We start from the raw sequence: 118,356 nt of genomic DNA, 5'->3' as shown, positions 1-118,356 counted from the left end.
GAACCATGTTTTGATTCGAAAACATGCGAGTCGGCTCGTTAACTTAAGGAGGCCCGAGCACAGAGGGAGAGGTCTTTATCCTTCATTCTTCATAACCAGGGTGTGTGTGTGTGTGCCGGGGGGGTCTCTAGATTGGGAGGGATTTGGCAGGCAAAGTTTGAGCAAAAATGGGGACTTGGGGGGAAGATCAGAAGGAAATCAACTGCAATGCACTCTTTAGATAAGTTTTGGTTTTTTATTTATTCGATTTCGTCTTCTTATTCTTCGTTCTTCCTCTTTGATTTCTTCGTTTTTTTCGTCGTGAGAGTTTGGTTTGCCAAAGTTGTTGGCGAAGACAGGGGAGTTGTTGCGGAGAGAGCGAGAGAATAAACTGAGGTGCTGAGAGAAGGGGGAGAGGTAAGGAAAAATTGATCACCGAGCTTTTCAGCATTTTGAAGTTGATGGAGATGGACTTGCAGATGGAGAAGGCAACTGTCAAGGAAGACACATTGCAGGAGCAGTTGGAGACCGCCAGCACTCGTTGCAGGCAAGCAATTCTTGTCATGAACTCTTTTTTATGGAGAGTGAGAATTTTGTGGAAGTTGCAGAAAAGATTTGATAAATGTAAGACAATGCTCATGGAGTCTCACTGGTTTTCGTATGTTTTCGTTAGTTTAAGAAACCCTACGTGGTGTGTTGGCAACATGGATTGTAGTACCAAAATCAATCCACCAAGTGTTGTAAGAAACATTAACTATATTATATTCAAAACACACTAAATAGATGAAATTACCTTTCTTTTAAAGTCAATGTATGAATTTGAGACATGTCTTCTTTATATGTCATGTCTTCTTACAAAAGAAGTATTTGACATCTCCCTTATTAACTTGATTAAGAGGCGTTTTCCCTTCCGTTTCTAAAGTGGTTACTTGCTGCAAGTCGTCAAATGTACACTTTTAATCTCTCTTGATTCAACCTCCCTTCCTCTTGCACACACATGGTTTGAAGTTCATTAATCGATCATTTTTTCTTTTGTATCTTATAAGAGATCGTGAAGGGTCAGTATTCAGACGAAAGCCAGCAAAGGATGAAGTGAACTAGAAATGACTCGGACATCTCAATCTCCTTCGATTTCAGTCTTGCGGCTATATCCTACATTAGCATTATGTGCTCACGCACACCTTTGGTGCCAGTAAATTTCATGGAACACATTTTGGTCATCAGGGTGCTCGATAATGCCTTGTCGAAAGTCTCAAATTGATCATGAATAGCTTGAAGATATTCTTTTGCTTTGGCACAATCAGGAATGGATCCACGATTACTCTTCCCATATGAGACTTAATAAATATCAAACTTAACCGATTGGATTCTCCCAAAGATCATATGATATTTTTTCAATTTGGGTACTTTCTAATTAATATAAGTATCTCCATTCAAATGAATAATAGAGGATGAATCAAAATTTGGAACACATAAAGTTTGAATTACTGTAAAATAAACAACAGATTTACTAAGATATGCAATGAAGCTAAATATTGAATATTTACCCATGTAAAGAAATTCAAACAAATAAATCAACATGTCATTATAATATTTTCCTATGGGCTTAGATTATAACACATAAGCGATTTATGTTACTTTATGATGGGATAAAAAAATTGCCTATAAAGGAATATTCTAGGCCTATAGGCAACTAGAATTTTTTATTTATTTCTATTTCATCCTAATTAATCACTTAAATATAATATTTACCTTGTGGGGTTAAATTATTATATCTTCATGATTAATAAAAAAAATATGTCATTAACTTTATGTAACTAACCTTAATTTCACTAGTAATTTTCATAATAAAGAATATTGTGGTAATTAATCAATTATTCAAATATAAACAAAAAAAATATGACATCAAAATAATTGACTAAAATTTATGCCAATTATTAATTCCTTATATATAAGTCAACCAAAAATATGCATAGAAAATTAAGGATGCATGAGAACCTAAATAATTTTTTATAAGAGAAAAATTATCATAAATATGCATTTATACATTCATATATGCATGTAAATTATTTAATTCATATGAATTAAATGAGAAATGGCATGAAAAAATATACTAATTTCTAGTTATTAAAATATTCATTAAATGTATCCAATGATAATAGTCAAGGTGAGATAGTCGGATGGTCATTGGCCAAAAACCTAAAGTTGAGGATAGTGGGTTCAAATCTTGCCCTCAACAATTTTTTTTTTTTTTTTTAAGATTGCGGAGTTGGCCAGGCCTTCGCTCGGACGACTCGATTGCATAGGTTGGAACCGGCGAGTCGCAGCCAACTCAGTTCGAACCAACTCAGCATTTCAATGCTGCATATTCAATCATATGAATTTGTTATTTTTTTTTTTTTTTTGGGGGGGGGGGGGGGGGGGGGGGGGTTAGTCCACAATGAAGTGGAATGAATTCCCCCCGCATTACTTAGTTCATTAAAAAATAGCGTTAGTGTAGAAAGACTTGAATTGAAGTGAGATTACACTATTTGATTCGCTCAGGCAAAAACGGGGGAAAGTTGTTTCCCATCTATTTTGCGAATCATCAGCTTTCCACAGACGATTTCTGCTCCCTCTGCGATTGTTCAGCAAAGTATTTTTTCCTTCCTCTGCCCCCACCTTTGTCACAGAGCACGGGAGGCTGAGCCTCTATCGCAGAGCCCAGGAGGCCGAGCCTCTGTCGCAGACCCCGGGAGGCCGAGCCTCTGTCGCAGAGCCCCTCGGCCTCCTGGCTTCTCTTCTCTCTCGGCTTCCCTGTTTTCTCCCTCTCGGCGTACCGTCAGAGTGTCGCCTCCGTCGCCGTTGCCCATCGCCATCGCCGTTGCCCGCTGCCGTTGCCGTTGCCAAGCCCGCCGCAGAGGAAGACGTAGATGATGTTTAATTTTTCCTAAGTTAGGAAAAATTAAACCATCGTCATAATTGGTTTAATTATCCAATTAATTAAACCATTAGTTTTTCATTTTTTTAATATATTATTAATTAATAATATTTAAAATATATATTATGTTATTGATAAATTAATATATTTATTTATTTATTATGTATTTTTTTATTAAAATAGTGAGTTTTAATGTTAAACTATATCTTATGTTATTATAGAATAATTTATTTATTTATTATATTCACTTATGTTATTTTTAAATTTTTTATTTATTTTAAATAATTTATTCTAGTCACACGTAATTAGTATATTAATTTATAATAAACTATAATATTAATTGGTTTAATTATCCAATTGTTATAATTAATTAAACCATTAGGTTTATTTATTATATTCTCTTGTGTTATTTTTTATTTTTTTTATTAATTTTGTATAATTTATTCTTGTCACATGTAATTATTGTTTTAATTTATAATAAATTATAATCATTAAGTAATATAATATAGTTTTTCATTAATTAGGATATTAATATATTCTAATACTACACGTTAAATCACTTATAAGTGTAGTAATCACTTTTATTTTTGTTAATTATATGTTTAGGTATATGTTCTATTTAAGTATATTATAAAAGGTTATTTATTCTCTTTTTTATATCATATTTTTCATTTGGGGGCACTAACACTGGAATCTATTTTTCAGCCAATTGAACTCGTCTATACTAACACCCAAACATGAGTTGAAGTTGAATCAATTCTAGTAGAGAGCACAGTTAGTGCTTTGGCGCGCAACGTTGTGGGATAGCCGGAGAGTACAGAATCTGGCGCTCCCGGCCTAGGCAACGCTCCATTGAGAGCATACTGAATGCCGATGCAGTTGCCGATGCAGTTAGTGCCGGTCTCAACTGTCCCGCTGCTGCGCCGTCCTTTGTCACATCCTCGACGCCGGACACCGTTGTAATCGATGTCGGCGCGACAACTTCCTCTGAGGCACGATGCAAATGTGGATCGATGGCGACACAAGCAAATGCCGATCGACGCCGATGCAAGCAGTGCGCAACCATTGGCGCACTCGGCGCCTCCCTCAACATCTCACTGCCGAGGGTCGGCTGGCTATGCAGACCAACCTCACGCAGTGGCCAGGTATGATCACAGGCAACTCTGTTTTTCAAGACATGGTTGAGCCTCAAACGAATTTTTATCATACATCATGAAATTCATAATTAGAATGTAAACGGAAACATGAATGCTTTCCTCCTGCCATGGCGATTGAATTCCAGGAATTGCAGAAGAGTGTCTCAAACTACATCTAGACCAATTCCGAATTTCTAAAATACTTTGTTTTCCATCAAAAGAGGGAAGTTACAAATGCTATCTTAAAAGCAGGAAAGTACTTGATTCTTAAACTGTTTGTGATGATACTTTACTACGGCTTTGTTGGTTGTGATTATAAAAATCAGCTGGGGTAAGGATCAAATTAAAGAGGTCACCAGATAGGCCTCTTACAACCCTGAATTTAGCGAATCAAAGGTTATCTTAGAGTGATCATTGTGTGGTTTATGTCTGATGGAGTCCCTTTTTTCTGGGTCTCGGACACGTTCACAGAAATCATGGAGGATGGGCAGGGAGCTATCGCACCGAGTGTTCTTGTAGCGAAGATTATCAAATCAAATGGATAATTGATACAGGGAATGGGGTTGTTGCTTCCTGTCCTCTTATTGTTGTGACGGAAGGAACATTATCACAGCTCCAATGGAGTCGTCTTGGCTTCTTCATCTGTATTCTTTTTGTTATGTATTTCTTTTCCACCCTGTTTCCTTGTCTTATTCCTTTCCTTCTCACTCCTTCCAACTGTATCTTCTTCTTCTTTTGCACTCATTGAGAAAGGCATGCGGATCTTCTTTTTACTGAACATGGTCAATTTTTCTGCCTGCTCCATCTATGAATGCTCCATCTCTGATGTATTCGGATTTCAGCGGTTGCAGCTACTGCATCAAATATCATCTGATAGATCAATGCTTTTTGTGGGAACCAAAGCTGAATAAAAAGATATTTTGCAAACAGTTCGGAAAAGAGACTCAACTTGTAAGTTTGCCTGCCCAAGTACCATCCGAAATTCGCTCGAGGCCTAAAATCACCCGTAATGCTTACAATTTGATGTCTACACGTTAAGAAGAAGACGTGTCGAATATTAGGAAGAGAAACAGTAGATGGGGATGGGGATGGTCAGGTACCTGAATAAACAGAAAAAAAGTTAGAAAGATAGGCGATGTAGTCCGAGAAGAGCAGTTGAACCCAGAGAGTTAGGCAGCAGAGACGCAGTTGTACCAGAAAGCATTAAATTGATATCGTTGCCAGTAATAGTTTCAGAAGAGGGTTTCAGAGCCTGGGTTTAGTAATCAGCTATCAACCGGATAGAGATGGTAACGGCATGAGAGGACCACTGGGTTGTTGTCTTTGACAAGGGAGTGAGGACAGCCGAGAGAGTAGAGAACTTGAGATAGAATGTGACCCCGGGGACCATCACCTGGACCAACACCGCCGTGGCTGGGAATGGCAGCCGCTGACGAGAGAGAAGAAACTGCAAAGCCTGGTTCTTCAGTATACCTCCTTCTGAACATAAGCTTGCATTCTTTTCGTAAGTGCTCTTGTGGGTTTTTAACTTTTTATATTACATCGTCGTAATAGTTATCATTTCCTGTTCAGATAAGCCCTGATCATGTAGTGCCATTGTATGTTTTGGGTGATTTTCAGCTTTTACTTCCTCTGGCGCTTCTTCTTCATTCACGACTGCTGCTGTCCATTCTTCAAGTTAATATTCGATGTTTGTTAATTTCGTCCTATGACATTTAGGATTTTACCAACGTTTTAAACATAAATTGATAAATTACGAACTTGCACATGTGCAGTCAAAAGTGATACTTAAGCTTTAACCGTTTACGTATTACCACATCAGCACTCAGGTGAGTCACATATCAACTAACACGCATCATGTCACGTCATTAAATGACACAAAAACCTTTAATTTAAAATATAATATGACAAACCACGTCATCATCCATAGTACCTTTTATCATCGATTTAAAATATTTATAAATTAAAAAAATTATTTTAGAGTTTAAAAATCAAATTTATTGATAATTTTTTATTATTTTATATTTAAAATAATAAATTATTTAAAAATTATATTAATTAATTTAAAATTTTACTCTTACCTACTTAACACCTTTTATTATCGATTTAAAATATTTATTAACTGTAAAAAAAATTAAAAACTATTTAAAAATTTAAAAATCAAATTTATCTGTACACTTTTTATTACCTTATATTTAAAATAAGGTATATTAATTAATTAAAAATCTTACTCTTACCTATTTAACACTTTTTATTATTGATTTAAAATATTTAATAATTAAAAAATTGAAATTTTTATTTTAGAGTTTAAAAATCAAATTTATCGGTACATTTTTTATTACCTTTTTATTTAAAATAATAAAAAATAAAATAATATACTAATTAATTAAAAAATCTTTCTTTCTTTGTGATGCATTAGGAAGATTTTCAAATTCTTTTTTTTTGGTTTTTTTTGGGTATTTGTTAGCTTTCTTTGTGACTATTTCCTCGTTCTTCTCTCTTAATTATAATCTCGTAGAACTTCCTGATCCAAACTGAGATTCATCAAATAGAACAAAACTTTGTGAAAACTAGCAATAAAGAAAAAAAAAGTAGAACTCACCGGGCTAGAATCCGCCGATACAATACTCTCACAACTAGCAAAGTGTAACCATCAGAAGGACTCATTCTTGTCCTTGTTAATTACTTGTTTAAGCGTTAAAGATTATGGCTAGATTCATAAGTTAACGACACTTTTATAGTGTCGTAGAAGATTTTTCATAAATTAAAGCATTTCAATCACCATCCCATTCTGAGTTTTCTTGTCCATAGTTTAACAATATCATGAAATCTGAAAAGAGGGGAACAAAGAAGAAGAGTGAGAGATGTGGCTGAGATGAAATCTAGTTTAAGAGGAAGAGAGGGGGTTAAGAGGGGGGCATCCACCGCGAGGGCAAGCAACGGCTGCCGGATCAATGGGGGAGAGGGCAAGAAGAGAAGAGAGGAAAAAGATCAAGCAGCGAGAGAGAGAGAACAAAAAAAACAAGAAGGACAACGAGGGCTTATGTGGCACAAGATGACATGGGATGATGATGTGTTAATGTATTTAATGGTGTGACATTCTATATGGGTGATGATGTATCTATAAGATGAGATGTTGTTTGACTCATCGAATGCTGATATGGCATGATGACATGTTTACACATCATCAGTCAAAGCCTACGTGTTATTTTGACTATACAAATGTGCAGTTGACTAGTTAAATTTTGTTTGTCATTTATCTAATTAAGTTTAAAAAGTTTGGGTAAAACCCTAAATGTCTCTAAATAAAATATATGATTCCCTCTCCTAGAAACTTGATTCATCTTAAAAATTGTTGGCGACGCTGTGTCGTGTCTCGTTCAATCACTCTTCGTGCACAGAACGATGAAATGGTTGGAGTATGAATCGCGGCGGACGATGCCCAGTACCGTAACCATTTGAATTCTCGTCGAGAAGAAGGAATCATCTGTATCACTTTTTGTTTTTCGAAAAGAAACAAGAGAAGTAGACAGTCGTCAATCAGGCACGTAGAACCAGAACCAGAACCAGAAGAAATTGCTTCAAGCAAAAGCAAATGAAGTAATAAGAACGGAAAGGAAAAAAAACGTCTTCCGATTTGGAAGCGCCGTTATCGACAACAAACACGAATCAATCCAAGGAGATCGTCCCGTTTCAACTACTCAATCTACCGTTGACTTGGATGGTCACTCAAGGATTGCGTGGTAAACGAGGACCCGCGCAAGCCAACAATTGCTCACGTTGCCGTTTCGGCAACTGAAACGTTCCCCGGCCCACCTCCACCTGCCATACTCTTAATTTATTCGATTTAGGAGACTTTCCTGATTGAATGTTGTCGCATTAATCCGGCGCAATTCTATTCAAATTCAGTAGCTTTTGTTCAAATCCTTTCCTCTTCTTCTTGTTAGAAATCTCTCTCGGTTTGGGTTTTTGTTCCGGTACTCTTTTTGGATTTTCGGTTTTTCGGTGCTTAAATCTGCGCTAGATCTGTCTTTGTGCTGATTTCAAGCTCGCATGGACGTCTTGGCAGTCGGATGTTCGCAGACGAATGTCGCGATATCGGAATTTCGTCTTCTTCCGAAGCTTGGGTTTTGCAAGTCGAAGCAGGTCTGTTATGACCTGCGGAAGGGATCGAGGAGGAGGCCCCTCCGTATCGCTTTGAAGACGATTAGATCGGAGCTCCAAACTTTTGAATCCTCAGAACGCAAGGAAACGCGGGAAAAATCTGTAAGTTCCATTAATTCTTCTTTGTTACCTGTCCAGAAGTTATTTATTAATTTCTTCCTTGCTTTTTTCTTTCTTCTGGGAAACCGCATGGTTCCTTTGATTTTCCTCGTCTGCAGTCTCTTTTTGTAATTATCAGAACCTTTGCCCCAAAATCTGACGGTTTAGACTTCAGCTTTGTAGGTTTACCTTATTCTATTTTCACCCGTAGCTGAAGAATCTCCATGTTGCTCAAGAATCTCAAAAATTTTATACACATAAGTTTCTCAGAAATCTTTACTTCTCGTAGAGAATTTTATTTTCATTTTCTTTCGATGCTTACATCCGCGAAAGGCAAAATCTTTTTGCTTCTATTACATTGAATTTACATAAAATCAGGAAATATTAACTCCAGTTCATATTAAAATCTGGGTAAACCAAGATATGTCTTCTTGGTTAGTCGATATCACTCACTACTATCGAATTTACTAGTTTTTTTTCTGTGATTGTAAAGATTTTGCTATATTCCGTATTACACTAGCCAGATGCTGATGACAGAGGCAAGTTTCAGTGATTGAATAGGGTCTGGTTGCAGGTTGATCGCGTAAGGTTATTTGTTGGTCTTCCAATTGATTCTGTCTCCAACTGCAATAACCTTAATCATACAAAGGCAATAGCAGCTGGGTTAAAGGCGCTGAAGCTCTTAGGCGTGCAAGGAGTAGAGCTTCCAGTCTGGTGGGGGATTGCTGAGAAAGAAACCCAGGGAAGATATGATTGGTCCGCTTACCTCGCACTCGTCGAGATGATCCGGAGTTCAGGCCTCAAACTAAGAGCCTCCATCTGTTTCCATGCCTCTGCCGATACCACTATTCCACTCCCGCAATGGGTTTCTCAGATTGGCGAAGCCCAACCTGATATCTTCTTCACGGATCGATCGGGTAGGCGTTATAAAGGGTGTCTGTCTCTGTCAGTGGATGATCTTCCAGTGTTCGACGGGAGGACCCCAATGCAAGTTTACGAAGGATTCTTCCGGAGCTTCCAATCTTCGTTCTCTGCTTTCTTTGGCTCCACCATCACGGTTACCGAACTTTATCTCCCGCCTTTGAATCGATAGCTACTAGCTCTTGGACTTGTAGATGAAGTTGAATCTTACAGTAAATTAATCTTTCAGGACATCTCGGTGAGCCTGGGTCCGGATGGCGAACTCCGTTACCCTTCATTTCTATCATCATCGGAAAGTCACCAGTTTTCTGGTGTGGGAGAGTTCCAGTGCTACGACAAACACATGCTCAGCCAGCTCAAGCAACAAGCAGACTCCTCGGGAAATCAATTCTGGGTCCTGTCTGGTCCACACGATGCGCCTACCTACAACCAGTCACCGGAGTCGAACGGATTTTGCAGGGAGAATGGGGGCTCTTGGGAAAGTCCTTATGGAGATTTCTTCCTCTCTTGGTACTCCAACCAGCTCTTATCCCATGGCGACCGGCTGCTTTCTCTTGCTTCTTCCACATTCAGTAGTTCCCCCGTCACAGTGTCTGGTACAGTCCCACTCCTACACTCCTGGTATAACACTTGTGCTCACCCGGCGGAGCTTACTGGCGGCTACTACAACACGGCCAACAGAAACGGGTATGAAGCCATTGCAGAGATCTTTGCAAAGAATTCGTGTAAAATGGTCCTGCCAGGTATGGAACTCTCGGACCATAATGTGGCTCAGGCATCACACTCAAGCCCCGATTCCTTGGCTTCTCAGATCATGAGAGCATGTGAAATGCACGGGGTTGAGATTTTCGGCGAGAATTCTTCTTCCGTTTCTCGAGTTTCCGGCAGCTTCGAGAATATCAAGAACAAATTAATTTCTTCATGCTCGGTGGATTCATTCACATATCAGAGGATGGGAGCGTATTTCTTCTCCCCTGAGCATTTTCCCTTGTTCTCCGAGTTCGTCAGGAGCTTCAACCAGTGGGAGTTTCATTTAGACGATCTACCAGGACTGGACACCATCTCTTCACGTGCGAGTTCAGAAAAGGACAAAGGATTTACAGACTGCATGAGCAAAATTTCTCCCAACGTTATGTAAATAACACTCTAAGAAACAAGTCCCAATTGTTTCGTCAATCATATATAAAGTAAATAAATTAAATAATACTTAAATAGATCAAAGGCATATTCACTTTTTTCGAAAAAAGATTTATCGGGTAATAGGGTATCATATGTTGAAGATCACTCCCCAAGATACAATGGATCTTATACCGTCTTAGACATGATGATGATCACTCCCCAAGATACAATGGACCTTATACCGTCTTAGACATGAACGATATTAGGATAAACCTACAAACTCATAAAGATGTCTTCTAATTGCTTGAATTGGATCAAATAATAGATTTTTCTCTTTTTAATTCAAGAACCGAAGAAAATTAAAGAACACCAAGAAAAACTTTCTTCTTTTAGAGCACAGTGATTGTTCTTCTCTATTTTTTCCCCTATTTATAAAACTTTCTACCATTGAAGGAAAATCTCTCGCTTGATCTGACTATCCAAATCTATAATGGTTCGATTTTTTGATTGTTCAAATTTGTAATTATATGATATTACAGTTAGATATGTAACGGCACGATCCGATAATCCGTCAGTTTAGATATATAATCGTTCATCAATGGTTCGGATTTGTGACCGTTTTGAAGTCATTTTTGTCGTAGTGTCAATTTCTTTGTTGTAAACCAAGGCCGTGAACCTGCGAGATAATGTTAGTAGATACAGGTGGAAATCTTCTCCTTTGTCTGCTGAGTTTTTTCTCCTCCTGAAATGCTTGGGCTCAACTTTATCCGTCGGGAAGAACAAGGACAAGGACATGGGAATCTACGAATGACCCTACAAATTTAGTCCGACGGAAGGACCTAAGAACAGAGGTTTGACATTTTCTGGTCACCATTGCCCATGGAAAGTATCGTCAATAATGGTGATAGCAGACCACCAGTCCCCGTCCGTCCATAACATATAGGCCCCCCTGTTCTCTCCGCCCACCTGAGCCCCATCCAAAACCACTTTTGACGACAGCAGCATCTTCAATGACAAAGCTTCTACAAACCAAGTGGTTAGCATCGGTCCCTCTGCTTATATATTTCGCCTGCCGCAACTGAGTCTGCCATTGGTGACTGTCAATGGCACTGAGGACGGTGTTGCTCTGGTAGACTCGGGTCCCCAACTTTTACTAACAAACAATTGCTCCCAGAAGGAAAATATATTCTCCAGTCAGGGAAAGCTCCTCTGATCACAACTCGTTATGCTAGAGCAGATAAGCTTCAGACAAATTATCATGTGGGCACTAACATGTAGGCCATTTCTCTGTGAATTGGCAGCAGAGAAAATTTCAAATGTTCAACTGAACAAAAAGTGAAACAAACTAGAGAGCCACTTAGTCTTTTCAAGTAACGTAGAAGCAAAGAAAAATGACAGAGGCCCTGCAAGTCGTACTCTGTAAACTAAGGCTTTCTGTTCATTTCCTGAGTAACTTCCAATGTTGAAATTTGTTGGTCAAAATACATAGAGAATGCTCACTCCACTGACAACACCATCTTCCTTAGCAGAACTATGTACACGATTCAGAAATATACAGCAGAAAATTTGATACCGAGTGATAGCTTGTACAAACCAGGTCGTGGTCGAAACCAAATGCAACTGATGCTTTGCTCTTCTTCCTGAATCCTTATGCTTTAACCAAGGGAATATTATTGCAATTCTTGGCTGCAATGTGTATTGAGCGGGCATGCTTTCAGTTGCAGGTTTCTTCTCAAGGTTTACTCAAGAGACTGAAATGGAGAAAAGGCTATGCAAAGTCATGGTACTTGGTAAATCAAACATGTAAAGAATAAAATTTTGTGTGCACACTGCAGTAACTTATGGCACCTCATACCTGAATACAAAATGCAAATATCCAGGCAAACTGGGCCTTAATGACAAGATAAAATGATGAAAATCTTAAAGCTAAAGAAACAATCAGAAACCTTTTTCCGCATTTGAATGAAACAAAGTTCAAAATTCAAATTTGAAAGCTTTAATACCTCCCAGCTTGAAGGGGAGAAGTAGAAGAAGTACAAGAAAGAGGTATTTTATTCCATATATTGTGGTTAAATTTTGTGTGACCAAAATATTCAAGAAAGGGAGAGCACAAAAGATGAAGCTTTTGCATCGAATTATTTCATGGGTCCTTTTGCAAGATTTATTATTTTGGTACGTATTATATGGGCCCAAGCCCATTTCAGTTGTAGCTAATGTGTCTCGTTGGATGAGACATTATTATTGAAAAAGTGGCCTCAGTATCCTTTCTCATACCATCCTTTATTTGACTCTCACAAATATCTTTGGGTCAACCCTTATTGTAACCTTATGAGTGTTGCTACGGTCAGGACACCGTGATGAACGAGTTTCTTACTACATCTATGTTACATCACCGTGATGGAAGAGCTTATTACTTCATCTATGTTATCCCCCTTAATTGACATTTATTACTCTTACCATTTGAGAGTTGTTGTCCTGTGGAGGGACAATGGAGGAGTTTTATTACACTTCTGAGCATTACGTATAAACCCACTACCTACAGAAGATAGGAGTGTGCTCCAACCTACTGGAGTATGGAGTAATGTCATATGGTTTGGAGTGATTTTACTCTCACTTATTTTATACCAGCTGGACCTCATGGAAGAGCCACCAGTGTGAGGGCGAGTGTTGGAAGATATAAAGGACTGCCATTTTATACAAAAATATCATATACATTATTTGCAGCAAGCTGGGAGAATAAAGTTCCCTCACCCCCAGCTTGAGGGGGAGTATTGGAAGATGGGCCCAAACCCACACGACCAAGGAAGGCTAACATATCTAAGAGTATTATAAGATGGGCTGCACAACTAAGGAAGACTCACATATCTAAAAGTATTGTAAGATGGGTCATACGACCAAGAAAGACCCACATATCTAAGAGTATTATAAGATAGGCCACACGACCAAGGAAAAACCACATATCTAAGAGTATTGTAAGATAGACCCAAGCCCATAAGAAATAGGATCCACCATGATTACCACGAGCTGACATCCTTATCACATAAGTTGGAAGATCAAATGGGACTCACAAAGATAACTGCAAGCTAGTTGCAAGATCAAAAATGACTCACAAAGATAACCACAAGTTGGTTAGAAGATCAAGTGGGACCCAAAAAAATAGCCACGAGCTGACATTTATCTTATAGTCACAGCCTCATAGAAGAGTTCTAGTTTGAGTTATGTTGTCTTCTATTTATATTGAGTTATTTAATTATGTTAGGACTTATCTTTAAGTATTAGAGTTTGGGTGTAATTGAGACAAAGGTAGTTTTATTGTAATTGGACTCTACTACCTTTCTCTATTATAAATAGAGGTTCAAGTACTCTGATTATAATGAGTCAATGAAGTATTTCTCTTTTTCATAAATTCAACAGATCTAACAAAAGGAAAGGCTTTTACCCGTTACTTCATTCACATGCAATCTTGGTATCGAAGCTGCTTAGGCAGATAGCAAACGCTTGGAAAGCAGAGATTGGATAGCGGTAATCCATGGTGAACAAGTCCTTCCCAACCTTTCCAAATTGGAGTAGGACCTTTTCGTGCTCCTGCCCAGCTTGTCCATTTTCTGGTGAAGCCACCAGCTGAAAGTTCTTCACAGATGCAACAGTGACTCTTCCTCGAAAATTCAGGCACCAGCATTGGAGCTGCTCATGCCACCTTGGAGCTTTATTTTTCAACACCAGAGCTCCCCCTCTCTGAGCACCAGTCAAAGGTCCAGATATCTGACTTTCTGAGCGAGTGGACTTCGATCTAAAGAATGGAAGCGAAAAAGAATAGAGGCTGCTGAGAGGAAATTCCGTCTGGGTTGGAGCAACTCCCCCTGGCTGGATTGCAGAGGCAGGTATAGAATCCATGATACACTGCATTCTCCTTGGGCCCCTGCTTGTTTTTAATAGCAAATATATCAGCATTGAGTTTTAATCAATCCACATATACGGAAATGTCTCACATAAGAAAACAACAGAAAGGACAAAACTAGAAACAATATAAGAGCACTACATCATTTTTTCACTACAGAAAATGGGCACATAAAAAAATAGTGCAAAACAGTTGGTATGGTGCAGAATGAGACCATAATAATCTCCAAGGTCTAATATTTGTAAATAAATTTCTAATTAAAAAAAATTGTTCCCTTCATATATTCTCCTGCAACAAATTAGTAGTAGGAAAGACTTATATGTAGCTTACTAACCACTATACCCTGATGGTAAAGCATAATGAACAGAGCAACATACTGTATGCATTCAGAAAACGTTTTAACAAACAGAACACCTTTTAGAAAAGAGACTCACCTGGATCCTAAAACATTCAACTCATAAGCAATGTGAGCAACTGGGTAGTTGCCAACTGGGACTCTAGGGGAAACCTGTCTCAAAGCTACCAATCGAGTGGAACGACTTTTTGAAATTGCAGCTCCAGCATGTGGTGGCTGTGCATCATACACTGTGAACTTGGTCGCCAAGAAGTTTGACCTGACCAAAAAAGAGAAGATCATCATGAGGGACAGGAGGAGGACAAGATATGTTTTTTTCTGTAGTTTCTTTCTTTTACGTCTAATACCACCAATTATGTCAATTTAAGTATTATGACAAAAAGTGACTTCATTATAAATGGGATACAGACATTTTATGTAAAAATGCAACTTGCCTCTCCAAGATCAACCATATTCACTTACTCTAACAAAACCATTCAATATCAACAGTTTTGAATATCTTCAGAAAGTACTCCGCCTTAAAAAGAAAATAAAACCACCAATAGCCTTCCAAGAGACACCAAAACACCAATATAGTCAGATACTAGAAAGCAGTGACATGAGGGACTCACTTCATCCTCCAGGCATTCTAAAAAACACTTGGAAGTATAAATTATATATATGATGAAATAATACACCGTTGCAAATCCCCAGGTAAAGTAATCTGTGGAGTTTAAACCTCTTCCTTCATAATCGTTTTAATTCTAACAAAAAACCTCAATCTTGGTATGAAATCCTGTCACAAAAACACTCAAAAATCCAATGGCTAGAGCTCATCAGCAACACTCCATGCACTGCAGCTAATATTTCCATCAAGTGAATTAATTTGATTCTTTTATGGCAGCAATACCTCTTAAGATATTAAAACACAAGATAATGGGGATGAAAATTGACTGATACTCATCACAGCTTCATTCTTGTAATATCCACATTAATCAAGAAAGCTATGTGAAAGCTAAGAACTCACCGAAGCTTTCCTATGTATGTGCTGCTCCCTTTTGACATGTCATCAGCATCAAGAGAAATGGTGTAGTCAGTGCATGTGGGTCGTCGACATTTGCGGGCAGCAAGGAGGAATTTGCCATTATCAGTTAGAGCTGTTCCATTAAACAGGCACTGATAATCAGCTTTAAGAAATTATGAACACACATGGGAAGTGTGATAGACATGAACCAGCTGCGAAACTCGATAGATAAATAGAACCTGCCTTGAGTCAATCCCAGAAAAAGATGGTAAGTATGACTTGCTCTATTCCGCTTTATAAAACATTGGACAAGGGTGTCCCTTGGGCCAGGCTGCAATATAGAATCATGATTTAGAAAAGCATACAATGATTAAAAAAGAAAAGAAAAAAAGGAACAACTCCATACGAATATCCCAACCCCCCCACCTGAATATTTGCATCTCTTTTTTCTTTTAAAACTTATCATTAAATTAATACATAGAGGGAAATTGGTTTTCAGTCCCAGACTTCAGATAGAATAATATTAACTTTGCTCTTTATTACTTATGCATCTTCCCATGAATCTCACCAACAACAATAAAGATGATTTAGCATGTACAAACAAAGAAGGAACACCAATACAATAGGCTCTGTGACCCATTTAATGGGACATCAGTTCTTATCCTACTTAAACTCACCACTATAGCATAATGGCAACTTCTTAGTGAAATTCAAGAAACGAATTTCTTCAGGACAAGAGAATAGTAGAATCTTCAACTTATCATTTCAAAGTTGACCAGAGTATGCTTGCAGTGTCTGGGATCCTAGTTACGAGGACCCTTTTGTTTTAGACTGAATCAATTCCCAGGAAATGATGAACAAAAGTTAATCAGAAATCTGCCTATAAAAATTTTCAGCTTTTCTCTACAAGAATAATGGAGTTAGAAATTCAAAGGCCATCAAGTTATACAAAGGTTGGAGAGGAGAAATTCCGGAGCTGAACTTATTCCAAAGAGTAGCAAAATGCATCTAAATATTAGGTATGCATCGATTATGTGAAAGAACTTCACTTCCTTGCTTAACAGGATTCATAAGGAAAAACAGAACCACCACATATGAGAACCAAACAGAAGAAGGAAGAGGGGGAAAGAACCAATGCAGATGAATTGAGCACAACAGTGAAGAAATTAATCAACACAATATGATAATGCAGATGCAGCAAAAAATACATAAAGCAGAGCAAAAGAATGAAACCAAGTGATCATAGGGAAAACCTAAAATGCTCCAACCTGCTTTAGAGAGATCGGGAAAGTCAGCTTCCCTGAAATTTCAGGGGTCTTGACGATCTCTTTTGTGATATCCCTCCAACTCCTGCAAACCCCCGCACAGGCAACGACATGTTTCCGTAGGGGCCACGAGCCCTCCGACGCCTCTAACCTCATAAGCACATCCCTCAAGAGCTCTGGAGGCATATTAGCCCAGCAACTCTGCTTTAAACCATCAATGACAGGCATCGCATTATCATGGACTACCCGATGTGATCTCGATTTCAGGCCGTAGCCAATCTTGACATCAATCCCCTTCCTTGAAATGCTCCCAGTTTCTCCTTTCATTTCGTGTAGCATAAAAATCCCTCCTTTATCCGTCTATAAATCCTTAGAGCTCTACGATCAATGACATAATGCTGTCATACGTTTTTCACAGTCATTTGAGCGACTGATAACCATTTTGCACACTGAATAGCTTTCTGGTTTGAGCTTCAAACTCAAACAAACAACCAAAACTCGCTAACAAATAATCACAAGAGCCAGCACAAAAATCACGTATTACCGGCGATAACAACAGGTTTGAGTTAGAAGAAAATTAGCTCAAAAGTGGAGAACCCCCAGATTATAGCACATCCAAATGAGCCGAATGCGATGGGATTCATATCACTAAAGAGCAGGTGAAATGTTAACGATCCGCTGCTTCAAGGCCTCCATGCGAACTGACTTAGGATAAGCTCCAAGGAATCCGCTGCTTTAAATAAAAGGAACGCCAAAACATTTATCTAATTTATCATATACCCAAATCCTCAAAGCTTGAAGAGAGTGAAAAATAAAATCACAGACTAAAAACCCTGAAGCCCCCAAAATCACATCAATTGAAAGCTCCGAGGAAGCCAAAAACGACAAGCATTGCGACAAATCCACCCCGCACAGACGACACGTTTATTTCTCTGAAAGCAACGATTGGGCAGAGAATAAAAATCCTTTATGTGCACAGCAGACGTCCATAAAAATGACAGACGTTTGCGCGTTTTGGCCGATAAATTCTCTCTCGCTTACCCAGCGTTGTGGGATTTTTTCCTTGGAGAAACCAACCATCTGGAGTTCCGTTTATTCATCTTGTTTATCTGTATCGATTATTAAAAACTATTCGGATGGGCCGTCGCCACCACGACACTTCTACGCCTACTGTCGTAACCAACATGAATACGAATGTGACGCTGCGTTTTTTGCCAACACTCCTCATTTCTCTGCAGATATTACTCTCAGTAACGGGACAATTAACATCAAATCAAGATGATGTTAATATGGGTGTGAAAAGAAAACATTAACATCAAATCATGGAGACATCGAAGCATCTGTAAGATACCATTATAAGATTCTATACATTAACTTGCAATTAAAATGGGTAGGATGAAATTTAGTCAGCACATTAGCTTAAATCTTCCGTAAAGATAAAAGGGAATTAATTCACTGGAGATACCGTGGTGGGACATTTAGCGAGAGGGAGGAGGAATTCATTATTTAAAAGAGTTTTAATTAGGAATGGAGTTCAGACGGTAGGCATGCGGTATGATTGTACGAGTCCCATACGAATCATTCATTACTAGTTCATCTTTTCTGGGACGAGGCTGGAAGGCAGGAAGCCGCGCACGCAGTTGTCTTGAAGGAATACAAATCCAGTTGGAGCCTACCCCTTCTGGGGCTGTTCTCGACGGTGTAGTAGGACAGGAAACAAAAAGGGCACTATAATTGGGGTGGATTCTTTGAGAGAACTTCCTATAAAAATGATTTCCTTAAAGATTACGAGGGATTCCCTGGATTAATCGAAGTAAACCATTTTTTTACTGTTTTTTCTTTTGTTAGCTAATGTTAGAGTTTGCATAGAGAGCAATGAAGAACTTCTTTAAAAATTATTGTGTCTCTGTTATGGGTTCATTATTTTTATCGGAAATTGGTTCCACTGGTTTTGTTTGAAATTTTTGTTTCTGTGAATGCTTCTGTTGTTTTGGCAGGTAATGGCCAACTGAAGAACAAGTAGGGCCATACACAGGACTTGCATGAAAGAGAAAGGCACCGCCATTGCAGTGTTCAGGAAGGTAAATACCACTTTCCTATTCGCTTTTCAATATGAAAGTGAGTGGAAAAAGAAAGGAGTTCCCTTCTCACTCACTTCTTCCTTTTTTTGTTTTTTAGTCTGTGTGTGTGTGTGAGTGGAAAGCTAGAGGCCCTTTTCCTTCTCTATGACCCTGAGCCCCACAGGTTGTTGGATTTTGTAATTTGAGAGGAGGCAGAAGAGGGGTGGGGGCCCCTGTCGCTCCATCTCTTTTGGCCAGGTTCCACTTAGAGAACCTACAAAACTTAAAATGAGCCAAGTTGACTGTATTGATGAATAGGGTAATTCGACAACTATTTCTTATTATCATATCTTTCATCAATAACAAAAAAAAAAAAAAAATGATTGGGTAATGAGAGAAACTGCTGAAGGCGGGTTTTTTTCACTAACTCACAGAGTTCATTAAAACGAATTGAAGTCACATAAAGGCAAGAAAAGGTGAAAATTCACAGGTACCTGCAACTACGGAGAAAAATGGTTTCCTTTACTGTCTGAAGTCTGGATTAAACACGACCCAGACAGCAGTTTGGAGTGGTGGTTGGTGCATAATTTTCAACTAATTCTGTTCAAGCAGTTTATAATTAATGCGGAGAAAAGGCAAGGCCATGGTCCATTCAATCCGGCTGGAGCTGGAAAAGGAAAGCCATACTCAATAATTCACTAGAAGATGGAACCCACGAAAGCAGTATTGCTGGCAGTGCCACCCACCCTTTGCCCTCTGTCCAGTGACGCCATTCTTTTCCTGAACCAGTGCCATTTGTTAAAGGATAACAGCGTCTGTCCCAAGTTATTTAAAGCTTACAGAATCATCGCATGATATGGCTCCGGATTCGATTTTATCTTAATTACGCTTAGAATCTCACTTTTCTGTTGCTTCACCCATCTTCTATTTCCCCAACAAAAAATTCCTGAAATTATGTAGGTCCTGATAATGCCCAAGAGAATGTTAATTTAACTAATTTAAGTGATACATTGGAGCCGAATTCATTTCACCAACGCAACGTAGATCACCCCGTTCTTCTTCGCAGTTCCAACATTCAAATGGGACGACGCAAAACACCAACAGAAGGAAGAGGTGATCCATCCTCATGTGCCCTCTTTTCGTTTCCCAGTGTCCTCTGCAACTTGCAGATGGCCTCCCCCGTCCCACAGTCGCTAATCTTGTCGACTGGAAGTTGTCTACGGGAGGGGAGGCCCTCCTTAGCCCTCCTTTCTATTCACCAAATAATTTTCCCTTTATATTATCAAAATAAAAGATAACCTGTGCTTCCACAAGCCTGGGTTACCTACGAAAAATATTCCCATGTCTGCTCTGTGTGCAGTGGAAGACGATAAAGATGATGATGATGGAGGCCGGCCTGGGTTTTGCCCATTCTCTGGAGCTTTCAAACAAACATATAATTCGCAAGAGTATAAAATAAACGATAAAGGAAAAGAAAAAGGAAGCCAAAAAGATAACCCGTGCTCGTGCTTCCCAATTCCTTTTCGCGACTTCATTAAAAAAAAAACAAAAAAACAAAAAAAAAAAAGGAAGCTTCTTCACCTCCGTCCATCCCCTTCATCGTTACATCTCGGTGGACTCATCGTGGTGGGTCTCAACGGTTTTCCGTGTTGCAATCAAACAACAAAAAGAGGATCATAGTATTTGTTTCTTCTCTTGGTGATCCATCACAGGCAAGAACGTCGTCCGTACGCTTGATTCCACGCTCTGTGCTAAACTGAAATGACGGAAGATAAAATTTCATAAGAAAGCACCAGGCAGACTGGGTAGCAATTCTCCAGAATCTTGTCTGCGGGTTCCAGTAAAGGTAGGTGGCATCTCTCTTTCCGATAAGGCTGTCAACGCTTCTGGGAGTAAAGTTACTAGAATAAAGCCCCAGTAGCTGCTGTCTCTCACAGTCACAGGGATGGACGGATTTGCAGTGGAATCATGTCATAAAGTGCCATAAAAAGATGGGAGACTGTAGTAGTCTTTGAAGGGAAGCTTCCACGTTCGATTCATATTCGGGTCAATCTCATCCAGCTCCACTACCCTAATTCAATTGAAAGATCATCAAATTCTCTACCCCCATCAACTTCGCAGTTACCTGTTTCTGCACATGTTGCTTGAACGCTAAAGCCAAGTAACCACCAAACTCGATCTGTATGTATCTCAATTCTCTACTGTTTCACACCAACCAGTTCCACCACTTCCCAGTAACTGAAGAATGGCCGCAATCAAACGTCAATGACCTGCACGCACTCCTTTGAAAAGCAACCATGGTTCCAATCCTTTTTCATTAGAGTCGTTTTCAGCAGAGGCTGGTTCTTGTCTTTTCAGCGCAGGTGGACACTTCTTCCAAGTTTCTTAATGATTTCCAAGAAGATTATAGATACGCCCATCCAACTGATAAAATGTGGAGATGGGTCTTCAAATGAGACTCCGATTACATGCTTCTCTTCGACTTTGAGTTGTAGCCCACTGATTTTTTTCCAAAAGCTTCAGGTGGCGATGGATACAGAAACTATAATAATTGACAAGCATGAAAGAAAACGATAAGAGATAGGTGGATTATTGCTGGTAAAAAGGATCAAGAAGCACTAGCAAAAAGTGGGTTCTGCTGTATGCTCGTACGAGGTAATAGAGCCAAGAAGAAACCAAAAGGGGGATCTGTAGATTAACACCGCAAGCATCCCCCAGCTGCTCGCGAGTTTACTGCAGAGCTTTGATTCCTATAAATAAAATTATATAAATACAGCTCGAAGCAACCATCTGAGTGTTTTTCCATATTATTTTTTAAGAAAATGGAGTTCAGCAGATCCAACAAAATGGATCAAGAAGAAAAACTAGGCTGAACAAGAAAATTGGCCTACATGAAAATGTTGCATGTCCTCATATAACAGAAACACTTCCATTTGGCTGCTGTACTGATCCCAATGTCGTACCTACGAAACCAGAATACCACTTATGCACAGAGTAAACATTTCATTGAAGGGAATATAACAATGGCTTATAGTATTATAACAACCCGAAACAAAAAGGTAAAGAAAGAGTATCAAAAGTACCAAGAGCACTAAGCACAAGATTATTATGAGCCAGATTTTGGTTGACATAAGTACTCAATAAACAAAATCCAATCATGAACAGGCAAAAACTTTAAGACAATGTGTAAGATCAATAGAACATAAAAATCAGCACTAAGTATGGATATTTAGGCTTTTTTTTTTTTTTTACTTTTGGAAAGTTGAGAATATTGGGGGGGGGGGGGGGGCGCTAGAGGGGAGAATAAGCAACAAGAATTACGCAAAAGAACAACATGAAAGACCTACATATAACAGCATAGAAACAGAAAAATTAACAATCTCCAAAAGCAGCAGCAAACCCTAATTCCTAACGATGGTGTATAGTCATCTCGTTGAGGAAAACACCCTCTTTACCAGCTTTTCTGCATTAACCATTTGCAGATCTGTGAGTGTGTGCGACCATGATACAATTATGTGTGTAGCTAGATCAAAGATTTCCTTGACCAAATAAAAAAAACACCATGGGGAATTGGTCCTTTCTTGCACCAATCGGTCAAAATAAGGGAATCACCTTCGATTATAAACGAGCTGAAGTGATTGGTGGTGTATGGAAGCCATGGAGGGCAGCAGTTTCTGCCAGGAGGGAATCCACAATACCAGCAGGAACAGAGAAACAAAGAATGGTGTCTGCCTAGCATGATTACTGAAAACTCCCTCTACTCCAGCTGGCCCAAGATTGCCTTGGGCACTGCCATAAAAAAAAAAACTTAAAGTGGCCTTCCTGAGGGGGGTTCTAATGAGTAACAGTGGGCTGAAGATTGAGGGAGGGTGAGGCTGGCTATGGAGGACCAGTTATCAATTACGTGAGAGCTCTGCAATTGAGAGAATTCTTTGCAGGTATGAATCCGTGGGGGAGTGTCAAGTAATTTTTCTCAATGAGAACGTTAGGTCAATGCTGAATGCTATAGAAGCTTACCAAAGTGGCGGAGAAGCCACAGAATGCATTGGGTAGTGAACTCAGCAAATGTTTGAGGAAGACAGGTGCTGAGGTCGAATAATTGAAAGATATGGATCCAAATCTGATTTGTGAAGGGGCACATCAGGGGAAGATAATCCACACTTTCATCAACTTGTCCACATAACCAGCACAACGAATTAAATTAAGGTGGTTCCCCTCTCTTGAGGATTGTCGTAAGTCTTAAGATTCTGTTTTTGGCAAGCACATCCAACTGAAGAACACCATCCTAGGAGGGCCAAGTTGCTTCCAGACAACAGTTACTCGGCACCTGGAATGAGTGGGACCTTGGCTTCTGGATTTATAGAAAGAGGTCACAGAGAGGATTCCATCAGTGGACCACTTCCAAAGAATAATATCCTCACTATTGGGCCTAAGGTATTGGGAATCAAACATGTTCATCAATCTGACTGCTGAGAGAGCTTCTTCGTCCCTAAGTCTGCGCCTCAAGTGAAGATTCCAGCCACTGGGTGTTCTTGCATGAGCCACTGTCATTTCCTTTCCCTGGCACAGAAAGGTCAGGAAATTCAGATGCTAGAGACTTGCACTTAGCCAAATATGAGTCCAGAATTTTATGTTATGCTCTCTAGCTCTGAATCTGATACCATTCTGAACCTCAAGAAGCATATGAAGGATCCACTTCCATAGGGGTGAGATAGAGCTGTTGCAAACATGAGTAGGGAGCCAAGAGTGATGGCAGTAGCTATAATTGGCGTCAATGATCTTCCTCCAAAGGCAGTCCTTTTTAACTGCATACCGCAAATACATTGAGCTAAACGAGAGCTATTTATGTTGCCAATGCGTCTATTCCCCAATCTGCCAGCTTCTTTGGGTAGGCAAACATCATCCCACCTCACCAAGCAGTATTTAAAGGAGTTAGAGGAGCCACACCAAAGTAACAGACACTCGAGGGCCTCTATCTAATTTGTCATGCTAGCTGGACACTTGAGAAAAGATAAGTAGAGGAAGCTCAACAAGTGTTGATTTAATCAAAGTTAGCCACCTTGGATAAGAATTTTACTTTCCACGTGGATAGTCTTCTATCAAATTTCAAGATAATCTTGGCCCACAATAGCTTAGAAGGTTGCTCCAAAGAGGGGTAAGCCTAGGTAAAAGATGTAGGCAGATCTGAAACTTGACACTCCAAACATTTCCAAGATATTGAAGAGTGTCTTTGGGAACATTAATACTGAACATAGCTGATTTACTCCAATTGATTGATTGACCAGAAATGGATTCACAATGGAGGGTTTATATATTAGCAACTTGACCCATAGTATCATCTGCAAATTGCAACAATGGGACATCAAGATCCTGAGCTTCAGTAGCTGGCTTTAACCAATTAATTTCTTTTGCTTGAATATATTGCTTAATGTCTCACCCGCAACATTGAACAACATCAAAGAAAGGGGATCACCTTGCCTAGGGCCCTGAGAACTTTTGAAGCAGCGATGGAAGATGGGTAATGAAAGAGGATCCCATGGCCAAGTTAGTAATCCCTTCAATGTAAAATTCAGAAAATAAGTTGAGAAAGTCGTTTTCATGAAAGACCGGCCAGCTTTGTAGAAATCTGAGGTGAACCCATCCGGGCCCAGCGCTCTGTCATGAGAGACAGTCAAGATTGCTTTTTCAATTTCATCCAAGGAAAAAGGGCAAACCAACATACTCATTTGTAAGGTTAACCACTTGATGATTCACAAATTCATTAGAGATATCCACTGGATCAAATGATACTTCCCCATTGACGAGGGAGGAGATCCTACTTGGCCTACAGCGGGATCAGGCGATAGCATAGAAAAATCTTGTATCACCTTTCCATTTTGAGCCATTTGAGTCAGGCCCACTGTTTCCAAATGTACACTCTTTAAGGATAAGTGAATCAAGCTGAGTTCGAGAAGAGAAAGAGAATTGACCTCGGAGGAGCTAAGGGACCAAGAGTGTAGAAACTAATGATTCAGAAGTTAGAAGAGAGAAGAAGGAGAAGAAGAAGAGAGAGAAGAAGAGAGAAACAGCTGTACAAACTGGCAGACTTGGTTAGATGTTAAGCACAACCACTAACCTCCCTTTTATTATCACTTACGTAAACAGAGATTAAAATGACAAGGATGCCCCTCTTACATGCGTGAGTTAAATAACTCATTCCTATGGCTTTTTAGCTCTCTAAAACCTACTGGCAACTCAGTAATATACTGACTTCTAGGACTAGTAAGACAAAGATTTACATGAGTTTAAATGTCATAAATACCCCTGACACTTTGTTTTCTAAATAGGGGGTCTTCAGGCTAGCCAAGATCTTGAACTTGCGAGAGGAGCAAGGACCAATGATTGGAGAAGGAGCTGAGATTGACCAATCTTTCAACTTGGCTCTTAGCAGCTTGAGCTTTTGCATAAATTGGTGTCCACTCAGATCCATGAACATTTAAGGGCAATCACCAATTCTCCATCATTTTGATGATACCCTCCTCTTGGAGCCAATTGATTTGGGCTGCAGTTCAGCATAATCATCTACATCCTATGAAGTGCAAGGGAGAGATAAACCAGAAACATCAAGGAATTTGAGCAGCCAGTCAGAGGTGGCTAAGAACCAATCAAGTTGTTAAAAATAGGAGGGATCTGGCAGTAGGTCTATGTGAATGCACATCCTGAAGATCATTGAACTCCTGTCAATAAGATCATTGAACTCACTCATTGAAGAAGTAATAGTGAGGAAATTGGATTATGCAAAAGAAGCAGCCTCATGGAGTCTAAACAGAATCTCATGATAGAGGAAGCCTGACAAGTGGAAGTTGTTCAAAGAAGGAAGTTTGTTATAGATCTCTTAATGTCTTAACTTAGTCAGTTTAACTTAGGTGTAAAAGATTCTAAGTGTAAAAGAATTTATAGAATATGTGAGAGTGCACATCTAACAACTCTTTCTTTCCTTTTTGTCAATTCTTGTTTTTTCTTCCTTTTGCACTTCTTCATAGGAGAGCAGCAACGGTCCTGACATGAAGAAGGGGAAAATGATGAAGAAGAAGAAAGGGAAGTCTTAAATGTTGAACGGTCAGTCAATCAGGGGCATATTTCAACGCCAAGTTTGAATCTCCAGAGAGAGTTCGGGAAATATTTCTGTTTGGCTTCATACCAAGAAGGCTTTCTCTCCCTTTTCTGGTTTCTCCATTAGAGAAACTGGCGCTGCCTTGCTCAATTACAAGTGCACTCGAAGACCCTGACAGTCATGAAGTAATCCTTGCCACAACACGATGCCCTCAAGTTAAATTTTGACGGCCCCTCCCTCGGTAATCCCAGGAAAGCGGGTTTTGGTGGAGTCATTCGTGACTCCATAGGCAGTCATATCATCTCCTTTGCCTACCCATTGGGTATTGTTGATTCCACGACGACTGAGCTCCATAACTCTCCTCAATGGGCTCCGCATCTTTCGAGATCGTTGCAACGGCCCTATCCACATTGAGGGGGACTCCAAAGTAGTGATTGGATGGTGTGCTCACTCTTCCGCACCCATGGCGCCATTGGGATACCTTTTTTGAGATTATGGATATTGTAGCCCTTTATGATTGTATTTGGTCTCACATCCTGAGAGCTACTAATTTTGTTGCCAATGTTCTTACTAAGCAGAGAGCTTCCCTCCAATCCCTTGTTGTTAGGGGTTTGCTCCATTGAGCTTCTATTTCTTTGTTCTCTCTTTTAAATAAAATCATCTATCAAAAAAAAAAAAAAAAGGTTTGGAGCCATTTCTTTCTCCATAGTTGGTCATAGATTATAGTTAGATTCAGATTTACCCCCTTGCTAGGTTTGTGTTAAGAGTATATCTGCGCAGGGGTGACAAAATGGACTCAACCCAGTAAACCCAACGAAGCAGAGTCAAATACCCAAACCCTGCCCAGCTTGGGTAAGGTTAGGTGTGGTGACCCAATCAATAATTGGATTGCTTGGGCATACACAATCTAGACCCTTTCTAGTAAAAAGCCAAAAAATAATAGTAACAAATAAACACAAGATAGTAAAGATATGATCTAAATCTGGGTTTCCCTTAATAATGCAGCACTAGTTATGCTTTAAATAGTATTTACATTAGTGATAGAATCCATTAAGAATAGAAATTTCATTAGAAGTCCAAAAATATTTTGACAATAGAAATAAATTAAACATAATTTCTACATATATAAAACGATCAAATAGTACAGTTAAGTCAATAACTACTAAACTCATGTAATTAAGTTTAGTAACTATTTATTTTTCTATACACATATAAGAAAAACCTTTTCTCTCTTACTATTCTTCTGTCATGACAATTGGCAAAATCCAAAGAAGATTTATACAGTAACATATTTGTCATCTAGTTTTAGAACTAGTTTTGGAACTAATCTCTTTTTTAATAGATTTCCCTCTTTTCTTGCAATTTTGATTTTCCTATAACCTTCACCTTAAGCTGGGCAAAATGATCACCACACCATCTGGATTTAGGTCTGTACTTAGACCTATTCAATAAAAGAAGCAAGCTGGGGTCAACCCAATGTGTGGCTTCCAGTTGACCCAACCTGAAACCGACCCATTGCCACCCCTAACTTGAATGTTCTTTATTAGAGTTAAATTGTAAAAGAAAAAAAAAGAGCAAAAGTTGAGCAAAGGTACACTCTCTCCTTTCTTACCCACTCAATCTCAACAATTCTGTATTCTATCATTGTTTTCTACTTAGGCATCTCTTTTTCTTCTCATGACTTCTAACCAAACCTAACTTACATCCTCTTTCTGTGTTTCCTACTATCTGTTTTGACCAGACTAACCAGATTGGCTTTAAGGCTTAAGTATTTACACATATAGGGATCAATAATATCTTTTATGCACATAAATTTAACAAGAAATCAGCAATAACTTATTTTGCAAAAACTGGAAGATAGGATGATAAGGAAAGTTGTCAAAGCTGTAACTACCAGAGTTTCCAGGGAAAGAATATGTAGTTGGAAGATATCTTGTATTCGTGACTCCCTTAGGAGCAGCATCAGCAGCTTGGAACTGGTTGGAAAAGCTTACAGCTGCTGCTGGATATTCCCCTGAGGCCCCCAAACATAGTTCTGAACTTTGTGCCAAAATCTGATCTGGTTTTCTCAGAACAGGGATTGTATCTGCATCACTCTGTTTTGCAAAAAGAAAATGTAAAAGGAACTGAGGCATTATCACAAAGTTAACAAGTTGACAAAATTTAAAGCCCAAACATCATCAACTTTGGGAGAACATGCCATCGTGGAAAAAACAAGTTTGGTGCCATCTCTTCATTTAGAAAAAGATAGTCTGAGAAGAAAGCATTGTCACTGTGTTTTGAACCATAATTCTCCCTAATCCAAGAGTTCAGTCACTAGCGATCCCTTAGGATGCAGTGGGCAATGAAAGTTGATGTTGTAAGTGGGAAGTCAACTTGGTTTGTATTGAATTTACAAACATTTTCAGTGGCAAGGCTGTGACCTCACCACACCAAAACTGATGTCCAAGTTGGACGATGAATCAGGTAGAGTCAGGTCTGGTTTAATACCATGGGGACAAGAGTTCAACAAAACCTTTTTCTTTTTTGTTTGAAAGGTAATTCTTCCCATGAAGATTTCCTTTGTCTACATGGAACATCATAGTACAATGCAAATTAGTAGTCTGAGCCAGCTTTTCCCATTAAATAAAGTCAATGCAGCTTTGTTTTTATCATAAAATGTCATGTATGCATTTACAACTGACAGTCACATAGATTCCTAATAGCCTGACTGGCTGGGTCAGATACAAGTCCAGCCCAAGCTGCACACTGAAAAATGCCAAATAGCATACAAGAAGTAATTGCAACCTATGCAAAAAGGTATTTATTCTTGATTTTAATCCTAGAATGCAAATTTATTCTTTATTCTAATCCTATAATGCTATTCAATCATAGTTTTTAAGTTTCCAAATAGCCGTTCTCAAAGGAAGAACCTCAATCATCACAACAAAAAGATCCATGAATGACTTGTAAGTATCATAAGATAAATAGTATGAAAATTGTGGTTAGTTAACCGCATTTCAAAGGTACACTTTTTATGACAATTGTGCGGCCAATGTTGTGTAAGATTCATAAGCATAATCCAGGTATTGTGGAGTCCAACTCAGGAAGGAGAATCAGTTATGTGAACAACAAAGTACAATTAGTTCTTCATACCAAGCCTACAAACACAAGAAAAAGTAACCAAATGCATATTAATAAATATTTGCTAAAAAAAATTCCTAAAATTTGATAAGCTTGAATTACGTGGTACACTATGGGCGGCGCATATTTAAGCAACTTGCCCAACCTAAGTGATTTGACATAACAGATTCAAAAAGAGAGAACAAATTCTACACAGAAAAGAAAGATCGAAATGCCAATCAAAATTAACAAGATGTCCAAGAACCAAAGTTCAAGTTCTAACATAGAAGCATTTATTTTGTTGACATGAAAGGGAGGGACTTAGTAAAAAAAAGTAGAAGGGTATAAATGGGGGAATAAATAAGATGGATAAACCTTATTTGGATCCACTTCATCCTTCCTTGCCCCATACAGCAAATTATCAGCAGATGCAGACAGTGAAGAGAGTGTGGAAACATCCTGTATGGTCCCTAGGGAATCAAATCCAAGCTCTTTTTTCAATGCGTCATTATAAAGATGTCCAATAGCTGTACGGAGGCGATTTCTTTTTGAGTGGTATATTTTGGTTGCAAGAGGTAATGGAGAACCTGATTTTGTTCAAAAGTACATTTAGAGATATCAAATATGTTGGTGGGCACAACTGTTTAAGAAGTGCATAACAACAGATAAACAGAAGTTGTTAAAAAAAATGAACTTCAAAAGTTAGCAGACAACAGGTCCAAAAGATCATGGATTTGAATCACATTCTTAACATGAAAGTTATTGCTTCCAGAAAAAAATGTTATGCAGCAACAAGCACAGTATAAGAGGTGACATATATGCTTAAGAATCAAGGAAGACATGTACAAATCTTTTCTTTTTAGAGGCAAATATTAACAAACTTTTTTCTAAAAAAAAAGCTGAATATAGAAAAAATGTTAGGGGGTAAAAAGACTCATCACTCAGCGGTTGTAATTGAGCTCCATGTCTCAAACTAGTTGCTTGAGACTGAGTGTCTTTTTTTATTTTTTTAAGAGGCACAATATCATTATGCCCGAAAGAAAAGAAAAAAAACATCATATGGGGGGATTCCTTACAATAAGAAATTGGAGGTACACAATTGGCTGCTCTATGCACATCACTCCAAATATACCAAAAAAACAAGGCCAGTGACGCCATAACGGGGCCTTCTCAGAACACCAATTGAAATTGTTGAATTTCTGGAAAAGAGAAAAACTTCATTGACTTGTTGTAATCTGAGTACATGAGCCCCTATTTATAATAGAGGAAAGTAGTAAAGTCCAATTACAATTAAACTACCCTTGTCGCAATTACACCCAAAGTCTAACGCTTAAATATAGGTCCTAGCATAATTAAACAACTGAACATAAATAGAAGACTAATATAACTAAACCACCTTTAAACTGAGACTCTTCTGTGAGACTCCTGTAAGACTCCACTATATTAATTCTGGCTCTGTGAGACTTCTTCCTGTGAGAGTCATGTAAGAACCTTCTGTTAAGGAATAGTCCCACATAGATTAGTGAGTACAAAGATCTTAAGTTTATTAGTTGGTAAATAAGTTTCCTTAGTTGACTAGTCATTTTGGGATAGGGCCTTGGACCCAACTTAACATGGTATCAAAGCGGGTACTCATATGTGAGCCTGCACCTAAACTATCTACTTGTAGAGCCACAAAAGATGGCCTACACCTAAAACTATCCACTTGTAGAGCCACAAAAAAAGAGAGTTGACACCTAAACTACCTACTCCTAAATTATCTACTTGTAGAGCCACAAAAGAGGGTCTACACGTGAGGGGGAGTGTTAAGGAATAGTCCCACATAGATTAGTGAGTACAAAGATCTTGAGTTTATTAGTTGGTAAAGAGGTTTCCTAAGTTGGCTAGTCATTTTTGGATAGGGCCTTCGACCCAATTTAACATTTGGTATCAGAGCAGGTGCTACGTCGGGAGTTCGAATCCCGGCGAGAGTCTTGAGCAGCGAAAGTCCTGCGTGAAGGGGGCGACCTAGCAAAAATTAGAGTGGGCTGTCGTGGACGTCGGCTCGTGAAGGTGGGTGTGATGTTATGGTCCTAGGTTAAGTACTTGGTTTTCCGCTACCTCTCAGACCGGTCTTTTGGCGCAATGGTTAGTAACATGGTATCAGATCAGGTTGGTCTCGAGTTCGAGTTCCGCTCCCCTCATTTGTTCCGTCATGGGACTTTGTCTTTGGTTGTCTTTGTATAGGTGGGATTGTGCATTTGCATTTGTACACGGGTGTCCCCCGTGCAGGGGAGTGTTGGAATGGGCCTGTCTTTAATATGCAAGTTGCACCTTCGCTAATAGGTCGATCTTTTAGTGCAAATGGTTTCAATATGGTATCAGAGCGGGTCGGTCGTGTGTTCGAATCCCGCTGCCCCCAATATTTGTGTTGACAAATTTGATCCCCCGTGTTGTGGGCGTCGCACGTGCGGGGGAGTGTTAGAATTGGTCCGTTGCCTGTCTTTAATATGCACGTTGCGCCTTCTCTAAGAGGTCGATCTTTTGGCGCAATGGTTAGTAACACCTTCCATATCTTCTCTTCAACACTCACCCTCAAGCTGGAGTTTATAACTTCAGCTTGCAATGAAAAAGGATTCTTAGTCTTCAATTTTCTTTGCCACAAAAAATTCTTCATAGATGCAAAAACTTCATCTTTTGTGCTCCCCCTTTCTTGAATATTTTGGTCACATAAACATTACCACAACATGTAAAACAAAATACTTCTTTCTTGTACTTCTTCTTCTACTTCCTCCCTACAAGTTGGAGATTAAAAGGACATAGAGACACAACTTGGACAAAACACAATATGAGAGAAGAAAATCATTTCTAGTTGTACGACAAAACTCCATATACTAGTCAAAACGGTCATAGTCTGAAACACACTCTCCGCTCAATTTTAAAGGGGGAAAACTAGCCAAACTTTAGGGCTGAAAAAAAAGAGTACTCACTTTTTAAGGGTAGCTCAAACACAAATCACCTCTTGGGTGAAGAATAAGAGACTTGACTCAAGTTGGATGTTGGTCACACTCCTATAATTTTTAGGTAGTGTGATTAGGCATTTCTCTGAAGTGATAACAACACAAGATGATAAATTGAAGAAATACTAGAGGAAAACAACTTTAGCCAAAAAGAGATGACTATGCAATTCTCATACCTCCAAAGTGACCCGTTTTTTTTTGGAAAACTAGGGGAGACTATAGTGGTAGAACTTAATAAATTGACTAAGTATAACTTTTTTTCATAAAATATACTTCTTTTGAGATAAAGAATCTAATGGATTTTGGAATCTGTAATATGGCCGAACTAAGTACTATTTCTTCTTTGGCCAGCATGACCATTGACTCTTCCAAGATCGATCTCTCTCTCTAGAAAACTCAGATTAAGAATTTGTTGAATTGGTAAGAAAATAGACTTACAGATCTTTCTTTTGATATACAATTCTCCCTGTAAAGTCTCATTCTTGATGGCATAATAAGGCTCGAAATTAGAAATTTTCTGCTGCTGCTAGAACTTCTCTAGTAGTCTGATCTTTGTTGCTTCAAATATCGATTTTCTTTGTAGAAAACTCTGATTGCAAAAATTCGTTTTGCATTGGAAATTAGACTCGAGTATCTTTCCGCCACTATATAATTTTCAATATGAAAAGCTCAGTATGGAGGTGAGAATGCTAGGAAAACTAGGGGTATTGGAACTAAAAAGAGAAAAAAATAAATAAATACGAACCTAAAGTACTAGAGATGATAGATTGGAAAAAGAACCACATTATCTCTACGGGTTGACCAAGTCAACTCACAAAACCTGCTCTGATACCATGTTGAAGTTAGGTCAAAGGCCCATCCCATGATGATTAGCCAACTTAGGAAACCTCTTTCCCAACTAATAAACTCAAGATCTTTGTACTCATTAATCCATGTGGGACTATTCCTTAACACTCCCCCTAAATACACCCAAAAGACCGATCTATTAGGTGTGGAAAGCTACCGCCTACAAGAGTGGGCGGAACCACTCTGACACCCACCCCGCCCATTCTTGATTGCCTCTCACAAGATTCGAACGCGGGACGTGCGTGCCCAACTCTGATACCATGACAGCGGCTAGCCAATACAACCCAAGAGACCAATCTGTTAGGTGCGGAAAGCTACCGCCTACAAGAGTGGACGGAACCACTCTGACACCCACCCCGCCCATTCTTGACCGCCTCTCACGGGATTTGAACGCGGGACGTGGCATGCCCAACTCTGATACCATGACAACGGCTAGCCAATACAACCCAAAAGACCGATCTGTTAGGTGCGGAAAGCTACCGCCTACAAGAGAAGACGGAACCACTCTGACAACGTGTAGGCCCTCTTTTGTGGCTCTACAAGTGAATAATTTGGGTGGAGGCCCACATATGAGTACCTGTTCAAGGCCCATCCCAAAATGACTAGCCAACTTAGAAAATTGTACCAAAAGATCAACAGACCGTGTCTTAAGGCTTGCAAATTTGTCAAGGTAGAGTCGGAGACATTGAGAGAGCCAACAAAGAAGGCTAAGATGGCACCAAAGGATTTCCTAAAAAATCCACCAAATCCCAAGGGCCAAGATTGCCCAAGGAGAAGTAGTCAAAGTTGAACTTGATGATGTTGGGATCAGGAGGCTTCCAAATTTTAACCATACTGGGCCTGACATGATAGAGGCAAGAGACCTGAAACCAAGTACTCTTCAACAAATCCCGTGAACTTCCTTGAAGAGAGGCAAGGTTCTGCACCACGTAACAATCTGAAAGATGGTTTTTGTTGCAATATTCGACCATGAGGTAGACGTATTCTAGAAGTTTTCTAATTGCATTCATTTCAGATGCTCCAAGGGACAAAAGCAAGGAAAGCTTTGACCATAGTCTACCCCCGCAGAGGAAGTCTAAAGCCAAAGCTGATTGGGACAAGTATCTGAAGGGAGCAAAGCAAACACAAGGGGATCTCAAACATGCTGAAGAAGAAACTTCAAATGCACCAAGAGTAGCTGCAATGAAGAAGTGATCAGTTGATTCATCAACAGGGTTACACAATAGGCAAGAGATGCTTGAATTGAGAGATCCACATCAAATGAGATTGTCTTTGGTGAGGATTTTCTTGTGTAGCACACTCCACATAGAACTTGGTCTATGAAAATACCCTTTACTTTGATTGTTGTCGTCAATTCTCTCTTTAGTTGGTTGATAGTTACTCTTACTTACCTCAAACCTCAAAGACGATCGATCGTTCAACCCTTTTGGGTCCCTCAACATCTAATGTTGTTGTTTGCCAATGGAATAAACACTATTGATGGAGGTGTTTGCTCTTTCTTTGAGGTCTATTAAGCTGGTTACTATACATTAGTATGCTCCATTGCAAAGTTTTGGACTCCTCTCTGATAGCATGCAGTTCAATGGGACTAAGTTCATCACAATATTCTCTTTATTTATTTTTGTATTTTTAAATGTAGGCTGGAGCTTGAACCCCGGCTCGAGCTCAAACTCAAACTCGGTTAAAAATTTTGGGCTCGAGGCTGAGCTCAAGTTTGAAGTATTCAGATCAAGCAAGCTCGAACAAATGCAGGTTCAAGCTTGGCTCGGCTCGATGCCACCACTAGAGGCACCCATGCTATGTAAGGTAATGCCCTGTTCGAAAAACCCTCGAACCATATCGTACACATCCTCCTTTATGATGGCCAGGCACGACAATAGAATTCGCCATTAAAACTTTCAGGGCCCCTGGCCCTATCACAAGACAAGCCTATCACCGCTTTTTCAATTTCCATATGCAAAAAAGGAACCTCCAGCAAATATGCAGCCACATGAGAGAGGGGGGCAAAATGACGTTGCTGAATTTTGGGCCGATTGAGACATTCCTCCGTATATAGATCTTTGCTCCTCTATCGAATCCATGTCGGCAATTCAAGAGAGAAGAGAAGCCTTCTCGGCACCTAATAAACGATGATGGCCAAAGGACCAATCTTTGAGTTTGCCCTTAAAAGGAGTTTTCACTTCAAAGGAAGGGACCATTCAGCTCTACCCAAAGCCAGAAAACTTGACCACTAGTCCCTCAACAAAGTATCGAAATCAGATTCCAGCAACCAAGCATTCTCAAATCAAAAGAGGGGTGACCCCATCTACCGCAGGAGGTGGATAAAAGAATGAGCTAATGGTTTTATCCCACCCGGTTGAGAACCCTCCCTGACACATTTTTATAGAGATGGAGCCAGTTCGTGTCGGCAAGGAACTTATCCAGCTTGGAAAGAATTGGATGTTGTTGTCTGCTAGACCAAGTATAGGTTTTCCCGGAGAGGGGGATTTCGTCCAACTCACAACTACCAATGAAATCCACAAATCCCCTCATAGAAGAAGTGATACAAGTTCTTGGCGGTTGTTTTTCATAACAAAACCAAATAGCATTGAAATCCCCCGCAAATATCCAAGGCGAAGACCAATGAAGTTGTAGCTCAGAGAGCTCCTCCCCAAAACGAATCCTCTTTCGGTATCAATTGAGCCCGTAGACCCCAGCAAGGCACCATTGGGTACCCGAGGTACGGTCCCAAAAGTGGATGCCCACCGAGAACCTCCCATAGTGAAATTTAGCACATCAAACATTGAATCATCCCAGAGCACCATAATCCCTCTGGAGTGGCCGATAGCATTGATGGTTGCCCAATTTAAAGAGGAGTAATTACAGAGGTCTCTAGTGAGCCTATCAACCGAGGCTTGACACTTCATCTCCTGGAGCACAACAATAGAAGGCTTGAATTGAATTGGATCAGGAAGCGACAAATGATTGCTCGCTTCCACGCTGAACCTACTCCCCGGACATTCCAAGATATCAGAATCATTTATGGCTCTCCTTTTGGACTCCTTTATAATTGTTATCCCATGGTAGCTTCCCAAAATCCGAGCCAAATTCATCATATTTTGCCATGTTTCGTCATCGTACCAATGACGCTCAGATTGAAGTTCAGCAATCAGTCATTGTGATCTATCATTTGGGAAAGGAAGGGTGAGGCTTCTAGGTGCTGCGTTCTGTTGCTGGGGGGCGGCAGCACTAGCAATAGACTCGCCCGATTGGTTTGACAGTAGACGATTTATTCTTCGTCTTTGGTATTAGCCAATATGGGTGGTGAAGGATTTTCAGAGCAGGGGACTACCCCAGTTATGGATTCAGAATCCGATAAATCTGCATGATCTCGAGGAGAGTGGGGGGGGGGGCTGTGGAGTCGACCGGCGCATCCATCTCCTCAGTGTTGAGGTCGGTTTTGGTGTTCGTCGGGATGGTGTTTAAAAAAAGGGGTTGGGTTGATTTTGGTGGGGCCGTGGACTGACCAGCTAGAGGTTGGGTCTGCCATGTATTCAAAGAAGTTGACTCAAAACCTTGGTTGAAAAATCCAAGGGAGTTGTCGTACTTTGGCGGGATGTACTTTGGAGTTGTTTAGGTGTCATGGGGCGGTGGGGTCAGCAGTTGTCGCAGTCGAGGTCTGGGGAGGGAACAGGATGGTGGAGGGGGGAAGGGGGTCATTTGGTGGGTGTTTCTGAGGTAGAAAATTCGGCGTGGGATGGCAAATAGGTTGAGAGGTGGCAGGGGTTGTAGGTGGGGAAGTAGTTATGTGGATAGCATGGCTGACAAAGGTGCCAGGTTTGTACACAAGGAAAGTTGTATTCTCAGAGCGCATCAGAGAATGGGATTTTGAATTTGAAGTGGAATTTGGGAGTGACGTGGATGAGTCTTGAGGATGCCATGGCAGTACTGGTTTGGGTGAATCGACTCGGCCGAGCAATGACTCGATCAAGCTATGGGGGAGGAGACGTGGGGTATGGGCAGCCTACTTGTAGGGAAGGGATCGTCAGCAAGTCTGTAGTGGCTAATTCTCCGAAGACCACCTTGATCCAAAAGTAATCCAGTCCCACAACAATCTTGAAGAAAGAGGTCTCCGACCAAAGAGACGATGGAGCAATGAAGACCATGGCTACATCAAGCCTGGCCCTGTTGGATGTGTTGTCTGCCCTTTTTATCGGCTTTCTGAAGACCCGAGCAATCTGATCCAGGTCCTCACTGACCAGAGCTCCACCGGGAGTCCCCAAATCAAGATCCATTGTCCATAGGGACTGTAGGGAGGAGAAATGGCCCCGTCGGTCACCATGACAAGCCCATTGTTGTCCGTCAAAGGGAGGAGTGCGGTTTCCTTATCCGTCGGAAATTGAACCAGCCACCTCAGATGGCTCAAAAAGGAAGCGTCAGACCGGTAATCAAGCTGGAGCCAGTCCCTGAACCAGGAGGTAAGAGTGCCTCTATCCCAGCAGGGGGAGAGAACTTCCACGATCACCGACGAAGCTAGAGAACATCGGCCCTCAGTGAGTGACTCCGGGTTAGGGGAATGGTATTATTTGGAGTGGTTGCTGGGACGGGGAGCTTGGGGTTGGCGAATGACGGTGAGATCAGACCCGCCACTGGTCCAGTCATCGGGAGGGGGGAAAGTGCTGGTTGGAGAATTTTGGAGGTGTCGAAAGTATGGTTGCAGGGATGGTTTGGGGGTTCGTAATGTTTTTCTGGAAAAGTGTGGAATGGGCATTTCAAAAGATGGTCCAGTTGAAAGAAAAGCCAGCTTGCTCCAGAATGTAAATTTGGGCCATGACCAAATCCTCCTACAGGGGACAATCTTACACTCCCTGGCATCCCTGTACCTGGGAGAACAAGATAGGTCCAGTTTGCAGCTCCCGCAGCCATGGTGATGGAGTGTCGTTTCCAATTACACCGTTGTATAGATGAAGAAAATCCATCCCCGCCAACATCAGGATCGAGATGAAAGACCTTTTCAGACCATTTCTGATTGTAATGCAAACAAAATCACCGCTTCTGTCTGTGACCCATCCTAGGGAAAGTTCCAAGTCACCAAAAGTGAGGATGACCAGGGAGTTTCGGAAATGATCCTTCCTTCCGATTCTCTGGCGCTGAATCTTCGTCCTCCCATCCTGATCGTCATCCAATACATTCTTTCCTTTGCCACCGTCGTCGTGAAGAGTTGCCGGTAGGTCATCCTTCACGCACCTGAGAGAGCTGTTGTTCTCGCCGCCAGAGCAAAGGGGAGTCCCCTCTGCGATTTACGGCAGCAAAAGACTGGGTCCTCCGTCGACCTTTTCCGTCATCATTGCCAGGTCCATCGTTACGCTGGCCCCACTCGCCCCACCCCCGCTCGTCCTGCTCATCCATCATTGAGCATGAAGATTCAACTACTAACTAAAATTAATGTAAACTGCAAGTTCAAGTTATATGCAATCAAGGGGAAATTTTTAATATTGAAAAGTGCTGCACTAGGATCTGGAAGCATCAGAACCCTCCAGATGGCAGCCCATGAAAAGTTGTCTGCTTGAGAAGAATCCAAGCAACATAGCATGATGTCGAAGAGCTTGACAAGACTTTTGACATTTGCTAGCCATGCCACAAGCTTTTCTCCTCCCTGTCACCAGTCTCAAGAATAATGATTATCCCAAGTTAGTGGATCACAGTTCGTCTGAGATCTGCTCTACTTGACCAGGATCTGGTACATGAGCAATCTCAATCAAAATATGTTTGGGATGGTTGGAAGAGAGACATATTTTCTAAAATCCTCTGAATTAACTATGAACAACTACAATTTTTTATTTGAGATAAACTTGAAAAGAAACTCTTGAAATGGCCCAAAAAAAACTTTAATTGATAATAGTCTAATGTATTGTCAGAAGGTTCTTCGTATAACTTGAACTTAATAAATTTCAAAAGGTTAGGTGTACTCAACAATTAATTATCACTTGACAGCTTGGTGCAGCCTCTGTCACTAAACCGCATACTCTGTCTATATCATTTGACTGTGGCAAGGACTCAACATGCACCCTACAAGTTCAAAAACAGACCCTCAGTGATACATAGATAGCATAAAACTGATTGTAGAAATTAAATAATGAAGGTTTAAAATGTGATGAATATATAATACAAATTGTATAGCAGTGCAGCAAGCACATAATGAAACTCAATGTATTTAAATACGTGAGAAATCAAAAAACCATACAATCTGGAAATTTCATTCATGCATTTTCATATTCCAAAGTATTCAGATGACCAGAGAATTTCAGATGATGATGTTTGAACAATTAAGATATACTATAAGAGGAAAAGTGAACATACAACTTATACTATAAGAGGGAAAGTGAACATACAACTTATTACGTTTTTTGGAAGAAGACATTGCACCTGCTGAATGATTTGTGCTTCCACTAATGATGGAGCCATCTGCTCCCAGAGACACATCTATAAGTATTGAGGTTCCTTAAGAATAAGACAGTGAAATGGTTAAAGGCCAAGAGTTAAGTGATAATTTACATTTATAATGCCCATAATAAAGTGAAAAATAATAAAAATGCTTCATAACTAAGTCAGGCATTAAGTAGAATCAGCTAGGGATGGGAATGGACAAGTAAACTGAGAACCAGCCCCACCCAACCCCCATTAGTTCAGGGAAAGAGTCAAGACTTGCAGAACAAAACAATGTCATGTTCCGCAACACTTACCCCAAATAAAATATATCTAACTTGTTCTATTTCAAGTATTATAGTTTTAAGTTAAAAGGTAAAGTTGTCCAGTCACTATAAGTAATTATTCTGCTTTTGAAGGATATTTCTGAAATTATGTATTAATCACTTAGAGAAATAAAATTGGTTAGGGATCAACGAGTTCCAACCCCCAGATACCTATTGCTGCCCCCCCCCCCCCCCCCCCCCACCATTAAAAGCCCCGCAGGCCTCCCTATAAGTCCATCCCACGGTCCTCACACCCCTCAAACCACCACCCAAATTATAAACTCTCCCCCTCCACCACCTCCGAGATATTCCCACTCCAAAATTCCACCCCTAGCCACCTACCAGCGCCAGAATAGAGGTCATCTGAGATAGCTTCTCCAGGAAGGTCCCAATGCTACTACTAGATACCCCCTGCAATCCAAAGATAGGGGACTTCATCTTTACAGAGACGGGTGAAAGAGCTCAAAAGTATCAGATTTCCACTCTTGACTTTGAAGAGGAATCTAGAAACCTCTCTTCATCAGAAGTTACTCAAGAGATACGCCCTCCAAGTGCAAATGCAGTCCTTCGCTCATAGTGAACTCGTGCACTGGAAGCAGCGTGCAAGTTTTAAATTGCTCGTTGAGGGGTATGCCAATACTAAATTCTTCCATACAGTCGCCTCTGCTGGGAGAAGAGCCAACCGCATCACCACGCTCAGCGTCAATGGTGAAAGTAACTCAGATCGTTCTCTTATTTCAGACTCACTAGTGAACTTTTTTACAGAATTATACTTTGATGGCCAGCTAGTTTGCCCTTTTTTTGAAAGGGTTCATCTCCAGGCTATTCCTTCGGCCGCAGCTAGACTCATTGAGCTCCCTTTCTCCAGTAAGGAAATTGAAAAAGCAGCATTGGGTCTTCCTTTGGATTATGCTCCGGGCCCGGATGGTTTCAATGGGGAATTCTATCACCGATGTTGGCCCTTCATCAGAGACGATATTGCCTGCATGGTCCACTCGTTCTATCAGTATGGCATCAGATATAGGAGCATCGGAGCTTCGTTTATTGCCCTCATCCCTAAAAAAGAAGGGGCAAAAATTCCCTCTGACTTTCGGCCAATCAACCTCACCACTAGTGCCTACAAGGTGCTTGCGCGCCTCCTTGCCAATCGCCTCAGGGCAGTTCTCCCTATTGCCATTCATCATGGCCAAAGTGCTTTTATCAAGGGAAGAAATATATTAGACTCGGCCATGGCATGTCACGAGCTCATCCACCATTTTAAGGCTTTAAAGCTTCCCAGATTCATCCTAAAGCTTGATTTTAAGAAAGTCTTTGACTGAGTTAACTGGAAGCTTTTGGACACTATCTTGGGAAAATGGCGCTTCTGGATTCAAAGTTGCATCTCCTCTGCAAGCTACTCCGTTCTTCTCAATGGAACGGCCTGTGGTTATTTTAAGGGATCCAGGAGGATCAGACAGAGAGACCCCCTTTCCCCTTTGCTCTTCAATGTGGTAGCGGAATACCTATCATCTTTGATCTACTCGGCCAAAAATTTGGGTTGGCTCCTCCCCACGACGGATTGTACAGCCTTTGATGTGTCGATCCTTCAGTTTGCAAACAATACAATTTGCTTTGGGGTTAGTGCTATGAATCAAATTCGAAAATTGTGTGCTGTATTGGGACTATTTGAATTGGCTTCTGGTTAGAATATTAACTGAAAAAAAACCACCCTCCTAGGCTATCATATCGACTCACCGGTGCTTCAGGGTATGGCTGACTATTTGGGGTGCTCAGTGGGAAATTTGCCAGCTACATATCTTGGACTACTACTCTTTGACTCTCGGCCTTCGGCGACGCTTTGGTCCCCCCTCATTGAGAAATTTGAGAAGAGGCTAGTTACTTGGAGGGGCAAGCTTTTATCTACTACTGAGCAACTCACTCTCAGTCTTGTTTGGTAGGACTACCAAACTATTTATTATCATTCATGCATTGTCCGGCCTCCGTTTGCAATAGGATTGATCCCATCGGTCGACGTTTCCTCTAGAGAGGATAAGAGGACACCTTCAGATATCATTTGGTGAGTTGAAAGGATATTTGCATGCCCAGCAATCCGGGTGGTTTAGGCATTCAGCCTACAAAAGAGATGAGCAATGCCCTTTTGCTCAAATGGATCTGAAACTTTAACATCAACCATAACAGCCTATGGGGCGATATGGTCAGGTTCTATCTTCAACCTTCGGGTGCCTGGTGGAGGGAGGATGGCGCTACTCGCCTCCTATCCCCGATATGGAAATCAATTCAAAAGCTCCTCCCAATATTCAGAGATGCAACTTCCTTTCACACAGGCAACGGAAGGACCCTCCTCTTTTGGTCGGATGAATGGTGTAGCCCCCGCCCCCTCTCCGAGGATTTCCCGAGCTCTCTAGGGTGGCGAGGGATCTCTCTTTCTTAATGGCTGATTCTTGGAGAGATCGCTCATGGAGTCTCACATTTCGCTTGGGATTAAATGATGAGGAAACTACAGCTTTTTGTTCTCTCCTCTCTAGACTCAACAGCACTACTATTCGTGAGCATGCAGTTGATAAACTGACATGGAAGCCTAGCATTAATGGCCAATTCACAGTTGCATCCGCCTACTCGCACATTAGAAAACAAGATTACAGCATGCATGAGCACAAGGCAAACCTGGCATGGAAGCTCTCATCACCTAGTAAAATCAAATTCTTCGTGTGGACGACCATCAGGGAGTAGATCCTCACCTCTGACAACCTCCATAAAAGAGGTTACACAACACCCGATCGCACTTGTCCCCTTTGTGGTGTGTGCAACGAGACAGTCCAGCATGTTCTCTTACATTGTGACTTTTCTTAGCAAGTTTGGATGAAGATATTTCAGAAGATTGGTCTCCAAATGGGGCTACATCAGGACCTTTTCAAAACCGTTGAGATAATTATGGGGATATGCCTTCCTAAGTTGAGCAAGATAATTCTCTTGGCATGCCTTGCGCATGTCGCATGGTGTATATGGCTAGAGCAAAACAACCGAAGATTCAACTCCAAGGCTAGCAACCCCGATAATATAGCTTCTCAGGCAGTGGGCCTTATCTCAAGTTGGCTACATTTTAGGAAGGAGTTTGCTTCTCTATTGGGCGTCTCCCTTCGAGAAAATTGGGGCTTGATTGCGCACATGGCGTGCCACTGTAGGAATCTGGTTATGGACACATGGGATCCTCCCCCTTACGACTGCACCAAACTCAATTTTGACGGCAGTGTTTTAGGCTGTCCTGGGCCGGCTGGAGCTGGTGGTGTTTTCAGAGACAGCAGTGGAGACCCTATTCTATCCTAAACAGGGCCGGTGGGTATTGCTGATTCAAATACTGCTAAAGTGAGTGCTCTTCTATTTTCCCTCCAAATCTTTAAAGAGCGGCTTCATGGCAAGCTGATTATCAAAGGTGACTCAAAGACTGTCATCAGCTGGTGTTCAAAAGATAACTCCCCTCCTTGGCGCCACTAGCCAATCACTGATTGTATTGCTGACATTGTGTCATCCATTCATTGTAATTGGAACCTCGTTCCTAGATTAGCCAATTCTTTGGCTGATAAATTGGCTAAATTCGGAACCTCCCAACAATCTCTCATTGTTTGGGAAAGGCTTCCCCTCTTGTAATCTGCTCATTTGAGCTCTCAAAATAAAATTCAGCATCATTTCAAAAAAAAAAAAAAAACTGCAACCACTCTCCTATTCCTAGTTGTTTGGCAAGCAGCACTTCTCTCTTCTTTTATCTTTTTCTCGTTGATTCAACTTCTATATTCTAAAAACATATTTCTTTAATTAGTATATTTTTTTAAATTCAAAATCTGTTTTCTAAAAACATAGTTCTTTAACTTATACAACTTCTAAGGTGTTTAATCCTTTAATATATCTATTGAAATTCTGGTAGATGGGCAATTTGGTCATTTGACCATCATATATGGAAGTCACATCAGTTCCAGTCTGTTAGATTACTTCTCATCTATCTATGCCTTCAATTTCATTCAATTCTGATATATATCGTAAGAGATATAGGCATACTTGTACTTAAGGGCATTTTGCCATTTCTGTAATTGTTCACTTAATTGGTATAAAAGGGGGATTGGGCTCGAGTTTAGAGACCTAATTCAAGAGCAGCCATCACTTGCTGCTTCTCCAGCTTCTCTCCTCTCTTCCCCCTTCTCATTTCTATTTCTCCTTAATCTCATCCTTTTTCAAAGTCCTTATTTTTAAATAAGCATTAAGAAATGCACTGTTTCAGAATTTTCAAATAACATATAAAATTTATTATTTGTTATATTAAAATATAACTTCATATTGTAGTTGAAGTGTTTGTGTGTGGTTTTTGGGCAGAAGCACAAGCTGAGGTTTCACTCTACACGTGTAAGACAAGATTGGGATCAAATATTCTTTCAAAGGGCAGGTAGGAACAGACCAGAGTGAAGCTTTGCAAAACCTGCCTAAATCTGCCCCACTTCAAACCCAATATGTTAAAATAAAAGATCATAAGATTTGAAACATAAAATATTCTACAAAAACCACAGAAAAAGGATCACAAAACATTTTAAAAAAACCCTGGGAATAATATTAAATCATTTTCTACCTTGAAAGCGGAAAAAATCCCTAGGAAATGATATTTTTGTGAATAAAGTGAGAAAATTCAATTAAGGAGAGTACAAAAGAAAGGGCATGAAGCAGCCCAAAATGAAAAAGACTCATCCAGTATCTAAAGGAAATGAATTACTCACAATAATATCATGTAAATCAATCCCCAACCATACTAGAGAATCTAAAATACAGTTAGCACTTTATCACACCCATACAAAGAAAACGAATCATATCATAGACATGAAGTAACCACCATGGTGGATATGCCATGTCTATTAGCCAACTCATAACCAACATAGCATCTCCTTCAACCATGGAAGGGAGCTCGGAATTCTACATTGAAAGAGGACTTTTCAGCCCCAGCTGCCATTTTTCCCCAAAAAGCATTTTTGCAAGGAAAAGGTCAAAATTAACCCATTTTCCCCATAAACTTTAACAGCCAAAAGAGATTAGGTGTACATTTTTAGGGTAATTGGCAAGAACAACCATTTATTTCTCTTTCAACAAAGAGCTCAATGGAACATGATATTCTAGATACAACTTCCACTTTATAACTAAGTAATGTCAGATAAATAAATACAAAAGTACAAAAGTCTTTAGAGGCTGGCAGTAATACAAATATGGTATAATATTTTTTCAGATATAAATGCATATATACAAATCTAAGGATTTATTGCAAATATAAAATAGTTTGGTAGGGGCGGTTTCATATCTTTTCTTAGCAAATCACCAGGTCTTATACTTAGTTATCCAGAGAGGGAATTTCCTCACGAGAGCAGTACCAGGTCCTCAGCAAATAATCAGGTAGAACTAGAAATCTCTGAAGAAAATATTTCCAATAAATTAAAAGAAACATACGAGATGCTGATAAATTATGCTTTGAATCCCTGGACAGCGAACAGGCAATTCCATGATCATCCATGTTTGACTCTGACGCAGCTGTTTCATTATCCCCATCTATGGATTCAGATCTTTCTTGCTCTCCAAGAGTTGTACCTTGGTCTAGGAGATGTGTTTAAGGACTCAAACCTTGAGGAAGACTTCATATACAAAATGCAGTCCCATTCCAGAATCAAGCTCAGGAATGAAAAATATCATGATAATATGTTTTAGTCTAGTGGATTGTTGCTGAAAAACTAAGGTCATATTTCAAAATGGGTGCTTCTATGCCTCTAAGAAAAATTAAGAAATAAAGTAAAATGATAGAACGTTAACTAAATAGGCTTGTTCTCACTATTTGATACTTGACATCTCCAGCAAATAATAATCAGTTCAGCCAAGAAAATATCATCAAGGAAAGGACTATCAAGTGATACAGTTTATGAAAACTCTAGAACACAGTTAAGAGCATTATATTCTAAACATTGCTGCAAGAAATAATGAGTATTTCATCTCTTTAAAAAAAAAAAAAATGAAGCTTTGATTATAGCAACCTCCTCAAGACTATTAGTTTATTTTAAAACTCCTATTACATTAGAGGGCATGGTGTTCCCTTAATTTATAAGTATATACATACAAATTGAGTCAATATCAACGAAGTCCCTCATTCCATAATATCTCGGGGTCAGGCTTTGGGAAACCTGACCCAACCCTGCTACCCCACTCTGCCTCATTTCCAACATTTTCTATTTCCTCTATCAATGCCCACAAAAGGTTAAAGATTTCACTGTTTTTCCATATTCTGTTACTTTTTAGTAGTGAAGAGCATAACAAAGCTAGTTGGATAACATACCCTCTCTCATATTTGGGTAATTTATGCTTCTTATATTCTTATTTTACCGTTTACGTAATTAGAAAGAAGTTAATTCAAATGTATTACAGAGAGGGGCAATCCAGTACTTCACTCATATTTCACTTAAGTGAGTCATAAATAAGAGAAGGGGGGTCGAGCTCAAACCCAAACTTGATTCTCCCTCAACATGCATTAACTCACCTTTCCTCTTTCTCTTAATCTTTTCATTTCTTCTCTGTTACAAGCCCTAAAATCACTACTTTACAGGGAGCTGAGGAGTATCATCCTTTCTAGACTTTCTTTTTGCTTCCTCAACCTCAAGTTGTCCACATTGTTCTATTGGATTTCTTCTTCTAATGTGTGAATCATTCTAACTTTCGACACTTACTAGATGACTTGTAAGGGTGAGATTGATGACACTCAAATAACCTTGAAAAGTTGCCCTGTATTGCATAAGCAAACTAGCCAAGATTCTCCTCAGACTTGGTCAACCTTGGACCCATAAGGTCCGTTCTCACCTCCATATTGTCCATCATTGACTTCAGGGCTTCTGTTTCCTCATCTTTGGATATCTGTCTCTCTTCTCTAGTCAAGTTCTACAAAACCGTCTATATGAAGGACCCACATGTACCCACAACAAGCTAGTTGCTTAAACATATGAATGGTGAATAGTCCTATATTGGTTTGAGTTTGGAAAGATCATTTGCTTGTTAGTTGGGAAGATACCTCATAACTTTGGTTAATTATTTTGGAATGAACGTGGATCTTACGTCCCTGTTAGAATTAAATTACCTTTCTTTCACTATTGCTGTCCTCTATATGTTGCCATTTTTTCTCAGTAGCTATGGAAACCCTAGTTACAGTTCTTCAAAGTTGACCAATGATACATTGAGTTGATAATCTAATTTTCTTGTTGTTTGGTAACCTTGGGCTACCCATACCCTACAGAAAGCTTTCCAACTTAAATTAAACCACTATGCTGAGCCGATGCTCTACATCACCTTGTTAAATGTTGTAGACAAAACTCAGAAAATCCTCAATGTTCTCTCATGGTTGCTCCAAATTTCTAGCTCAAGTGATTATTTCCTAGATGCAGGCTGTAACCAAAATGCTAAAAAGGCAAGCTTAACCTATCCTTGCAGGTACGTCCTTTGTCTCAATGTCCATATGACAGGTTTATTAGAGTAAGGTCGACAGTTCAACTCCCAGTAGTGAAGGGAATCTCATGTGTTTTTGTGATCAAGATCCAAGAAAGAAAGGGAAAAAAAGGGATAATTCTATTAACTTGTAACTATGAAATCTGAAACATGATACCAGGATGTTAACAGATGCAAAGAGAAAACTACTCTGGCACAGAAGAAACAAAACAAATTAATGAAAACTGAGCCTATTGGCATGTGAGCATACAGGATACAATCATGGGCCGTTTGCATTTTCTTCCTCCCTTTTCTAGGAGGCTTTTTGTGCCCAGTTCCTCCGTCAAGCCCCAATCCAATCTCTCCTGTAAAATTTAGTGACCTGCAGCGTTCTGTAGAAAATAAAAATGTTTCTCTTTTCAGTCCAAAGCCATATTAAGTTCAGACCCTTCTTTTAGAAAAATCAAATGATAAAATCGTCTAAAACGATGAACAAAGACTCGGTGAAGAGATTATGTAGCATGAGATAAGCAAAATAAGTATGAAACATCTTTCTTGAAGTACATTTGCAGTATGGTTAATTTAAGCCCACCAAACACAACTCACCCAGTTAGTAGCAAAAGAAAAAAACGAAACACTATTTATTGTATCTAAAAGGGCTTCTAACCATCTTCTTTGTGATTGTTATAGTTTTTTTTTTTATTTTTTATTTTTTATTTTTTTTTTTTTATATAAAAGTGATAGTGTATTAAACGAGAAAAAGATTACAAAATAAGAGGGTCTCCCGAGACAACCATTGCAGGGAAGGAGGTCCCTTGTTTAGCAAGCCCATCTGCTAAATAGTTGGTGGAATGGGAAACATGCGACCATGTACAAGTAAGGCTGGTAGCGAGGTGAGACACATGATGGTAAATAGGCCAATGTCTCCAAGGGGAATTGTTAGCAGCAGAACACCAATGAATGATCACGTTGGAGTCTCCTTTAGCAATGAGGGGGCCATGGAATAAGATGATCTCTGAAGATTGCTAAACCATGGAATAAGGCTTGGAGCTCCATTGCAGTAGAATCTGAATAGCCCATCAGACCAGCATAGAAGAATAGAAAATTACTAGAAGCATCTTTGATAACCCCCCCAAACACCGTAGGCCCCGGGTTACCACGAGCGCTACCATCAAAATTAAGTTTGTAAACTTCTTGGGGAGGGGGGCGCAGGGGAAGCAGGCTAGAGGGCGCCGGCTTCCAACCATTTGCGCTATGCACCGCCAATTGGTTCTCAGAGAGGAGCCACTGAACACACTGAAGTCACCTTTGGTGTGAAGCCATGCCGAGATGTGTCTCACAATCAAGTCCATGATCGCCTCGGCTTTAAAGCGCCTATTATTTCTCTCCTGCCAGATCAGCCAGGGGACAAACCCGAGGCAAGCTGACGCAATCAAACGGCCCAGCTTGGGCATAGGTTCTACCCAATTCCAAACCATTGCACCAGCGGTCAGACCAAAACCAAATAGTTTCACCATTGCCAACATAAAAGTTGATCCTAGCATGAAAGGAGGTGATCAAAGGATAGAGAGAGTGCCAAATAGATGAGAGGCGCCGCTGGTCCCCTCCACTAATCCACCATCTTCCATTAAAAGGAAGATTCCTAGCCACCAGAGGTCTCTAAATCGCATTGGGATAGACATTGAAGCACCAAAACCATTTTAAGAGGCAGGCCGAATTTATATCTCTAGTAAGATCTACCCAAAACCCCCCGAAGCTTTGGGTTGACAGACATCCGCCCAATTTACAAGACGGTACTTGAAAACGTCACTTGAGCCATGCCAAAGGAATCTTCTACGGATCTGATCAATTCGGTTGCAGATTTCCACTAGGCAACAGAAAAATGACAGGAAGAAGATAGGAATTCCGTCAATAGCAGCCCAGAGGAGGGTAAAGTCTCCCAGCATAAGATAGGAAACGGCCCCTCCAAGTAGCCAGTCGTTGTTCCAGCTTCTCAACGACCGGGTTCTAGAGTTGCTTGAGTGGTCTTCCAACGAATAGAGGGAGCCCCAAATGAGAGGTGGGAAGAGTGCCAATCTGACATCCAAGAAGATCGGCCATGCTATGGAGGGTGCTTTCCTGAATATTGAAGCCAAATAAAGATGTTTTGCTCCAATTGGCTTTCTGATCCGATGTCTGATCAAAAAGACCGAGAAGGGATTTAATGCGCTGCGGCTCTTGTGATTGTTATAGCTTCTAGGGTCAAGAACCAGAAATTCAGAAATTGTGGCATTTGGTAGGAAACCGAGCTCAGCTGATTTAAGGCACATAAAGTTGGACGATGGCGAGAGAGGATGAGAGAAGATGGCAGGGAGAGAGGACGAAAACAAATGCATGGAGATCGTGTGAATGATGTTGCTCTGCATCAGCAACCATTGGGTGGAAGGATTAATGGTTTTGAATTAGGAGCTGAAAAGAAGGGGAGAAAGGATGGCATTTGGTGGCAAAAAGAAGACAAAAGTATACTAGAAGAAATTTGTTCAAGAAGAATTAGAAAAGGTTTCACTATGAGCAAACAATGTTGAACAAGGAAGAATTGGGTAGGGAGCAACGATATCACTTAAAGATCTTTGTCACAAATGGTGAGAAACAATCTCATTCAAATTCCATTTACAATTGGTCATTCCTTCAATGCAAGTTGTTCTTTCCTCTCCTCAATGAAAGCAAGTCATGGATGTTGAAATGGAAGTACAGTTAGATAGGGGGCATGGCAATTATGTCATTTACCCCCAGGTGCGACTATTGTTGGTTGTAGATGGGTGTACTCAATGAAGTATAAGGCCAATGGTTCCATTGAACGATACAAAGCTCAATCAGTTGCTAAAGGTTACACTCAAACTTTTGGAATTGATATATTTGAAATTTTTTCCCCTATTGTCAGGTTGTCCTCTATCCGGATTTTGGATTCTATTGTTGTGAGTCAAGGGTTGTCTTTGTGTCAACTTGACATTAAAAATGTTCTTTTATATGGTGATCTAAAAGAGGAAGTATATGTGGAGCAACCTCCTGGGTATGTTGCTTAGGGGGAGATGGATAAAGTTTGCTAGCTCAGAAAAGCTATATGTGGTCTGAATTAGAGCCCAAGGACGTGGTTTGAAAATTTTACCCAAATGGTGATGTCCATGGGTTTCTCTAGAAGGCATTGTGACCATTCGCTCTCTATCCTAAAGTGGCCATCCGGTATTGTTGTGCTATTAGTTTACATGGATGATATCATACTATCTGGTAGTAATGTAACTGGAATTAAAGAGGTGAAAACACGTCTGACAAAACATTTTCACACTAAAGATCTTGGTTCATAGAAATACTCTCTAGGCATTGAAATGGCAAGAAAAAAAACAAGCCTTGTACCGACTCAGAGGAAATATGTAACAGATATGTTACAAGAGTACGGATTATTAGGTGCCAAATCGGTTGAAAGTCCAATGCAAGTTGGACATAATCTTCATGATATTCAGAGTGTTGAGTTCAATGATAAAACAATATATTGACAGTTTGTTGGCAAGCTCATATATGCTACAGTTACTAGTGCAAATATTTCTTTTGTTGTTCATATGGAAGTTGCACAAAGAATCTTAAGGTATTTGAAAGGGTTGCCCGGAAAAGGTCTTTCTTTTAAGCCTCAGGAATCAAATAACAAGACAGAAGCACTGGTTTTATTTGGGTCCTCACTGGAATTTATGGGCCCACTCACAACAAGGAGCACCGCTCCTTTTGGGAAGAACTCACTGATCTCCAACCTCATTGGCCCATCCCTTGGCTCCTTTTTGGGGATTTTAACGCAATCCGTTTCTGCAGTGATAAATCTCCCCCTACAACCAGAATTTCTTCTATTATGCGTTTCCTTGCTGATTTTATTGGTAGCTTTGAACTGGAGGAGATTTGTCTCTCTGGTAAGACCTTCACCTGGTCAAATGGGGAACAACCTCCCATCCTTTCCAAGCTAGATTGCTTCTTCGCATCTGGTGATTGGCTTAGACTCTATGACAACTCATGTGGTTCTGTTTTAAGTCGTGCAGTGCAGGCTCTGATCATTTGCCCATTCAGATTGATACCAAACTCGACAAATGTGGCCCTGTACCCTTTCGGTTTGACAACATTTGGCTGATGGATAAGCACTTTGCTGATTATATTACCCTGTGGTGGGGGGCTATTGGGGACCCCAATTATGATGGCTGATCCTTCCCTCGAAAACTGAAGCATCTTAAGGACAAACTCTAATCTTGGTCCTCAGAACATCGCCTCTCTGCCACTTCTCATAAGTCCTCACTCCAATCTCAGATTGCTGGCCTTGACCTGATTGAGGAGCAAAGGTACCTTACTAATGCTGAATTCTCTAATCACATCTCTCTTCAAAATAGTCTTCAATCTATTCTTCACATTGAACGGGTGCAATGGAAGCAACAGGCCCATTTTAAGTGGCTGGCCGAGGGCGACGCCAACATAAAGTTCTTTCATGCTATCGACACGGCTAGTCCTTCAAGTGTTGACGGAGTATTTAGAGATTCTTCCGCTGAATCTTGACATCCTTTTTAGGGCCTATTGATATCTCTGATTCTTCTAAAACAAAGCTACTTGCTCTTAGACAAGATTTTCGTATTTTCATGATAAATATCAAGGGCAGCGTCATGTTGAACGAGATTCTAAAAGTGTGATAAGTTAGTGTAATGGAAAAAAATTTCCTCCCTGACGACATTGGTTTTGTTTCTCTGAGATTCAAGACTTAACTATTCTTTTAGTTTAAATGGAGTTTGATTCCTAGATCAGCTAATAGTTTAGCTAATTGTTTAGTTAAGGAGGGGGTTTCCATTCAATTTCTCATTGTAAGAGATTCCCCTTCTTGATGTTTGTTCTCTTTGGTTGCCTTTTGGTCTTTTAATATATTTGCGCCTTTTTCTCAAGAACAAGAAACCAATCTCAGCCATCAAATAATGATGAAAATATTATTTCTTTAGTTTTGAATGACATAATGATATTAAGTAAAGACAATAATATGAAATTCTTACTCTTTCATGAATGTCTAAGAAGTCCTACGTTATTGCAGATCTTCAAATCTACAACATCACCACTCTCATAATTGCTTCAAACTTCATGAATCACTGGTTTATAGTTGATTGAAGAAATAAAATCACTTTACCGATGTCATTGCATCGGTTTCTCATAAAATGTTTTATGAATTTTTACATTAATTTTCAATGCTTTTAGTTTTTTAAGAAAGAGTAAACTCCCCACATGAAACTGATTTTATGTACCTCATCATTTATTTAGTACATGCATCTACATGAGTGGCACATGAGGGCCCTAGTTCAAAGAGCTGTTATTTTTTCTTGCAATTTCTACAGACACGATGATAGAGTTTAATAAGAACATCCTTCTAAGAAGGATATGCACTTCTAGCACAGCCATGAGTTAGTACATGAGGTCAGCTACTAGTGCAAGGAGCTCATCAGTTCTCTTGCAGTTTCCACAACTAACGTCTGAGCAGAACCAATGTGATTATAAAGCAAGAGATAACCTGGGATTTAGTCCTTCTAAACTATTTAAGATAAAGCAGCAGTAATAGTCTTAAAAAATGTAACCAACATTATTAAAAAGTATTAGAACTAGCATTATCACAATAACCAAACTTATGAAAGATAAGACCAGAAATAAGCTCAGACCTGCATGAGAAGCATATTGACTGTCTTTAATAGGCTTCTTACAAGCATTGCAACAGACCTTTAAAATAAATATCAAAACAAAATGAATGAAGTGCAAGGATAGTAGCAAATTTCATAAAAAATCAAATAACAGTTATGTGACATGCATTGATGAGGTATCTTGCCTCATTTACAGACATAAGCATTAAATGTATCCAAGCATTTATAGATTCACAAGGTAAAGAAAGATGCTTGAATACCGAAAACTTACTACAAATAAATGAAAGAGGCACACAAAAGACCTCAACAAGTGATATAAGGGCTTAAAAACTTTCACCAGAAAGTAGGGTAGAATGTTCAAGTAAAACAAAGTTATCTAAAAATTTGAAAGTTTTCTATATTACCAGATGCAAAGGATCAGTCAGTGGCTTGCTATCAAAAACATGCATATCTGCAAACAGAGAATGTGAAAAGCAGCTAAAGATTTCATTAGGAAGCAAATTACAAAATTATATTAGTCAACAGCTCAATAATACTAAAAAGCTAACAGTTTCCACTAACACGAAGTAAGGTAACCATACAAACCTACAGTATTAGAAAACGGAACTCCTAATGCAGAATGAGATGTGTCAACTTGAACTACAAAGCTAACAGTTTTCATCAACACGAGATAAGTTAATAAAATCTACATTAAAGAATGTCTAAACATTAAAAAGGGAACAGCTATGCCTCACAACTTCTGTTGTTAATTACATGCAAGAAGAGTATACTCACCTAGATCAAGAAAGTATTCTCTCAATTCTAAAAAAGTCTACCAAGAATTAAACTACAGTTTAGAAAGAAATGAAGTGAATTACCCAACATTTATATTATGCGACTCTGGCAAGCATTTGTATGCAAATCATGTTCAACTCTTTAAGTGGGTTTTTTTGCAGGTCTCTATACTGAATGCCAGGCAGTTCGACCATTCTTCCAGAGTGTTAATATTTTGGCTATCCCCGCGGCAGCCGCCATCTTATTGAGATTCCCTTCTCCAGCCAAGAAATTGAGAAAGCTATTATGGGCCTCCCTTTGGACCAAGCCCCAGGTCTAGATGGGTAAAATGGCGAATTTATCGTCACTGTTGGTCCTTCATTGGCGAAGACACCACTGACATGGTCCATTCATTCTACTGTTGTGGCATCATTTTCAAGAGTATTGGGGCTTCATTCATTGCCCTTATTCCCAAGAAAGACGGTGCAAAGCAACCTTCAGATTTTTGGCCTATTAGCCTCACCACCAACAAACATAAGGTGATTGCTCGTCTTCTCGCCAACCATCTCCGGGCAGTACCTCCAATTGTCATACATCAGAGGCGGAGTGCCTTTAGCAAGGGGAGGAATATTCTGGATTCAGCAATGGCGTGTCATGAGCTCCTTCACCATTTCAAGACCTTGAAGTTCCCTAGGCTTATTCTCAAACTTGACTTTGATAAGACCTTTGACAGAGTTAAATGGAAGCTATTGGACACCCTTATTGAAAAAATGGGGTTCGAAGACAAGTGGTGATTCTGGATCCAAAGTTGCATCTCCTTAGCCAACTATTTTTTGCTTCTTAATGGGACAGTGTGTGGCTACTTTAAGGGAACTCGTGGCATCCGTCAAGGAGACCCCTTGTCCCCATTGTTCTTCAACGTGGTGGCTGAATATCTTTCCTCCCTGATCTACTCGGCCAAAGAATTGGGGTGGCTCCTCCCTACTGCAAACTGTGAGGCGTTTGACATTTCGATTCTTCAGTTGGCGGATGACACTATTTGCTTCAATGTGGGCACAATGGATCAAATCAGGAATCTAAGGGTTTTCCTTAGTCTCTTTGAGTTGGTGTTGGGGAAAAATATCAATTTGAAGAAAACGACTCTTCTTGGGTACTATATTGACGGTGCAATTCTTCGGGATATGGTTGATTTATTGGGATGCACTCTTGACAGCACGCCAACTACATACCTGGGTCTTCCTCTATTTGATTCTCGTCCCACGGCTGCGCATTGGTCCCCCCTTTATTGAGAAGTTCAAGAACAGGCTTGCCACTTGGCAGGGCAAACTCCTACCCACAGCGGGAAGACTTACTTTGTTCAAGTCGAGCTTAGCGGGGCAGCCAAATTATTTCTTGTCCTTCATTCACTGACCAGCCACAGTGTGTTCTAAGATTGATGTTATCCGTCAAAATTTTCTTTGGAGAGGTTCTGAAGACACTTTCAGATATCATTTGGTCAGTTAGAAAGAGATTTTTCTTCCTCGGATAAGGGGTGGTTTGGGCATCCGGCCCACAAAAGAGATGAATTGTGCCCTCCTCCTTAAGTGGATATGGAATCTCAATTCCAAGCATAACGGCTTGTGGAGAGAGAAGGTGAGATTCTCTCTCCAGCTCTCGGGTCGTTGATGGAGAGAGGGAGGCGCTCTCCGCCGTTTATCCCCAATATGGAAATTTGTCTATAAGTTGCTCCCCACCTTCAAGGCCGCGACTTCTTTCTATCCTGGGAATGGGGGAACTCTTCTCTTCTGGGTTGATGAGTGGTGTCGTCCCCGTCCCCTTATCGAGGATTACTTGAGGCTACCTAGGATTGCTATGGATTTATCGTGCTCGGTGGCTGATTTGTGGAATAATCAGTCTTGGAGCCTTCTCTTCAGCCGGGGTTTGAATGATGAAGAAATCGCAGCCTTTTGTTTGCTTCTATCCAGCCTCAATAGTGTCATCATTCTGGACCGGGTGCATGATAAGTTGATTTGGAAGCCTAGCATCAACAAAATCTTCTCAATTGCCTCAGCTTATTCCCACATCAAAGAGGATGACCCTAGCATGCCTGAGCACAAGGCCAATCTTGCCTGGAAATACTCCGTGCCAAATAAGATAAAAAAAATCATATGGACAGCCATTATGGAACAAATCCTCACAGCAGACAACCTCCACAAGCAGGGTTTTACCGCCCCTGATAGCACCTGCCCTCTCTGTAGCGTTTGTGAGGAATTCGTTCAACATGTTCTCCTTCACTATTGCTACTCTTGGAGAGTTTGGATGGAGATCTTTCAGAAAATTGGCATACAATTGGAACTTTAGGACCTTTTTCGGCACTTTTCAAATGGTTTTGGGGACTCGACTGCCTAGAATCGGCAAATTGCTTCTCTTTGCTTGCCTTGCCCATATCTCGTGGTGTCTATGGTTTGAGAGAAACAACCGGCGGTTCAACCTCAAATTCAGCACTATCTTTTGTGCCGTGGGTATGATCTCTAGCTGGCTGCGCACCAAGAAGGAATTTGCCCCCCAGGCAAGCAGGCATATCCCTTCTTTAGAATTGGAGCCTCTTAGCTCATATGGCAGGTCCCCAAAAGGTGCCTTCTATGCAGGAATGGGAGCCTCCTCCTTAGGGTTGCCCAGGGCTGACAGGTGCAGGTGGAGTCTTCAGAAACCATAGAGGAAAGACCGTTCTTTCCTATGCAAGGCCGGTTGGTATTGTTAACTCCAACACCGCTGAAGTGGCTGCCCTTCTCCATGGGCTAAAAAATTTCAAGGACCGTCTTCATGGGAAGCTGCTTATTTAAGGGGATTTCAGAGTTGTTATCAGTTGGTGCTCTAGCACAGCCTCCCCCCTTGGCATCATTGGCACACCACTTCTTTCATATTAGACATTTTATCTACTATTTCATGTACTTAGAATCATATTCCTAGATCAATATCATTAGTCATTTCTCTACTTTTTAGCTAATGATTTGAATTTGAAATTTTAATTTTATAAAATTATTATTAGTTTTTTCGTAGTTTCTTTTGTATTCTCCACTTGCATCCAAGCAAGAGAAACAGTGTTTCTCTGCTATTTTCTTTCATATTTTGTCTCCTCTCCCAAACATGTGAAAAGAAATCTCATTTCTTTTCTTTTTTCTCCACTTTCTATGCTGCCAAACGCAGCCTGAATGTTTGAAAGGTTGTCTTCCTTCTTGCAAAAGAAACCTGTGGTGCCGAAAAGTGAAGATGTTTTCTTTACACTGAATGGATGAAACAGACAGAAGAAAGAAAGACAACAACCCTCTGCTACTCATCATCTTCTTCCCCCTTGTAGATACCCTTACATCTTCATCTTCCTCCTCATATGCAGACTTCTCTCCTCTTCCATTTCTTTGTTTGATTATTTTCAATCTGTTATAGCTGACAAAATATGTGAGTTCCAAAGCATTTGTGGTTGTTCAGATCCGTCCTTCATTCTTCCTGTCCTTTCAAGGAATTAAATATCTTCCTTCAATTTAGTAGCTTTATGTGTCAAAGGTAGCTCTGGTAGGAAGTCTGGTATGATCTTGTTCTTTGGTGCTTCAGATGAAAAGAGGGAAAATTTCGGTTATGATCAAACTAATGTTAAAGTTTTTGAAAATTTTCAATTAGAAGAGAGAAGGGTCCGTGAAGCAAGCGAGGTCGTCCCATTGGCTTTCTTCTTTCCTCCAGCAAAGTTTCTATCTGCAATGTGTTTGCCTTCCTCTTCCAATTCTCAACAAAATAAGTCAGGATATTGTGAAAAAATGAACCCTGCACAAGGCGGGGCAGGGACAAGGTTGTCAAAACTGTTTCATGGTGGATCAGATTTTCTAAACCCCACCCAAAACCCAACCCTTGCACACCCCTAGAGAAAATGCTACGTGGCACACAAACAGAGTTGAATTAGAGTTCGATTGGAGCTGATTTTGCAAAGTTTCTACTATTTTTTATAAATAATAGAATTTCTTATTTGTCACATCACCATTGGTGCTCAACATGGTAGAACCAGAACTGCCCAAACCATCTTTTTAATGACTTTGTCCAGTTTTTAAAATCATTAGTTTCAGATAAAATATAATGAAGATATTTAACTTGAAAGATTACAAGGAATAACAATGGTAGCTGTAAAAGATATGTACGAAGAAATTCAAACAGCTTCATAAAGAAATAATCAAGTTACCTTTTTCTTCAAGCATGTTTGGTTCATCTGCCTCTAGTAAGTTTCTGTAAATGGCTTGAGCAGCTAACTTTTCATGGTCTGCTTCATCTAAAAAAATCACAAGCCATTACCAAATTAGATTTGAGAGAAAAGCTATTTCCTCTTACTTATGTCTCATGTGAGGGTTTCTTTGTATGTTTTATTTTGATTTATTTTATTTCCCTTCGCCATAAGGATAATGATGTAATTTGTGTAAGAAGAGCTTATTAATAAAGAGGAATCTAATGAGGAGAGAATCAAGCTCTCTCGTTCTTTTCTTCCATTTTCCTATTCTCTCTACTCTTCTCCTCAGAACTTCAACTTCTCTTCTTTCACTTTTCTATCTATCGCATACCCTAATCATACCATAACTAAAAACCTGTCAAACTTCACTAAAACCCAGATATTACACCTCCAAATCTTCTGTCCTTCATTGGGAAGTGGCTCATATAATTAGCATGGTTTCCTTACAATTGTTCAACAGTTATTGTGAATGTGTCAATGGCCTGTCAAAGTCTAATATAATCATTTCTAAAGCTGACATAAGTTATTTGTCAAGGAGGTGTTCGCATTTGCAAATCAAGAGCTAGCTAAAAGAATGAGAGTGAATCCACTCAAGTCAAAGCTTTTCTTTCAGTTGTTTATATGCTTGGCTTTCTATGACAGAAGGAAAGGTAGACCACTGATCACTTTCACCAAAACTGTTCAGGTGCAGTTTGCTCAGTAAACCTAGATTCATAATATAAGGGGGTCTGGTTCCATAGATTGTTAAATAGGCAGGAATTCACTTACAGAATCTCCTAATGCAACAAAACTGTTCAGGTGCAGTTTGCTCAGTAAACCTAGATTCATAACATAAGGGGTTCTGGTTCCATAGATTATTAAATAGGCAGGAATTCACTTACAAATGCCACAAACAACTCTGACCTTTTGTCAATGTTTACAATAAGAAAATTAAATTGGCTGCATGCCACAAACCATAATCCTACTGTCTACCATGCTTTTTTGAAGTCTAGCCATTCTCTGCAACTTCCCAACCAGGGAATTATGAATTTTCAGCTAATATTCCTCAAAAACATCAGTAAATTTTAAAAAACTTTCCAATACCTGTTATTTCAGGATACCCTCCTAAAGCAAGAGGCCTCACCATGGCTGGCTTTCAGCCCTCCCTGGGCTTACATAAAATGAAGTCTGAAGACAAGCATCACTGTGAGATGGATCCAATCTATAAAACTTGAATAAGAGCTTAAACAGTAAAAGCAGTTCCTTCTGTTCCACTAGTTCAACAGACTTCTTTTGCTCTTTTAGATTGGTCAGTTTAACAGATAAAAAATAACTAAATTAGTTACCCAGACAGTTTTAGGACCATAAAAAGAGAGTGGATGCAATGCTTCAGATTACGAGAGGTAAAGTAAATTTGAGAAAGTAACAAAAAAAGGTCCTCTTCAACCATGTCCACAACTTGGAAGCAAATTTCCAATTCTTACAAGATGGCAAGTCTGCAGTTGCAGGGTGCATCTCACAATTTAGCGAGATCCTTTTATTTAGGATTACCTTCTATTTAGAAGTACCTATTTTGTGAACCGAAGCTCTTGAGCTGTAAGATCCTTGGAGGTCCATCTCAAATTTTAGAGAAATCCTTCTATTTAGGAGTACCTATTGCATGGTCACAGACAAACCATGCATAAACAGATAAGTCAAACAAGATACACCCACATAAACTCGTCAATTCAGCCATGAATCAACTTTGCACAACTGAACACTGTTAAGAAACAGATTTCAGAGGGGAGGTTTTGATTGTTTTTGCCATTTGGCTGAAGCATATGCACACATATGGGTGATTACATTAAACTCTCCTGTTTTTGTGTATCGTATGAAACATATTATACACACAAAACTTAACTATTGATATATTTTTAGATTAAGAGGATGAACAAATGTCGGATTTCATCTCAAGCAGGGTTTGAAATGATGCAATTTAAAATATGACTCATTAAAAAATTGAGCTCATCACCCCTTTCCAAAATATAAGAAAAAACAAAATACTTCTGAAGACAACCAAAAAAAAAATATAAAAAAATCAAATACTGAACTATAACAATATCTTCAGACGAGAGCACAATCAGAGAGTAAAAAGCCAATTACAGGGCTACATGTTTACGATTCTGCCCAACGAAGAAGATTTTAGTACCAGCAACCGAACCATCAACGGTGGCAAAAAGAGAGACGAAAAAAATGAAACTCCCCTAATTTGTCAATCCGTTCAACTTCTATAGCTTTAAAAGGGGTTGGAGATAGATACACATAATGCACAAGAAGAAAGAAAAGGAGTAACAAGATGGGGGTATAAAGGGACCAACAAACAAATTCCTGCAAAAAAGGTCATGACAACAGACACTAGGCAACGCCTGCCATAACCAATACCGCTACAACCCAAAACAACTGAAGAAAAATTGAACGACGAGATCAGAATTTTCAGGAGCAACTATCACGTCAAAGAAACCATACAACCGATATTCAAAATCCTCACACTCAACAACGATGCATCTTAATCATGTAATTCGAGTAGGAAGCACAGGAATGGCAGCAGTACTAAGTTGAACAACAAGATATTGTTCAGAAAAATGGTACGGTACCTGACTATAATCCCAAAAGTGTGAATTCTCACAATAATGCAAATAATCACCAAAAACCAAAGCTAAGAGTCGAGAGTCAATCAAAAACCAGAACCAGATCCAAACGCTGATGACTCTTCAACAAAGCACAAACAAACCGTCCGCCGGTTGGACGTTGAGATCAGAGACGTGACAGAAGAGGGGGATATATCACGGAATCCCAGAACTCAGAATTCAAGAATCGATCAAAAAAATCCTATGAGCCGGAGCTTCACCTTTTCTCGTCTCCTCTCTCTCCCTGTAGCGGAGAGAGAGCAAGGAAGGAAAGCACAGGGAAAACCGTTGGAAGATGGTTTTGGCTCGTAATATGTTTACAACAACTGCACGCACATGCACAGCCTTTGAAATCGTACAAAAATGCTTAAAAGCGGCAATTAAACCGATGTAGATCAATCATGACTGTACTGGTACCCAGTTTAAAGAAACGAAAGTAGCCGAAAGCAAATTCCAGTTACTTGCTGACACCAATTCGAAATTCTCATGTAAATTTCGTTATTTGCAATTTAGATAAAATGATAAAATTTCATTGGATGTTATTTTTCTATGTTATACTGATCTTCTCAAGTACATAATTTAATCTTATTGCTTTCTCAATTAAATGAAAAACCAAGTTTGTAGACTGATCTAGAAACATATTAGGCAATTGTAACAAAAATGATACGCTTAACAATGTAATTAGTGATAGACATATCAAAAATTTGTATTAGGTTATATAAGGAACAAAGTTATAGGAAGTGAATAGTCCATAATGAACTTGAATTGAAGTGAATAATTGAATTGAACTTAGGGGGGTTAGTCAACATGACTCATGACATGAAGATCAAGCGCATTACTCAGTTCATGTCCTGATGTTGTTAGGGAGTGGCAAAGATCATGTCATGTACATAATTATCCATGACTCAGGAGTTAATGTCCCAAGAGTAAACGGCGGAAAGCGTTTTCTGCCCGATTTTGAGAATCATGTATATGACACTCGCGGGACGCTCTCTCGGGCCTCTGTCTCTCGCACACCGTCGCTCTCTCCAGTCTCCCTCTCTACGGCATCCTTCTCTCCTTCTCAGACCCGCTCTCCCTCTGAACCTCCCGCTTCTCCCTCTCTCTTATCTCTCTGTCTCTTCTCCCTCTCTTCTCCCTTTCGGCATCTCACTCCCTTCTCCCTCACACTATTATCCTTTTCCCTAAAAGACCTTCCAATTTCTTGCGATTTCCCTTGTTTCAATTTCGGTTTTCTTCGATTTTGACTTTTGGGCTTCGATTCGGCATCGATTTCCCCATTCGGCTTTGATTTCAACCATCGGCTTCGGTTTAATAGCCATCCTCCCTCTCCTCTCCCTCTCAACCTCCATCGCAGAGCACGGGAGGTCGAGCATCTGTTGCAGAACTTCTCGGCTTCCCTCTCTGCGTACCGTCGGAGCGCCGCCTCTATTGGCGTTGCCTGTCGCCTTCGCTGTTGCCCATTGGCCCGTTGTTGTTGCCGTTGCCCGCTGGCTCGTCGTTGAAGACGACGATAGTTTAATTTTTCCTAGTTTAGAAAAAAATTACACGATCGTCATTAAAATCATTAATTTATAAAATTTCTTTATAAAATAATTATTTTTAGTTATTTAATATTTTTTTATAATTACTACATTTAAACAGTGATTTAATAGTCATAATTAAAATATTATTAAAATAAATATTTGATAAATTATTTTAGCATAATTATCCGATTGCTATAGTTAATTAAACCAATGGTTTTAAATTTTGTGATAATATATTATTAATTAATAATACATAAAATATATTATGTACAAGTATATAGTGTGTTAAATTTATGATTAGATCAATCTCCTCTTAAATTATTCATTTTTAGGTTAAAGTATATCATATGTTATTAATAAATTAATAACTCAACTTATTATTTTCGTTTTTGTTATTTATAACGTTATTTATTATTATTTTTAATTAATCATGTGCGTATTTCATTGGCTAATGTAATTACCATATTAATGAACAACAAAATATCTAATTCAATTAATAAATATATTAATATATTTAATTATACATTAAATAACTTATTCGTGTAGTAATAATGGTTGTTTTACCTAATTTGGGGTTTAAGGATTATGTTGTACTATAAAGGTTTAGAGATTCTCTTGTTTTTTATGTTTTTTTCATGTTGGAGCACTAACACTGGAAACTGTTTTCCAATGCACATGAAGTCGTCAACACTAACACCAAGTGCAAAAATGATCTTCATATTGGACATGAACTTGGGGGGGGGGGGGGGGGGGAGATGGGGGGTTGGTCAACAAATTGGAAATTTAATCTTCATCTTCATCTTATGCATCTACATGATCTTCATCTTCGAAATAGGTGTTAGTGTGGACAAGTTCATCTTCGAAATCTTTGAAATAAGGTGTTAGTGTGGACAAGTTCATCTTCATCTTCATCTTTGAAATTTAAAACCATTGATTTTATTAATTATAAAAATAAGTTAATTAAACAAAGTGTTTGTGTTAACAATATTTTAATTACCACTATTAAATCACTAATACAATAGAGTAAATAAAAAATAAATATGATTAATGAATAAAAAAGTATTATATTAATAACATAAGATAGATTTTTTACATGGTATTACCATCATTTATCGTTCCACATGGAAGTCGATATGACATCTCAAAATTGTGCGGCTCTTATGGATTCTAATGCACTCTGCCTTCGAAAGCATGTTACTTGGCTACCCACATCCTCAAGACCATCGCAATCGTCGTTGTCTGTATACATTTTACATAAAATTGGATATGACCTCTACATAAAATTAGGCATAACCTATATGTATATATAATATATAATATATGTATAAGATTGGGCATAACCTCTTCTTAAAATTGAGCATAATCTATGTATATAATACCTGCATAAAATTCGGCATAACCTCTACTTAAAATTGGGCATAATCAATATACATAATACCTGCATAAACACTCCATAAACACTCCATAAAATTGTCTATACATTCCATAAACACTCCATAAAATTGTCTATACATTCCATAAACACTCCATGGAATTGTTTATATACACTCCATAAAATAGTCTAAACACTCCATACACTGCATAACATTATAAATAAACTTCATACAATAATCAAACACAACAAAATTAAATGAAATATCAGTATCAATTTACAATCGCCCAAATAAAAACTATAAATCCATTATAAATTTATAAACTATAATTGTTTCTCTTCATGCTAGTTGTTCCTCGCCCATTTCCCCCTATGAACTGATCTCCAAATCTTCCCCTTGATTGATCTTTCTATTGTAGAGGAGGCAACTCCTTCAATATTACAATTGTTACATCATCCGCATTGCCCTGACATGCAAGTAAGAACATCCAGAATAAATCCGTGATTATGGTAAAAAAAAAAAGGGTAAATTCTTTACTAGTTTTACTTTTAACAATCTAAAAATTCTGAATAGGGATATAAATATTGCCCTGATGAGACATTCTCAAGCAGGCCTCCGGACTCAAAAGTCTCCTACTCCAAAAAATAAGATTGGAAAACAAAATCTTAGAACAATGGTTGAAATGGCATTGGTCAACAAGTTCTCAACAATATCAAAAGTAGGATATATCAATCACAAGTAGCTGTCTATAAGGCAAATCAAATACAATAATAAATTAATAAAAAAAATAGAGTTTAGACTTACCTTATGAAATTTGAGAAAAATCAAAGCTGTAGGGTTAAATCTAAACCAAAAAAAGAAAAGAAAATACCATGTAGTGGATATGTATAACACCCGAATCTCCTCACCACATGGCAAAAACATTCCATAGCACTTCAAAAATCGTCAACAACATTCTAAAACATTTCAAAATTAATTAAACTATTTTCACTACTGCATATACACTAAACAATGAGAAAACACACCCATCAAGTCCAAATTCACCGAAGACCCCTGGTAGAGCCCCATATAACTCCGCAGTCACTACGAACTGTACCTCGTCAGTGATGGGGGTTGGGTTTCGTTGGCTAATAAACGCCCGTGTAGGCGACTCAACCTTGTTTAAATTGGACTAAAAAACCCCTAATAAAACCTAAACCATAAACCATCAAACCCTAAAATCAAACCCTATCACCTACTAAACTTTAAACCCTAAACACTAATTTCATAACACAGTACCCTAAACCTTAGAAGCCCTAAACCCTAAACCCTACACCATAATTCCAAGGCCTTCTTCCACATGATCGAAATTAAACCATGGAGATGAAGGACCCCTTCATCCCCTGCATCGAGATGAAACTTCATCTGCGCTCCACTAACGACTTCAAGTGTTGAAGGGCGTTATGCTGCTAAAGATCATCTTGTCCTTCAAGTTGACTAACCCCCCTTTGATCAATCATAACTTTAACACACTATATCTTTGTACATAATATATTTTATGTATTATTAATTAATAATATATTGTCACAAAATTTAAAACCATTGGTTTAATTAATTATAGAAATTGGATAATTAAAGCAAAATAATTTATCAAATATTTATTTTAACAATATTTTAATTATGACTATTAAATCACTATTTTAATATAGTAATTATAAAATAAATATATTAAATAAATAAATATAATTATTTTATAAATAAAAATTATAAATTAATGATTTTTATGACAATAGTTTAATTTTTTCTAACTTAGGAAAAATTAAACCATCGTCGTCTTCCTCAGTAGCGAGCCAGCGGGCAACGGCAACGGCGGTGGGCAACTCTGATAAAGGCGGCACTCTGACGGTACGCCAAGAGGGAGAAGAGAGGGAGGCCGAGAAGCTCTACAACAGACGGCCGACCGGGGGGGAGGAGGAGAGAGGGACGCTGAAAGAGAAGAGAAGTCGTAGCCGAGGGAGGAAGGCCGACCGGGGGGGAGGAGGAGAAAGGGACGCCGAGAGAGAAGAGAAGTCGTCGCCGAGGGAGGAAGGCCTCCCTCCCTCTCCTCTCCCTCTTGACCTCCGTCACAAAGCCTCTCGGTCTCCCGTACTCTACAATGGAGGTCGAGAGAGAGTGAGGTCGTAGAGAGGGAGACCAAAGAGGGACGGTCGAGACGAGAGAGGGAGCAGAGAGCTCGGGGAGAGAAGGGGTGTGGGAAACGGAAATGAGCAGACTCACGGAGAGGGTGTGCGGCAAAGTGAGGGGCGCGCTATTTTCATGTACATGATTCTCAAAATTGGGCGGAAACCGTTTTCCCTCGTTTATGCTTTGGACATGATTTCGTGAGTCATGTTAGTCATGTACATGACTTGAACTCTGGTGCTCCACTAACAACCTCAGGACATGAATTGAGTAATGCGGTTGAAGTTCATGTCCAGATTCATGTTGACTAACCCCTCCCCCCTTAAACGAATTGATTCAACTTCAACTCATCCTTGGGTGTTAGTGTAGATGAGTTCAAGTGCACTAGAAAATAGATTCCAGTGTCAGTGTCTCCAAATAAAAAGTATGATATAAACAAGAGAATGAGTAACCTTTTATAATATACTTAAATAGAATATATACCTAAATAGATAATTAACCAAAATAAACATGGTTACTACACTTATAAGTGATTTAATGTGTCGTATTAAAATATGTCAATGTCCTAATTACGAAAAACTATATTATATTACTTAATGATTATAATTTATTATAAATTAATACAATCATTACGTGTGATTAGAATAAATCATTAAAAATTAATAAAAAAAGTAAAAAATAACAGAAGCGCATATAATAAATAAATAAATATATTTATCAATAACATAATATATATTTTTATGTATTAATAATTAATAATATATTGTCACAAAATTTATCAAATATTTTAATTATGACTATTAAATCACTAATTTAATATAGTGATTATAAAATAAATATATTAAATAAATAAAAATAATTATTTTATAAATAAAAAATATAAATTATTATTCTTATTATGATGGTTTAATTTTTCCTATTTAGGAAAAATTAAACCATCTTCCTCACGGCGTGCGTTGTCTTTCTCAGCGGCGGGCCACGGTGACGGAGGAGGTGCTCCGAAAGTACCCAGAGAGAGAACCCCCCCCCCCCCCCCCCCCCCCCCCCCGCCCCGTCGGTCGGTCTTCCTCCGTCTCCTCTCCCTCTCGACCTCAGTCACAAAGTACGGGAGATCGAGCCTCTGCGAGGAGGTCGAGAGGGAGAAAGGCCGACTGGTTGGGGAAAAGAGAGGGAGGCCGAGAGAGAAGAGAAGTTGGGAGGCCGACAGAGAGGAGAATAGCGAATGACGATAAATTTTTCCTTTTGGGGGGTGGGGGGGGGGGGGGGGGGGGAAGCAACGCGTGAGGAAAGTGGTTGATTCGCAAAATAGGTATGATTCAACTTTCTCCCGTTTTTGCCTGAGTGAATGAAATGGTGTAATCTCACTTCAATTCAATTCTTTCTACACTAACGCCATTATTTGATGAACTAGGTAATGCTGATGGAATTCATTCCACTTCATTGTGAACTAACCCCCCCCCCCCCCCCCCCCCCCCCCCCCCCCCCCCCCCCCCCCCCCCCAAGTATGTTCACAAATTCATAGCTCAATTTTGCATTATAAATATTAAAATTAAATTCAAGTATAGACATCATAAAGTCACACAATTAATATATAACAATTTATAGTGGTTCACATCTTGATAATGTTTTGAATTGGTAATTCACTCATGAGGTATTTGCACCTTGGAGTTAATTCACTATATTTGTGCTACCTAATGGTATTTACAATAGATTACATTACAATGTTCGCCACAGAGTGACTTATGCCTCTTAATTGATTATTGTAGCCGATCAACTTAACCCCATATAAGAATTCAATAGCAAACTAGGTTATCCATCCTAGTCCCAACAAAAGGATTTTTCCAATAGCTTACTAGGCAAACTTACATAGACCCACAAAAGGATTTTTGTCATACCTACCAGACCTACCAAAGGAAATTTAGCATTACATACCTTCACAAAGGACTTATGTCTCACAACAATAACAACAAAGGTCTCTCTCCATCAAATTAAGTTGAGAACGATCTTAGATTGTTGAGGTTTGACCAGACAATACAAGGGTTGCTTCCTTACCATTAAACCCAAGTACAAAAACCTCTCGATAAGGTAAATATTACAGTATAAGCACTAGTGTGATAGGTACAACAATCATAAGTACTTATTTTATGTAAATTGTAGTTCAATAAGTCCTAATTTGACCTTATATCAAACTTTAAAGCTCAAGAAGAAAATAGGATTGAATTTCAAATAACAAGATGGTTCAATATAACAAATGATTTCAAAGTATAAACTCACATGTAATATACTGAAATCAACAATTCAATTTCAAAGTAAGAGAGCTCACTTTAGATTTATTTGACCAAATGTTCCAATTGATTTTAGAATAAGAGTACATGCGCACTTGGATTTTGATAGCTCGAACAAGTAATGATATGAAAAACCTATTAATCTCAAAGTTGAAATACTCTAATTCAGATGTGCTTCTCTAAGTATAATCAATTGGTTTCAAAATATATCCACAAAATTCAACTCCAAATTTATAATACTACGCAATAGCCCCATTTAAATCAAAATACTAGAATGAATGAAATGATCTCAAAGTATGAAAACTATGATTCTAGCATAAGAGGGTTTAGATTTCAAAAAAAAGTTTGAAAATACTTAACTCTTTGCTCAATGGCTTTTCAAATACATAAATCCAATCTCCAAATCCTGTTTCAAAGCATGAGAGCACTTTGGAGTAATAGTTTTTACCTTAGGAGTTGAGAGCAATAAACCTTGTGGCGAAATTGATTCAAGTAGATGAGTTCTCAATATTAAAAACTAGAGTCATTGAGCTTAGAAAGGGATATTGTCTTTTTTAACTCTCGATAAATCTCTATTAAAAAATTTCAAAAAAATATTAGAAATATTTGTAATGGGTTGATAATCACATAGATAGGTCACTAACAGATTTTGGAAGTCTATCATGCAACTTTCATTCTTATCTGACAACTTTTCTAGAAGGTATCATTCACACCGTTGTGGACCAATTAGACAATCCTCGTTAGACGCCTCTTCTTCTTCTTTTAGGTCTTTGGTTTATTTTTTCTAGACATTCCCATCGAACATATGCTTCAAGTGGTTTTTTTTCTCTTCCAATCATTTTGACACTCTCTATCAGGTCCATCGACCTTCACAAATCGCTCCTTCTCTTTTCTCCAATGTAGTCAGTAGGGTGCTTGAACAATTATAAGTATCTTTTCTCTCTCTCATGTTTCGTCAAACGGGGAATGCCCAGCGGTATGACCTTCTTGTCTTGATCTTGTTTTCCTCCTTTTCTCTTATTGCATTCATTGGGTTAGCATTCATATGTCTAGTGAACGGTCTTCAATAGAGTCTTTTCTCTCTCTAATCCGGCCAAACGACTCCAAGGTGCAAATACTTTGAGAGTAGGTTAGCAATCTGAGATAGTGTAAGATTGTCAACCGCCGTTAAAATAATTGTATTCATCACTTTTGATGGTTTAATTGCATGCTAGGCGTGTTTAAATTATTTATCTTATTATTAAGTTAAAATGTTTCCATTAAAATTTGATAAACCTATTCTCTCCTTGCACCTATGAGTTTATCCTTGCATAATTAATGAGTGGTGTCATCGCAAGTACACTCTAAAAACCTTGTGAAAACCTTAGGTTGAGTATCAAAGATCTACCAATTGCTAGATCTAGTTCTACCCAATCTTTGTCCACTGGCATGTCTACCACATAAGCCCCTCTGTTTAAGGAAACATCTATACCCACTCAAAGTATAAAATGAAACACTCCCTATTGAGTTATGACTTTGATCTATGGGAGATCACTATCCAGGGACCATATATTCCCATGAAAAGTGCTATTAAGTGTTATTAAGCACTGAAGAGTGATTGATGCATCAAGTGCTAAAAAAGTGTGGGATAAACTTTAAGTAACCCATGAGTGTACTTATCAAATTATGGAGGCAAAATTAAACATTCTCGTTAATACATATGAAATTTTCAAATGGAACTAGGAGAAACAATTGAGAGCGTGATTGGAAATTTCAATTGAATCTTAAGTAAATTGGCTCTGCCTTCATTTCAAAGAAAAAATTAGATAGTCCATATGAGCCTAAAGGAGTAGATGCCCAATTAATGAAATCAAGGGAATTAAGAGCATTACACTTCAAGAACTAATGGATAATTTTCTTACACGTGAAATGAGTCTTAAAAGAGTAAGAGAAAGAACAATTAGTAATGACAAAGAAAAGGCTCCAACGGAGTCCAAAGTAAACATTAGTAAAGACAAGCCAAGCACTTCCAATAGGGATGCCAAAGCTTCTAAAAACCTTAAAATTGCTCCAAATGGTTCAAAAGGTCAAGCCAACATTGTCAAGCCCTCAAGAAATAACTCGATTGCATGTTTCTATTGTGGAAAAAGAAAACATGCTAACATAGATTGTTGGTACAGGAAGAAGAGACTTCAAAGCTAACACATATGGCAAAAGAAAAAGGTCAACCTTTATGGAACTAATCAAAGGGTACCACTCCAAGCTAGTGTTTTTTGTGCATGCAAGACAATATGCAAGAAATGTGCTTTAAGAGCTACAAGTAAGGAGGAACAAGGTTCCTAGATAGTGGGTGTTCCAGACACATAACTAGGGACTAGAGTCTATTCACACACCCACAACTTAAGGATGGAGGCATGGTCAAGTTTGGGAATAACGCAAGCCATATCAAAGGTATGGGGGCTAGGTATGCTCCGCCACACTATTATTCATGGTATTCTTCTTGTATAAGCTCTTAGTTACAAACTCTTGACTCTCCTACCATCCTTTTTTTACTCTCATTTACCCTTTTTGGCCAACCCCTTGGTGTGTTTCTTAGTTTGGTCCTTATTGTAGAATTTAGGATCCCATGTAGAGGACTTAGATCAACCAAGAAGAAGAAGAGGAAGGAGAAGAGAGGAAGAAGGGATCAACTACAAAAAGGGAGAGGTGTGCCGACCAAGGGAAGGAGGGAGGCTGGACGAATTTGGGAGAAAGGAGAAGAGAACTTCAATGCTCTACCACTTTGCCAATGCCTTTATTTATAACTTTTACAATGCCCTTAGGGGTAGAACTTTATAAAAGAAGAGACATAAAAGGACTATTCCCTGGGATTGGCTTTCGGCCTTTCATTCGAACCTATTTTAGTGGAAGGGTGCTATTTGTTTACATCCATTAGTTCGTAAGGGATTCAATGCAGACTTTGACGGGGATCAAATGGTTGTTCATGTACCTTTATCTTTGGAAGGTCAAACGGAGGTTCATATATATATGGCTGTTTTAAAATCAATTAACACTTTTCATTGGTGCCCTTAAGTGGGTTTTTATCATCGTCCTTTGAGTGACAAGTATTACCCCTTTTGGTGGTTATTATTACCATCTTGTTCCAAATCTTATGAGGTTAATCTTGACTCCTCCACTCATATTTTTATTTTTGAGACACTGTGTTTGATTAAGTACTTATCATCAGAACACCTTAATGGAAGAGATAACTACTACAATTATTTTTTGTTCAAGTTGGGATCACTGCCATTACCTCCTAGGTTGAGGGACAGAATAGAAGGAGAAGCATAATGGATTTCTACAAGTTGAATCAAGCTTGACCATTTTCATTACTCTATTGATTTGATGTACACGTCTTCTTCTTAATTTATTTTCTTTATGTGTAAGAATTAAATTTGGAAGTTGAGTGTTGCAGTTGTTGTGCCTCTTTCTAGATTTGAAGTATGGGTGTTCTTATCATTTGTGAAAAAAAAAAAAATCTACAATGAGAATTTCTTGTGTTGTGGTAATCAAAATTTATGTGACCAAAATATCTAAGTCATATGGAGCACAATGAAGATTTTTTTCGCTTGAAGATCGAGAATATTTCTCATTGCAAGTTGAAGTCATAAACTTCAGCTTACAGGGGAGTGTTGAAGAATAAGTATGGAAGAGTCATACATGACTCTAATGACAAGAAGTCTCACATAGCCTGAATTAATATGGTGGAGTCTTACAAGAGTCACAAAATGATGTCTTACATAAGTGGCTTAATTAAAAAGTATTTTAGTTATGTCAATCTTCTATTTAGGTTCAATTATTTAATTATCCTAAGACTTATCTTTAAGAGTTAAAGTTTGGGGGTAACTGGGACATGGTAGTTTAATTATGATATGATTATACTTGTTTCCTCTATTATATGTTGATTTTAGGATTCCATACTATAAGGTCTTCAACTTAAGGTAATGGAAGGGAAAAGAAAGAAGGAGAAGAAGAGAGGAAGAGAACACAGAAGAGAGAAGAAAGGATAGAGAGGAAGGTGAGAGAGCATGTTGAAATTAGGAAGAGAGGAGAATAGGGTTGTGGGCTTGTGACTGTGAGATATATAAGTCTTGCAACCAATTGTTGGAATTTGCCAACATCAAGGTTATCTCCAGATTCAGCATATAATTTTACTTTTGGTTCATAGGTGTATCTGCAGGTTTACATCCAAGTATTCCAATTTCCTATAAGTGATGGCGTACATACTTTCGTTGAGACAGAATTGTGCCATAGCTGAATTGAAGGACTTCTATACCTAAAAATGTTAGACCAAATGGTATAATCATGTTAATCTCCATTATTTTGATGATAACAAAATGAGTAGCTTGAAAGTGTGCTACTAATGGAGTTATTAGTGTATCTTAGACACATATTGTCGATCAAATACATTACGGGTTCTATGGCAAAAGCTCAAGACAAAAGGACAATTAATCAAGTTATCAAGTCAAGACCCGAAGTAAAACAATATTGAATATTATTTTTGAGAAGAAGAGCTTACAAAAAGAAGAAGAACAAAGATTTGAAGACAAAAGTCAAATAGAAAAACTCAAAACTCTAGCCGTGTAAGTAGATAGCCAACCAAACTTCAATTGTTTGAGCTCATTTATTCTAAGGAGCATTATCAAAACCTTACTCAAAATCATCATATAAATATTATAGAAAGGTTTTGGAATTATAACATAAGTTTTCACCAATATAAACTTCACAAGAAACTCAAATCTCATGCTTTTGTATTATATCGATTGTGAATTCAAGACAAAAGCTTTAGGGCATGAGATATTACAAAATTGTGTTTAGTCGACTTGCACTAATGATTAATACTTGTTAAAACCATTAGGATCAATTATATCATGCTTAAAAGCCTAGTTTATAAAACTGGAAATTGACACGATTAATCATACTACCGGTAATGATCGATCATCTAGTGTGCAAACTGGCAAATAGTATGAAGTATGATCAATCAATCAAGTAGGATTGATCGATTACCGAGATTTGTGCCAAAAGAGCCATAAAGCATGATCAATCATCTCTATGGGTTCATCATACCTAGTCTAGGCATTGAAAAATATAAGCCATGACTAATCATACCTATAGTATTGATTGATTAGACAAAACCAAATCTATGAGGAATATAAAACATGGTTGACTATACCAGTTATATTGATCGTTCATACTAAACTTTTGCATAACCAGAGCTTCGATGCATGATTGATCAATCAACTTATTTTTTTGAATGCTTAAAATTGCATTGGTTGATCATGTGATCACCCAATAATTATAATAAGTCATAAAAATATTGTTGTTACACGCGATTGATCGATCATACCTTTTCATTGATCGATCAATGTGTCTATTAGCTTTTTAGTAATTGGTAAAAAATTGCAAGTTTAGATGGAAAACTTATAAATAGACCACCAAATAATTTTTGGGTTATTTCATTGAGGTTACAGTGTCATACCAAAACTCTGGAAAATTAGTTTGTGCTTTAAATTCCCATTTTACACTTTTTTAGAGACAAAAGTTGTATTTTATCAAATCCATCATCTTCTCTCATAATTTCCTTGCAAACATAGTTCCATCAAGCTCCAAACAAATTGTATCTCGTGCTTAAAATCTTGGAGGCTTAGATCTTACTTGGAGAAGGGTTCTCTCTCCATTACAAAGATTTTAAGTTTGATTTTCTTTTGTATTTTTATACTTTCTTTATTAGAGGTTCTCTGGTACCTTAAAGCTAGATGATTTGGCTTTCTAGAACCCATAATATAGAAAGGGGGTGCTGGTGTTATGATCTTAGGTCAAGTACTTGGCTTCCCGCTACCAAACAAATCGGTCTTTTGGTATGCATTGGCTAGGTGCATAACAATTGGTATTAGAGCAGGCACCATGTTGCGAGTTTGAATCCCGGCGAGGGCGATCTCATCGCCCAGATGTGGTTAATACGTAATAGTGGGCCAACGTTGCTAGAGTTACGCCATCATGGTCATCGGCTCGTAACGGTGAGTGGGTCAGCAACACTCAAAAATCAGGGCAGAACTTGTGCCATTCTTATTTATTAAGAATCACTTAGGTGAAAACATGTTAAGTTACAAAACTACCTGTTACAACTTAAACCCTCATATCTCTTTGAGTACTGCTCAAAATTTCACAAAATTTGAAACTAATGCTATTGATATGATTCAGCCTATGGCTATCTTCCAAAGTATAATCTAGACTCTAGGTGTGTAACAATTAGTATCAGAGCAGGCACCACGTTGCGAGTTCGAATCCTGGTGTGGGTGATCTCGTCGCCAAATGCAGTTACCACGTAACAGTGGGCCAGCGTTGCTAGAGTTAGGCTGTCATGGTCGTCGCCTTGTAACGGTGGGAGTATTGTTATGATCCTGGGTTAAGTACTTGGTTTTCCGCTACCAAACATATCAGTCTTTTTCTATGTATTGGCTAGGTGCGTAACAACTAGTTAGAGCCAGAATCTAATATTTTTATTAGATCTTTTGGGGAAAGATTGAAATAATGTATTTGGGGATTACACATGGCTTAAAGAGAGATGGAATCTCTTTAAAGTTGTAATTTCTTCTAATAGAGCATATTAGTGAAAAGTTCCAAAGCAAGGGTTCTTGGACGGTAACTTCCACTGTTGGAACATGGAGAACAAAATTTTTTTATTCTTTTGTGGTGTGTGCATGCTTTAATTTTCTTATCATTTAATTTGATTGCCTGATTGTGAGTGCTTAAACTTTTTATTTTGTATCTCAATTTACCCCCACCCTGCCCTTAAGAAGTCACTTAGGCCAACAAAAAATAGATCAATAGACCAAGGTCTTTTGTCTAAAACACATTATTCAAGTCCTCCTTGAGTTGATGAATCCCAATAGTGTCACTCCTGGTAATGATAATGTCATCTACATATACTACCATAAGAATCATATCCTATGCAGTGTTTTTGGGAAAACTGAGTGATTACTTTCACATCTCTTAAAATTGAATTGTACAACTACCATAGTGAATTTATCAAACCATGCACCAGGTGATTGTTTTACCCCATAAACTATCTTATTTAATCGACATAGTTTTCTCCCCTCAACCACATAACCTAGTAATTGAATCATATAAACCTCTTCCGATAAACCACCATTAAGAAAGACATTTTTTTTACATCTAGTTGATAAATCACCATGTTATAATAGAGAGAGTACTTAAAATTAAAGTAAATATTAAACTACCCATGTCCTAGTTATACCCTGTTGATTTCTAAGGCCAACACATAAACATAACAAAATCTCAAGGGAAATAGAGAAGAGAAGAAACCAAGGAAAAGAAATAAGAGAAAAAGGGAGAGAGGCTTAAGGACGGATTTGAGCCAAGAGGAAGAACTTTGAATTCTCTACCCCATGCCTTGAGGTTATATCTATAGTCGTGGGAAGGTGTTTAATATGGTTACAATGCCCTTAAGGCTACATGCTTCAACAAGATAAAAATATAATAGGACATACATCATCTTGTATTATTATAATTCTATGCCATCTCTAAAGAAGTTCTTCTTATTTACTAGCCATGCCACCATTATACACGTTGGTTTTTTTTAACATTCCCACTCAAACTGGTGTTTATAACTTCACTTTGCAAATAATCTTGGTTAAGAAAGATTCATGTTTGAAAAGAAATTTTTATCTTATGTAGCTTGAAAAATAAATTTTAGCTGTCTTGCTTTGATTTATCTTGTTCTTGTTTGCATATTGGTTGTAGTTTTCATCTTGTTCTCCCCCTTACTTGGATATTCTAGTCACATAAAATTTGATTAACACAACATGTGGAATTCTTCATTGTTGCTTACCCCTTTCTTGTAATTCTTCTTCTACTTTCTCCCTCAAACTAAGGATGCCTTTGTTCTTTACCAAGAGACCCAACTTACACAACATAATGGTGAGAGAAGAAAAATCACTCCTAGTCGTACGACAAAGCTCCATACACCAATTAAAATGGTCATAGTTTGAACCACACACTGCTCAATTTAAATGGTAGAAAAATAACCCAACTTTAGGGCAAAACAAAAAGACTAGTCACTTTTGAAGAGTAACTCAAACACAAATCACCTCTTGGGTGAAGAATAAAAAGACTTGATACAAGTTGGACGTTGGGCACACTTTAACGCTTTTTAGGTAGTGGGTCAAGGCATTGCTCTGAAGTGATGAAAACACAAGATAATAAACTAAAGAAATATTAGAGGGAAACAACTTTAACTGGAAGGCGAATGTGATTTTTTTATTAATTTTTTAAGAACTAGAGGAGACTATAACAACAAAACTGAATTGACTTAATAAATTTGACCAAGTATGACTTTTGGGGGGTGACAAAGTTTGACTCAAGAGGGAGATAAAAAATAATTCCTTTATGAACATGATGACTGAGGAAACTTAAAAGAAAATCCCCACTAAGAAAGTTTTGAGATGGAACATAATAATGGAAACTTTCTAAACATAGACTTCTCATATGAGTCAATTACTTTTTAACACAACAAGGCAAGTTTAAAAATAAAGTATTCAAGAGATTAATTCTGGAATAAGGGATATTTAGGATACTAATATTTGGAATTTATAATGAGCAAATAAGACTTTCTAATTAAAAAAATATAGACTTTGTCAAAAAGAAAACTAAACTCATATAGAGAAAGATTTCTCCTAAGAAACTAATGTGAAGTGAGATCAAAGAAAAAAAAATTTAATGAAGGAAAGATATTTAATTTGGTAAAATATTGACTGGAGTTTGGAAACAAATAAGAAATTTTACCAACATTAGCAACTCAAAAAGTGTTGCAAAAAAAATCGTCTTAAATTCGGATTTTTCTATGCAATAGGATACTAACATGACCTTTGATTCTTCTAATGTGGATATCCATCTCAAGAAATATCAAATCGAGAAAAGACTTATAGGAATAGATAGTAGAGTCACACAAATTTCTTTTGAGATATAATTCTCAATATAAATTCGAAGTCTTGTTGAACAAACCATTTAGAAAGTTGAGGCTTTCTACTACTACACAAAATATTTCTTTTGCTTGACCGTTTCTACTTCATATGTCGATTTCTCCTTTTATAAAACTTTGATTGAAAAAGTTCATTTTGAGTTGGAAACTTATGGTAGAGTGAGAAAGAAGAAAGACTAAGGGGGAAAACGAAAAACTCTTTTTTTTCCTTATCTATATTTTCTTCTTTTTCTTCCTCCCTTTCTTCTCTATATTTTTCTCCTCTTCCATGTTAGGTCTTTGCCCGCTCTGATACCATGTTGATTTATAGGAACTCTACTTCTTGGAAGAGAGGAGAGAATAAACTAAGGGAGAGAAAGCAAAGGAAAAAGGAAAAGGTGTAAGGACGAATTTGAGCCAAGAGGAAGATGCTTAAATGCTATACCCCATGCCTTAGGCTGTATCTATAGTGGTGGGAAGGTGTTTTCAATTACTACAATACCCTCAAGGCCACATGCTTCAAAAGAAAAAAAATATAAAAAGACATACACCTGCTTGCATTTTTACAATTCTATGTCATCTCAATGGAAGTTCTCCTTATTTACTAGCCATGTCACCTTTACACACGTTGGTATCTTTTAAGAATTATACCCAAAATAGAACTATTAATTATAAACAAACCAACCGTAGCCAACTAAAAGAACTAAAACACTTCTATGAGAATTCCTCTCATGAAACACCTATAAGGTTTTGTCATGTTAACTTTTCCTCTAAGAGATTCCTTACCATGAGAATCATATAAGACTATTTCATATCTATTATTTAACACTCCCCCTCAAGTTGGAGTTCCTAATGTCAACTTGCAAAGAAAAAATTATTGGTCTTCTTCTTCAACACTTTGAGCGGCAAAAATTCTTTAAATATGCAAAGTCTTCATCTCAACTTCCCCCTTACTTGGATGTTCTTTATTATTGGTCAATTTTTTTTTACCACAACATGTGGAATCTTCACACTAAGCTCTTTAGCATGTTTTTTTTGTACTTCTCATTCTTCTCCCCCTCAAGCTAGGTGTTAGATTCTAAGATTTCATACTTGAAAGGCTTAAGGTTGAAGAGGAGTTAAAGAAGAAAGAAGTAGAAGAAAATAGGAGAAGAAGAAGTAGCAAATAAAGGAGCTAGATGAGTAAAGAGAAGAGGGGATTTAAGGCAAAGAGCGGAGAGCTTGAATATGAGCACACCCCATCCCTTACATCTTATGATAATGAAAAAAGAACTTAAAATACTCAATAATTACAAGTTATGCCACTTAACTAAATTACAAGAAATGCCATCAATTCTTCAACCTTGGGGATGAAAAGGACACAAACCCAACTTGGATAAAACAAATATTGGAGAAGAAAAATCACTTCTAGCTAGACAATAAAACTCCATACCCGAATAAAAAATGGTCAAATATTTAAAAAAAATTAACTCAATTTCAAAGGCAAAAAAAAGAGAGCCCAGTTTTAGGGCATGAAAAAGAGACTAACCATTGTTGAATTTCTGGAAAAGAGAAAAAGTTCACAAACTTGTTGTGATATAAGTACATGAACCCCTATTTATAATAGAGAAAAGTAGTAAACTCCAATTAAAATTAAACTACCCTTGTCCCAATTACACCCAAAGTCTAACACTTCAAGATAAGTCGTAGCATAATTAAATAATTAAATATAAATAGGAGACTAACATAACTAAAACACCTTTTAACTAAAACTCTTCTGTGAGACCTCTGTCCACAATAATTCTGGTTCTATAAGACTTCTTATTGTGAGGGTCATGTAAGACTCTTCCATATCTGCTCTTCAAGACTCTCCTTCAAACTAGAGTTTATAACTTCAGCTTGCAATGAAAATGATTTTTGGTCTTCAATTTTCTTTTGTTGAAAAAAAATCTTCAAAGATGCAATTCTTCATAGGTACAAAAACTTCATCTTTTGTGCTCCCCCATTCTTCAATATTTTAGTCACATAAAAATTAATACAACATGTGGAATAAAATACTTTTTCTTGTACTTGTTCTTCTACTTCTCCTCCTAAAGCTGGAAGGTATCAGTGTAATCCAATTTGAAAAAAAAACATATTTGTATTTACTATCTCCTCCATCAAGGTGTATCCAGGGTAAGAACTCAATTGGGCATAGACTCTTGAAAAATAAGATGGGTGATGTATGTATAAAAAAGTTTGAAACCAACCTCATAGGATTTCAAACAAAAGTAGTGATAGTAATAACTAAAATGGATAACGCTTGAGGCTCAAAGGATGATGATAAAAACACCCATAAAAAGAGAAACCAACCGAAGCAATGCACAAGAGGTTGGCCCAAAGGGGTATGTGAGAGTAAAAAAAGGATTATAGGAGAAAGGTAAACGATAAAAATGAGTTTGTGGGAAATGAAACACTGAAAAAAGTAACAACCTCGATAATAAGAGGGAGAGTATAACGATAGAAAAATAAATTAACAAATTTGACCAAGTATGAAATTAAGATAATTTCATGAGGGTGAGCAAAAATGTTTGGAGTCAACGATGCAGAAGATATACAACCAAGTAACAAAAAGAAAAAAGTTGAAAACAACATTGACTATGGAAACTCTGATAATTGCATAACTTAGCTTACAAGTTTATGTTTCCAAATTGATCAGTCTATTAAGTTGTGGAGCCTAATTAACACTTTATGCAAATCATTGTGTCACATATCGACCTTCGCAGTAAGGTCGTAGAGGGCTCCTGGGGGTTCCGAGGCAGAGTCCTCAAAAGGTCCACGATATATCGATTGTTGTTCATTAAGTGTAGTTTGGGGGTTTCACTCTTGTTTTCAACATATATACTACAAAAAGAAAATTTTAAATATAAAAAATATAATTTTATCATAAAAATACATATTATAAACTTCCTATATTTTATAAAAAAATTATATTATTTTATATTTTTTATACTTTTATATATTTTATAAAATAAATTTATATTAATTTATAATATTAAGTTTTGTTTTAAATTCATGTACACATATGATATCATATTTTATATGTTTTAAAAATTTTGTATAAAATATTACATTATAATTTATTGCTAATATAAATTTATATTATTTATTTTTATATTTTATTATTTTTTAACCATATTGTATCATGTTATTGGTAAGAAGAGGACATTATATAAATTTCAATCTGTCACAAATCCAATATAAGAATTATTATCAAAGTTGATCTTATTTGTTGTCATGTGGTACTGGAATCTTATATTGGACCCTATTTTGTTGAACAATAACCAATCTCATAACTTTAAGCAAAACATGATCCAATTAATTCAAGCGAGTTTTCGTATTTACGATTTAACTGAGTTAATCCGATAACTTGTACTGCTCAAATTCAAATTCAAGCCAATATAAGAAAATGTATAATTTTCTATTTTTTTAGAAATTATAATCAGACATTAATTACTCCTGCATTACTCAGTTCATTCGATTAGGCCCATAGTCCAAAATGATCTCCTCTTCATTTGAATGACGTCAGGTACTCAGGCAAAAAATGGGGGAATTAGGTTTCATACCTATTTTGCGAATCATCCACATGAATCGTGCGTAGGACGTGTTTCCCTCCCCCTGCGATGGAAAAAATTTCCTCCCAAATTATTTTTCTCCTGCTCGACCTCCCTCCCCTGAATTTTCCCACTCTATCTTCTCCATCTCTTTTCCCACTCGACCTCCATCGCAGAGGCTTGGCCTCTCTTCTGCCTCTCGGCATACTATCGGAGCGTCGCCTCCATCGCCATTGCCCGCTGGCCCGTCGTAGTCTCCCGCCATTATTGGCATTGAGGAAGACGACACACACCATGAGGAAGACGAAGTGGTTTAATTTTTCCTAACATAGGAAAAATTAAACCAGCATCATAAAAATAATAATCCATATTTTTTATTTATTCAATATATTCATTTTATAATTACTGTATTAAATTAGTGATTTAATGGTCATAATTAAAATATTATTAAAATAAATATTTGATAAATTATTTTGGTTTAATTATCCCATTGCTATAATTAATTAAACCAATGGTTTTGCATTTTTTGGAAATATATGATTAATTAAAACACATAAAATATATACTATGTTATTGATAAAATAATATATTTATTTATTAAATTAAAATTTTAATTACTATATTAAATTAGTGGTTTTTAATGTTAAAATATATTTTATGTTATTAAAAAAATAATCCATACATTTTATTTATAAAATAATTATTTTTATTTATTCAATATATTCATTTTATAATTACTGTATTAAATTAGTAATTTAATAGTCATAATTAAAATATTGTTAAAATAAATATTTGATAAAAATTTTGGGTTTAATTAACCCATTGCTATAATTAATTAAACCAATAATTTTAAATTTTGTGACAGTATATTATATATATATATATATACATATATATATATTATGTTATTGATAAAATAATATATTTATTTATTTATTATATAAATTTTTATTACTGTATTAAATTAGTGGTTTTTAATGTTAAAATATATCTTATGTAGTGAAAAAACTAATTTATCTCTTTATTTTATTCGCTTATGTTATTTTTTCTTTTATTTAATTTTTTATAATTTATTCTAATCACACGTAATTATTATATTAATTTATAATAAACTGTAATCATTAAGTAATTTAATATAGTCTTTCATTAATTAGTTTATTAATATATTTTAATACTACATATTAAATCATTTATAAGTGTAGTAACCATGCTTATTTTGGTTAATTATCTATTTATGCATATATACTATTTAAGTATATTACAAAAAATTACTCATTCTCTTGTTTATATCATATTTTTCATTTTGGGGGCACTAACATTGGAATTTTTTTTCCAGTGCACTTGAACTCGTCTATACTAACACCCAAGGATGAGTTGAAGTTGAATCGATTCATTTAAGATGAATTGAAATCTTCACTTCATGTCAAGTTCATTGTGGACTAACCCCCAGCTAAAGAGGAGCAGATTTTCCTCTCCGGTCGGTCCGATCTCAATGTGCACCGTTCATTGATCTTCCTCTTTTTTCTTCGAAGATAACAGATCTTCGTCACTTTCACATTCAACTCATGGTCTTCCTACATTACTCTGAAAGAGAAGAACTTTACAGGAAATCCAAAAGGCTTCGAGAGGAGTACTCACCTTGTTTGCAAAAAGTTTTTACGATTGCATTTTCTTCGGCACTCTCCTAGGACCAAAATCGACAGGCTGTTTGATCTGGTAATTGTCCCAACCATTTTTCAAATTGAAGGTTTCTGTAGCTAGACATGATTTTAGTTGTTTTCTTTTCCAGTTGAGATTCACATTGGTTTTAGTGTTGTCTTCTTATTTCTTTAAGCTTTGCCCTACTCTCTTTTTAAGAGTTGTCTATCGTTGCAAAGCTTTCTCCATCTAATGAATTTATTTCAATTGAATGTGTTGAAGTTGTGATTAAAAATTGTTAATCCAGTACAAAAAGTAATTTAGTGTGAAACATGTAAAATCGTTCAGATTTACTTTGAGATTTCTTCCCTTAAGGAGAAATCATGTAAATATTCTGTAAATCCGGTGATTGTGTAATCCTGTTAATCACTCATAATTCTTCCATGTATATTCTGTAAAACGGCTATTTAAGCCGATGATGTAAATGAAAAAATATTAAAGTAATTGAAGTAGTATTTTTGAGTTGGTATCACAGCAGGAGAATCCTTCTCCTTCTCGTCACCGAAGAACAGAGAGAAAGCTCTGTCTCGTAATCTCAGTCGTCGGAGAAACCAGAGCAAGTCTATTCTGTTTCGCCGCGAACAACGCTGTTCAGAAGTTCCGCCATCGCCGACGACTGCAGCTGAGCCACCGCTCGGTCTTCCATCAGAAAGAGTCATTGATCGACAACGAAGAGCCTCACTAACGCCGCACCTGAATCCGTCTCGACGAAGACGGACCTTCTGGACGTCACCGACAACAACAGCTGAACCACCGGTCCGGTCTTCTAGCAAACCGCCAGCCCAATCGGTGTCGGCGAAGAGGAAGAAACGCATCGTCTCAAGCAAACCGCCAGCCCAATCAGTGCCAGCGAAGAAGAAGAGACGCACTGTCTTGACGAAGAAGACGACGTATAGAAATTTTATTTCTCCTCTTAAACTTAGGTTCGTGATTGTTTTTTATTTTTGCCTAACGACCCGGTCTCAGACCAAACCAAGAACACCCAACAAGAGAAAGCGAATCAGACCGAACCGGAACAGAAACCCAAACCCGTGTCAACCCAGTGGCAGACCGGATCGGACCAGACCGAAACCAAAATAAAAATAAAAAAAATGATGAAGTCTTATTCAGAAAGAGGACCGGACCAGTTCTCTGACTAGACCGGAATCAGAGACCCAAACTGACTTAACCCAGTGAACTGGACCAGTATTTTTGGGTGATCATCACCGATCTGCTTGCATCATATCAAAGGAATCAAAACCAGAGCGTATTTGTACTCACTGTGGTGAGACTGGGCATACAAAGTCAAGATGTTATGAACTTATTGGGTATCCAGAATGGTGGGATCCTACTAAAGCGCCTCGCAAACAGAACACTAAACCAAATTAATCACGCTTCCATTGTAGTACCAGAACCCTCCACCTCTGCTACATCCGATAAGGTTTTTAATACTTCCACTCCTAGTAGAAATATTGAATGGATAATTGATTCTGGTGCTATTGATCATATGATCTTTGACAATCATCATGTTGAAATTATGAAACCATCTAAACAACATATTGTATCTACAACAAATGGTACTCCCTCTCACGTTATTGGAGAAAGTTCCATCACCCTCACTGAAAATCTAAGTCTTGATTCTGTATTAGTTGTTCCAACCCTCAATCATAATTTATTATCAGTAGCTCAAATAACTCGCACTTTGCATTGTATTGTGATTTTTTTGCCTAGCCATTGTGTTTAAGGATATTCAAACTCGGAAGACAATTGGTTATGGTACTAGAAGGAGAAAACTCTATTACCTTGATCTGAAGCTAGAGAGTTCTCATCAATTAGCTCAAGGATTCTTCGTGAATAAATCTGCAGAAAATGAGATTTGGTTATAGCATAAAAGGTTGGGTCACTCATCTTTTGGTTATTTAAAGAAACTGTTTCCAAAACTATTTGCTAGATTATCTGTTTCAGATTTTAAGTGTGAGGTATGTGAATTGGCTAAAAGCCAACATGTTCCATTTCAAACAACCATGAATAGGAGTCCAACACCATTTATGGTTATCCACTCTGATGTATGGGGCCAACAAATATAGCCTCTCTGAGTTATAAACGGTAGTTTATTTCCTTTATTGATGATCACACCCAGATGACTTGGATTGGCTTAATGAAATAAAAAAGTGAAGTTAGTTCACTATTCAAACAATTTCACAAAATGATAGCCACTTAGTACCATTCTACAATACAAACTCTCCGTAGTGACAACGGTGGAGAATTTGTTAATCAAGGTTTGAAAGAATATCTAGATGATCATGGTATTAGTCATCAAACTACTTGTCCATACGCCCCTCAACAAAATGGGGTTACAGAGCGAAAGAACCGACACCTTATTGAGGTTGTTTGTGCTTCCTTGCTTGAAGCTCATATGTCGGCTAGTTATTGAAGTGAAGTCATCACAACTGCAGCTTATCTTATCAATCGTCTACCCTCGAGTGCATTACAATTTAAGATTCCCTTGAATGTTCTTCATGAAACTATAAGTTCACCTACTGTGCCAAATTTGCCACCTAGAGTTTTTGGGTGTCTAACCTTTGTTCATCTCCATAAGCCATTGAGAAATAAATTGGAACCCCGAGGTCTCAATTGTGTCTTTGTTGGTTATACTCAATATCAGAAAGGTTATCGATGTTATCATCCTCCCTCTTGCAAATTGTATGTCACTCTTGATGTGGTATTTCATGAAGATCACATGTATTATTCTACTTCCGAATCTTCAATTCAGAGGGAGAACAGGATTGAATTGCAGACCCTTAATCATCATTTGGATATCTTGGATACTACAACTGGTAAGTATTCAGATTATAGCAGTGAACATCAAAATTATACAAATGAGCATGATTCACAGGGTGGAGATAGACAATACCAGATGGAAGTGGTGCAACCAGAGTCTCAACCGACATCTTCACAGGATGGAGACAGACAAGACCAGATGGAAGTGATGCAACCAGAGTCTCAGCTGACATCTTTCGCCCTTCATAATGTATCAATGGATCTATTACCTTCCGAGTTCGAGTCCATGTCTGAGCCTCAGGTAAGTTCCGAAACTCAAATAAGAGTGCTACCTCATCGAACCACAAGAGGAAAAACTAGAGTCAATTATGAACCTCTTCTCACCTCTAAATCTCAGTATCCCATGCATAATTTTGTGTCTTATCATAGATTGTCAAAGGCAAATGAAATATTTGTGAATCAATTATCTGCTATATCTATTCCTAGTAGTGTGCAGGAAGCCTTGAAAGATCCTAAGTGGAAAGAAGCCATGAATAAAGAAATGAGGTCCCTCCAAAAGCATTCAACATGGTAAATGGTTGACCTACCTGTAGGAAAGACACCAGTCGGATGCAGGTGGGTATTTACCATTAAATATAAAGCCGATGGTACCATTGAAAGGTTCAAAGCAAGACTTGTCGCCAAAGGATATACTCAAACATACGGGATCGATTATATGGAGACATTCGCACCAGTAGCCAAAATCAATATTGTTCGGATTCTACTATCTCTGGCTGTGATTCTTGACTGGCCCTTATATCAGCTTGATGTTAAAAATACATTTTTGCATGAAGATCTCCAAGAAGAAGTGTATATGGAATTACCTCCTAGATGTATTATGCAAAACAAAGGATGCAAACAAGTATGTAAACTAAGGAAATCCCTATATGGGGCCTATTAGTGCGCTCAGTAAGTGAAGTGTATTTCACTTACACTGGGGAAAGTGGGTCAAAACCCCATAGTGCACTCAGTAAGTGACGGGGGAAAGTGAAATACAATTGTATTTCGTTTTCCCCTGTTTCAGGCTTAAAACAATGGTGAGAGAAATTCGAGGGTTCGAGCTCGGATTTCACTTACCATCGTTCAAATACATCTCGCTGTAGGGGAGGAGCATCTGTCGAACGAGGATTTAGGAGAAAAAATAATTCTCCCTCGCTCGCTTGTCTTCGGTGATTTCAATTGCCCTGCGACCTTATCTCTGACGCTCCTCTGGTTGTCCCCAACTCCAACGACCTTTGGCGAGAGCTCTCTGCAACCTCTCCGACTCCTTCCTCGCTCGTGACCGTTGGCGATTTCAATCGCCCCCTTTGCGACCTCTCCCCGGTGCTTGATTCTCTTCCTCTCGTCGTCTCCAGCACCGACGATCGTCGCCGAACCAGTCTCCCCTCTCTACAACCTCTCCGGCTCAATTCAAGGTATTTATGAGGTTATTTGCATCCGTTTTTTCTATTTTTTATTTATCTTGAAGTATTTGAGTTTTCTCTTGGACATCTCGCATCTGAAATATTTCGTATTGGTTAACAATGTCATGCTCTACATTCAGAAAAATTTCGTGTTTGAGCGTCAGAGGAAGATCATATAATTAATAATATGATTCCTCACAGGAGTTGAGAGGCAAGAAAAAAACATGGGGCTAGAAGAGGGGCACTTTGATCCTTTTTCTCATTGTTCAAGTTCAAACATTGTTTTTCAATTCCTATTTTGGACAGAAAAGGAGAGGGAGTAGATGTTGATGCAAAGCCACGTGATAATAAACGAAGTTATCAATTGGATTTTTGGATTTGTTCATAAATTAGGTCCCCGTTAGAATAAATTAAATCCTCGAGCCATAGATGTGTATCTTCCTAGGGTCCCCATTGGACAAGACTTTTTTTTTAAAACACATATTGCCTGCTGACTCCTGTTAGAATTGATTCAAAAAAAATAAATTGATAAGTGCACAAACCAGTCTATCTAGTAAATTAGTTCCACTAGGAAAGTAGAATTTATTTTACCTTAGCAACTAGTGTGAGTTCATATCACCAATTATATTAAAAAGAAAAAATGGCTTATTAAGGACATATGGCTCCAACAACTATGTTGTGTGAATCAGTGATGCTCTTCTTGTAAGTTTCTTATCCTTTTATGTATGAAGGCTTTAACTTTGTATATGAACTGTTTGCTTGTGACTTCATTCCCACATGGACTTTGTTTGTCCTTGTGGAGTTTGGAGATTGGGAAATAAAAATAACAAGGTAATGGAAATTGCTTCTGGCTCTTTCGTAAGCTCTACGTGTCATTGTCTACTTGTTATGAGTTTTAGATGGTTTGAAGGAGGAAAGGTAAAGACATTATGGATAACATTACAAAGAGGTCATATGACACATGGACGTCTGACGAAGACTGTAAAATGCTTGATTTGCTCATTGAGCAAGTCAATATGGGTAACAAATTACCCAATGGAGTTTGGAAACATGAAGTTTTCAACGATTGTGTCAGTATGTTCAATATGGATGCAATGAACCAAAAAACAGTAGAACAGTTGAAAAACCACGTGAGGACTTGGAAAAGAACGTATATGGTTGTGAGTACATACCTAAACACTAGCGACTTTGGGTGGGATCCAACAACCCAGAAAGTCACTGCTAGTAAGACAGTGTGGCAAGACTACATAAAGGTTTGTAACTGTAACATAGAATGTTATGTTTCTTGCTTTATTAATCATGCTTTTTAGTATTTTAAACGATAAATTTTCATGTAGATGCATAGAGAAGCCGACAAGTATAGGCGGGAAGGTTGTTCGCTCTATGAAAAATTGGCTATTGTGGTTGGAAACACTATGGTCACGGGGAAAGCAAGTCACATAAGCGTGGAGTTAGATGATAACCTTTCGAGTTTTGTAGAAGGAACAATGATTGATGACATTGATGAAGATGATGCAATCAAGGAGATCCCAACACCCAACATTATAGAGTCTCCAAGTGATGCTCCTCCGAAAAGCAAAGCACCAAGCAATGATGAGGATAAAACTTCTTCTACTTGGCGTAGGAAGAGATCCGAACCATTAGTTGAAAATGCTAATAGGATCGTTGAGGCTATTAACAATATGTCATCAACCCTAAGAGACATCTTTACTCCCCCCGTAGAACCTCCATGGTTTGAAGCACTCGAGGCATTACCTAACTTGCCCATAGAAGTCAAATATTATGCCATGGAGTTGCTCGACACCAAAGCTAAGAAGGATATGTTTTTGAAGATGAAACCAGAAGATCAATATAAATGGTTGATGGCTAAATTCAATGCAATGAATTAGACTTATACAGATGTTGACAATTTTAACTTATATTTACAAGACACATTTGGTTTTGTATGAATGACGTTGATTATTGAGTATTTCTAGCCAATTATGAATGTGTATTATTGAATGTGTTTGAACCATGTTTTCATTATTCAATGTCTAGTATTGCAGGTACCCATGGATAATATACCAGATAGGGAGAAAATATGTATTTGTATTGCAGCTTATACAGTTATACTTGTCCTTGTCCATTCATACTTAAATGATTGTAATAGGCAAGTACAACGTTCTTATCATATGGGTGGTCCACGATATTTAAAGAAAGCATTAGAAAGATCACCTATTAAATTTTGAAAAGTGTATAGGATGAATCAAACTATTTTTCTCAAGTTGGATGGATTCTTGAATAATAGAGGACTTTTATTTGATACAAGGACTATATTTGTGGAAGAATAGCTTGCATATTTTTTTATCATTTTTGGTCAACAACAATCTTACAGTGTCACCTCAGAGATGTTTGACAGATCAAATTGGACAATTAGTAAGTATTTTAACAAGGTGTTAAAAGATATTATCAGACTACAATCTGATTACATTTAGCGACCTTCAAGACGTACTCATTCAAAGATCTTGAACAGTGATATCTATTATCCATATTTTAAGGTAAATATAAAGACGTTTGACGAATAATTTCCAGTTACTATAAAAATATATATTTGTATTAATGATTTTTTTATTAGGATTGTATTGGTGTCATCGATGGTGCTCATATTAAAGCACATATCCTATTTGATCAACAAGCAAGATTCTGGAACAGGAAGGGTTTTCTCTCACAAAACGTAATGGCAGCATGTACATTTGACATGCAATTCACATATATACTTGCTGGATGGGAGGGATCAGCAACCGATTCACGTGTATTGAAGTCAGCATTAACCAGACGAGATAAACTTTATGTTCCTGAAGGTAAATATCGCTTCTCTCTATATAGTCTATTTAAATTTATATATTTTTTAGATTATAATAGATATATATTTTATTGTAGGCAAATATTATTTGGTAGATGCTGGATATACAAATCTTCTTGGGTTCTCGGCTCCCTATCGAGGTACTCGTTATCACTTGCAAGAGTTTGGGAATAATACTCCTATGGATGAAAGAGAATTATTTAACCGAAGACACTCATCTTTACGGAACACTATCGAGCGTACATTTGGGGCTTTAAAAACTCGTTTCAAGATATTAAAAGATGCTCCTCCTTTTGATTTTGATGTCCAGGTTAACATTGTGATTGACTATTGTGTATTGCATAATTATATATGCATGGAAGATCACATGGATTTATTTGAAGATGAAGAAGATGATTCAAGTGATGAATCTGGTGGAGAACATTGTGAAGATAACAATGAAAGTGATATTGAAAACAATGATAGTAGTGATGATGTTGAGGTTGATATGGATACTCAAAGAAGTACTCAGAAGGAGTTTGCAATACAATCTGTAAGAGCATCATATTATCGAGATGTTTTAGTAATTTAGATATGGCAAAATTATTGAATATTATGTTGTATTTTTTGTATGAAAAAATATATTTATATGCTGTACTTTTGTATGAACAGATATATTTCTTTGTGTTGTACTTTTGTCTGAACAGATATATTTCTTTTATATTAAAAAGATGATTGAGTTATATTCGTATTATTGTTATTTTTATTATTACGATATTTGTGTAGTATGCTATGTAATACGATATTTGTATAATTATTTCATATTTAGATATTACAAAATTAAAATTTGATTACAATTTTAATAATATAAAAGTAAGCATTTGTTTAATTATTATATTTAATATATTATAGTCAGATATAATATTAATATTAATTTACTAACATTAATTTAATTTTCTGATAGTCGGATATATCAAAATATTTTATTTAATAAATAATCTATATTCACTTTACACTACACTTTTCATTGTGCACACTAACACACACAAGTACTTTACACTGCATTTTTCATTGCGCACACTAACACAAACAAGTATTTTACATTCCATCTCACTTTCCCCAGGGAAAGTACTTTTCATTGTCTTTCATTTCCCTCTGAACTTACATTGTGCACTAACCAACCCCCCCCCCCCCCCCCCCCCCCCCCCCCCCCCCCCCCCCCATTGGTTTGAAGCAGTCCCAGAGAGCGTGGTTTGGAAGGTTTATAAATTTTATGAAATCTATCGGATACAAGCAAAGCAACTCAAATCATACCCTTTTCCTCAAATATAACAAGGAGGCCATCACAGCTCTTATTGTGTATGTTGATGATATGATAGTAACTAGGAATGATCCAGAAGAAAAAAAAAACATTGCAAAGTCATCTTGTTAGAGAGTTTGAAATGAAAGATTTTGGCTACTTAAAAATATTTTCTTGGTATTGAAGTCAAGATCCAAAGAGGGAATTTTTCTATCTCAACGAAAATATGCTTTGGATTTATTGAAGGAAACTGGTATGACATCATGTAGTCCAGTCAGTACTCCTATGGAAGAAAATTTGAACACATTCAAATCAAGTCCCTGTTAACAAGAACGTTATCAGAGACTAGTTGGGAGGTTAATGTATCTTGCACATACCAGACCAAACTTAGCTTGTGTGGTTAGTCAATTTATACATTCTCCAAGTGAAGAACATATGAATGTCGTCAACCGTATCCTACACTACTTGAAATCATCTCTAGGGAAATGAATTTTATTTAAAAAGGGAGGTGACTTGAAAGTTGAAGGTTATACCGATGCCGATTGGGTTGGGTCAATAGAGGATTGACGGTCTACATCTGGATACTTTACATTTGTAGGTGGAAATTTGGTCACTTGGAGAAGTAAGAAATAATAGGTGGTGGCTAGATCGTCAGCTAAAGCCGAATATAGGGGAATGATCAAGGGAATATGTGAATTATTATAGATAAAAAATCTGATACAAGAACTACATATTGAATAGATAAGTCCTATGAAATTATACTGTGGCAGTAAGGCAGCATGTGATATTGCCCACAACCTACTCCATCATGATAGAATTAAACATGTTGAAGTTGATAGACACTTTATTAAAGAAAAGTTAGAAGCAAGGATCATTAAAGTCCCTCATGTTCGATCTGAGGATCAGTTTGCCGATGTGCTAACAAAGGCAGTGTCTTACCAAACTTTTAACAATTGTCTTGACAAGTTTGGCATGAGTGATATCTATGCACCAATTTGAGGGGGAATGTTAAGATTTACTGTGAGATTTATTCCCTTAGAGAGAAATCATGTAAATATTCTGTAAATCCAGTGATTGTATAATCCCGTTAATCACTCATAATTCTTCCATGTATACTCTGTAAAACGGTTATTTAAGCCGATGATGTGAATGAAAAAATATGAAAGTAATTGAAGTAGTATTTTTGAGTAAAACGACTATCATGATCAATGGCTATCTCAATCATTCGATCACGATCAACTACTATCTCAACCGTCCGATTAAACGGTTATCTTAGCCATTTGATCGGACGGTTGAGATAATCGTTGATTATGATCAGACATTTAAGATAGTTGTTTTGCATATTTCACACCAAATAACTTTTAATCGGATGGTTTCATATAACCGTTGATCAGATGACTGAGATAGCCATTTCATATATTCCCCCAAAATATTTTTTCATATTTTAGTATTCCATCAGATTAAAATACTAAAAACAATATGAAACTCACACAAATACTGAATCAATACTTGAACTATACCTCTCTTACCAAAACCCTAGAAAACGAATAAGAGTCAGTACTTGTTGTACTTATCAAAAGAGAGACACATGCTCATCACTATCATGCCACCTGCCACCACGCGTTCTCTAGTCACACTGTGGGCCCAACTCGATCAGAACCTCCCAGTCTATAACCATGGATCCCATCAACCATCAGAAGAGTCATAGCGTTAAAAAAGTCGACCCCCGTCGACCCGACATTAACGGTGAAAAGGAAAAATGTTCGAAGAGTGAGCGTGCACGGTGAAAAAGTGTAAAAGTTGAAACCCTTTACACGTGATCGGACCCACCTCCCCGTGACTAATAAACACCATCATTACAGAATCTGAAACCCTCTGTTTAGACGGAATTATTGTGAGACTGGCCTTACGTGTCCTTCAACCCTAAATTTTGACATTTTCTCTCGCTCATATTACCAAATTGCCACAACGAATATTAGAAGTCAATGGGAGATTCACGTGGATCTTTTGAGATCAAGGAGAAGCCCTGCCATGCAGCTGTCACTTAGATTATATCTCCCTAGAAAATGACCAAAATGAATGCCAATCTTTTCTATTTTCCTCTCAATATGGATATGATCAAATACTGCCCTTAAATTTATAGGGTGGACTACCCCTCAATGGTTCTTCCCTTTTTGCCCTGTTTGTTTTGTTGAAAGCTCACGATGGCTAGATCCGATCAGAATACCCACATTACCATGTGCCACATGTTAGTCGGTTTAAAAAACATTAAAAAAAACCAAGGGTTTATCATTAAGGCAGTCATAGGTCAGATTTTATAGAGATTCGACCTAAAAAAATTAGATTCGGGTTTCTAATTTCACCCAGTGGGTTTGGAGATGGGATATGAAAAGAAATTCACAGTAAAATAGGGGTGAAATGGGTCGGGTTTACAAAGACGGGGCAGAGATAGGTCAGGTTTAAGTCAGGTTTTTTCAGGATTGTTTAGTCAGGTTTGGTTCGGGTTAGAGTTTTGGTAAACCCGTCTCCGACCCGACCCGACCCGTGTTCGGTTTTTTTATATTGATGAGTCGTTATGGATGGATAATAACCCCTTCTCTCCCGGTTGCATTTCTAACGGTAACCGAACGGGTTTTTTTCACCGCGGAGGGTTGAAGTTACATTATTACCCCAAGACAACGATTCGGTTCCTACACTCTACTAGAAAGAGGGAAAAATCTTAATTTAATGCTTTTAGTGAGAGGATATTTGGATAAAAAAAGGAAGGGTAGTTTGGAAAACATAAAAAAAGAAAATGTGGGGTCCGTAGTTTCAACAAAAATCGGGGGCATATGTAGGGTGCCTTTGATCGCTTAGACCACAATCATGCGCATTCCCTCCCGCCCAAGTCCTTTTCTCTCTCTTCTCCTCTCCCCACCTCTGAATTCAGGACGCTTTGCATGACATCAGGCCCTTCCTGTTTCTGCAATCTCCTGGTTTCTTACTCTCTTCTTCTCTGTTCAATTGTCTGTGTTAAGGTTTGTTCTCGGCGTTTCGGGGACATTTGATCTCTCGCTTTGCTCTGGTTCGAATACAAGGAGGATTACTGCTGCCGTCGTCTGGTCGGCTTTTTCGATTGAATTTTCCTTGTTTGTGAGGGATATCTCTTTGTATTTTTTGAGACTTTGTTTTTAGCACGGTGTTTCTCGATCCCACAGCGGAACTGCCTCTTTCTTCATTTTGTGGGGGCCTCAAGGGCCTTAGGTCGTTGTGCGTTGCTGGAGGGGCCGGAATCGTGAACCCTCCCCTGTTTCTGGTTGTTCTTAACTCTGGAAGTGGAGAGCCGAATTCTTATTTCCTGGTTTGAAGCCTTTTTATGTAAATCACGTCAGTTGATCAGAATTCTGTACCTTGATTGATGGAAGGGTGATCGCATCTGTGGTTCGAAGTTCTGATTTGGAAATCGGACTACTCGGAGTTGGAACTCGGTCCTGTTGGTTTTGCGCGTTTGGTCGTGCTCGGAATTAGTCCTGGTTCGTTGTATTTAAGACAGGATAACATGCATCCGTTGTCAATATGCTGCTGAGATCCTATGGGAAATGACTGTTTTTGAAGGATAGACGGTGCCCCGAAAGAGGAGCTCATTAACGAGTAGTAGGGATTCCTTTGCATCTCTCTGCTCCACTTCGCAATATCTTACTGATTTCAAGTTGTATCGAGGCCGTTTTCCGATTGAGGTGGGAAGCATGGGATTCGACTTGGGACCACTTTTGTTGAGGTTGAAGACGCTTTACACCACATCAGATCACGCTTCTGTTGTTTCAATCAATTTGTTTGTGGCGCTCTTATGTGCGTGTATTGTGATTGGCCACTTGCTGGAAGAGAACAGATGGATGAACGAGTCTATCACAGCCTTAGCTATCGTGAGTTTTTCTCCCGCCTGTTCTCCTACCTGCTATAACTTTCTGAACCAGGCAGTGGTCAAGGTTTGAAGTAACTCTCTTGATCTGTGTCTTGACAACAGGGTATCTGCACCGGAGTTGTTATTCTGCTCACTACCGGAGGCAAAAGTTCCCATATTCTAGTCTTCAGTGAAGATCTTTTCTTTATATATCTTCTTCCACCCATTATTTTTAATGCTGGGTATGTCATGCATTTATTGACTCTTCTCCATTTTCTATTCTTAACGTCGTTTCGAATCTTCTCTGTGTGTTGCTGTAATGCATGCTTGTGTCAATGGCTTTATCAATGATGATTGTCCAAACTATTATTAGTTTCCCTTTGATTTTAGTCAATCGAACTTCATTTTCTTTAGAGCAATCTGGCCAGTGTAGTAGCACGCATGATGAAGCTCACTGACTCCAAACTTTTTCCTCTTTAAACAACTAGAATTTGGTTTGCTCTATTAAATTTTTTTCTGGCTTTTAGAAACTTCAAGTGTATCCTTTTCATTAAAAAAACTGTATTCCTTAAGTTTAAGTCTTTTGTTCTTTTGAGTCTGCTGTTAAAATTCTGTTCATGCTCAGTTTTTCTTCTAAAGCATTTGAAGAATAGAAGGGCGTTCTATTTTTTCCTGTTTTACATTAAATCTTCTTCTGATTAATTTTGTTTATCTACCTTACTTTTAACAGTCAGTGATACTTCTCTATTATCTCTGGGAATATTTTAAATTACCGGTGACCCCAAATTTATAGGACAAGCTTGACATTTTGGTGTTTCTTTCTGTATCAGGTTCCAGGTTAAAAAGAAACAATTTTTCCGCAACTTTATGACAATCATGCTATTTGGTGCTGTTGGCACATTAATATCATTTGCTATCATATCATTCGGTAGGTTGTTGACTATTTCTCTGCACATTGTTTTAGCGATATCCTTTTTCTTTCTTAGACAAGTAGGCAGAAAACTGGGACGAGGATTAAAATAATATTGTATGTAGGTGACATTATAATACAGGTATTATTTCCATCACTGTCTCATGCTGGACTCTGATTTTTACTCCTTTCGTTCTCATGAATAAGAGCAAGATTGCATACTATTCACCGTTGACATTTCTTGACCTGTCCTTTCTTATTTCAGGTGCTACAGAAATATTTAAGAAGATGGATGTAGGTCTCCTTGATATTGGAGATTATCTTGGTATTATTCAACATCTACTGTTCTCTTTTTTTCTTATCAGACTCCTCAATATATCTGCTTTGTTTTGCTTCATTGTCTATCCTCTTCTGTACTTATATCTTTTCAACTCCAATATGTGCAGCAATTGGGGCAATTTTTTCGGCAACAGATTCTGTTTGTACCTTGCAGGTATGGAAGCTTTCAAAATTGAACTGCTCAATAGTTCTGTAAAGAGAAGAACATTGCTACTAAATATTCATTCCATCATGCAGGTGCTTAACCAGGATGAGACACCTCTTCTTTACAGTCTTGTCTTCGGGGAAGGTGTTGTCAATGATGCCACTTCAGTCGTACTCTTCAATGCAGTTCAGAACTTTGATCTCAGTCACATCAACTCCCATACTGCATTGCAGTTACTAGGCAACTTCCTGTATCTATTTTTCACAAGCACTTTGCTGGGACTGGTTGTGAGTCTCTCTCTCTCTCTCTCTCGTTGATAGAGAACAGAGAAATTTATTTAACATCAATTTTTTTATATCAGGCAGGACTGCTAAGTGCGTACATCATTAAAAAACTCTACTTTGGAAGGTTTGTCTGCAGCAGAACTTATCATTATTTTGGCCCTCTTTTGTCATCTAATACTTCACAACTTTGTTTTCCCCTAAAAATTTCATAAATTCTGATCATTATTTGATTCATATAGATTTGGAAAGCTTGTAGTTAGTTTGCTAATTACTGGTCACTTTTAACTGGAGGAAAAAATAGATTCAATGGAAAAACATGAGAAAGAACAGAAGCTTTTATGGACTTCAATCTTTTAAAATAGCTATTTGCACCAGATCCAAGAGGCACCTCGATTTTTCTACTTGCCCCCTTCAGATTTACGTCCAGACTGACCCAATAAAGAATGACAGGAAAAGAATTGGTTCAGCAAAAAGCACTAGAGCACTCCCCATGTATAAGTATCATTATCACAATGGATATTTCTTTTCGTGCTAGGATTGCAAATTTTGCAGTTAATATATCTAGACAAACTAAGCCTTGCAATTTGAAGTGAATTTTAGTTTTGTATACCTTATGTTGCATACATGTGTGGCATCTTACTCTCTTTGAGTTGCTGGTGTAATGTGGGATTAGTGACCAGTCTTTTCTCCTTTCTTTCTTTTTTGTTTTGTTTTTTCACTTGTTTCAGTTTCCCTGCTATGCTTCTTTCCCTTACCCTGAACAACAGCAAGTCAAGTACCATTCTATTAAATGAGCAATCTTCTACTCTTTATTTTCTGTTACTCAAAAATTGTTGGGAAGGGCAGTGTAGTTATGCATTACATATAGAACGAATTTCCAGTGTCATTCTCCTTCTCCTTAGTTTGTCTGCTTACTTTGAAAATTTTCTCTTCCAGGCATTCCACTGACCGTGAAGTTGCAATTATGATACTCATGGCATATTTTTCCTATATGCTAGCTGAAGTATGATTTGCTTCTGTTTTCTGTTTGACTTCATTACATCTGTATCTCGTAATCATCTATTTCATCTGACTTATGTCTCTATGTTTTGCAGCTGTTCTATCTGAGTGCAATTCTTACTGTGTTCTTTTGTGGCATTGTGATGTCTCACTATACCTGGCATAATGTGACTGAGAGTTCAAGAGTTACCACCAAGTATGTTGAATAGCCGTTGTTTTGATTCAAATTTTAACCTAGCTTTGTTTTTATTTTCTCTCTTCTCTCTTTTGGTCTTGTGTCACACTCTATGATTAACAATTCAATTGATTCTTTTTATTACTACAGGCATACATTTGCAACAATGTCCTTTATTGCCGAGTTATTTATCTTCCTATATGTAGGCATGGATGCTTTGGACATAGAGAAGTGGAGATTTGTCAAAAGCAGGTAATAGCATCTCTTCATCCAGTTCTCTGTATCTTTGTGACAGTGGTCCGGTCACTCAAAGAAAGAATTATTGCTCGTAAAAGATCAGTATTTTGCCTACCAGATGTTTAGTATGGGTGCAGTGTTTCGTTAAAATCACTCTTTTTATATGTTTTCTGTACAGTATGACTTCCTAAAGAGTTATTTATTAATTGTGTTCACAAGGCTGTTGAACATGCTGTTTCTTCTTCTGCAGTCCTGGAAAATCTTGTGCTGTAAGTGCAATTTTGCTTGCCTTACTTCTGATAGGGAGAGCAGCATTTGTTTTCCCTCTATCATTTCTATCCAATCTGATGAAAAAAAACCCAACTGAAAAAATTAGGTTCAGGCAGCAGGTAAGATTACTTTTTTTAAAAATTATTTGAATGATACCTCCATCCAATAATTTGTCAGGTAACCAAACTATATTTGCAGATTATTATTTGGTGGGCTGGCCTAATGCGAGGTGCTGTATCAATGGCCCTTGCTTATAATCAGGTAAATTTTGAAATTTCTGTCCATCCTTTCTGGAATACATGCAGAAACATTCATATGTTGAGACTTTAAATTATGTCTGACCAGTTACTATGAACCTATAGAGAGTGAAATTCCTTTGCCTCAGAAGGCTACATGTTTTTCACTTTGCAGTTTACTAGGTCTGGTCATACACAACTACGTGGCAATGCAATCATGATCACAAGCACCATCACAGTTGTTCTTTTCAGCACAGTGGTAAGATGCCTCTTCCCTTGTCATTCCATCTTTGTGCAAACAGAATTAGAAGCCGTCAACCTGTATCACTGTTTTATTTTCTTATCAACACTGTACCCAATATTATTGCTTTGTAGTAACAATTTCGTGAGCTTAATTTCCTATATACTGTACTGAAGTGCTGGATTTTTTTTGAAAATTTTTTTAGGTGTTTGGCCTGATGACCAAGCCTCTGATAAGGATTTTACTTCCTTCTAGTCTAAAGCGTACAAGTAGTATTTCTTCAGATAATGGAAGTCCAAAATCCTTTCTCTATCCACTTCTTGGCAATGGGCAGGGATCTGAAGTAGAGACAGGGGACATCCCACGTCCCACTAGTCTTCGCATGTTACTGCAGACCCCCACACACACTGTACATCATTACTGGCGCAGGTTTGATGATGCCTTCATGAGGCCAATGTTCGGAGGTCGAGGCTTTGCTCCATTTGTGCCTGGATCACCAACAGAACAGAGTGTCCATAATGCATGGGAGTCTTGAGAAAAGAAAAAAGGTTTGCAATCAATGTTGTTCACCGTACTCAAAATTTTTGGTTGTCTGTGCAGTTGTATTGCTTGGCCGTGACAGTAGTCATCATTGTAGCAGATGCATTAGACTTTTGGGTTTGTAATTTAGTCTGTTTATGTAAGTCATTTTTTTATTTGTAAAATCGTGTTGGTGATGTTCATACGGCCTCACTGTCATATTTTCGTCTAAGTGTGTATTAATTTTTATGCAAATGGGTGTATTATATGCATTTTCTCAGTCCCTTGATGCATGTAAGCTTGCTTTTTGTTAGTTGTTAATTACGTTCTTTTCTTGTAATTTATATGCATAAACATATTAGAAGTTGTATTAGTTTTATATAACAGTTTTGTTTGTTCTTTTCTGAATGATGAATCTATTTCACCTAATTTCAGATCTGTCATTTAATGAATCTTTCAGATATCTTTTAAATGTTAAAAGAAATATTAGAAATAATAGAAACAAGAGCAGTGTAAACAAAGACTTCACTTGCAGGCTTTCATTTCTCGAGATTGAAAAGATTTTGTCCTGAACTGGTTGGATTGGAACAGTAATGCAGCAGTAGAATGAGGTGAATCTTTTTGCATCAGGCGAAAGGAATGTTGCCTGAAGATTGCCTTGAGATTTGCAGTTACCCGTGAGCAAACCCTAAATGCAGGAGCCAAGGAGAAAGAAAATGAAAAATGCTCAATTTGGTCTGTCTGTTTCACTGAACAAGGAGTGTGCAACTTCTTCAGCACAATCCAAGTTTTTTCTTGTCTTTTACAGCACAAGAAGAGGCGAGGGTTTTCGTCCAGTCCAGTCCAGTCCTGTAGTGCCATTTGTTTAATGGGGATGGTTGAAAGCCAACAAAGCTCTAAATTTGATTTAATAGACATTTTACAAGGATTGAACCTTGTAATTCCCCTGATGCCTCTGGAAAGGAGGGAATCCTCGTTTTTTTATGCTTAAACAATAGAATCAGCCATATATGCAGAGATTACTTGTAACATTTTCAGCATTAATGAAATCATCCACGTGGAAGAATAAAGCTCAAGAGTCAAAGAAGCTAACATCTCTTCACAAGGTGCATTCTAATATGATCAAGGGCCAGTTCGTGCGCCTCTGAGTTAAGTGAAAGTGATTTAGATTACACTGTAACTTGACTCGGATGCGTTAGTGTATGCACCGGGTGCCAATTCAAGTGGATGGATGGGTTCATCCACAAGGCTTGCAAAAATGGACCTTGCTCTCCCATCTCCCTCTCGCTCATTATTAATTCGATTTATTATCAAGTATTTTTGTTTAATTATTTTATATTTTTATAATTAATTAAATTAATTATTTTTAATTTGTTTAAAATATATTATTAATTTATACTACGTAAAATTTTATTATTATTAAAATATTATATTTATTTATTTATTATATTCATTTTTTATCACTATATTAAATTAATGATTTAAGAGTGTAATTAAAATATTATAAAAGTAAACAATTGATCAAGTATTTTGTTTATCATTAATTAAACTAATGATTTTTAATTTTGTGGAAATATATTATTAATTTATACTATTAAAAATCTATCTTATGTTGTTAATAAAATATTATATTTATTTATTTATTATTTTTATTACAATATTAAATTAGTGATTTATGAGTGGTAATTAAAATACTATTGAGTCAGCATTTGATCAAGTATTTTTGATTAATTATTCTATTTTTATATTTAATTAAACTAATGATTTTTAATTTTATAGAAAAATATTATTAATTTATACTACAAAAAAATCTATCTTATGTTATTAATAAAATATATTATTATTATATTATATTAGTGATTTAAGAGTGGTAATTAAAATATTGTTAAAGTAAACAAATGATTAAGTATTTTTTTTTAATTATTCAATTTTATCATTAATTAAACTAATCATTTTTAATTTTGTGGAAATACATGATTAATTTATACTACTATAAATCTATCTTATGTTATTAATAAAATATTTTATTTATTTATTAATTTATTTATTATTTAATATTTTTATTACTATATTAAATTAGTGATTTAATAGTGATAATTAAAATATTGTTAAAGTAAGCAATTGATCAAGTATTTTTGTTTAATTATTCTATTTTTATCATTAATTAAAATAATATTTTTTATTTTGTGGAAATATATTATTAATTTATACTACATAAAAATCAATCAAATGTTGTTAATAAAATATTTATTTATTATATTTATTACTATATTAAATTATTATTTAAGAGTGGTAATTAAAATATTGTTAAAGTAGGCAATCTATCAAGTATTTTTGTTCAATTATTTTATTTTTTATCATTAATTAAACTAATGATTTTAAATTTTGTGGAAATATATTATTAATTTATACTACGTAAAATATATCTTATGTTATTAATAAAATATTCTAGTTATTTATTTATTATATTCTTTACTGTTATTTTTAAAAAAAATTATATTAGCTACTTTTATAATTAATTAGTACACCGGTTAATGTTCACACGTAATTATTGTATTAATTTAGACTAAACTGCAATCTATCTTAATTTATTAATGAATATCTTATTTAATTAATTAGTAAATTAATATATTTTAATACTACATTAAATTACTTATTAGTGTAGTAACCATTTTTGTTTAGGTTAATTATCTATTTAGGTATATTATAAAAAATAACTTTTTTCTCTTGTTTACATTACATTTTTCATTTTGGACACTAACACCAACAAGTAATTTACTTTCACTTTCACTTACAGTAGGTAATTCATTTTCAATTTCACTTATATTAGGTAATTCACTTTCACATTCACTTACAGTAGGTAAGTGCAATAGAGTCCACACTGGCAAAAGAAGCACCTACTCAAAACTAGTCTGTTTTCACATTCCTTGTGGCCGTTTGCTTCATTTCCTCTTGAAGTTTGCCTTTCATCTATCTTTGTTGTTCCAACAGCTCATGGTAGTCTTATGCAAACATTTCCACAATCATTCCTTGTCAATCAATTCATCCTTGTGATAAGCTTCTCTCACATAGCTGCTTTAATACCCCTTTTCAATGGCACAAAAAAAATTCTTTGACTGTCTCATAAAAATATTAACTGTGAAAAGATACCTACCTAGGGTGGCATGGCTAGTAAATAAGGAGAACATTCATAGAGATGACATAAAATTGTAATTATGCAAGTTCGTATATGTTTTCTTATTTTATTTTTTATTTTGAAACAAGTAGCCCTAAGGGCATACTAGTCATTGTAAACATCTTCCCATAACTATAAATACAACCTAAAGGCATAAGGTAGAGCATTTAAGCCTCTTCCTCTTAACTCAAATTCGTCCATACACCTCTCTCTTTTTCTCTTCTTTCTCGCCCTTAGTTTCTTTTCTCCTCTCTCCCAAGAGTTAGAGTTCATCTTTTTTCTATTTCCCTTAATATCTCATGTGCTTACGTGTTGTCCCAAGAAATCAACATGGTATCAAAGCAAGCAAAGTTTTGATATAGAAAAAAAAAAAAAGATGGAGAAGAAAGGCAGGAAGAAGAAAAAAAAAAGGAGTTTCTTGATTTTTTCTTAAGTCTTTCTTTCTCAATTCCTATTTTGTATTAGATGTTTTACTCTCTTACGGTATGTTCCTATAGCAAATTATATATTGTTGGAAATATCTTTAAGTCTAGTTTCCAACTCAAAAAAAATTGTTGAAATCAGAGTTTTCTAGAAAGAGAAATCAAAATCTGAAGCAACAAAGGTCAAACAAGTGAAAAGTTTCGTATAGTAGCGGAAAGCTTCAACTTCCTGAACGGTTTGTACTAACATTACTAAGGATTTATATTAAGAATTATATCTCAAAAGAAATCTATGTGAATCTATTTTCTTTCCCAATAAATTGTTTCCCAATCTAATCTTTCTTGAGAGAGATATCTATATTGGAAGAATCAAATGTCATGTTTATATCTTGTTGTATGTGAAGATCCGAATTTAAGCCGAATTTTTTGCTTCACGTTTTTTAAGTTGCTAATGTTGGTTAAGTTTCCTATTTTTTTCAAAATTTATTCAAGATTTTACCAACTTGAGTATCTTTCCTTCATTAAAAGTTTATTTTGTTTGTTGTCATATTACATTAGTTTCCTTAAGAGAAAATTTTCCCATTATGAGCTTAGTTTCTTTTTTTGACAAAGTCTGAAAATTTTGAATTAGAAAGTCGTGTTTTCTCATTCTAAATTCCAAATCTTAGTGTCCTAAAAAACTTCCCTTATTCTAGAATTTATCTTTTGAATATTTCTTTCTAAATTGGTTTAGTTGTGTTAAAAGGTAATTATGCCTTATATGAGAAGTGTATGTTTATAAAGTTTCCATTATTATGTTCTATTTCAAAACTTTTTTATTGGGCTTTTTTAAGTTTCCTTAATCATCATGTTCATAGAGGAATTATTTTTTCACCTCCCTCTTGAGTAAAACCTTGTCACTTTTTATCCATCTATTGGTCTAAAAGCACCTCCTTCTTACTTTATGTATCAAGAGCTGCATTGTGCGCCTCCTTCATTTTTAAGTATGAGAACTGTTATATTTTTATTCACACCCTTAATTCCTCAAAGTACTTTCTTTAATTTATTTTTGCTAAAATCACGTTAGAGCAATGCATATAGACCAACTACCTAAAAATTATAGGAGTCGTCTCCAACATCCAGCTTGAGTCCAGTCTTTTTATTTTTTACCCAAAAGGTGTTCTTTGTTTGAGCTACCCTTAGAAAATGAGTTGTCTCTTTGTTATGCCCTAAAGTTGAGTTATTTTTTCGCCTTTGAAATTGAGCAAAGCGTATTTCAAACTATGACAATTTTGTTAAGTTTATGGAACTTCGTTGTACGGCTAGGAGTTATTTTTCTTCTCTCACTATTATATTATGCAAGTTGGGTCTCTTGGTAAAGAACAAAGAGATCCACATCTTGAAGGAGAAAAGTAGAAGAAGAAGTACAAAAAAGAGGTAACAAACAATTAAGAATTCCACTTTTTGTGGTAATCAAATTTTATGTGACTAGAATATCCAAGTAATGTGGAGATGAGATGAGAACAAGATGAAGACTACAAGCAAAATGTGAAAAAAAAGACGATGAATCAAATCAAGGCAATCAATTTTTTTTCTTTCAAGCGCACAAGTTTCTTGACCAAGATTATTTGCAAAGCAAAGTTATAAACACCAGCTTAAGGGGGAGTGTTAAAAAGCACGTACGTGTGTAGGGGTGGCATGGCTAATGAATAAGGAAAATAGTTATAGAGATTGCATAAAATTGTAATTATGCAAACTAGTGAATGTCCTCTTATGTCATTTTCCTTTTGAAGCATGTAGCCCTAGGGGCATAATAATCATTGTTAACACCTCACATAACTATAAATATAACCTCAAGACATGAGGTAGAGCATTCAAACCTCTTCCTCTTAGCTCAAACTCATCCATACACCTCTTTCTATTTTCCTCTTCCTTCTCTCACTTGGTTTCTTCTTTCCTCTCTCCCAAGAACTAGAGTTTATCTTTTTCTCTCCTTCCCTTAATATCTCTTGTATTTATGTGTTGTCCTCAAAAAGCAATATTAAGGGGGGGTTAGTGCACAATGTAAGTGCAGGGGGAAAGTGGAATGAAAAGTGAAGTACTTTCCTTAGGGAAAGTGAGATGGAATATAAAGTACTAGTTTGTGTTAGTGTACGCAATGGAAAGTGCAGTGTAAAGTACTTGTTTGTATTAGTGTGCACAATGTAAAGCATTTGTTTGTGTTAGTGTGCACAATGGAAAGTGTGGAATAAAGTGTAGATAAATTATTAATTAAATAAAAATATTTTGATATATCTGACTTTCAGAAAATTAAATTAATATTAGTTAATAAATAAAATATATTAAATATAATAATTAAACAAATGTTTATTTTTATATTATTAAAATTGTAATCAAATTTTAATTTTGTAATATCTAAATATGAAATAATTATACAAATATCGTACTACATAGCGTACTACACAAACATCGTAATAATAAAAATAAAAATAATACAAATATAACTCAACAACCTTTTTAATATAAAAAAATATATCTGTTCATACAAAAGTACAACACAAAAAATATTTAGCTGCATTAAAACATAATAGTCAATAATTTTGCCACATCTGAATTACTAAATCATCTCGATAATATGATGTTCTTGCAGATTGTACTGCGGACTCCCTTTGAGTACTTATTTGAGTATCCACATCATCCTCAACATCATCACTACTATCATTGTCTTCATTTTCCCTTCCATTGTCATCTTCACAATGTTCTCCACCACAAACACACTCATTTTCACTGCAAATGAAGCATTGGTACTTATATAGTAAACAGAAGTTACCATAGCGAAACTCCTTATTCCCTGTTCAGTCAAGCCAACCATGGACGAGGATCAAGTTATTGAAAATTAGAGACATACCCCCATACATGCTTAAATATGTAAAATATATATTTTTTATTAAATACTAATAATGATTTTTAATAGCTTATGCTCTAAACAAAGACCTACAAGACCAATTAACTATCGATGAACAGGAAGAAATTTTTATCCTACTTTCTTCCGAATCGAGCCGGAGAGGATGCAGAGAGGGGAAGTCGCCGATGGTTGTCGGTGCTGGGGACAGCGAGAGGAAGAGAGTCAAACGCCGGAGAGAGGTCGCAGAGGGGGCGATTAAAATCGCCGACGGTCTCGAGCAAGGGAGGAGCCGGAGAGGTTGCAAAGAGGGGAGAGATGTTGTCGAGGTCGTCGGTGCTGGGGACGGCGAGAGGATGGGAGTCGAGTGCTGGAGACAGGTCGCACAGAGAGCGATTGAAATCGTCGAAGGTCGGTCACGAGTGAGAGAGAAATTTTTTTTCTCTGAAACCTTCGTTCGACAGAGCCTTCCTTCCCGACAACCCGAGCCCGATGCAATTGAGGGATCCTTACTTTCCCCCGTCACTTACGCTACACACTAACATGGCTAACAAATGCATGGGAAAACCCCTATTCTTCGCTAAAGTTGCCCGGTATCGGCACTAACTAGGGGTGGCTTCGAATCGAGCCGGTTCGAGTTCGGTTTGGTGCCGGCTCGGTTCGATTCGGTATCTCTCAAGCTCGAGATCCGAATTGGCTCGTTTGAGTTATCGAGCCGAGCTCATCCGAATCAAGGTTTGACTCAAAAACTCGCTAGTCGCGGGATCGGGAGTAGGAGCGAGGAAGAGGGGGGGGGGGGGGGGGGGACCTCTACGTCCCCTCCGATTTTTTCCTCTTCCTCCGATTTCTTTGCCTCCTCTGTTTCTGTCGCCGACGATAGGTGCTCGCCGGCGCCGCACCTTCGCTCCCTGTTGTCTTTGCGGAAAACTGGAGAATAGTTAGAGTTTCGGGAGAAATAATTTCTCCCCCCTATCCCAAAGTCGATTTCACACGTGAGATCATAAAACCGATTTCACACGTGCAAGATCATAAACAAGGAAAAAAAAACTTTTTGTCCCTTCCTCATTGCTCTTGAAGAAATTGAAAAGATATTTTAATAGAAATACATTTCTAGAGACTATTAGTGGTTTTTTCAATAAATGTTGAAAAGACATTTTTAGTAAAAATATAGGACCATTAGTGCTTCATGTATTTTGAAAATATTTTTCTAATTATAAATTCTTGTTAAAAAATCATATAATTTTCTAAGTAAGATTTTCTTGCCAAGATGGGCTAGAAAATCGTATAAAATAATTTTGAATAAGTATTTGACAGTTGATGATATAATATTTTTAGCATAAGGCAATTTTCATAGCAATTTTGTGTTTGACATTTTATTTGATTAAAAATTTATCGATAAGTATAGTAATATATTAGATTAATTATTAATTTTTATTTAATTTCTTAGAAGAGGCAATAAGAGGTCCATTTGACTTTCCTAACAAACATTTAAAATATTTCTTGTAATTTTCTAGTAAGTCTTTAATAGTAATAGGATTTTATTTAAAGGATTTATAGTTTTTATTTGGGTGATTGTAAATTGATGGTGATATTTCATTTAATTTTGTTGTGTTTGATTATTGTATGAAGTTTATTCATAATGTTATGTAATGTTTAGACTATTTTATGGAGTGTATGGAATGTATAAACAATTTCATGGAGTGTTTATGGAATGTATAGACAATTTTATGGAGTGTTTATGCAGGTATTGTGTAGAAGTCATGCCGAATTTTATATAAGTATTATATACATAGATTATGCTCAATTTTAAGTAGAGGTCATGCCCAATCGTATATATGTATTATATATATATATATATATATATATATAGGTTATGCCCAATTTTAAGTAGAGGTCATGCCCAATTTTATGTAAAATGTATGCATAATTTTATATATAATTTATTTTATATATATTTTTTAAAAAGTTTTAAATGTATGTTGAAGCTCAGGCTCGACTCGAACTAGATTCAAAATTTTGGACTCGAGCTCGATAACAATTTAGACTCAAAACGAAGTTATGTTCGAAGCTCGACTCGAACATAGGCAGGTTCAGGCTCGGCTCGGCTCCATGCCAAACCAGTAACCATCCTTTTGAGAAAGGATAAACAAAGCGACTCATGAAGAACCACGACACTTCTCTTCTCAACCTCCGGTGAAGCTTGGTCTACATCAGTATAAGGAGATATGTGTGGAAGTTCCATCCAGTCTCTAACTGATTCCCTCACTCCTTTCTTCAAAAAGAAACCTGGTGGAAGATTAACACTGTAGGAAGGCCTCACACGAATTCCAGTTAACTGAGATTCTTCTTCATCTCTCAATTCTACAAGTGACTTAACAGAATCTGCTTACCATGAAACTAGTTCCAAAAATGATTTTCCTTCCCTCGGACAACCAACCAACCGGAAATAGTTAGGATATTTGGTTACCATAAATTACATAAGAAATCATCAGGAAACCCTAAACTCTCTCGCCTTTTCTCCTAGTGCCGGACCTGGATGACGTGACCAGGCTCGCTAATGCCTCTTTCACAACACTAGCACAGAATCGCCACTGTTTATCATTTTCGAAGGCATTATCCAGGTACCGGTCTTTACGCCAAACCACTTTCGAGTTCGAAAAGAATGCAAACTGGGTATAAAGCCCTAGCCTAGCGGATTGGGAGGAAGTGAAATCAGGGAAAGTAGTAGAAAGAAAGGTGAGAAACAACCTGCTTTTCTTCAAACAGGTTCTGTACGTATCTGGAGGAAATCTAGTTGTCTTTTCTTCAAACAGGTTCCGTAAACATCTGGATTTCAGGAGTATGATATGTGGATGAGCAAGTGCAACAAATTAAATACTACGTCACTACGATCGGTGCCAATCGGAGAACGCAAATCGAACAGAAATGGTTTAAAGCCCCGATCTTTCTGAAGTGGGAATTTCTAAATTAGAGGTAGAGCATAGACTTCATCCAGCAGGAGAGAGTGAAGTGAAGAGAATTAACCTTTGAGAGATCTGCATTGGGCTACTCAACGGGGTTGGTCGGTTTCGAAGTCCGAACTCGTTGGAGAAGACCGGCGACGTACATACCCTGAAAATTTAAGTGATTAATATAAAATTTTAATATATGATATATTGGTATACAGAATAAATTATTTCATTTATTATTTATTTCCTGATTTATCAAAAGGGAAGAACAGATAATTGGGTGATTAAAGTAAAGAATAACAAAAATTACTTAAATTTTATAAAATAGAACTATAAATAACTATATGCACAAAATACGAAGAAAAATATTTTTTAAATTTATAATAAAATAATAAAAAATCATTAAAAATATATTAAATCATGTTTTATCCAAGACATACTTAAAACTCAAATCAAAATTTACTGAATTATTTTTTTATATATAATCGAATACAGAATAACATTTACCCATTTTCATTCTATTTATAAACAAGAAATTGGTAATCAAATAAAGTTACCAAATACATTAGATTCTATTTAATAAATAATAAATAAAAATAATACTAATAGGGGTGAGAGTTATTTGTATCTTTTTGTATATTTCTCACTCAATAAGGGTAGGTGAAGAAATTTAATAATAATACACATTTTAGTCATTGTGAGAATATATAGCAGAATGTCTAAACTTCTGATAAAAATTGTAAATCGATATTTGTAATAATTGAAGGAAAAAGTGGTAGAACGTACTTGCCCGGTCCCAAAAAGGCATTAGAATCTGGTCAAAACTTCTGCATACAATTAATGGACATTAACTGTAAGTACGATGCTAATGTAAAGCCAAACTACAAACTGGTGTAAAAATTTGCTGTATTATCAAGAAATAATAAAGAAAAAACATAATCTAAGGTAGATTGAGAAATGAGGGGATGATTATTAATTATAAATAATAGGTTTGAACCTTAAAATTTTTATGTGATATAGGCTAGTAATGCGAAACAGAAAAGAGCATTCGAAAGAAAACATACAAATTCTTAATTTCCTTAGTTATTTTCTAGAGAAGTTAGTTCTTTACATTCAACTCGAGCAGATTACAAGACCTTCTCGTATCCAACAGAGCCCCAAGCAAGGGGCGTTTGACTCTTAAACTACCAGAATAGCAGCCAGCCGCATTCTCTGTGTCAGCCAATGATCCAACTTCTTTCAAGCAGAAGCCTCATGTCTGGCCTCGGTCCTACCCACGTACCAAGTAGCCCATGTACATACTGACGAGGGCAATGAAACAGACGAACAGGAAGGGAAAACCCACTTGGACTTTCGCACCCTTTCTGCTTCTTATAACCGCCTAAGAGAGTTAAAATGGAAAAAGAAAATTAAGGCAGAAATAGAGGCTCTAGACGAGTAGTAAGTGAATGATAAATAAGCTGAAAGGGCATTGTTTTGAGACAAAATACAACATTTTGAACTCATTAGACAACTAGCAACTCGACAACCAGAGACACATAACAGTAAGAAAATACTTACTACTTCGTGCTTTAAGACATCCCTCTCTTGGATAGCAGCAGAGTTTTCTTCTCTTAACCGGATGATAGTCTTCTCAGCCTACAAAATCAATCTACATCACCTTATTTATCTACTTTAGAACTGTGCATGGTCTAGAAAGTTGAAATACAGCAAAGATATGAATTAATGTATCAAATATATGAAGATTGGCTGTATTCTTGACATGTGAAGAGGAAGTCTAATACGTTAATCACTCATCCAATTGCATTGTTGCCAACACCATGAGCATCGAGTAGGTCCTACACTAATTTTTGGGCAAGTTCTTATCATACAAAGACACACTCATCCAAAAATCCTGAAAAAACAAATCATCATCAAACCACCTTTTACATTTCGCCAAAGATTGAATTACCTCAGTCAGTTTTGGCACCAGTTCATTCAGTTCTGATTCCATATGATGAATCTTGCAATTCAGCTCCTCAACATTTTTATCTACCTATTCAAGAAAATTAAATACAACATATGAATAACACTCTAAAGATATAATATGAAAAACAGCATGGAATGGTTCCACTGGTAATCTGTAGTAGTTGCAACGGATCTAATCACTGCAAAAAGCACAGCAACGGGTGGCAACAGGGAACCACAATGACCTAAACCTGCTCCATGCAGGGATGGGTTTACACATCACCCATATGGCAGGGTCAACCCATACGAGTTTCAGGGAGGAGACGGGGTTTCCTGATCCCATCTGTAGTGTCTTATTACCATGTTTCCCATCCTCTTTTATATAGTCACACAGTTTTAAAAAACAATAAAAATCAAACAAGTGAGAGTAGCTATAGAGAAATTTTAAGCTAGTAATTCATATTTATATGACCTTTATCATTAAGTTAGCATATTTCCAGAAATGCAGGGTGGCGGTGAGGTGTGATTTATATGGTGAAGCAGGGATCAGGTCGGAAATCCAACCCCATCACAGGGGCTTTTACCTCTAACCATAGAGCATTCAAATTGCCAGAAATAAAAAGTATACTTGAGCAAGTTTTACCACATTGTCGTCTTTAATTTCAGATGGAATCTGATCTTGGAGAACTGAATCTTCATAAGCTGGCCCCTTCTTACAAGCTCCATTGGACAGCAATGCTTCAAAAGCTGGTTCCTGTTTCAGAGCTCCTTTGGTTATCAAAGCTTCAGAAGCTGGTTCTTGCTTCACAGATCCTTTGATCACTGGAGCTTCAAAATCTGACTCCTTCCTCACGGTTCCCTTGATCACTGGAGGTACAAAATCTGATTCCTGCCACACAGCTTCTCTGATCACTGGAGCCTCAAAATCTGACTCCTGCTTCAAGGTTCCACTAATGGGCAGTAGAACAGGAGAATGTGGGGGACTAACAAGAACCACTCTCAATTTGTCCTCCTCGATAAATCTGCCACTCTCTTTTGCAAACTGGCAACAACGAAGAAATTGTTAAACAAATCCAACAATAAAATACAAAAGCAACAATAATAGAGTTCTTACTGTGGTGGCTGAGATGTCTTCTTCAGTAGAGCCAAAAGGCACAACTGTGCTTTGAATCAGAAATTTGTCTTTGCATTGCATATCTGGTGGAGCTACACGTTGGGCTTGCATAGTAACTACATTCATTAGGCACTGCATATAAGCTTACTCAAACATGTTCATAAGAAAGGATATACAGATGACACAATCTAAATCCATGGTCTGCAATTGTTAGTGGGATAATCTGCTCGCACAGAAAATGCAAAAGAGAAATGAGAGCTTTTCACGAGGGTCTAAAAGCAAAAGATCGAATACAATACAGACATACACACAGATTATATACATAGACCTTGGTCTATCTAAGCTAGGTGCACCTTATTTTTAATTAACAATTAAATTAGAATTTATTCAAAATTTACTTTATATCCAATAATTTCATGATTGATATTTTTTAAATTTATTCATATTTTTGTCAACTCAATGATAAATCAAAGATAATAGTATTTTTGTAAATATAATGAAGTAAATGACATTTTTGTAAATAGAGGTATTTTTTTAAGGAAGAAAAGATTAGGTGTAGCCTCCTTTCCCTATACATATGACATGAGCTAAGGAGAGGACAAAAAGAGCATGAGTAACTCCACTCACATGGGTAATAAAAAATTTTACTTGCCAGTCCCACTGGTATGGCCATCATAGCAGAGGAGATATAAAAGAGAGAAAAGAAATAAAAACAAAGAAAAGAGAGACACAAATTAACCTGTAAATGATTCTCCATTTCAAAAAAAAAAAAAAAGTGAGACATTATATACTAATTCAAACTTTCGACTCAACCTCTTTGATCTTCCATAATGATTTCCATTAAAGAATGATAAGAAGTGGCTTCTACTCAGTATTCTTGCATAAGTCAGATACACTAAAAAAGACAGAAAATCATCATCTTGCACAGAAAAAAATTTCTCAGCTAATATTCTGCCATTGCTTCACTATCTGCTAGTTCGGATTATATTCTTAATTTTTTCAACATTCCACAACGACTCCAGTTACCACTTTTAACTTGCAAACTTTCATCAGCTAATTTGCCCTGCCACCTCTCTATGGATAAATAATGTTTTAAAAAAATAGATTCAACTTTCTTGAATTTTTGTTTATTTTCAAGAAATTCCCTGGAGATGATTGATAGGTGGCACAAAAATGATAAATAATTTCTTCAAAAATTGAAAATAAAGAAACAAGTTTCAGAATATTGTTTCATTTGCTTCAATTTAAGCAAAGATGTAAAGCAGTAGCAGAGCTAAAAAGTTCGGAAGAGGAGAAGTCGTATGGGGGGCCAAGGGCGAAAGGAGGGGGAGGGGTACATTTTGTGGGAAAAGGAGGCAAATCATATGAGGGGCAAAGAGAGAAAGAGGAGAGGGAGGGAGAATGGGGGAAATCAAGAAGATAAGAAATTAAATATAGATGCTTCCAAAATAGTGTTTTTTTTTTTTTTTTGAGGGTTGTGGGGGGAGGCAATTCCTACTCTTGACCCTTGTTGGCTCTGCCCCTGATGTAAAGAGAAGGGACTAAATAATGACATTTGCAAACGAAAAAGGTGATCCTAAAAGATCACTTATGAAAATAAATCTTAGAGAAAAAAATTTATTTATGAGCGAGAAAAAACAAACCTGTAAAATCACAAGTTGAATTTGGTAAGACAATTCCAATATTTGGACGCACACAATATTTCTTTGGGGACGTAGTCTTGACCTGCGACAAATGTCACACAAAATCACAGCCATCAGATGCATTATCAAAACAAGAATGCTTTAAACCCTCAAAAGAGCAATTGAAAAAAAAAAATTAGTTTTAAAAAATGATTCTGGTATAGTAGTATTAAGAACAATCTTGACAATGACAATGCAATAAAACCAAACAAAAGACTTCACCACATGAGTGTGAAAATTTAAGGTAGAGTAAATACAGAACAAGTGGACATAATTGAGGAAACAAAATATTTCACTAGAAAGTGATGAGCATTCAAAAGCGCCTAAGCAGTTAATATTTTCCTAAACACATGAGTTGCCATAGGTGTAAGGAACATTCAAATTGTTCATTAGATAAGGGAATTCAGGTAAAAGTCTTTTTCTTCTTAGTCCATTCCTTGCACATTGGGCATCACTAGCACACATGAAATACCGGTTGCCTTAGCCATATATTTGATTACAGTACTGGTATCATGGCAACAGTCTAACATAGGTTAACACAATACATTCAGGAAAATGTTGCACAACCATGTACACCATGAAAAAGTGGATGTGCACGAGATTATTACATCGAATCTAGATATCCTAGAAGAATTGACAACTCTATCTATACAAAATAACAAGTACAAGAAAATATCATCATAGAAGAGTTTCCACCTTGTATGCAACATATTGATCTGTGTGGTTGACAAGTTGGACAGAGCAGAAACTTTGCTTCTTCACTTCAACTGGAAAAAAAATCTTTAGTTGTCAGACTGAAAAGAAGTGAAAACAGGCAATTCACAAGAAGAGTGTCTCCAAAACTCTGGTAGGCAATACTCACTGAATCAGAAATTTTCTAATATTAAAAATGGTTATGAGGAGAAAACACCGATAGCTTTCAAAATGATAAGACAAACTTCCTGGATGAGCAACTCATCCGCATAAAACTACATTTGACTTTATACTGCTATGTTCTAGACTCAACACCCAACTGTCTAGTAACTAAAAGAGCCTTGCCAGTAGATGCTATAATGATAGGTTCATGATCCAATAAACGCACAAAAGCATCTGAATTCATATGAAGGGGCAACCTAAAATAATAAGTAGCCATCATCCTATGCCCTTGGCAATTTGGAGCCAGATTCCTAATTAAAAGCAGAGGGGCGAAGTCTAATTCAAGGAGATATAAGTGGACACCAAGCAATGAGCCACTGTCAGCAATTGGAAACTGATCTTTACCTATGTGAAACTGATCTTTACTTACACCATCAAGTTGAACTCATAATGACTTTGACTTTCTAGAGTCCTCAGTTCACAATTAACTGTAGTTAAAGTAGTAGTGTTTCTCAAATACTGAATGGAATACACTTTCGTTTTCCACTTAAACAAACAATGCAATGTGAAGGGCACATTGCAAATTCTTGATTGAATCACTGAATTACCAGTAAAAAAAAAAAATCTAACACCTTTCATTTAGTTTCTTACAAATCCAACAGCTTGTTATCCCTTTTGAAGTCTATGGAAGGTTTTATCAAAAGGCAGAACCTGACAAAATTCAGGTCTCTTACAGGATAGTTAGGAATTATACCAGATCAGGGATAAGTATATGGTCCATTCTTTAGATTCATTTCAATAACTAATTCTAAAAATCAGTTTAGGCTTATTCCACTTTTGAAGACTTTCCCTTTTGCCCTAATAGAGAAAACTAAAAACCAGTCAACAAAGACATCCATCTCAAGCTACACTTTTCACCAGATTAGAAGGATCCAAACTAACTGCCTCAGACACACCCCGTGAATTTTGTAGAGTGATAACCTAAAGCTTCTTCTTTTTTCTAACCATTTTATTTGTACTAGACACCCAAGGAATAGATTATTTTGCCTAATTGCATAAATCAAAAAAATTTTCAGAAGAAATTCTTAACAGTTTAAATTAAATTTAAACACATCAAAGTATCGGATATCTTCATTGACAATGATAATGCAAATCCTTCATCCTCCGGACATTTTCACGTCCTGATCAGCAAACCATCTAATCTAGTTGCAGAGTTCAAACGTCCATATTTTCACCTATATTACAAATCTAACCCTTCATCCTCGTGAGACTTCATGTCTGCGAGCAGCAAACCATCTAGCGCAATTGCCGTGTATCACCAGCCAATGCAAATTATCAACTCGAGAATTTGTCGAGCGTGTAGAAGTAACTTACACGTGAACTTCAGTTCGTTTGGTTGGATACTTAGGAGCTCCGGAGTCATGGTTCTTCACTCACAGATACAAGATGATCCAGTCGTTTCGTCAACCTGAAAACCAGAAACAAGGAGCAGACAACTTCAGTAGCCAAAAATGAAGTTCAAAACAGAAGCAAGTCCTCCCTACGCCGAATATTACCAGGACAAGAAATTATCCGGACCAAAACTTCTCAAAGGATACGCAAATAGAGATGCTTCAAAAGGCAAAATTCCATTCAAAATCCTATACTCTTAATATAATTCAAACAACCGACAAACAATAAGCAGACGGTGACAAAATTCAACCAAAGTTGACTAGTTCAAAATAAACAACAGACACACCCCGTCCCTCCGATCTGAGCTCCACTCAAAAAGCGCCTTTAAGGAAGAGAAAACGGCAAAAGAAAACGATCAACACGCCACCACGAACCGTGCAGTTACAGAGCTTTTGGGCGACGAACCCTAGGCAAACCTACCAGGAAATTAACGAGAAAGACTGGCAAATAAATTATAACCGACCAAACTCAGACGTTTCGTATTCCACACCATAATTTTCTCTCCACAATTACTCACCTCCGATCGCATCGATGATGCAAACTAAAAACTCTGAAAACAAAGTACGAGTTTCACGTCATTTTGGCCTAATCGTCTGAAAGTTAAGCACACAAGAGAGTCAGAGAGAGGGAGAAGAGTTGGTTGCGATTGGATGGGCGGTTGTATGCAGTGATAGGAAATACCAAAAGTACCCTTCACTTCACGTGCCTTGCGACGAAAACTTGGAGAAAAACTTTCCAGTTCGATCAACCCCCTCTCCGTAGTCTCGCGCGGTTGCACCGTACTCAGTACACCCACGGGAAGCTAGGCCCACTAGGCATCTTCACCGAACGGACTCTTTAAAACGGGAAAAGCTCTGGAAGCTTCTTTTCAGATCCGACTAAGCTTCTAGTATTTTTTATTATTTATTTCTCTTCCATTTAGAAAAATTGTGCAATTTTTATCGAAGAGAAATTTAATTTTTAATAATTTGGCATCCGTCCGGAGCTCCGACTCCGACTGGGTTTGGCGGAGTCTAATTTTGTCAAGTGTGTGGGGGGTAAAGAAGGGAACGTGGGACCCAAGGGGTGGTTGGTAGTTAGTTCATTATTCCATATTAAGGATGGTGAGCGGCCACCTCTTTCCACCAAATCTCATGAATGGTTAATGAGTGCATCATTTGACTCTAGTTAAACTAAGGAGCTTTAGTTCAACCTGAATCACTTGGGTTTGATCACCTAAGTGGGGAAGCTTCTTCAGTCAATTTGCAATCCCTTCTCTTCTTCTTTTCTTCTTCGAAATACAAATAATTATTCATTTAAACTAGTGAAGATGAAGAAAGCTTTCAAAAAGATTGACAAAATCGTAAACAAAAGTAAATAATTATGTGTCTATGAAAAGCTAGGCGACTTATGCATCCAATGTAACTTATGAAGATCGAAATTTAGGTGAGAGAAGAGTGAGAAGAGGTAGAGGAGGACATTCCATGCAAGTAATTGATTCCTAACCTACTAACCCTTCTTTCTTGAATTTTGTTAATTGATCAATAGATCACTTTCAAGGCTTTGTTCACCAAACCAACTAGTAAGTTGTCTTATGGATGTGGAAGTTGTATAATGTAGTGATGAGTTAGAAACCTACCCACCTGTTTCTTTAATTCTAGATAAAATTCATTGGGATGTAGTTTTGGTTTCTATACTCCCTTTCTTTCATTTGAATTCTCTTATTTCCAACTTTCTTCGTAAAACATGAAAAGGTGTAACATAATTAGTATATACTAAAATAAACAACCAAATGACCGATCAATGAGATGATCCTCATTATGGTCTAATTAGAAATAAGACTTTGCTTAAAAACCCATACTTTGTGTATAATGGTCATCGACATAGAAGCCTGTTTTAGAACTTGTTTACAACTGCATCTAGTTTTTGATTATTTTCTTTCTTCTTTTTAAATAGAATTCAGAAAAAAAATGTTATATAAATATTAATTGTAATTTAACTTACCTCAATGTTAAGCTTATCCTATTGCATTTCATTTGGTGATTCATCTTTTAAAAACCCATTCTCATAGGAAAAAATAATAATAAATAAAGAGCGTAGGTTAGAATGCAATTTAAAGCTACACTTTGTTGAAGGCATATTTTGTCTATTGGACCTCAATGGAAAATTAGGTCAATTTGATGTAAAATAGAAATGAACTTAAAGTCTTATCAACATGTTTATGCACCCTTTAAATATATATATATATATATTTATAGAGAGAGAGAGAGAGAGAGAGAGAGAGGGTTGATTTAATACGAAAATCCATTTGGAATGAAACATGCAAGACACTATCTCATCCGTCTGATCATGTTTCACACCAAATGGCTTTTTGTATTGAATCATATATACAACCAAAAGCTCCTTGATGGCTATCATTAAGCGTATTAAGAATCAAGGCAAACCTCAATGAAAATTGAAGTGCCCACTACAACAAATCCAAACTTACTTTCAGGCTCTATATGAATCGAAGTTAATAAGATGTAAATAATAAATTATCTTGGACAATGAGAAATGCCTAATCATTTAAGTTCGCTTCATTAGTTTCCTAATTAAGTAAGAGGTTGGTTTCCTACTTAGGGGCATGTTAGTGCGCCTTTGGGTCAAGTGAAAGTGAAAAATTATATTACACTGTCACTTGACCCGGATGCGTTAGTGCACGCACTGGGCTCTAGTTCAAGTGGATGAATGGGTTCATCCACTTGAACTCACCCATGAGTAAAGTGGGTGAATCAGGATCCCAACCAAAAATCTTGGTTCATCCACTTGAAGTCGTGTCTCACGAAAGTGGATCTCGTTCCTTTCCTCTCAGCGCTATCGGTCTCGCTAATTATTAATTCAGTTCACTGTCAAGCACTTTTGTTTACTGATTTTATTTTTTATCATTAATTAAACTAATGATTTTTAATTTTTTTGAAATATATTATTAATTTATACTACTAAAAATATATTTATTTTATTAAAAAAATATTTTATTTATTTATTTATTATATTCATTATTTTTATCATTATATTAAATTAGTGATTTAAGAGTGGTAATAAAATATTATTAAATTAAAGAATTGATCGAATATTTTTTAATTATTCCATTTTTATCATTAATTAAACTAATGATTTTTAATTTTGTGGAACTATATTATTAATTTATACTACGTAAAAATCTATCTTATATTATTGATAAAATATTATAGTTAT

The 118,356-nt window shown here is 37.4% G+C and overlaps 8 protein-coding genes across 15 annotated transcripts; 4 read left to right on the top strand and 4 right to left on the bottom strand.

Annotated features, from left to right (window-relative positions):
- The first annotated feature begins 8,088 nt into the window (after nucleotides 1-8,088).
- On the top strand, nucleotides 8,089-10,357 carry LOC137959588 (inactive beta-amylase 9-like). Its single transcript, XM_068806949.1, has 3 exons — nucleotides 8,089-8,301; nucleotides 8,873-9,355; nucleotides 9,449-10,357. The coding sequence occupies exons 1-3, from the start codon at nucleotides 8,089-8,091 to the stop codon at nucleotides 10,355-10,357; spliced, it is 1,605 nt and encodes a 534-aa protein (XP_068663050.1).
- Nucleotides 10,358-11,759: 1,402 nt separating this feature from the next.
- Nucleotides 11,760-17,961, bottom strand: LOC137958452 (tubby-like F-box protein 3). Of its 3 annotated transcripts, none has more exons than XM_068805483.1 (6): nucleotides 16,863-17,961; nucleotides 15,838-15,925; nucleotides 15,598-15,727; nucleotides 14,671-14,850; nucleotides 13,778-14,257; nucleotides 11,760-12,106 (listed from the first exon to the last, which is right to left on the bottom strand). In XM_068805483.1, exons 1-5 carry the CDS (start codon nucleotides 17,196-17,198, stop codon nucleotides 13,786-13,788), a joined length of 1,206 nt encoding a protein of 401 aa, XP_068661584.1. In that variant the 5' UTR covers nucleotides 17,199-17,961; the 3' UTR covers nucleotides 11,760-12,106; nucleotides 13,778-13,785. The 3 variants fall into 3 exon arrangements, with proteins under 3 accessions (XP_068661584.1, XP_068661585.1, XP_068661583.1); XM_068805484.1 differs by having other exon boundaries at nucleotides 11,760-12,024; XM_068805482.1 differs by having other exon boundaries at nucleotides 11,760-12,089; nucleotides 16,863-17,960.
- Nucleotides 17,962-21,612: 3,651 nt separating this feature from the next.
- On the bottom strand, nucleotides 21,613-60,763 carry LOC137959163 (uncharacterized). 3 transcript variants are annotated; one of them, XM_068806499.1, is made up of 12 exons: nucleotides 60,719-60,763; nucleotides 58,936-59,019; nucleotides 57,811-57,897; nucleotides 53,258-53,304; nucleotides 52,875-52,932; nucleotides 47,454-47,567; nucleotides 45,166-45,309; nucleotides 39,331-39,439; nucleotides 38,913-39,007; nucleotides 29,490-29,701; nucleotides 27,907-28,108; nucleotides 21,613-21,882 (listed from the first exon to the last, which is right to left on the bottom strand). In XM_068806499.1, exons 2-12 carry the CDS (start codon nucleotides 58,976-58,978, stop codon nucleotides 21,830-21,832), a joined length of 1,164 nt encoding a protein of 387 aa, XP_068662600.1. In that variant the 5' UTR covers nucleotides 58,979-59,019; nucleotides 60,719-60,763; the 3' UTR covers nucleotides 21,613-21,829. The 3 variants fall into 3 exon arrangements, with proteins under 3 accessions (XP_068662600.1, XP_068662598.1, XP_068662599.1); XM_068806497.1 differs by having other exon boundaries at nucleotides 60,465-60,754; XM_068806498.1 differs by lacking the exon at nucleotides 60,719-60,763 and adding an exon at nucleotides 59,383-59,557.
- Nucleotides 60,764-86,969: 26,206 nt separating this feature from the next.
- LOC137959587 (uncharacterized protein At2g29880-like) lies at nucleotides 86,970-88,200 on the top strand. The gene is made up of 4 exons (XM_068806947.1): nucleotides 86,970-86,991; nucleotides 87,043-87,142; nucleotides 87,222-87,564; nucleotides 87,649-88,200. The coding sequence occupies exons 1-4, from the start codon at nucleotides 86,970-86,972 to the stop codon at nucleotides 88,198-88,200; spliced, it is 1,017 nt and encodes a 338-aa protein (XP_068663048.1).
- A 162-nt stretch (nucleotides 88,201-88,362) lies between these two features.
- On the top strand, nucleotides 88,363-89,724 carry LOC137959586 (uncharacterized). The gene is made up of 5 exons (XM_068806946.1): nucleotides 88,363-88,460; nucleotides 88,686-88,743; nucleotides 88,786-88,848; nucleotides 88,926-89,151; nucleotides 89,231-89,724. The coding sequence occupies exons 1-5, from the start codon at nucleotides 88,363-88,365 to the stop codon at nucleotides 89,722-89,724; spliced, it is 939 nt and encodes a 312-aa protein (XP_068663047.1).
- A 3,585-nt stretch (nucleotides 89,725-93,309) lies between these two features.
- Nucleotides 93,310-99,075, top strand: LOC137958581 (sodium/hydrogen exchanger 1-like). The gene is made up of 14 exons (XM_068805648.1): nucleotides 93,310-94,334; nucleotides 94,436-94,554; nucleotides 95,143-95,240; nucleotides 95,488-95,547; nucleotides 95,669-95,715; nucleotides 95,799-95,993; nucleotides 96,068-96,114; nucleotides 96,927-96,993; nucleotides 97,085-97,185; nucleotides 97,315-97,416; nucleotides 97,652-97,790; nucleotides 97,870-97,932; nucleotides 98,083-98,166; nucleotides 98,354-99,075. The coding sequence occupies exons 1-14, from the start codon at nucleotides 94,158-94,160 to the stop codon at nucleotides 98,681-98,683; spliced, it is 1,629 nt and encodes a 542-aa protein (XP_068661749.1). The 5' UTR covers nucleotides 93,310-94,157; the 3' UTR covers nucleotides 98,684-99,075.
- An 8,126-nt stretch (nucleotides 99,076-107,201) lies between these two features.
- Nucleotides 107,202-109,302, bottom strand: LOC137959584 (uncharacterized). Its single transcript, XM_068806945.1, has 6 exons — nucleotides 109,282-109,302; nucleotides 108,983-108,997; nucleotides 108,195-108,256; nucleotides 108,027-108,092; nucleotides 107,658-107,971; nucleotides 107,202-107,506 (listed from the first exon to the last, which is right to left on the bottom strand). Exons 1-6 carry the CDS (start codon nucleotides 109,300-109,302, stop codon nucleotides 107,202-107,204), a joined length of 783 nt encoding a protein of 260 aa, XP_068663046.1.
- Nucleotides 109,151-115,750, bottom strand: LOC137958997 (vesicle-associated protein 2-2-like). 4 transcript variants are annotated; one of them, XM_068806245.1, is made up of 10 exons: nucleotides 115,661-115,709; nucleotides 115,430-115,559; nucleotides 115,066-115,159; nucleotides 113,533-113,603; nucleotides 112,798-112,879; nucleotides 111,155-111,270; nucleotides 110,684-111,082; nucleotides 110,045-110,128; nucleotides 109,654-109,731; nucleotides 109,151-109,474 (listed from the first exon to the last, which is right to left on the bottom strand). In XM_068806245.1, exons 3-10 carry the CDS (start codon nucleotides 115,112-115,114, stop codon nucleotides 109,364-109,366), a joined length of 990 nt encoding a protein of 329 aa, XP_068662346.1. In that variant the 5' UTR covers nucleotides 115,115-115,159; nucleotides 115,430-115,559; nucleotides 115,661-115,709; the 3' UTR covers nucleotides 109,151-109,363. The 4 variants fall into 4 exon arrangements, with proteins under 4 accessions (XP_068662346.1, XP_068662345.1, XP_068662347.1 ...); XM_068806244.1 differs by lacking the exon at nucleotides 115,430-115,559 and having other exon boundaries at nucleotides 115,661-115,750; XM_068806246.1 differs by lacking the exons at nucleotides 115,430-115,559; nucleotides 115,661-115,709 and adding an exon at nucleotides 115,248-115,343.
- Between the last annotated feature and the right edge of the window lie 2,606 nt (nucleotides 115,751-118,356).

Source organism: Aristolochia californica, unplaced genomic scaffold, assembly GCF_029961685.1.
Source record: "Aristolochia californica isolate CCGP_79_NKW_82.1479 unplaced genomic scaffold, dmAriCali1.0.hap1 SCAF_3, whole genome shotgun sequence".
Classification (NCBI taxonomy): domain Eukaryota; kingdom Viridiplantae; phylum Streptophyta; class Magnoliopsida; order Piperales; family Aristolochiaceae; genus Aristolochia; species Aristolochia californica.
This window is presented reverse-complemented; position numbering and strand designations above follow the sequence as displayed.

Coding starts and splice junctions, on each gene's coding strand:
- LOC137958452 (XM_068805483.1), bottom strand. CDS start 17,198: ATGCTACACGAAATGAAAGGAGAAACTGGGAGCATTTCAAGGAAGGGG. Junction 14,851..15,597: donor ACATACATAGGAAAGCTTCG/GTGAGTTCTTAG, acceptor TTTTTTGGTCAG/GTCAAACTTCTTGGCGACCA. Junction 14,258..14,670: donor TTGAATGTTTTAGGATCCAG/GTGAGTCTCTTT, acceptor AAAAACAAGCAG/GGGCCCAAGGAGAATGCAGT.
- LOC137959588 (XM_068806949.1), top strand. CDS start 8,089: ATGGACGTCTTGGCAGTCGGATGTTCGCAGACGAATGTCGCGATATCG. Junction 8,302..8,872: donor AGGAAACGCGGGAAAAATCT/GTAAGTTCCATT, acceptor GTCTGGTTGCAG/GTTGATCGCGTAAGGTTATT. Junction 9,356..9,448: donor TCTTTGGCTCCACCATCACG/GTTACCGAACTT, acceptor TTAATCTTTCAG/GACATCTCGGTGAGCCTGGG.
- LOC137958581 (XM_068805648.1), top strand. CDS start 94,158: ATGGGATTCGACTTGGGACCACTTTTGTTGAGGTTGAAGACGCTTTAC. Junction 96,994..97,084: donor TTTCCTATATGCTAGCTGAA/GTATGATTTGCT, acceptor TATGTTTTGCAG/CTGTTCTATCTGAGTGCAAT. Junction 97,933..98,082: donor TGGCCCTTGCTTATAATCAG/GTAAATTTTGAA, acceptor TTCACTTTGCAG/TTTACTAGGTCTGGTCATAC.
- LOC137959584 (XM_068806945.1), bottom strand. CDS start 109,302: ATGCGGCTGGCTGCTATTCTG. Junction 108,093..108,194: donor AAACCGACCAACCCCGTTGA/GTAGCCCAATGC, acceptor TTCCCACTTCAG/AAAGATCGGGGCTTTAAACC. Junction 107,972..108,026: donor TTGGCACCGATCGTAGTGAC/GTAGTATTTAAT, acceptor CCTGAAATCCAG/ATGTTTACGGAACCTGTTTG.
- LOC137959586 (XM_068806946.1), top strand. CDS start 88,363: ATGGATAATATACCAGATAGGGAGAAAATATGTATTTGTATTGCAGCT. Junction 88,744..88,785: donor TTAGTAAGTATTTTAACAAG/GTGTTAAAAGAT, acceptor GATTACATTTAG/CGACCTTCAAGACGTACTCA. Junction 89,152..89,230: donor TAAACTTTATGTTCCTGAAG/GTAAATATCGCT, acceptor ATTTTATTGTAG/GCAAATATTATTTGGTAGAT.
- LOC137958997 (XM_068806244.1), bottom strand. CDS start 115,114: ATGACTCCGGAGCTCCTAAGTATCCAACCAAACGAACTGAAGTTCACG. Junction 110,129..110,683: donor AAATTAAAGACGACAATGTG/GTAAAACTTGCT, acceptor TTTCTTGAATAG/GTAGATAAAAATGTTGAGGA. Junction 109,732..110,044: donor TGGTGCCAAAACTGACTGAG/GTAATTCAATCT, acceptor TTGATTTTGTAG/GCTGAGAAGACTATCATCCG.
- LOC137959163 (XM_068806499.1), bottom strand. CDS start 58,978: ATGGTGAGGCCTCTTGCTTTAGGAGGGTATCCTGAAATAACAG. Junction 57,898..58,935: donor AGGGTATCCTGAAATAACAG/GTATTGGAAAGT, acceptor TGATTTTTTTAG/ATGAAGCAGACCATGAAAAG. Junction 47,568..52,874: donor TCAATATGCTTCTCATGCAG/GTCTGAGCTTAT, acceptor TATTTTCTACAG/AACGCTGCAGGTCACTAAAT.
- LOC137959587 (XM_068806947.1), top strand. CDS start 86,970: ATGGCTCCAACAACTATGTTGT. Junction 86,992..87,042: donor GGCTCCAACAACTATGTTGT/GTGAATCAGTGA, acceptor TTATGTATGAAG/GCTTTAACTTTGTATATGAA. Junction 87,143..87,221: donor TGGGAAATAAAAATAACAAG/GTAATGGAAATT, acceptor GATGGTTTGAAG/GAGGAAAGGTAAAGACATTA.